This window comes from Archocentrus centrarchus, chromosome 15 (genome assembly GCF_007364275.1).
Source record: "Archocentrus centrarchus isolate MPI-CPG fArcCen1 chromosome 15, fArcCen1, whole genome shotgun sequence".
Classification (NCBI taxonomy): domain Eukaryota; kingdom Metazoa; phylum Chordata; class Actinopteri; order Cichliformes; family Cichlidae; genus Archocentrus; species Archocentrus centrarchus.
Window position 1 is genome coordinate 11806 of NC_044360.1, and position 144179 is coordinate 155984.

Here is a 144179-nt window from a genome sequence, read left to right on the forward strand (position 1 = left end):
GTTTCGGGTATGGGTCCAAGAGACTTTTTTGCACGTCTTAGGATGTTACACGAGTCTGCACAATTTCAGATATGTAGATAAAATGTAGCTCTGGGGCTATGCAAAAAACATGGTATTTTATGATATTTCCAGGTGCCACTAGGTGGCGCTCTAATGTTTATGGACTTTATGCATGTCAATGTGTTCAGGGCAGGAGGCTTATCAAACTGATGAGTATTTTGTAAGCAATGTTGAAAGATATTTTCATGCATTTCAGAGCAAAACTAATTCTGTGAACAGTCATACAAATTTTCATTTGCTTCTGTAAGGGGCGCTATTGCACCTACAGTCTTAAATCTGTAGTTATGGATTCAGCGTGGTTCTGTACATGAGTGATTAAAATTTCAGGCTGATTGGACAAAGCATGTGTGAACGAGTGCACAAATAATTTTGGTGGCAACGGAGAAAAACGAAGGCTAAATTCAATGGCCTGGTGTGACAAGGCCGTTGAATATTTTGTAAAACTTTCCACAATATTTGATGGGCTACTTGTGTAGATGATCTGGAACCATTTTGGTCTCACTGGGTGAAATGCCCTAGGAGGAGTTCATTCAAATAGCAGGTGTGGAAATCGCAAAAATTGACACCTTCAATTGAAGATGGCCGACTTCCTGTATGCTATTTTATGATATTTCAAGCTGCCACTAGGTGGCGCTCTAACGTTTATAGACTTTATGCATATTAATGTGTTCAGGGCAGGAGGCTTATCAAACCACTGAAGTTTGAGGCAGATTGGGCAATGTGGCTTTGACTTACTTCCATTTATGTCTTCACGGTGAAACACTGACCTTTGCCATCCCACCAGGGTCACGCCCTTTGGCAAAAGCTCACAGTTTTGAAAACAGTGTAAGCCCAACTCCTTAAGGCTTTCCAGGGGAAATTTGAGATGGTTCTGCTAAACCACCTTGGAGCTGAACCTCAAAGTGTAAAACATGACATTTCCTGCTCCCACTAGGTGGCACTACGATTGTCATAAAATATTGCCAAATGTATGTGTTCAGGGCCAGATGCTCATCCTACTGAGAAAGTTTGATCCAGATTGGATTATGTAGGTATGAATGAGAGCCAATCAAAATATCATGGCGAAAGGTCAAATTTCAGGGGGCATAAGGGCCATGCCCCCTTGGCAAAAACTCACCATTTTTTAAATGTAGATTGCCCTTGGTGTGTAGATTAAACACACCAAATATGAAGTTGATAACATCTAAAACCTTTGAGTTATTAGAGAAAGTCTGAAGGGTGCAAATCGCCAAATTTGCATGTTTGAGTACAGATGGCGGACTTCCTGTTGGGTTTAGAGCATGGCTCCAAGAGGATTTTTTTGTGTTTCTGGATATGATTCATATGTGTAGTAAGTTTCATAAATATATACGTGAAACACAGTGGGGGGGCTCGACTTTAGGGGGCGCTACTAAGGCAATTTGGCGGGCCCTTGCCCAATGCCATTAAAATACTTAAATTTTCACCAGGCGTGATGCATGTGCAAAATTTGATGAGTTTTTGAATATGATAAAGCCCCCAAAAAGGCGATTCATTTGCCTGAATAAAAATAAATAAATAATAAATAAATAAATAAACCAAGCAATTACAATAGGGCCTTCGCACATTTCGTGGTCAGGCCCTAATAAAGTCAACAGAAAACCTGGTTAAACAGAAAAGTTTTCAACTGTTTTTTAACAGATGCCACAGAGTTAGCTAAATGGAGATGGAATGGTAAACAGTTCCAGAGCTTTGGCACCACTGCCTGAAAAGCTCTGTCCCCACTGGTCCTTAGTCTTGTATATGGGACAACTAAAAGATTTTGATTTTGTTGTGTGAGAGACTATTGACTTATGTAAAATGTATCCAGGCATTTAAAAACAGTTTTTAAAAATAATAATACAAAAAAGATCGGCTTTGTGTCGGTATTGGCAGTTATCCAAATGTAAAATATCGGTATCAGTATTGGACATAAAAAAGTGGTATCGTGCCATCCCTAGTTTATATTCAACCAGAATGCATAGACCTGACAACCTGTCTTGGACACTGTACGGGTCAAAATTCAAGTTTGTCTGATTTGAACCAAAGGTGTGTCCTGGCCCCCAAGACAAGCCCCCCAAATTTTGTGAGCCTAGACCAGGGGTGGGAAACTCCAGGCCTCGAGGGCCGTGTCCTGCAGGTTTTAGATGTGTCCCTGATCCAACACACCTGAAACAAATGGCTGAATTACCTCTTCAGTATGCAGTCAAGTTCTCCAGAGTCCTGCTAATGATTTCTATATGTGATTCAGGTGTGTTGAAGCAGAGACATCTAAAACCTGCAAGACACCGGCCCTCGAGGCCTGGAGTTGCCCACCCCTGGCCTAGACCGTATGCTTCTCAAGTTATTCTGAGTGTCCTTTCGGGCATGTGGGTCAAAATCCCCTACCCCCAACCCTAAATGCAGCAAGAATTATGTGGGCAACACTAAGAACTTGACCAGGATTGTTCAACACTAATACAACATTTAAAACAAAAAAGTACAGATAGGTTTCTGGTGAAACACTTCAGGAGACTTAAAATACAGTCCTTACACATGATGAGACTAGAAACAAGCCCCTTTCAGACTAACTCAGACCACAAAAACAGGGGGAAAAAAATGGATCACGACACTTAGAACCAAAAATACATGGGGTTAAATGAACAGTGAGGATCATGTGATGCTCATCAGGGGATTGTTCATTTCTCCCTCCTAATACCCTATATCAGAATCACAAAATGGCTATTACTATAAAATACTGACCAAACAGCCATGTTCATTACTCCAAACATAAGGGTTATAGGTTACCATAGCTTCATTATCCCCACTTTAAGCGAAATCTATCCTCTCATGCTTTTTGACCAGTTTTTCAGTCACCCTAAAGTCTCATTTTCAAATCTTAATTTTGCAAAAAACAAAAACACACAATGTGGCCATTTCACGTTGTGTTGTTTGATGATTCAGCAGAAGCAACTTATTTGGTACTTGTTTTTTTTTTTTTTTTAGCTGTGTCATGATTCAGGAGCAGAACAAAGGTTAGACAAACACTAACATGAGTTCAGTACATTTTGTCTTCAGATCGGCTATCTGTCAGTTCTTTGTGTACATTTGTGTTTTTAGCAGAGGATAAAGGTCCACCTTGATTCGGCTTATCTCCATTTTTACTGTTAGGTTTAGTTGCATAGACATAAAACCAAACCATGAAGGCTTATCTGGTGGTGCTGTTGCTACTACTACCACTCTTCTCAGGTAAATGCGCTCAACACCAGAAGTAGGACATTATTCTCACTCTTAATCAGATAGAAACATAGAACTAGAACTAATGGAGTGAAATTCTGTATAGACACATTAACTCTTAAATTTTGTCTCTTGTTACTGAAAATGTGTTCTAATTTGGCATCTCTTGTACATTTTAACCTTTACATACTGTTTGGGTCAAATTTAACCTGTTTTCACATTGACTGCAGTAAAACAGCCTAAAGGTTATTCTTTTAGTCTAAAATTCTGTGACTTTTTTTTTTAAGTGACACAAAATTCACATTAAAAAAAAAAAATTTAAGTATTGTGCAGATACTAAACATTTTTAAACATTAAGGTTATTCTGGGTCACATTTGACCCAGATCTGTTCAGATGGATTTTTGTTATGCCAGTGTGGTTCAAATCAAGGAAAATGGTGCTTTCAGTGATTATTAGACTATAGAACTGTACCACCGAAAGAAATAAAGAATAACAGGGTGGGGTGCATACAGTACAAATAAAGGCCATAAACAGGTACAAAAAAGAGAGAGAGGGACATAATACAGATTGCTAGTCACACATTCTAAATAGAGATGCACTTTAAAATTGGTATAAAAACTTATCAAAGCATTCTTGGATCTGGGTCAAAACTGACCCGGACCACACTATAAAGGCATGAAATATGAACGTGATGTAAGGGTTAAGTCCCTTTCTTAAAGAGGTCTCGATGAGATGTGGACAGCTGTGTTTACACAAAAAAATGAATAAATTAATGTGCATGGATTAACACTCACTTTGTAGCTAAAGTAAATGTATTTATAGGCATGTTCAAACAACAGAGAATCAGATTCCAAAATGCTCTGTATAAATAAAAACAGAATTTGCCCTGATAGATAAAAACCTAAACATGCATATTTACTTCCTTTGCTTGTGTTCCCACACACACACACACACACACACACACAGGTAGGTTTGGGTTGTTTTTATTTTCAGAATGGGTTACAGTCAGCCTCTGAACGAGATAACCTATAAGCTTTTTTTTTTTTTTTTTTTTTGTTTTAAATTGCAATTGGTTTCACATTTCATACCACTACTTTGCTGATTTTATGTTTTATTTTTCAACTGGTTGATTTTGGCCTCTGTTTTATTGTGGAAGTCTGTAATTTTTTTAGGATTTATACTGAATGCATACACACATTTTTAAGTAGCTGTAGAAATAAGTGAACAGTCATTGCTAAATTGTTATTAAATAAATATTACTCATCCACACAGTGGAAACCTATATTACTTGCCTATACTTCTTTAGTCCTGATAAAACATGCCACTGGGTCTGGTGTGTCTGAGATTCTAATCAGGGCAATCTCTTTTTGTTGCAGCGGAGCAGTTTTCCATCAAGTGTTATGGTGAAGACTTCCTGATGGTCAGGCACATGGTGCTGCAGTGCAGCAGCAAAGTCAAACAAGCCTGCTACACCAGAAGTGAGTCCTCCAGGACAGGGGTGTAATCTTGTTTTTATTTTAGTCCAACAAGTCTGTTGGAATTAACTGAGTACAAAACAGAAATATTGATGACTAGAAAACCCCTAGTCATAAATCTGGATTATGTTCATGGAAGATAAAAACAAAACTTGGATCACATAGATCTTTTCGTCTTCAGTTATCTTGAGCATGATAAATTATTATGGACTGGCCTAACAGCAAGAATTTTGTAAATTGATTGGTACTTATATAACACATCTCTACTCAATTTGAACATTCAAAGTGCTTTATGCTACAAGTCTTCTGCAATCAATCACATGCATACAGTTTTATCTGTAGCTAAGCACATTTATCTAACATTCACACACTCACATGCTGATGGTATACTTTGACAGATGGACTGCAGGAGCCAGGGATAAATCCAATTCACCAACCTTCTGATTGGTAGACAACCCATTCTACCGCATGAACCCCAGCCATACCTTTTAATTCTAATGAGCCATGATGTCTGTAGTTATAATACTACTACTACATTTCTAAATACTACTGTTTCTTAGGAAATAAAAGAATTAATTCTATGTGATAATGTGTAAAGGCCTTTAGACTCTAAAGGTCTTTACACACCAGATGCACAAAATATCTGCGACTGTTTCGTGTGTTTCATTCACATCAACCGTGTCATTTCACAGGATGAATTTGTGGCATTTTTTTTCTGATCAAGTTAAATTATTCCCCAAGTGAATAAATAGATGTGACCAAGCAGGCCACTGCATTTGGCAATGTTAGGTCATCTCAAAATGGACACTGATATGCTGAATATACAGTGATGTGAGAATAGTAAAATTACGCTGCTCTGGGTCAATCAACCCACTGAAATTATTTCTCTACCTCCCCAGATGTGCCACTTCATTAGTGGCGCTGTCACTTGGTGTTGGCTCTGACTGTGGTATTGTAATCACTTCCTGTTCCTATTTTGAAGCACAGTGGTGTTTTTCTGTCTGTTTGCTGTATAATCAGTGTACCTCAATTAATCTGGATAATGACATATTTCAGTGTAATCTTCACCTGCTTTATATAAAGCACACTCTGCTGAATCACCTGTATGCACATTATTCACTTTGTTTTTAGGAATTCGCTAGCTTAGCACAGCTAGTAGCCTAGCTCTTAGCTGACTCACTGGCACCATGGCTTCTTCTCCTGTCCCTCCTGCACTTTCCTGCTCTGAGTGTCACATGTTTTGTTACTCCTCGGGCTCCTTTAGCAGTAACGGTACTTGTAATAAATGTAGTCTGTTTGTAGTTTTGAAGGCCAAGCTCAGTGAATTGGAGACTTGGCTCCACACCCTGGAAAATTCAGTAGCCAGGCCCTTGTAGTTGGTGCGGACCATGGTAGCTTAGCCGTCGTTACCCCCCCAGCAGATCCCAAGCAGCAGGGAAAGCAGGCTGGCTGGGTGACTGTGAGGAGGAAGCATAGTCCTAAACAGAAGCCTCCGGTACACCACCAACCCATTCGGCAACACACCCGCCGAGGAACAAACTCTGGTTATTGGCAACTCTGTTTTGAGAAACGTGAAGCTAGAGACACCGGCGACCATAGTCAAATGTCTTCCGGGGCCAGAGCAGGCGACATTCAAGGAAATTTGAAACTGCTGGCTAAGGCTAATCGTAGATTTGGTAAGATCTTTATTCACAGTAATGATACCCGATTATGCCAATCGGCGGTCACTAAAATTAATGTTGAATAGGTGTGTAACTTTGGGGAGGGGCCCAGAGAAAACTACAGATTATTTTTGCAATCAGACCAGGAGCGACATGTTTAGCTGCATGTTCTCCTTGAATCGCTGGCTGTCTGAGTGCTGTCCAAAAAATAATGTGGGCTTCATAGATAATTGGGAAAGTTTCTGGGGAAACCTGTTCTTGTTAGGAGAGACGGCATCCATCCCACTTTGGATGGAGCAGCTCTCATTTCTAGAAATCTGGCCAAATTTATTAACCCTGATTTAATAATAGATCAGCATATTGATTTATTCTGCTTTACAGAAACCTGGTTACAGCAGGATGAATATGTTAGTTTAAATGAATCAACACCCTCGAGTCACACTAACTGTCAGAATGCTCGAAGGAAAGGTCGAGGAGGAGTATTAGCCGCAATCTTCCATTCCAGCTTATTAACCTTATGTTGCCGAATGTGTCGAACGCGACACAGTAAACTTCAAAATTGCCACCATTTGTGGACTTCTGGCAACAAATACCATAATACCCTGTATGGCTGCGAAGTGCAATTTCTGAGCTTTCAGGAACCATTTGAATTTTTCTGATAGGACAAATGGTCGCAGAGTTACAGTAAAAAGCCAGCTGATCAAAGTTCCTTTGATCAGCCAACTCGGCGCTGATACGCTATGTCTTAACCAGCTGTTCGCGACTAGTATGGGCAGGGACTCGGCGCTTCAGGGGCAATTGCCTGGCATTAAAGGCTTAATTAATCAAAGACCCAGACAAAGTTTTAATTCTTTTGAAAGCCTGACTCTTAGTCTACACCCTAATTGGGAAATTCAAAAACCTGTTTTATTTGTTATTGTCTGTCCTTCACCTGGTCCTTACTCAGAGTTTCTGTCTGATTTCTCAGACTTTTTATCTGATTTAGTGCTCAGTTCAGATAAAATAATTATAGTGGGTGAGTTTAACATCCACATAGATGCTCAAAATGACAGCCTCAACATTGCATTTACACTATTATTAGATTTAATTTGTCATGATGCTGTGTGGCTGGAGCCGGTAGACCCCAAAAATGCAGGACTAACGAGCAAAACTGAACTGAAAGGGTCTTTATTGGATAATGACAAAAATAAGAGCGCTACACTGGGGTGGACAGGTGCCAAAACTAAATATGTGAAACCGAACACACACAGCAACAGGAGTCATAAACAACGACACAACAAAGAACAGAAGAAAACTGAGGGCTTAAATACACATTAGGTAATCAGGGCAAGAGGAATCAGCAGGGCACAGCAGGTGAAGCAAATGAAACTAACAGGGGAAGCAAAACTAAACACAAAGCACGGGGAACACAAGATTGTCAAAATAAAACAGGAAGTGACTAAACAAGGTACATGCAGACTTGACACGGGGAACTGGCACACAGACACTGGACAGAGACGCAGACCTGACACAGGGAAACACAAGGGACTAGAAATAAACAGGAATACAAAAGAAAATAAACATAATCAGAGAACTAACTGAAATAGAACCAAAAGAACACAAAACACTGGGCCACTGGCCCAGGACCATAACACAATTAGCGTCTCCCAAAATGTAAAGGAGCCCACTCAGTACTTTAATTATACACTGGATCTTGTCCTGACATATGGCATAGAAACTGAAGATTTAACAGTATTCCCTGAAAGCCCCCTCCTGCCTGATCACTTTTTAGTAACATTTACATTTACTTTAATGGATTAGACAGCTGTAGGGAATAAATTTTATTACAGCAGAAGTCTTTCTGAAAGTGCTGTAAACATGGTCTCGAATCAGATACTTACTCTGGATGGCATTACTTTGGCCTCCAGTAACACTGTTAGAAATCTTGGAGTCATTTTTGACCAGGATATGTCCTTTAATGCACATATTAGACAAATATGTAGGACCGCTTTTTTGCATTTGTGCAATATTTCTAAAATTAGAAACATTTTTTCTCAGATTGATGCTGAAAAGCTAATTCATGCATTTATTACGTCTAGACTGGAATATTGTAACTCATTATTGTCAGGCGGTCCTAAAAGCTCATAGGGGGTTGTTTTGACTGTTGGGTTTCTCTGTATTATTGTAGGGTTTTTACCTTACAATACAAAGCACCTTGAGAATTGAATTGAATCTCAACTCTGCCAACAAGAGCTCAAACTGCCCCACTGATGAACCCAGCTGGATGATCGCAAAATTTGTTTCTTCCTTCTTTTTGTTTAGAAACATCAGGTCCTTATCACATCATTGCTTGATGTGGACTGGATTTTTTTTTCACAGTGTGTTTTATGGGGACAAATTATTCACCAAAATGCAACACACTCGTGTGTATCCGGGTTATAATAGTTTTGGATTTTACATTATCATTTAGTTTTAGTTAGTTTTTACTTTTTTCCCCTTTAATTCAGTTAGTTTTAATTAGTTTTCAGAGTGGTTTTGCTCATTTTTATTAGTTTTTATTTTTTGGTTTATTGCTTAGTTTTAGTTTAGTTTCATTAGTTTCAGTATTAGTTTTAGTTTTTCATACTTTGTCAGGTGCAAGATTCAAGGTACAAGAGTAACGCTTATGTAATAAAAACTCAACAAAAGATCCCGTTTAAAGAAATATATTCAACAACCAACTGTTCACAAGACAGAAGCACTACGTGCTAAATGTGTGTAATATTAAGGACACACATGAACATCAACAGGGAGAAACAGAAAAACATGAACCCCCAAACTCAAATTCTACAATAAACTATCAGTAAAGTTCAATGTCAGTGCAGCAGATTAACAACAGCTTCTGCTTTGGAGCTAGCTTGGTTAGATGTGCGATATGTGGCCGACCTCCTGTCGCATTTATGCTTGTGTAGCTGGATTGTGTGTGTTCATTACCTTACGGTCATGTGCTGGTGTTGTATATGCGGTGCCGGCTGGGACTTCTTTTGGTCCTCGCTCTTTGTGCTCAGTTTTTTGGCTGCAAACATATTTGTCCCTGTTTTTTCACTTTCTTCATTCTCTGACGTCCATTCCGATAGTTTCAGCAGTCTCCCTCCAGGAATTTGCTGACATTTGTGAGTCCTTATATTGATGCTTTGATTATTATTCCTGATTGTTATTCTCTCACTGATAAAGTGACCGGAAATGCACAAGGATGGAGCAGGTTCATCACAACGTTGCGGCTGCCTGGCAGCAAGGAGTAGTCACATTTCTCCGGAGGTGAACACCAGATCACGTCAGTTCAGAGCGGTTTCTGTAGCTGCCTTGTGTCTCAGGTGGACTTTGATGTTGGTGTTTTTTCCTCACTGAGACGTGTTCCATACATTTTTCATCATTCACAACAAGACACGCTTCTATCTGTATTATCGGACTCAAAGAAACTCCATATGGGACTCTGCCGCTTTCTCGGCAGACCGCTGCCATGACTTTTCAGACCAGCGCGGTGAACACACACACAGCTGCCCGACGACGCTCCCAGCTTCAACTCGGAGAGCAGAAAAATGATCAATCCACAAGGCTTTTAAATAAAATGACAAACAAGAAAAGGAAGGTCATTTTATCTATGATTTTAGTTCGTTTTAGTTCGTTTTTTAAACTCACAATACAGTTTTAGTTAACTATTGTTTTTTCCTTTTAATTTTAGTTTTTATTTATTTCAGTTGACAATGTTTTTTTCAATTTCAGTTTTCGTTATTTCGTTCATTTTCGTTAACTATAATAACCCTGCTGCGTATATATATTACAGGACAAGCTCACATCCAAAAGATTCTGAGTTTTGTGTGTGTGTGTGTGTGTGTGGGGGGGGGGGGGGGGGGGTGTACAGCCAGTGTGTAAAGTCCCCAATCTAAAGACTTTTATTTTGAAGACTGATTTGTTTCCTGTCTGCAGCTGGTGGAGAAAAAGGATGTACAAGACTCGAGTTCTGCTCTCGACCTGGCTGGAGATGCTGTGGCACTGACCTCTGCAATGCCTAAGCCAACTGCAGATCAGGAAATTCTGACATCATCGGACCATACATTGTGAAATTAAGCTGTCAGAGAGATTTCGCATAATGCAGTATGGCATTTGTCTGAGATCAGTATGTAAACATGAGTATTTTTTGTTTTCTGACTTGTAATGTCCCAGAAATAAATACAGTGAAATCATGACTCAGTTAAATTATATTTAGGAGTAATTTTAAAGCTATTTTGGTATTATAACAACAACAAGCACTCTGAGAACGCAAACCCCCACAAATTGTAAATAACTGAACACATGAATAATAGCTTATTTCATTTCATTTCAAACCTTTATTTAACCAGGAAGAAAAAACACATTGAGATTAAAATCTCTCTTTCAAGTGTGTCTCCGTGATTATCCATTCGAAGATGATTGTCCATTAATTCTGCTGTTTGTCCATCAGGGTGGACAGGTTGGCTGAAGGTGGGGGATTGATGGCTTTCACAGCCTGAGGGAAGAAGCTGTGTTTCAGCCTGTTCATGTTTGCCTTTAATTGTCTGAATCTCTTTTTTGAGGGGAGGGGGGAAAACAGAGAGTGTCCAGGGTGAGTAGTGTCCATTGCAATGCAGATAGCCTTTTTCTGGAGTCGGCTGTTGTAAATATCACTGAGGGGGGGTAGTGAGGTACCTGTGATTTTTTTCTGCCTCTCTCACCACTCGCTGCAGGTCTCTCCTTATTATATAATATTATTCAACTGTATATTTCTAAGTAACCAGGCACCCCATTCTCTTTCTCCTGACACTTTCTTTAAAGATAAAACACATTATGGGTCAACTTGAAATAAAGGCAGATGTGAAATGTAAGGGAAGAGAGGTCAGAGGTCCAAAGTAAAGTGATAACATGAGAATCCCCATACATCATTCCCTATGTGCCTGTATGCTGTCAATACTAGGGATGCGCCGATCCAATATTCAGTATCGGTCCGATACTGGCCTAAATTACTGGATCGGATATCGGAAAGAAAAAAAAAATGCAATCCGATCCGATCTGACCTACATTAGTTGCATTACAGTTCTTCGTCATCATCTTCTTGTGGGTTTGCGGTTGACCAAACCAGCTTAGAGCTGCATTACCGCCACCTACCAGAATGAAGTGGGGATCAGGAAATAACCCCCTCAGTTCTCCATCGCTGGGATGGATTCCCTTTGACACTGAGCGATCATCGCTGACATGTTTTTCCGCCTCCACCGCTCTATGTCGTGTTTGTGTGTTGTGCTCGCTGTGCTGAGAATTTCAGCAGTTATTTTTTTTCTCTACTTCAGCTCCCGGACATACTGCTAGCAAGCGCCGCGTCCGGTACCGGAAGGACCCCTTCCCCGTCAAAATATTGTTGATACTTTAATCCCTGATAAGAGAATAAATATGGACCTGCAGTAGAAACGTATTTAGGAGAATGCTTGTGACTATAAAGCATTACAAGATTACGCTCACGCAGCCCCCAGTTTTTCAACATAAAAACTGATAACACAGCAGTCAGCTGATTTACCTGCAGTCTGTCTGCACAAGCGCAAAGAGGCGGAGCCGGTGAGTTCAGATGGAGCGGAAGAAAGCTTTTCTCCCTGTAAGCACCATTAACCCTTTACTGGGAAACAGCTGGAGGTCCTTCATCTTCATCCTTCATCTTTGTAGCTGCTCCATCCACCCTGTTTGTTTCACACAGGGAAAAACTGCAGTACGGAAGTTAAAATATGCAGATGAATTGTTAATGTGAAAAAAGTATTTCTTATCCAGTTAATCGAGTAATTGATGAAATAATTGATAGAATACTTGATTACTAAATTAAGCGATAGTTGCAGCCCTACTGAAATTTGCAACATACCATAAGACAGTGATTCTCAAATCCAGGCCTCGTGGCCCAGTGTCCTGCAGGTTTTAGATGTGTCCCTGATCCAACACACCTGAATCAAATGGCTGAATTACCTCCTCAGTATGCAGTCAAGTTCTCCAGAATTCTGCTACTGACTTCTATATTTGATTCAGGTGTGTTGGATCAGGGACACATCTAAAACCTGCAGGACACTGGGCCACGAGGCCTGGATTTGAGAATCACTGCCATAAGCCAATGCATCACCTTCTCACATAGGAGCAACAGGATTCAGGTTATAGGGCGATTGTTGCAAATAAGTAAAGTTTATTTATTTAGTGCTTTCCACAAACAGAAAGGTGCTTTACAATAATTAAAACACAGTATCAAAAACCCAGATAAAACACCATGTTAAAAACATATTAACATTACCATATTAAAAGGAAAAAGAATAAAAATAAAGTCAACAGAAAGTCTGGTTAAACAGAAAAGTTTTCAACTGTTTTTTTTAAAGACGCCACAGAGTCAGCTAAACGGAGCTGGAGTGGTAAACAGTTCCAGAGCTTTGGCACCACTGCCTGAAAAGCTCTGCCCCTCCCTGAGTCTTAGTCTTGTACGTGGGATAACTAAAAGATTTTGATTTTGTTGTGTAAGAGACTGTTTACTTATGTAAAATGTATCCAGGCATTTGAAATCAATTGTTTTGTTTTTTTAAAAAGATCGGCTTTGTATCGGTATCGGCAGATATCCAAATATAAAATATCGGAATCGGTATCGGACCTAAAAAAGTGTTATTGTGCCATCCCTAGTCAATACAAACAATGGCAGTAAGAAACATAGTTTAAAATCAGGGAACATCAACTGGCGGCCCACGGGCTTTCCATCCAGCTCAGTGGCTGGATGTGTACCCAATGTGTCCCCCGCGACCTAGTATCTACTATTCTCATCTTGTTAAATATGCTGCCATTTTTTCCATTGCAGTTGTACTGCATGAATTTATATGTAAATCTTTTTTTTTTGGTTAATCAGAATCTGATATTTGGGCCTGTTGCTGTCATTCACACTGTGCAGAGGATAGACTGAAGATTTTGCTGGCTTTGCCTTAAAATATATTAAAAAGTTAAGTTACGTAACATTTTGAAGAAAGGGACCTCAATATTGTCTGTGTAATAATATTACTAAAATTTACCATAATATCCAGATTAAAAAGCTCATTTAAAAGAAAAAATGTCCAGGCAGATGAATGAATGAATGAATGAATGAGTTTATTGCCATGTGGGTTAACAAGTTCACACATTGGAAATTGCAGTTACAGAACACCATCCAAGAATACACAAAACACAACACACATGGGGGGATATGTGTCCTCGGGTCATGCAGCCGACTTGCAGCGCTACCTTTGGCAGGAGGAGAAAACAACACATCATGGGGAAGTTAGGTTAAAAAAAAAGTCATCTGGTACAGTGCTCAAAAAGAGCACTATACCAGGGTCCAAAAAAACCACCTTAGCAAAGCATTTGCACATGTAAAGCTAGGACAGCGGCGGTAGGTGAGGTCAGGTCAGGAGGGAATACAGACGGAGACGAGAGGTGGGGGCATTGTGGAGCCAGATGCCAGGTTCCAGCCAAAACAGTTTGCTGATAGTGGTGGAATTTCATCAGCGGCCGTGGTACACCAGACCCAGCTTCACAAATCACAACGCGGAGTGGGGGGAAGAGCAGCCGCACACAGAGCCCTGGAGAGAGATATGGTTGCCAACCCAAGGCCGGCAGGGGAGCCGAATTCCTGATAACAAATGTTGTTTTGGAACAGGCTGCTTGTTTTTCCAACAGCCTTCAGTCTTACTGGGAAACCATTCAAAAATCCAATATTCCAAATTCGTTGATTGCCGTCCTCACTGTGCAGAACCGAACTATATCTCCTGATCTAACCCCTCTCGCCTGCGAGCCCGCTAATCTTGCGGCTCAGGTCCACCAGGCTTTGAGTCTGAGTTTGTACGGCTCTGCTCAGCCCTTCCACCTGGGTCGGCAGCCTCTGCAGATGTCGAACCGCCGTCCAGATTTTCTTAATTTGCCAGTAAAGCAGGTATCCACCGAGCCCAAACAGAGAAGATACCGCTACCAAAAAGCCGAATATGTAGGCGTCTTCCACGTCTTCCACTCCAAGGGCCGAGAAGCACACAGGTCTCCACGAGCTCCAAGAGTCGATGACGTATCCAACCGGGTCTGTTCCACTCGGACACGCAGGCTCCCCTGTCCCGGATCTCATAGTGGAAAAAAATTCGATCAATGATGGAGAATGCCCAGTTTGCCAGATCCATGTTTCAATCTTGTTCTTATTCGGACAGTGTGTAAAAGACGCTCTCACAGCAAGCAGCAAGCGGAGAGATGGGGAGGGCAGGGAGAGAAAGATAGTGCGACCGTCTCCGACAAGAGCAGGAAGAGAAGAGGGTTTAGATTTAGAGGGTTTTGCATTTGAACCCTTAAAAAAAATATATAAATAAATAAAATCTACCGATTTTAATAAAAATCCAGCCAGATTTTAATGGATTGTTAAAATGACCTCTGATTTCTACAACTCTAAACAGTTTTATTAGAATTCATTTGTAACTTTTTTAGCTATAGTGTTTACAGACAGAATGATACAGACACATGCTATCAAAAACATGACCTCATTTGTGTAAGTAATACGGCAAAATGATACAGGAGGACCGCAGATCATGACACCCCTCTACTCATCCTAATTAATCAACTTATTTTCCATGAATCGCCACCTTATCATGGTGGAAGGGTTTGTCTGTCCTAGTGATCCCAGGAGCTATGTTGCGTGGGGGCTTGTCCCCCTGGTAGAGTCTCCCATGGCAAATTGGTCCTGGGTGAGGGGCCAGACAAAGAGTGATTCCAAAGACCACCATGGAGCCAGACCTGGGAACAGAGCTCGAGGGAGAGTGTCTAGTGGCTATGGTGCCCAGCTGGGCACAGTCTGAGGAGGAGACATGGGCCCGCCCTCCTGTAGGCTCAGCACCCACAGGTGACGTCATAGGGGTTTGGTGCAATGTGTTGGGCGGTAGCAAAGGGTTGAGGCCCTGACGGACTGATCCCAGGATATCGAGACTGGCTAGTGGGAAATCAAATGTCACCTCTCTGGTGGGGAAGGATCCTGAGCTAGTGCATGAGGTTGGGAGATACTGCTAGATATATTCCAGCTCACCTCAACACATGGCCTGGCCTCTGAAACCAGTCTTCTGGAGAGGGGCTGGTCTCTGTTCCAGTCTGAGTTGCCCTTGGTGAGAGGCAATAAGCTGGGGTGTGTATTCTTGTAACCCCTCTGCTTGTGTAACCAATGAATAGAATTTACTCGGGTTCAGATGGTTTACTATCAACCAGTTCTGTTTATTAGAATTCACTGGACTGAAACACATCCAATCTCATCTCAACTTGGGCATAAAATTACCAACACAAAAGGAAAACTGAACAGTACAGTCAATACAGTTAACCAACTTATTTCACTTGAACACGCTTCAGAACTATCTGGGACAAATTATATTTGTCTCCTTGATGCATACCAAGTCCTTCTCTCTATATGAGAGAGAAATAAAAAAAAAAAAAAAAAAAAAAAAAAAAAACCACCAAATATTCCTTTTTGGGGTCCTTAGCAAAAAAAATAAAGTGCTGGCCAGCAAACGAGCAAATGTTTATATAGAGCTCTATATTTATGTGTGTGTGGTGCATACGGACGAATAAGTTGAGCGGGGTGTCCTGACTGGGAATGGCAACGCAGAAAGATGGTGGCTGTTGTCTGAAGATGCCGGAAGATCAGCAGACTCTGTCTTCCTCCAAAAGGGCACAGCTAAACTTCAGCGAGGTTGCTCTCGCCAATGTTGTCCACACTAATGCACTAGCAGGAAAACATCACATTATCAGGCATAAAGCAGTCAGCAGATATGCAGCAGGTAGACGGAGACTGGCAAGTCTTTGCTCTGGAGCCGCTCTAAAGCCTGGGAGCTCCCCTAGTAACTGCAGTGGTCTCAATTTTGAAACCGAGTATAATATTATATATCACAAAAATATAACTAAAGTAATCAGCACTGTTAAGTTGACATAAATTACATTTCCTCCAAAACAATACCTCTTGGACATTGATAAATGTTAACCATTTCACTTAACATGGCCAACACGACTAACAGGAGTAGCAAACAGTCATCTTAACTCACAATAGCCACGGTAAGACAGGCGTTGGGTCTCTTATGTTGAATTACCAACGACCTGGTTCAATCGTAAAACGTAAAATCATAACACAGACAACATAGCACGTTACCAATAATGCTCACCTAGCAGGAAAACATCACATTATCATCAGGCATAAAGCAGTCAGATATGCAGCAGGTAGACGGAGACTGGCATGTCTTTGCTCTGCAACCGCTCTAAAGCCCAGGAGTTCCCCTAGTAACTGCAGTCGTAATGCTGCCGTAAAGTGATGTCGTGCTTAGCTCTTAAAGTGACAGTACCCGTGAAACCAAAGCAATAAAGGAAAGCACAGAGAAAAGAGAAAGGAAACAGGGTCAGGCAGGAATTAATTAACTGAAAAGTGATGGTCAGAGTGGCAAGAAGGCTTACTCAGTGAAACTCAGATTTGGAAACTGGTTGGGATCGTGGCTGGTGAAGAGAGTCAGGGCTGAGGTGGTCTGTGGGGCAGGGAGGTGGAAGCAGGAGAGCTGGTGGCCGAGAAGACGGGATCCGAGGCATGGTGGCACTGGTTTCGCTGCTCCAAGAAAAGGTGATGCCGCATGAGTGGAGATGACTGAAGAAACAGGAGACGACAGAATGAGCAACTGGTAAGCGAGAGTATATTCCAAAAATGCTAGGCAGCTTGGTTTACCACAGGGAGGTTGAACAATCTGACAGCAAGTCAGTGTCTCAGCTCCTCCTAAATACTCCTGACTTTGATGAAAACCAGGAACAGGTGTGCGCCCAGGCACAGCCATGACAACAGGAACACAGCTGCCTGCCCAATGGATCATCTGGAACACAGACAGTCCTACAAACCACACAGCCCGTCCTGACCCATGACAATTTTCATGCGTGATATAAGATGAGACAATATCATTTATATCAATATAGTCTGTCACACTATAATCATACTTGTAGATCCACCAGTTCACCTTACTCTTTTCCCAATTTGTCTCTGCACAACTTCACACTGCCCCGCCTCTCTCCCTCACTGCTTCACCTGTAAATCATGCAGGAAGCGACAGCATGACATTGTTGCCAACTTAGCAACTTTGTCGCCAGATTTAGTTGTTTTTTTAGAGCCCCCAACAACTGTTTTTATTTCAAAAAAGTGATTTGCGACAAATTTAGCAACTTTTTCCAGTGACGTCGATGACTTTTGTGTACATACATCCATCGGACTGCGTCCGTTCGTATGTTCGAGTACCTGGCTGCAGGCAAGAGGGTGCCCCCATAGCGGAAGTTCTTTGTACTGTAAGTAACTAGACCTTAATAATGGAGGTCTTTTTTTGTGTGTTTGTGATGCAGCTGGCAGATACATAGATGCTGCATTGAGCGGGTGGGCCTGTTGCCGTGATACGTCAGGGCATATGTCTATGGATTTACTGAGCTAGAACACTGTTGACTGAAGAAGGATGGAAATTTGTTCATTCAGTCTGTTTTCATGTTTTATTTGCACAGAGTACTAGATGTACAGGAGTACACACAGGAGGAAGCACTTTGAAGTCTACTTCACTGGAGACTGGCTTTTTAAAGAATAAGTCAGCTTTTGCTATTTTTACTCTGTTTTACTCTTTGTTTCTGTTTACATTTTAATAGCACAGCTGTGAGTGTTTTGTTATTGAGGAAAAAAGCATTAATTTATTTGAGGAGCATTTTTATTGCCAATAGTTTATTTTTGAGCAATTTCTCATGTACATCTACAGCTAAATGTTAATAAAAGTGCCTGTGTGACATTTGGGACATGAAACTTTGACTCAGAAGTGCCTTTTGTTTATACCTTTTGGGAAGAAAAAATATCAAGCTATATATCGTATATCGCCATTCAGCAAAAAAATATTGAGATATTATTTTTGGTCCATATCACCCAGCCCTACTTCCAGGCCAGGGGGGTCCTGACTGTTGTTTATGCTTATGCACCAAATGACAGTTAAGAGAACCTACCCATCTTAGAATCACTGGGCAGGGTGATTGAAGGTGCTCCATCTGGTGACTCCATCTTCCTGCTGGGAGACTTCAACGCTCATGTTGGCAATTACAGTGAGACCTGGAGGGGCGTGGCTGGAAGGAACGGCCTGCCTCATCTAAACCCAAATGGTGTTTTGTTATTGGACTTCTGTGCAAACCAATTTGCCCTGGTGCCACATGCCCATAAGTACATGTGGCACCACCCTAGGGTGCAGGTCGATAGAATAGAATAGAATAGAATAGCGTTTTATTGTCACTGAAAAAGACAATGCTAAGAACAATATTGAAACAGTGAAATGCAGTTCAGCATCCTCTCTAAGGCAGTGGTTAAAAAAATAAAAATTGTACATATGCAAAACAACAATAAATAAACAAATATAGTAAATTGGGGGGGGGGGGTCTCTGTGATTGTCCATTCGAATAGATGATTGTCCATTAATTCTGCTAATTAATTGTCCATTAATTCATTCAGGCCTGCCACGGTGGAGCTCTTGGAGACCAGAATGATGGTGGTTGTCTTCACCCAGGTGGGGACAACTGCTTGTGTCCCCATACCTGTCAACTCTCCCGTTTTGGCTGGGAAACATCCGTATTTTACCCCTCTGTCCAGCTGTCCTCCCGTATTATCATTTTCCCATAAATTTCCCATATTTTAATATAATAATTTAAAAAACGCATTCCTGTGCCGCTCCAAATTGAATTTTGTCACTAACCTTGCGAGAACTGCCACCTGCAGTAGCCTGGGTGGCAGTTCTCTTGAGGTTAGCGCCGACAGCTGGAACAAACCCCGAAAAAACAACTGGACCTCGGTTGGGCTCAGTGTTGCCAACTTAGTGTCATTTCAGACCCCCATAGCTTTTTTCTTTTCTTTCCAAAAAATGACTAGCGACAGCAAAATCCTCCGCTGTTGCTGTGTTTTGTGTACATAAAGTCTTCCTACTGTGTCCCATCGTACACTTTGGCATCGCCCAGACCTCACTTCAACTTCACCCTCCAACCCCCGCCCCTCACTTAAACACCGAGCCTGCCTACCCGTTCCCTCCGCTCCCATCCCTGGACCTCACTTCAGCCTTTATCAACCTTTGAGACAGTCAACAGCGAGTTTTCTTATACAAGTTGGCAACGATAGCCCAGATAAAGGAGGAGGGTTAAACGTGGCTAACAGTCACATCCCACATAAATGTTTTCGTTAAATTCGATATTCTAATAATAAACAATATGGGACAAAATTGATCTATGTAATGTGGGTCTAGGCAAAGCATTAAAGTTATTAAATTATTTCATAAAGTTCATTTGTAGTTCTAAACATTTTTTTTCTTCACTTTTTGTCTCACCAAAGATGTTTTTCCTCTCTCCTACAGCCTCGATTGCAACTACATGCAAATGACCAATTATGCAAATTAGGTGATGACGTCGTATAGTGACTTCTATTTTCAGTGGTGGAAAATTTCCTCTATTTTTAAGTACAAAACTTGACAGGTATGCCATCAACACCCCCAAGAGTTGGTCTGCACAGTCCCTTAGCACCCGCCCAGGGATGTTGTCTGGGCAGTCAGCTTTGCAGGGATTAATCCTCTGTCAAATCCTCCTCACCTCTGCTGGGGTCACACTGAGGGACTCGTCTCCAGGTGGTGGGCTGAGTCTGATGGTGGAGGGTGTGGTGGGGTCCTCAAAGCAGGTGTAGAACCTATTTAGAATGTCAGGCAGAGAAGGGTTCCTAGGGCACTGTGCATCTCTGGAGTTATCGTATGTGATGCACTTGATGCCCTTCCACATACTCCATGGCTCCCGGGAAGAGAAGAGTCCCTGGATCTTCTGAGCATATGTGGCTTTGGCCCTCTTTATGCCAGCAGTCAGCTCTCTTCTGGCCCTCCTGAGTGTCAGTGAGTAACCAAACCTGAAGGCAGCATCCCTTGCTATCAGCAGAGAGTGAACGTCTACATAAAGCTGGGGTTTCTGGTTTGGGTAGCACGTCACAGTTGACTTTGTATGCATTTCAAATGTTGGTGTAAACACAGTCAAGTGTGTGGTATGGTGACATGTGGTGGTATGGTGACATGTGGTGGTATGGTGACATGTGGTGGTATGGTGACATGCTTGTAAAACTTTGGCAGAATGTCTGTTAGGTTTATGTGGTTAAAGTCCCCCGCTACCACATAAAATGCCTCTGGGTGCTTGTTCTGAAGCAAGCTAATGGTGATGTGTAGCTCCTTGAGTGCCTTGTTAGCCTTAGCACCCAGTGGTATGTAAGCAGCGATGACAAACACCGCCACAAACTCGTGAGGCAGATAATGTTCCCGACATTTAACAGTCAAATGTTCAATTGCCTCCTAGCAGTGGCTGTTCACCACACTACAGTTTTTACGCCAATCTTTGTTTATGTAGATCCATAAGCCACTCCCACGAGCTTTCCTTGATAGCTGGTTGTGGTCCACATGAAACAGCAGCCAGCTGTTGATCTGGAGGCTAAGTTGGGAAAGTTGTTGTTTAGCCACGTTTCCGTCAGGCAAAGTACCACACAGTTCCTCATCTCATGGGAAACACTCATCCTCAGCTGTAGAAGGTCCAGTTTGTTGTCCAGGGAACAGGGAAGGAATTGGTGATCTGTTAGTATTAGCTTTTAGCTCTGAGTTGGAGATTGTTGCTGTTGTGGCTGAACCTTCCCTTATTGTGATGAGATCGGTTTAGCTGTACGTTATCCGCACAAGGCAGGCAAGGTTGGTCTCAGGACCGGTTGGAAAAACATTTTTGTCGGGCTTAACACTAGGAGCTTGAGAAGCCGCTGCACAGCTGCATGCCAACATCTTGCATCCAAAGTACAAATATATTAAAACAAAGAAACAATACGTTAACTTTAAAAGGCTCATATCTGTAGGGCTGAAGCTGATTAGAAAATATGCAGCAGCTGATTGAATCTGCCCCACCTGCCCATGGGCAAAAACCCAACCCCCATCATAATTGATAACGGTTTACAGAGAGCACAAGATGTTAACTGTTTAAACTGTATTTTACCCTTATTTCACTTTTTAAAATCATTTTTAAATTCTTACTTTGTTGTAGTTTTTTCTTATTTTATTTATTGCAAACAGGTCAACATCAATGCAAACTCCCTGAATTCTCTATTAATCTTCTGATTAAAACATTAAAAATACCTACTGTTGTAATGTAAATGTGCTTAAAAACAGTAATTATTTTTAACTTCCTGTGATTCTGCCCATTAAACAAAGTACCACCTAAAGGCCAACAAAGAAAAGACAGATATTTCTGTTTCCAAAACATTTATTTTCATTTCTTGTTGAAATCTTCAGTACAGTCTGTCACCTGACAGGAATGCATGAGAGAAAACATGAATGGCTCAAAGCAGTCACATGAACAGCATCATGCGTATCAATGTCATTGAACTGCAAATAAACTCCCCACCCCTTCATGACCATCCAGGTGGGCTCCTGAACTGTGGACAAGCCCTTCAGGGTCATGTAAAAACATGAACATAGACAGCTAAGTATTAAAAAGGCAACAACATGAACAACCCAACACCATCCCCTCCCCCAACCCACCTGAAAGGCCACAGCCCTGGAGTGACATCATCATCATCCTGACATTCAGTTAAGATTTTGAACAGATGTGGTCCAGAAGCAACAAAAACATCACCAGCCAATCAGAGGAAGTTATCTAAGATTTCCTGTCACCTGATTGGATGAGAGATGTATTTTTACACTTTGCTGAGGAGCTGCTGCCCCCTAATGGTGAACAGAAATATACACAGGTATCTGTAGTATATACAAACAGCTGCTGCACAGACACGTCTGATCAAATCTCCATCACCGGCCATCAGACAATTAAAAACATTGTTTTACTCTGGAGATCGACTTCACATTCCACATTTCACATTCTCATGACTTCCTGTTTACAATCTGATTACTTTCTGTTTACATTATTGATGGGGTTCAAACTCTCAATTCTGGAAACAAGTTCACCTGTCTCTGAGGCTGAGACATATTTTATATTTGATTTAAATCTGAAACTGCCATGCTTTTGGATTTGTATTCTAACAGCCATACTTCCTGTATGTTTCACATTAAAAGCCTCATGTTGTTGCGTCGAGCTTTTACACTGGAAAAATATGCTTAACCATTTCTTAGAAGCACATCAATTATAATTTACATTGTTTAAAACACAAAAATAAAAACAGGATTAAATTTTTGGGTCCAAATATGTTTAAAAAACAAAATTAGAAATGTTTTAAGACTTTCAGATTGTCCATGCCCCCACAGACACACACAACTGTCAAGTTTATTAAAAAGAAAACAATAAGAAAGTTTAACCTTAAACAAAGGAGTGTGTGAGTGTGTGTGTGTAGAAAATACTCCTCCTCCCATCTCTTCTCACACAAATCCATCCTTCCAGATCTTCAAAAATCAGTCTTTGTATCCAAACAGCTGATTACTGAGATAAACCATGTGACCTGCAGGTTTCAGTCCTGATACAGACATTGGTACTTCTTGTGAGGACCCTTATTATACCTGTTACTGATTTGACCTTTGCTACCATTGGAATTCAAAGTTATTGATTATTCACATTTAGTCAGACTGTCCCTTTAAAGCAGCAGAACTCACTGCGAGCAGCTCCTGTCTGCAGTGAAACATGGATGTTGAGATTATTGATCATTGAGAGACTGAGGAAAACTAAAAGAAAACCGATTCTCAGGTAGCTTCTGAACTGTCTGTTTCTCTGCTTTCTGACTTGCCCTGTGGAGGTTTATTTGGAAGGAGATCAGAGATAATGAAATCATCATCTGGAAGTTTCTATCATAACAGTCATCCCTTTAACATGCTGAACTACAATCCTAAGCTGAACTGAAGTTCAATCATAAAAACCAACAGAATGTCCTCATTTGTAAAGCCGTCCTCACTCAAGAATATAACTGAGCCTGGTCCCCACAAAGACAGCTGGACAGCGCGCGCGTGCACACACACACACACACACACACACACACAGTCTATGAAGGAGGGGTCAGGGGGGGCAGCCCCTCATCACTGGGTGTAGCCGTGTCATCGCTGGGCTCCAGACTATCCTTCAGGCTCACTGTGCTGTCTGAAAGGGGTGGGGTCGACTCGGAATGGGGTGGGGTTAGCTCTGATGTGGGTGGGGCTAACTCTGTGGGGGGTGGAGTTTCAGGGAAGGGTTCCTGGGTCCCATTGGATGTCAGAGGGGGGTTGGGTTCCTGCAACGGTGTGGTTTCAGTGGGAGGGCATGTCACGAATACAGGCTCAACTCGACGAGGGGTGGAGTTAGAGATGAGGCTGTCATTGAGAGACAGCGAAGATTTCTCAACCAAACGCCACTGCATTATGCTGGTGTCCTTCCCCCCCGTCGAGATCAGGTGACTGTCATTATACAGGAAGGCAACGTTGGTCACATGACTGCTGTGGGCGCTGTACTTATGGCTGGGGGCCTGCAGACAAACACTTTATTAACAAAGCTGATGGTGTTTTCTTTAAATGGTCATTTAGAATAAAAAACACCAGAACTCTATTAAAAAAAAAATATATATCAACATGAAGCTTTTTATTAGGAACACCTGACTTATTCCTACAATGATCCAATCAACCAATCACAGGCCTTCATGCCAGTTTAGGTCAGGACCTTCATCTCAGAGCACTTAAACTTTATTTATAATCTCCTGATCTTATGTGGCAAATAACAGTTCAGAGTACCTAGCCTTCTTGGACTCCCTGGGTGAGGTGCCAGAAGCTGTCCTACCTGAGGAGTCCATTGTCCTACTGGGGGACTTGAATACTCAAAGATGGTCTGTCTGATCTGAACCCAGGTGGTTACTGGAAGTCTGTGCTAACCACAGTTCGCCCATAATGAACACCATGTTCAAGCATGAGGGGGTTCATATGTGCACCCTAGGCCTCAAGAACAGCTTGACTTTTTTCACTTCAAGATAAAATTTCCTTTTACAGAAAAATGAAGTCACAACAGTTTGCCAAAGCTAGTTGATTTAGAATGATCCTGACTGGCTAACATATGTGGGCCATGTTCCACAGCATCATTGTTGAGGTGGCTGTGTGGCACTGCAGCTTCAAGAATGCTGATTGGTCATTCGGGAGACAATCTGAGTAGAGTCAGCTAAGGTTGTTTGGCATCTCACCAGGATGCATCCTGGACACCTCCTAGCTGAGGTGTTTGTGTCTAACTGGGAAAAAAGATACCAGAGCAGACCCCCAAGAGATTACATGGCTTGGCTGGTTCGGGAATGCCTCTGTGTCCCATTAGAAGAGCTCGAGAAGATAGGTGGCTGAGGAAGGTCTGGGGTTCTTTGATTAGACTGCTGGTCCCAAGACCCAGATCAGAGGAGCTGAGTTTATGATTAAATCTGGGATAAACCATTGTTGTCAGGATATTTAAGATCATCCTTCAAGACTTTAAAGAGATTTTCAGGTGTAGGCTCGGTTGGACAATTAAGTTTTATTTAGGTGTGCGGTTAGAAATTCAGAGAAAGTCTTGAGGAAATTAAGTAAGTGTGTTTGTGTCACCTTGAAGGTGGAGCATGGGTAGGCGAACAGGTGAACTTTACAGAAGTCATCAGCCAGAGCGATCACCTTCCTGTTGTGAGATCTGATCAGAGCATTGATGTCAGTGCCATCTGAACCCTCTGGCCAAACACCTGAGAGAGAGAGAGAGAGAGAGAGAGAGAGAGAGAGAGAGAGAGAGAGAGAGAGAGAGAGAGAGAAAATGGGGAAAGAAATGTGTAAAGTGAGCTCAGAGAAGTTCAGAAGAGAAAGAAAACAAAGCAATTTGTTTACACTTCAACCGTTGAATCAGGAAACCTCAGGAAGAGCTTTTTCAGAACGTCTTCAGAATTAACACCCTAACACACACACACACACAGGTGTACTGACCAAAAACGTGGTATCCCAGGACGCAGGTGTAAGTCGCCCAGTCAATGTCTTTACACTCAGAACGATTTCTGATCAGTTTACAACCGTTTGGAATGTCCCCTGTGAACGCACACCTGTCACTATACAGTACAACAATAAATTATGGCAGTATTACAGTACACTATAATAACGGTACACAGTACTACAGTAGTACAGTGCCAGAGGCTGTAATAAAAAAGTACTCACAGTAGAGGATCTCGTAGTCTCCAGAGTTGGACATGATGAAGTTGTTGTCAGGTGACCAGTCCAGGTGGGTGATGTAGCTGGAATGTCCCTGCAGAAACATGCAGGTAACACATGAATACCACCACAGCTGGAATTCTGGGAGTTGTACCAGATTTGACCCACATACTATGTTTCCACCACCGAGGTGCCAGTGCTAGTGCTGGAGTCGGTTTCAATGAACCAGCGAAACACTTAAGAACAAGCCTTAAGTGGCCGTGCTTTGTGAACTGACCCTTTATGTATGAGTGTGGGCAGGTGTGTGTGTATATATATATATATATATATATATATATATATATATATATATATATATATATATATTAGGGGTGGGACTCGATTAAAAAAATTAATCGAATTAATTACAAGCTTTGTAATTAATTAATCTAAATTAATCGCATTTTAATCGCATTTCAATATTTGACATGAGAAATATTAATTTAAGTTTGGTTGATGAATAAATCAATATACATAAGCTTAAACTTCAAAATTGTGTTCATTTTCCCACCAGTCTACTACACAGACCAATGAAGGGTGGAAGTGCTCCTGTGATAAGCAAACACCTGAAATTAAAGTTAAGCATCATAACTGGATAGTTTTATTCAACATTAATGTCTCACTTGTTATAGTTGGAAATTAATCATTCGCTCAGCTGTATTCCTTGATGTTGAAATGTGTTGTGCTTGTTTTAACAGCTTATTTTAAATTAAAGACTTAAAATTAAACCACAAAAAGGAGAAAAAGTTCGTTCTCCGTTTAACAGCTGCTTTTACACAGCTGTGCTTCGCACTCAGGGTTGCTAGGCGACATGAGCTACGCAGAGGTGACGGCAGCTGATATGAAGGCTAGCCGCTCACTTCCGGCCTTTGTGGTGTTCGTGGGCTGCGAAAGACGTGGGCCGGGGCCTTCGCAGGATGCGGCCCCTAATTTGGACATTGTGCGTCGATATAATCTGTATGCCGGAAACTCGCGCACTGAGAAACGTTCCACGGTGCAAAGTGCGATTAAAATGCGTTAAAATTTTTTACGCGTTAATTTCCCCGTAATTAATTAATCGAAATTAACGCGTTAAAGTCCCACCCCTAATATATATATATATATATGAAATCATATCATTTGTGTGTGTGTGTATATATATATTAGGGGTGGGACTCGATTAAAAAAAATTAATCTAATTAATTAGGAGCTTTGTAATTAATCGAAATTAATCGCATTTTAATCACATTTAAATATTTACCATGATGAATATTAATTTAAGTTTGGTTGATGAATGAATCAATATACATAAGCTTAAACTTCAAAATTTTGTTTATTTTCCCACCAGTCTACTACACAGACCAACGAAGGGTGGAAGTGCTCCTGTGATAAGCAAACTCCTGAAATTAAAGTTAAGCATCATAACTGGATAGTTTTATTCAACATTAATGTCTCACTTAATATAGTTGGAAATTAATCATTCTCTCAGCTGTATTCCTTGATGTTGAAATGTGTTATTGTTTTAACAGCTTATTTTGAATAAAGAATCAAAATTAAACCACAAAAAGGAGCAAACGTTCGTTCTCCGTTTAACCAGCTGCTTTTACACAGCTGTGCTTCACACTCACGGTTGCTAGGCGACATGAGCTACGCAGAGATGAGGGCAGGCGACGCAGATATGAAGGCTAGCTGCTCACTTCCGGCCTTTGTGGTCTTCGTGGGCTGCGAGGTCTACGTGGGCCGGGTCCTTTGAACGATGCGGCCCCTGAATTTGGACATTGTGCGTCGATATAATCTGTATGCCTGGAACTCGTGCACTGAGAAACGTTCCACGGTGCAAAGTGTGATTAAAATGCGTTAAAATTTTTAATTCGTTATTTTCCCCGTAATTAATTAATCGAAATAAATGTGTTAAAGTCCCACCCCTAATATATATATATATATATATATATATATATATATATATATATATATATATATATAGTGTATTTACACATACACACACACCCAAACTGGTTTTGGAATGGACAACGTAGGCTTCCCAAAGCCCAGACTTCAACCCTGTTGAAAATTTGTGGACTAAGCTTAAAAGCCAGGTCTGTGCCAGGACACAAACCAGTTTAAATGAAATCTACCAATTCTGCCACGAAAAGCGATCAAATATACAGCCACTCATCCATAATTGTGACTGGTCAGATACCATCATGCCCACCCCTTTCATGTGAATGCACATGCAAAACCACAAGTTAACTTGGCAATTCATAAACAGCTTTGTGTGATTGCTGATATCAGCGGATCCAAACAACGGAGCAATACCTTAGGTATGCTGGAGTTGCTTTGTAGCAAAGGACCCTGATCACAGTCCATAAAGTCATCTTCAATTATTTAACCAATTAGAAACTGTCAACTACAGGTGAGAAGTACCCTAAGGGTCAGAGCTGGAACAGGTTTGTCTTTCCAACTTCAAAGACAAAATTAAAACAAAACTAAATGATTGAACATGTGCAGACGTGGTTATGGAGCCTTTAGATAAATGATTATTTCCTAAAACAGCTTAATTAATTTAATTCACTCACTGTGCACTTCCCGTATCGGCTGTACTTGCGTCCTCGCTCCGAGACGTTGTAGAGGTAAATAAAGTTATCATGAGATCCAACAGCCAGCATGCTTCCATCTGCAGAGAGACAGACAGGTGCATGCTGGGATCTGAAGCCTTCTCATAACAGTCATGGCCTTCAGCTTAATGAATGTGTACATTCAGGGGCTGTGGAGGACGCCACATACAAAGGTAGGTCTTTGTTGATTATGAATGTCACAAACATCTTTTGTCACCTACCAACCATGACATCATCAGCTGACATTCTGAGAACTATCATTAATTTTCTTTATTTTCTTATTGTTGGAAAATGTTACAAAGCAGCATGTGACATCACACCAACAGAGGGCTGTCCACTGTTAGCCAACAGTAATGTTAGCATTTCCCAGCAAACTGTTGGCATCCTTAAAGTGAATACTGGTAAAATTTAATTTACTAAACTAAACTCAGAGGCAGATTTCTTTTATAGGTTTCGTATTACTTATCTGACAGTTGCAGAGGTTTTTTTTTAGCTCATGACTGTTGAATGTTTCTGAAGGTAAACTGGGCATAAATGTGCCTTTGCATTTTCTGAAATCAGCTGGAAGCAGGTGAATTTCAGACATCTGTGAGGTACATGGCTCATTATCACCACATTCGGACACAGCCCCCAAACACGTAAGCTCCACCCACCAACAGAGAAGCGCATCACTGACAGCTGCTCGTTCCCATCAGTGTGGATCCCCACTAGGTCTGTGGTCTCAGCATCCAGAACGTACCACCTGACAGAGACCAGAGGTCAGAGGTCACACATACAGAGAAAACATCATTGAATTTGGGTTAAAAATCTGTACTGACTTTCCTGAGTGTGTTCCTATGGAGACCACAGTGCCACTTGGATGGAAGTCTGCACAGTGCCCATGTTCCTGAGAAGGAGACAGATTTGTCAATCACCCATCAATCGATAATCAATCATGTCCGCCCATTATCATGCCCCATTACCTCCAGTGTGCGACTCCACTGCAGGCTGTGATTGCTCGAGTTCCAGAGACAGACGAGCCGATCCTGAGCGCACGTCAGAAACAACTCTTTGGACGGGTGAGCCGCCAAACCCCAGAGCTCATCTGTGTGGCCCTGAATGCATTACAACACAGAAAAACAGAGACCCTGAACAAAAGGTGGATGACATAGCCTCAAAATTATATCACACTGGAACATTTTATTGATGCTTGTTGGCAGCAGTGTTCATCAGTGTTAAGTAAATGAAGAATATTTTGCATCCTTTTTCTTTTTTTCTTTCCAGTGATCTGCTGTCACTGATGACATGCTTAGTAATTCAAGCAACAAATATACAACATCCTTAGCTGCTTACATTTGACCAGTGGGGTGTCACTGGATATAATGCTGAGTCACTACTATTATAATACAATAGTAGTGACTCAGCATTATATCCAGTGACACCCCACTGGTCAAATGTAAGCAGCTAAGGATGTTGTATATTTGTTAACCAGCAGCTTAACCCCTTAACTGGCCGCTCCACAATCAACAAAAATGCCTGAAAAAAAGGATACCCAACGTAATCAGCTGCTGTTCCTGAACTCTTTGGAGTACATGCAAAAGCTTGGTCTTTTTGTAAAGTAGACAAGCTATATTTTTCATTTTCGCAGTCAAAAATGCTGTAACTGTAATGAGTATGTAGCTATTAAGTTCTGAACAAAAAAATTAGACAATTTTTGCCTCGCCTAGATTTTTCCTGTTTGTTTTTATGCAACTACACACAGTGTAGAAGGTATGGACTGGAAAATATAATGAAGCTATAGAATGAAGTCTTGTCTACTTGTATTTCAAATTTTATCAAGACAGCACAAAAACCTACTATTTTGTAAAGGTTTTTGTAAGTTGATCTCAGTGGCGTGGTCTCACATGTGCCATTTGGAGACTCAAAGTGCCACATGTGAGCCAGACTTTGATATACAAAATGCAAATACCATACCATACCACTTTATTTATAAAGCACTTATAAAAACAACAGGGCTGACCAAAGTGCTGTACAATAACATCACACATAAAAAACCAAAAACAGGTCTGAAGGCAATGAGATACAGATATAAAACAAATGTGAAAGAGATTAAATTAATTAATTAATTAAGAACTATAACAGTGTCTTAAGATTTAAGTCAGAGTCTCACACTGGGTCAAAGGCCAAGGAATAAAAATGTGCTTTTAAACAAGATTTAAAAACAGAAAGTGAAGGAGCTTGTCTGACATACAGCGGTAAACCATTCCATAATTTTGGAGCCGCAACTGCAAAAGCTCAATCACCTCTGAGTTTTCGTTGCGACTTTGGAACAAGTAAAAGCATCTGGTCTGCTGACCTAAGGGAACGAGATGTAACATATGGGTGCAGCAGTTCAGATAGATAAAATGGGGCACAACCATTAAGAGACTTAAAAAGAAATAAAAGAATTTTAAAATGGATTCGTAAATTAACCAGAAGCCAGTGAAGAGAAGCTAAAATTGGGGTGATGTGCTCTGCTTGCTTGTACCAGATAAAAATCGTGCCGCAGCATTTTGCACCAGCTGTAGACAAGCAATGGAGGCCTGGCTAATTCCAGTCACAAGTGCATTACAGTAATCAAGACGAGATGTTATAAAAGCATGTATTACTGTTTCGAGATTACGTTTTGAAAGAAGAGGCTTGATTTTTGACAGTCTTCTCACCTGAAAGAAGCAGGATTTCACCACTGCGTTCACTTGAGCATCAAGCCTTAAAATCGAGTCCATTTTTACACCTAAATTAGTGATAATGGATTTCTCATTTGGAGCCAGGGAGAAAAGGTCAACACAGGGGTACTGCTGGTGCCACTGGGTCTGAACAACATGATTTCGGTCTTTTTCTCATTCAAACTCAGAAAATTTAGTGACATCTATCCCCTGATGTCTCTAAGGCATTCAAGGAGAGGCTGGACAGAGCATGAACCAGTGTGTTTCGGTGGAAAATACACTTGACAGTCATCTGCGTAACAGTGAAAAGAAATATCATGCTTCCGAAAAATAGTTCCAAGTGGCAGCAGGTATAAAGAGAACAGGAGAGGTCCCAGAATGGAGCCTTGCGGAACCCCCCAAGGGAAGGCAGCAGAGGCAGATTCAAAATCACCAATGCACACACAGAAACTTCTGAGAGGTACGATTTAAACCACTGGAGCACTGCACCTGTGATGCCCACACACCGCTCCAGCCTGGAAATGAGGATCTCATGGTCCACAGTGTCAACCGCAGCTGTTAAGTCTAATAACACAAGTACCACACAGTCACCCAAGTCGGTTGCTAAAAGAATATCATTAAAAACCTTTAACAGAGCAGACTCAGTGCTGTGATGGGTTTTAAACCCAGACTGGAACACTTCCAGAATTGCATGTTCATCCAGGAAAGGATTTTTGACAAAAATGGTAGCTTGGAGACAGGCCTAAAGTTTGCTAAAATAGAAGAGTCTAGGCCATGTTTCTTCAGCAAGGGCTGCACAACAGCATGTTTTAAACTTTTTGGCACCACACTAGAGGTCAAACTGCTATTAATAATGCTGAGAATGAATGGACCAAGGGTAGGGAAAACTTCTTTAAGAAGCAGAGAGGAGACAACATCAAATGGGGAACCTGATGGCTTCAAACTGGAAACCAGCTGCTCTAAAAAGGAGAGCGAGACTGGCTCGAAGTGGTCAAACTGTAATGAACAGGGTATTGGGGTAGATCGATCATGAGAAGGTGGTGCAATGAGGGCCCTAGTGCTTATAACCTTCTCTAAAAAGAAGTGAAGGAATCTATCACAAATTTCACTGGAAGCCTCCAGATGGACATGTTCATGGATATTTAGGACAGAGTTCAGTGTGGTAAAAAGCACGGGGGTTGTGAGAGTTAGAGACAATGAATATCTGAAAAGAATTTCGACCTAGCAGCTTTCACAGTTTTCTGATAACACTGCAATCTTTCTCTCAGTATTTTAAAATGAACCTGCAACCTGTCCTTTTTCCACCTCCGTTCAGCTTTCCTGCACTCCCGTCTAATGGCACGGGTGTACTCATTTAACCATGGCTCTGGTCTGTGCTTTAATTGCCTAATTTTTAATGGAGCTACAGAGTCCATGACGGTTCGCCAAATAGAATTAAACTGAAGGGTCAGCTCCTCAGCACTGGAGGCCACAGAAAGGTTTGAGGTCACTTCGTGGTCAAAAACAGCAGAGAAATGAAAGGCGGTGGAAGGGTTAAGAGCACGGAAGTGCTTCCAAATTAAGAACAGATAAACCAGAGGATAAAACAAGATCCAATGTGTGCCCACGTTCCTGAGTGGGACCATTCACAGACTGAATTATATTAAAAGATTCCACTAAATCTAAAAAAATCCTTCACCAGAGGCTTCTCGGGGCAACAAATATGAATATTAAAATCCCCAACCATTAAAACTTGGTCATACCTTGGCATGATTTCAGCCAAGAGATCAGAAAAGTCACTTAAAAAGTCTTTATTATACTTTGGTGGACAGTAAACCACTGCGCAGAGCAGCACAGGAGAGTGGCCTAACTCAAAAAGACTCAGTTCAAGGAGACATCCAGGTTTCAGTCACGCAGAGGAAATCCAGCCCATGGAAAGTAAAGAAATCTTTTATAATAAAAGTTTTGTTTGTTACAGATCTGGCGTTCACCAGACCCATCCTGATGGGAGCAGGATCCAGAACAGCAGTAGTGGGGGGAGAGCGCGCCAGAGGCCGCAGGTTCTGGAGGTTCACTCCTCGCCGGTGCAGGCGCAGTGGGTAGGAGCGCGGGGGTGGGATAACCTGATCCGGGCCAACAACAGGTACCAGCCAGGAGTTGACATGATCCAAAGAACGCCACGAAGCACAAAAATTAGGATCAGGTTCATTTTGGGTTAGGAAAGCCCTGGAAGAGCAGGCCAGATATACCTTTAGCTTCACCAGCCACCCACCGCGCTTCCCCCGACGTCTGTGACGCTTCCTCCAGTGAGGTGGGCCTGGAGGTCGGTAGAGAAAAGCCGGTATTCCTGACAAGAACAGGGGCAAAGAATCTTGTCCTTCATGGTACTGACCGAGTTTTCCAGCAAACCGACGAAGCTCCAATAGTGTTTGACGATCATACACCAGTAGCGACTTGACATTTTGTATGACACAAAGGAACAACAAAAACACAAACAAAGTAAAGAGCAATAGACGGCGTGCCGTACACACTGGCGCCATCTTGAATTTCTTGGACAGATATTCCCATCATGGAGAGGCTGCCAGACTCTGGGAATCCTGTCAGTGAGTCAATGGCTGTAACTCCTCAATGCTTCAACATACAGTCATCAATGAGGCTCTAATCAAAGATACTACCCTGAGGAATCCTCTGCTATACACAAATTTACTGATTATACTTATAACTAATTTGTACTAACATATAAATCAGAGGTTGCCCTAATTTGTAAAAGAAGGAAAATGTTAGGCCTTCATTCACAAAAAACCCAGTCTATTTTCAGTGATTCCTCCACACACCCAAAATAAATAACCTGTATATTGATCAAAAGTTACAGTAAATGTGAACACTACATATTCACATAAAATAAAAAAACCCCCACAAACTGGTCGAATCAGTGACAAAATCCTCTAATTAATAATAATCCACTCTTGTGAGTAATTTAGTCACTTCGTTGAATAAATAGTCTGTTTTTGATGCATTCTGACAATCCGTTGGCGAGAAAAAGTATTGTAAACACTGTTTACACACGATTTACTTCCTGCTCAGTTTCACGCATGGAGGACGCACTGACTACACAGGAAGTTTATGGATTCATGTGAAAACACACCCCAAAGCACCATATACCCTCGTGTCAGGAATTTTATTGGCTATACATCTGTGGTTTTGGATTTTGGGTCAGAGTCGACCAATCATAATGATTGGAGAACATTTGGGGCATGTCCAGAGAAGTCACATGACGCTATCTGGTTATTATTGGCTCTGGAAAACCCATTTCATAACATGATTGGCCAAATGAGGTGTCAATCCAATTCTGAGGGTCTAGTCTGTCATATAAAAGCATCGTAAGAGCAGACTGCAGCGTTACTGTGACGCTATGAGGCTTCAAATTCGGAACCTGCCAGTTAACAGGTTAAAGTCCTGCTTTTCCACCATGCACCCGCATCCACTGTTGCCAACTTGGCGACTTTGTCGCTAGATTTAGCGGATTTTCAGACCCCCCCCCCCAGCGAGTTTTTTTCCAAAAAGCGACTAGCGACAAATTTAGCAAGTTTTCCCGGTGACGTTGGCGACTTTTGGAGAGTATTTTGTTAACCTGTCGCCGGGTTTTCTGTAATACAACCTTTGTACTGCGTTCGTTCAGATGCTTTGGCATCGCCCGGACCCCCAAGAGTACTCAAGCTTGTCTCATTGTTGGAACATAAATGTTTGGCATTACTACAGCAGCAACATTAGATATTTTTTTTAAATCATACAAAAATCGCTATACCCAATGAGAACGCCTGACTCTCAGCACATTGTTTTCAAACTTCCACTGATTTTTGTCACTGAGTGGAAGTTAAACACAGATGTAATTCACACAGATGATTTCTAATGGCTGCTGTTTGGTTTATTTCAGTATTTCATTTGTAATCAATAAATAAAAGGACAAATGTTTAAAAGTAAACTCCAGTAAGTTAATTAATAAACAGTGGATCAACCAAATAATAAACAATCAAATAATACATTAGACAGAGAGCAACAGACAGAAAGTGCCAGACTAACTTCTCTGTCCCATTGCATCTTATCTTGGAGGTTCAGCCACAGTACGTACAATTAAAACATCACCAACGTCACCATGTTCTATTATCAATCTGGACAAGATTGCTCTGTATGACAAATTAAAACATCAGTAAGATGTGCTTTATGGCTCTATCGCTGATGAGCCATAAAGCAAGACCGAATGACAAACGCCAACTCACAGCACCCAGAATCTGTTTATGTGTAGATAGTGGCAGTATAAAGATGTTATGGTTAGCTTAGAGCAGCGCTCTTCTGGGGAGGGAGCACAGGCAGCTGCTGAGAAGGCCCGTCTCTCCCACAACCATATTTGCGCCCACATTACATGTGATCATTTCTGATTCTTTAATATATTAAATGTCTTACTTTTTTAAATTAAAGTGTTTCAGGTGTCTTCCTTCACAAACAAATCATATGACCTGTCATTGGTTTCTCTATCCCATTTTTGTTTTACATAAGTGGCATTTATTGTTTTAATTTCCTGGAGACCTTTATAGAATCTAGAAATCACTTTACACCAAGAGTCTGTATTATAAGTGTTCTGCGAATATTGTCTTGTGTCTGTCTTTGCTGGATGAAACCTGTTTGATCGAGACTCATTATCTGAGGAAGAATATTTTTGAGTCTTTTTGCCAGAATTCAATTCAATTCAATTCAATTTTATTTATATAGCGCCAAATCACAACAAACTGTCGCCTCAAGGCGCTTTGTATTGTGGGTAAAGACCCTACAATAATACAGAGAAAACCCAACAGTCAAAACGACCCCCTATGAGCAGCACTTGGCGACAGTGGAAAGGAAAAACTCCCTTTTAACAGGAAGAAACCTCCAGCAGAACCAGGTTCAGGGAGGGGCAGTCATCTGCCGCGACCGGTTGGGCTGAGGGGAGAGAAAGACATGCTGTGGAAGAGAGCCAGAGATTAATATCAATTAATGATTAAATGCAGAGTGGAGTATAAACAAAGTAAATAAGGTGAATGAGAAGAAACAGTGCATTATGTGAACCCCCCAGCAGACTAGGCCTATAGCAGCATAACTAAGGGATGGTTCAGGGTCACCTGATCCAGCCCTAACTATAAGCTTTATCATAAAGGAAAGTTTTAAGCCTAATCTTAAAAATAGAGAGGGTGTCTGTCTCCCGAATCCAAGCTGGAAGCTGGTTCCACAGAAGAGGCGCCTGAAAGCTGAAGGCTCTGCCTCCCATTCTACTCTTAAGTATCCTAGGAACCACAAGTAAGCCAGCAGTCAGAGAGCGAAGTGCTCTGTTGGGGTGATATGGTACTATGAGGTCTTTGAGATAAGATGGTGCCTGATTATTCAAGACCTTGTATGTGAGGAGAAGAATTTTAAATTCTATTCTAGATTTAACAGGGAGCCAATGAAGAGAAGCCAATATGGGAGAAATCTGCTCTCTCTTTCTAGTCCCTGTCAGTACTCTAGCTGCAGCATTTTGGATCAGCTGAAGGCTTTTCAGGGAGCTTTTAGGACAGCCTGATAATAATGAATTACAATAATCCACCCTAGAAGTAATAAATGCATGAATTAGCTTTTCAGCATCACTCTGAGAAAGGATGTTTCTAATTTTAGAAATATTGCGCAAATGCAAAAAAGCGGTCCTACATATTTGTTTAATATGTGCATTGAAGGACATATCCTGGTCAAAAATGACTCCAAGATTTCTCACAGTGTTACTGGAGGCCAAAGTAATGCCATCCAGAGTAAGTATCTGGTTAGACACCATGTTTCTAAGATTTGTGGGGCCGAGAACAAGAACTTCAGTTTTATCTGAATTTAGAAGCAGGAAATTAGAAGTCATCCAGGCCTTAATATCTTTAAGACATTCCTGCAGTTTAACTAATTGATGTGTGTCATCTGGCTTCATTGATAGGTAAAGCTGAGTATCATCTGCATAACAATGAAAATTGATGCAGTGCTTTCTAATAATACTGCCTAAGGGAAGCATGTATAATGTAAATAAAATTGGTCCTAGCACAGAACCCTGTGGAACTCCATAATTAACCTTAGTGTGTGAAGAAGACTCCCCATTTACATGAACAAATTGGAGTCTATGAGATAAATATGATTCAAACCACTGCAGTGCAGTACCTTTAATACCTATAGCAAGCTCTAATCTCTGTAATAAAATGTTATGGTCAACAGTATCAAAAGCTGCACTGAGGTCCAACAGGACAAGAACAGAGATGAGTCCACTGTCAGAGGCTCTAAGAAGATCATTTGTAACCTTCACTAATGCTGTTTCTGTACTGTGATGAATTCTGAAACCTGACTGAAACTCTTCAAATAAACCGTTCCTCTGCAGATGATCAGTTAGCTGTTTTACAACTACTCTTTCAAGAATCTTTGAGAGAAAAGGAAGGTTGGAGATTGGCCTATAATTAGCTAAGACAGCTGGGTCAAGTGATGGCTTTTTAAGTAGAGGTTTAATTACAGCCACCTTGAAGGTCTGTGGTACATAGCCAACTAATAAAGACTGATTGATCATTTTTAAGATTGAAGCATCAATAATTGGAAAGACTTCTTTGAACAGTCTAGTAGGAATGGGATCTAACAAACATGTTGCTGGTTTGGAGGAAGTAACTATTGAAGTTAACTCTGAAAGATCAACTGGAGCAAAAGAGTCTAAACAAATACCAGCAGTGCTGAAAGCAGCCGAACATGAAGAATAATCTTTGAGATGGTTATGAATCATTTTTTCTCTAATGTCTAAAATGTTATTTGTAAAGAAATCCATGAAGTCACTACTAGTTAACGTGAAAGGAATACTCGGCTCTACAGAGCTCTGACTCTTTGTCAGCCTGGCTACAGTGCTGAAAAGAAACCTGGGGTTGTTCTTATTTTCTTCAATTAATGATGAATAGTAAGATGTCCTAGCTTTACGGAGGGCTTTTTTATAGAGCAACAAACTCTTTTTGCAGGCTAAATGAGCATCTTCTAATTTAGTGAGACGCCATTCCCTCTCCAGCTTTCGGGTTATCTGCTTTAAGCTGTGCGTTTGTGAATTATACCACGGAGTCAGGCACTTCTGATTTGAAGCTTTCCTTTTCAGAGGAGCCACAGTATCCAAAGTTATACGCAGTGAGGATGTAAAACTATTGACGAGATAATCGACCTCACTGGGAGCAGAGTTTAGGTAGCTGCTCTGCACTGTGTTGGCACATGGCACTGAAGAGCATAACAATGAAGGAATTAGATCCTTAAACTTAGTTACAGCACTTTCAGAAAGACTTCTACTGTAATAAAACTTATTCCCCACTGCTGTGTAATCCATTAAAGTAAATGTAAATGTTACTAAGAAATGATCAGACAGGAGGGGGCTTTCGGGGAATACTGTTAAGTCTTCAGTTTCTATGCCATATGTTAGGACAAGATCCAGAGTATGATTAAAGTGGTGGGTGGGCTCCTTTACATTTTGAGAGAAGCCAATTGAATCTAACAATAGATTAAATGCAGTGTTGAGGCTGTCATTCTCAGCATCTACATGGATGTTAAAATCACCCACTATAATTATTTTATCTGAACTGAGCACTAAATCAGATAAAAAGTCTGAGAAATCAGACAGAAACTCTGAGTAAGGACCAGGTGGACGATAGATAATAACAAATAAAACAGGTTTTTGATTTTCCCAATTAGGATGGACAAGACTAAGAGTCAGGCTTTCAAAAGAATGAAAACTTTGTCTGGGTCTTTGATTAATTAACAAGCTGGAATTGAAGATTGCAGCTAATCCTCCTCCTCGACCTGTGCTTCGAGCATTCTGACAGTTACTGTGACTCGGGGGTGTTGATTCATTTAAACTAACATATTCATCCTGCTGTAACCAGGTTTCTGTAAGGCAGAATAAATTAATACCTTGATCAATTATTAAATCATTTACTAATAGGGACTTGGAAGAGAGAGACCTAATGTTTAACAATCCACAGTTAATTGTTTTATTTTTTGGTGCAGTTGATGAAGCTGTATTATTTATTGTTTTTGAATTTTTATGCTTAAATAGCTTTTTGCTGATTTTAGCTTTGGTTTTTGGTGGTCTGGGAGCAGGCACCGACTCTATGGGGATGGGGTTTTGGGGGGATGGCAGGAGGAGAGAAGCTGCAGAGAGGCGTGTAAGACTGCAACTCTGCTTCCTGGTCTCAACCCTGGGTAGTCAGTTTTTAGGAGGGTTAATAAATTTGGCCAGATTTCTAGAAATGAGAGCTGCTCCATCCAAAGTGGGATGGATGCCATCTCTCCTAACAAGACCAGGTTTTCCCCAGAAACTTTGCCAATTATCTATGAAGCCCACGTCATTTTTTGGACACCACTCAAGACAGCCAGCGATTCAAGGAGAACATGCGGCTAAACATGTCGCTCCTGGTCTGATTGGGGAGGGGCCCAGAGAAAACTACAGAGTCCGACATCGTTTTTGCAAAGTTACACACCGAGTCAATATTAATTTTAGTGACCTCCGATTGGCGTAACCGGGTGTCATCACTGCCGACGTGAATAACGATCTTACCAAATCTACGATTAGAATGTGAGTAAAGATCTTGTAGTCTTGGTTCAGGACACATAGCTTGCACAATCTAGCTTATCTTTACCCTCCTTTAGTGGGGAGCAATGCCAGTTTTAAGCACCTGGTTGTACGTGGTTTTCATTCTAGGGATGAGAAGGTCTTTCATCTCCATGTACCACTCTGCTGGGAAGCCATCAGGTCCTGGTGCTTTATTGGCTTTTGAATGTGCTATTGCTTTTTTTTTAACTTCACCTTCTGCTATGCCCTTAATTAAGGACTTACATTGTTCCTTATCCACCTGGGAAGTTCTATGTGGTCCAAAAATTGTCTAGTCTTCTCCCCATCTGTTTGGGGTTGACTATGTAAAAAATTTCAAAGATTTTGTTGAATCTCTTTTACTTTGTAATGTGTTGAGTTTGTTATGGGATCCCTAATTCTATAAATTGCGTTCTCTGTCTGTTGCTTTTTTAATTTGTAGGCTAGTAATTTAGCAGATTTTCCCCCGTTTCATAGTACTTTTGTTTTAGGAAAGTCGATTTTTTTCTTTATGTCATTGGAGTAAATTTCATTCTTTATCCTATTAATTTTAATTTTTGTTCCCTGCTTCAGTGTCTTTGTGTTCACTCTCTAATTTTCCTAATTCTGACTGTAACTGTTCAACTTTTATTTTTCCCTAACCTAACCCAAATTTGAGCAGTAGTCCTCTTTGAACCACTTTGTAAGCATCCCAAAGTGTCTGCTAAAACACTTCGCCATTATCATTTTCTTCAAAATACTGCTTTATATCTATTCTGATTTGTTCTCTCATTTGACCTAGTACCCCTGTATTTAGCCTCCAATTAGTCCTCCTTTTGTCAAAATCCAATATTACACTCAACAGGAGCATGATCAGATAGATGCATTATGCCAGTGCTGCAATTTGTGACCCTGTGTAACATAGTTAAAATGGTTCGTGTTAAATCCTGCTAAAATGCACCATCTGCTGGTCAAAAGTTATACTGCATTCACCCTTAGGAGCAAGGCATTGTGGGTAATCCTCAGAGTCGCGAGGATCACTCATGAGGTAACATGTCTCTGCGATGTCTGACAAAGAAATATGATTATCGTACTTATGGAGTATGTTTATGGTTTTCACTTGTGTATATTATTGAACTATGTTTACTGTAGGCCACGATCGTTCTGTTGTTCTGTCGTTATGGTCGTGTCTTAGAAGAATCTAGTTGTGTGAAAACGTGGGAAATTCCCGCGCAGTAATGCTATCGCTCCTCCTTGCAGAAGGAGCACTTGTTTTGCTGACCAGAGACACCTTACCTCTGTGCTCATTTTGTGAAACTGCAGGTATGTTTTATCAAATAGCATTTTATCATTGTAGCAGATGGTTAATACTCAACTTTACTGAGTTTTATATATTCAGTTTTATATATATATATATAAAAAAAAAAAAAAAAGAGTTCATTTATTTTTGCATTGTTAAGTTATAAACTCTAAGAAAATGGCATCCAGTAAATAAAATGTCAGTTTATTTTATTTTCAGAACATTTACTTAATTGTTTATTTTTTTTTGAGAGGTTAGTTCCACTGAATTGATTGTAAGAGAAAAATATCCACTATACGGTCACTGTAATCTCCAATGTTTTTATTATTTTATGGTGGGTAATCCTCAGAGTCGCGAGGATCACTCATGAGAAGGAGCGCTTGTTTTGCTGACCAGAGACACCTTACCTCTGTGCTCATTTTGTGAAACTGCAGATGCAGATGGAGAATTAAAGACAACTGATGCCACAGCCTGAGCAGCTTCTCGTGATTTATTCCTACACTCAGAGAGGACACCAGATACACATAGGTCACATTGGTGCCGTGACTCGTCCTCGACAACATCGGACCGGGCTGGTGTCTTCTCATCGCAGCATCGTTTGGAGCATCTCTTGTGTTTTGACTGTTGGGTGTACTTCAATTTTACATTTGTCTGTTATCATATTGCGTTAAGCCCATTGTAGTTCTTCTGATGTACTGCTAAATATGGATCTCAGTAACTGTGGTGATAACTTAAATGTGACCCCCCTTGGTATTGGTAGGGGTAGAGGATTCACAGCTGTTCCTTTTTCATTGGGTGGCCATCGGGTGGGTAATAGGACAGCAGATAGTCCCTGTGGGCTTTTGTTTGACTCACAGCCATCAGAGGGCGCTACGGCGCCAGTTGGAAATCCTCCAATTACTGATGTAAGCCTAGTTGATCAAATGAGTTCTATTGTACAGCAGATTGGACAACAGCTGGCTGATAGCGTTATGTCACATCTTAATACACCTCACACCTCAAGTTCTGCAGCTGCTACGTATGCATGTCCTGGTGGGGCATATGAAACAAAAGACATCCCTTCCAGTCAAGCTTTAGATCTTTCCCAGGTGCAGCTAGTAGCTCAGAGACAGATCAAAGACCCACCTATATTTCGAGGTGAGGGTTCGAACTCACTGGCTGTTGATGAATGGGAGGAAGCCATGCAGAGTTACATAAGGAAGAGCGGCATTCTCCCAGAAAATCAAGCTGAGGAGATTATGATGCACCTGAGAGGCAGAGCGAAGGATGTTGTAAAATTTGGTGTAAGGAATGGTGGTCTTGATGTCCAGCATAACCCACAAGCCATCTATGGTCTCTTACGCAAACATTTTAGCTCCTCCCACTGCTCGTCGGTGCCCCTGGCTGATTTTTATTCCACCCTGCCAAGTGACGGAGAAGATCAATATGAGTATTGGCTAAGGCTAAACAGAGCCGCTGATGTTGTTGGTAACTGTCTTAAGGAGCAGGGGAAATCTTTTGACAATGCTGGTGTTGAAGTTGCACGCATGTTCATTAGACACTGCCCCTGCAGGGACCTGGATCTTGTCTTTAAAACTAAGACGTGTTAAATGGTCTGCTCGTGAAGTTCAAGAAGTGCTGGATGAGTATCACCTTGAAAAAGGGCTCAAGCGTTCTTCAGATAAGAGCAACAGTGTCCATGTACATAAGGCTGAGGTTAGCGCTAATGCTACTTTTTGTCCAGTCGGCCATGAGCAGAGACAGGTTGTGAATCAGGAGGGCTCTGCTATTGAGCGGTTGATCAGCATGCTTGAGAAAGTGTTGCTTCAGGGCCCTGGCTATGCTCATGCTACTGTAGGGCGACAGAGTGCCAAATTGCCAAAAATACCAGGCTTGAAGGACACACCATGCTCTGTATGCAGAGACAGCTCCCACTCTACACTGACTCACTGTCGAGAAAACAGATTGTGCTTCCTGTGTCACTTACCTGGCCATTCAAGGCGCAACTGCCCCAAAGGGAGTTGTTCTCCTTCCAACGGACAGCAGGGAAACTGAATGATCTGCGTGGAGGGGAGGACAGCGCAGATCAAGTGAGTAGACCTCCCACCTTTGACTCGACAGATATTGATGATTACGTGTCAGGGATCGGGTGGTTATGGTGTGGCTGTGGGGTGTTCCTTTTTTCCTTTGTAGGCTGGGCGGCTGAGTTCCTCCTCCTGCAGGGCGGAGCTGGAGGTGATTTCCGCAGCGACCTTCACACCTGGAGCTCATCAACAATCCCTCCGGTTTTTAAGGACCAGCTCGAGCCTCCTGTCTCCGCCAGAGTGTTAACGTTGCAGTCGGGGGTTTTGCTCGCGCCACGGACTCTCCAGCCGTCAGCCTGCCTGCCTCCCCTCGGATTCATTCTGGCACACCACTGTCTACACCACCATTTCCTCGAGGACTCTATTACAGTGAATCCCGAGTAAGCCATTTATCATCATCATCTCCTTCCTCAGCGTTAGTTCTGAACAGTCCCTTCTCTTTCCCATACATTAATCATCCTCTCCCTCTGTTTAGACATAACTTACCTGCCAGTCGCCGCCCTGGTATCCACCTGCGAGCAGCCCGTGAAATACCTGTGTCCACCTCGTTTCACTACCAGTGTTTAAGAAGAAGAAGAAGAAACAGCCTTTATTTTCAGCTCACCTCATTTTTGCTAAGAGGCCTTTTTCAGTTTAGAGTTTGTAAGATTAGTGATTAATAAAGTGATTTGTGTTTGTTAACGCTGTCTACCGAGTCTGCTTCTGGGTCCGCCCCCTTGTTTACCTTCTGGCGTGACATTACGAGGCTTTATTCTGCACTTACAGTGGCATGGTGCCACCACAGAAAACACTGATTGCACAGAGCCTGCATCGACTCTCAAAGACTGATAGCTTGTTCTACTCTGATGTGACTACTGATGGTGGACATGTTCTTAAGGCATTGGTGGACAGTGGATCTATGGCATGCACCGTAAGTGAGATGGCCGACAGAAAACTCTCACAGTCAATCCCTGATATTGAAAGGAAATCAGCTGAGGATTTTGTCATCATAGGGTGTGGGGGCCACTTTGTCACGCCTTCTGCTATGTATGACCTCACTGTATCAGTGTATGGCTTTAGGGTGATAATTCCTGTTCTGGTTGTCCCGGGCCAGACTGATGACATGATCCTGGGCAGCAATGCTATAAAGTGGCTTATTTCACAGTTAAAAGTGACTCTTGGTGCCCAGAATAGCCCGTCCACAGTGGGTGGTATTCAGAGTGACACTTTACCCCACTTGGCAACCTTGCTGTCTTATTCAGATAACTGTGATGTACATGCACTGCTTCCCAGCTTTGGCACTGCAAAACTCAAGAGACGCGTCACCCTGCAGCCCATGTCTGAACATTTGGTGTGGACTAAGCTGCCTGCACCTGACGCCTCAGTGGCAGGGAGTACTGTCATCATTGAGCCCACCCAGTCTCGGTCCAGACCTGTTCAGATTCTGGTGGGCAGAGTTGTAACCTCCTTGTGGGGGGATGGTTGGGTCCCTGTTAAAGTGGTGAATCCCTCTGAGAAGCCCCTCACTCTAAGAAGAAATACAAAGATTGCTGATGTGTCCCCCTGCCTTTCTGTACAGGACTTACCTGAACCAGTCCGTATTCAATCAAGTGCACAGTACACACAAGACTCACCGACCACCCTGAGATCAGAGGCAGAAATGTCACAGACCCTCTGTGATTTGGGCCTACAGGACCTGGACCTTTTGTCTTGTGAAGTTTCCCTGGAATGGAAGGGCAAACTGCTGCGGATCATTGAACAGTATGAATCCATCTTTTCCCGGCACAAAATGGATTGTGGTGAGGCAGTAGACTTTGTCCACAGAATCCGCCTTGTAGATGACAAACCCTTCAGACTGCCATACAGACGGGTACCGCCATGCTATTATGAGAAACTTCGCACTGCCCTGTACGAGATGGAGGAGTCGGGGATAATTCGTAAGTCACAGAGTGAATTCTCATCTCCCCTTGTCTTGGTTGCTAAGCCAAATGGTGACTTGCGCATATGTAACGACTTCAGATGGCTGAATGCAAGGACGGTTAAAGATGCACACCCTTTGCCTCATCAGTTAGATACACTTGCTGCACTTGGTGGAAATGTCTTCTTTTCCACAATGGACCTCACGTCGGGGTTCTACAATGTCAGACTCCATGAGGATGATAAAAAGTACACCGCGTTCTCTTCCCCATTTGGCCTTCATGAGTATAACAGGATGCCCCAAGGCCTGACAAATAGTCCTGCCACTTTTATGCGAATGATGATGTCCATTTTTGGTGATGAGAACTTCACAAGCCTGTTATGCTACCTGGATGACCTTATGGTCTATGCCCCATCTGAACAGGTGGCACTTGACTGTCTACAGATGGTCTTTTCACGCCTTGCTGCCAACAACCTGAAGCTCTCACCTAAGAAATGCCACTTCCTTCAGCGGTCTGTGAAGTTCCTGGGACACATCATATGTGGTGATGGTGTACAAATGGACCCAAGTAAAGTAGAGGCTATAGATAACGTGCAGGAAGCTGATCTGATGGAGTCTGACAGTGTGACACCTTGTGCTAGAAAAATCAGATCCTTCCTAGGAATGGTTCTCTATTACCATCACTTTATTGAACGGTGCTCTGCAAAAGCTAAACCACTGTTTGAACTTGTGGCTGAGCCAGCTGCATCACATAAGAGGGGAAGGGGCCATAAGCCCAAATTTAAAAGAGGCCAAGTGAAACTGTCTCCAGCTGACTGGACTGATGAGTGTAGAGAAGCATTCAGGACTTTGAAACATGAACTTGTGCATAGTGTCACATTAGCCCATCCAGATTTTAATGCACCATTCATCCTTGCAGTCGATGCCTCTTTTGATGGCCTTGGAGCTGTCCTTTCTCAGTTGCCTCCGGATGGAAAAATTGCCAGACCAGTGGCTTTTGCCAGCAAGACACTCTCACGCTCTCAGTTAAATTACCCAGCGCATCGGTTGGAGTTTCTTGCTCTTAAATGGGCAATCTGTGACAAGTTCAGCCATTGGTTGAAGGGCCACCATTTCACAGTTTGGACAGATAATAACCCATTAACATATATCTTGACTAAACCTAGGTTAGACGCATGTGAGCAACGATGGGTTTCAAAGCTTGCAGCATATAGTTTTGAGCTGAAGTATGTCCCTGGCATGAAAAATGTCGTTGCTGATGCGTTAGGAAAGGGAGCCATTTGTTCAGTCATGCATGGGCCACCGGCTGGTCACCGAGCCTTATGCTGCTTTGTTGAACCAGGTGGATGGTCTGGCGGACAGGAACGTGCAAGACGCATTTCGGTGCGCCGCCAACTGCCAGTTGGTTGTAGGTCAATCCGAGAGGGAGGCTACTGCCACCCTGCCTCTCCCTCAAGGTTCTCTCTCTTCCCAGGATGTCTCTGCTGTGTTGACTGCACATGACTCTGGCAGTATCAGCTGCATGGGAGGGGTTGGCCCTAATATGCCACAGCTAGCGAGTTCTGCTCAGCCTGCTTCCATGCCGAAGAGTGAACTTGTTGACCTGCAAGAACAAGATTAGGTTTTGAGCAGGGTTTTCTTTTATGTCCGGCGACACAGAAGGCCCACCAGACGTGAACGCACTGATGAATCTCACAGTGTAGTGAAATTGCTGAGACACTGGCCCAGACTTTTGATTAAGGATGGATTGTTGTAGAAGATGAAAAAGGACAGGCACCTGAACACACGGATTTATCAGTTTGTTGTCCCAGGCTCCCTGAAGGCTCAAGTTCTCCAGGGCCTTCATGATTCTGCAGGCCATCAGGGGCAAGCTCGCACTCTGTCCCTTGCCAGGCAAAGATTCTTTTGAATAGGAATGGAGCAGGATATCATCAATCATGTGAAGAACTGCTTTCGTTGTGTGGTTGGAAAGACCCCAGAGCCAAACGACCGTGCACCTCTGGAGAACATTTGTACCACTGAACCGATGGAGCTAGTCTGCATTGACTTTTGGACTGCTGAACAGACTGACAAGAAGTGTGTTGATGTTTTGGTTGTCACGGACCACTTCTCCAAATTAGCGCATGCATTACCCTGTAAGAATCAGTCTGCCAGGCAGGTTGCCCGTCGCCTGTGGAATGACTTTTTTTGTATCTATGGATTTCCCAGACGTATACATTCCGATCAGGGGACCAACTTTGAGAGCCAACTCATTAAGGAGCTCCTGGACATGGCAGGCATTCAGAAGTCACACACCACCCCATACCATCCGATGGGGAATGGTATCATGGAGCGATACAATAGGACGCTGGGGAACATGATAAGGACTTTACCACCACACTCCAAAGCCAGTTGGCCACAGATGCTTCAGATGCTGATATTTTGCTACAATTGTACTGAACATGAGACGACAGGTTTTGCTCCGTTTTTCCTCATGTTTGGGAGAATTCCTCGTCTACCTGTTGATGTTGTTTTCCAGCATGTTCTTCCTACTAGTACTGTTGTCGACCATTGTGAGTTTGTCTCACATCTGAAACGTGATCTGGCTGAAGCTGCCCGCATTGCCAGGCAGAACAGCCGGGTGGAACAAGCCCATCAAGCGAAGAACTACAACCGCAAAGCTAAAGGATCACCTCTCTCTGTTGGTGATAGTGTCTTGCTCGCTAATCGCGGTGAAAAAGGGAAGAAAAAGATTGCTGACAAATGGGAATCCACAGTTTTTGAAGTGGCAGCTGTAAAACCTGGCATAAACGTGTACTGCATCAGAGACCCTGTGACATTGAGGGAGAAAGTTGTCCATAGAAACCTCCTACTCCCAGTGAGTTTCCTCCCCTTGGGAGGTGAATACAAACTGGAGTCAAGCTGTTCTTTAGTAGCTGGTAGTGGACAATGTGAGCCAGACCCTCCAGCTGATGTACAGGACAGTGAGACAAAGACAATTCACTGGCTCATGCGACTAGACCAAACAAGTGAAGGGGACTCTGAAGCCAGTCTAACTGGGTGCTCTCTTGATGTAGCCATGAGTGTCTCAACCCCAGAGATTGAGGCGACTGTTGTTCCACAGGCTGTTTGTGAACCATTACTTGAACAGGTCCCCTCATCGGACCACACTGTTGAATGCGTTGAGCTCCAGAGTACCCCCTTGCAGCCCTCAGCAGGGGATGCTCATCAGGTCCTTTCACCTGAGCACAAGACTGACACACGACTAGATGTACAGACAGAGGACCACGTAGTTTGTACACAGCCACCAGCTCTTTGCACTAGATCAGGGAGACCTGTAAAACCCCCAGCACGTCTCATTTGTGAAATCAATGAGCAAAATGTTGATGACTCAGTTTCAACTGTTGATTCCTTGTTTTCTTTTGTAAGAACTATGTTTGTGGGATAACTTGATAATTGTTCTGAGAAATTGTGCAGTAATGTTATCCTTGAGCATTTTTTTTTGAGTATCTTCTGCCTTAGAGCAATGTTCACATACTGAGAGGTGTATATGGCATCTTTCATGTCTGAGTTGGCGAGAGAATTGGCCACTCTCTTGCTTAACTTGTTCCTCATGGAAAGTTTCTAACTGACTTGGACTTGTGCTCTTGCTGCTACACAGTTAACCTTGTGTGAGTTCAATTTTTTTGTGTTTTTCTTAACTGATAGTCCCCATTTTAGCAGAATTTAAGGGGGGTGTATGTAACATAGTTAAAATGGTTCGTGTTAAATCCTGCTAAAATGCACCATCTGCTGGTCAAAAGTTATACTGCATTCACCCTTAGGAGCAAGGCATTGTGGGTAATCCTCAGAGTTGCGAGGATCACTCATGAGGTAACATGTCTCTGCGATGTCTGACAAAGAAATATGATTATCGTACTTATGGAGTATGTTTATGGTTTTCCCTTGTGTATATTATTGAACTATATTTACTATAGGCCATGATCTTTCTGTTGTTCTGTCGTTATGGTCGTGTCTTAGAAGAATCTAGTTGTGTGAAAACGTGGGAAATTCCCGCGCAGTAACGCTATCGCTCCTCCTTGCAGAAGGAGCGCTTGTTTTGCTGACCAGAGACACCTTACCTCTGTGCTCATTTTGTGAAACTGCAGGTATGTTTTATCAAATAGCATTTTATCATTGTAGCAGATGGTTAATACTCAACTTTACTGAGTTTTATATATTCAGTTTTATATTAAAAAAAAAAAAAAAAAAAAAAAGAGTTCATTTATTTTTGCATTGTTAAGTTATAAACTCTAAGAAAATGGCATCCAGTAAATAAAATGTCAGTTTATTTTATTTTCAAAACATTTACTTAATTGCTTTATTTTTTTGAGAGGTTAGTTCCACTGAATTGATTGTAAGAGAAAAATATCCACTATACGGTCACTGTAATCTCCAATGTTTTTATTATTTTATTATGGGTAATCCTCAGAGTCGCGTTCTCGTGATTTATTCCTACACTCAGAGAGGACACCAGATACACATAGGTCACACCTGCACATGTCTCTTTGAAACATTAAGTAGTAATCTAGCCAAGAATAAACCGAGTGTAAATGGGAAAAGTCTCTGGGTTCAGATCTCTCCATATGTCTGAGAGACCGAGCTCCCTCATTAGTTGGATATTTTTGGTAACTTTCTTTTTCTCCTGTGTGGCATGTTTTTGATGTTCCAGAGTTGCATGTAGTCTGACATTAACCTGTTAATTGGCAGTGTCCAGCATGCGGGACGTTTAAAGTGCTTCCAAATTTGAAGCCTCACAGTGTCACAGTAACGCTGCAGTCTGCTTTCATATGACAGACTAGACCCTCAGAATTGGATTGACACCTCATTTGGCCAATCATGTCATGAAATGGGTTTTCCAGAGCCAATAATAACCAGAAAGCGATATGTGACTTCTCTGGACATGCCCCAAATGTTCTGCAACCGTTCTATGTCTGTGCTCAGATTTGCTCGGAGGGTATTGTCCGACCCCGCTCACATCCTCAACCCGCAATATGAACTGTTACCATCTGGCCAACGGTTTAGAACCCCGGCTTGTAGACTTAATAGATTTAAAAACTCATTTGTTCCTACATCAATTAGATTATTAAATAAAGTAGGCATATAGTTTTTGTCATGCTCTGATGCTCTAACTAACTGATTTGTTGGCTTGCTCACTGTAGGAATGTATGTGGGAATGCAACATGTGCAATATGTGTTCTATTGTTTTAGTGTTTGTTTTTATTTAAATTTTTTTTAATGCACTTTTAAAATGACTTTTATTGTTATACTGTATTATTGTGGTAGCAGCTTGTTTTTGTACGATGTCCAACACAAATTTCCCTGTGGGGACAAAGTATATTTGACTGATAATTGGTCAACTCTGACCCAAAATCTAAAACTACAGATGTATAGCCAATAAAATTCCTGACACGTGGGTATATGGCATCTTGGGGTGTGTTTTTACAGGAATCCACAAAGTTGATGCACAATGGGTGCGTATTACGTGCCTAACCCTAACCCGGAAGTCAGAGTCTGTGCGCTGTTGTTCCCCCGACAGTGTTTACAGTACTTTTTCTCACTAACGGATTGCATAAATATCTCAAAACAAGCTATATTTCTTCAACAAAGTGACAAAGTGACTTACGAGAGTGGATTATTATTTATTAGAGGTCTTCGTTGCTGATTCGACTGGTTTCATCGCTGCAGAATCCCATGAATGAACAGCTGTTAGTCGAAAGGCAATTCAGAGTAAGTCTAAGTTTTTATTCCCAGCTCGTCCTTGTATTATATGCTGTTTAGATGTAAATATGTATGTAATGGTGAGTTAGACATGCACCATTACTGTATTTTTCGGACTATAAGTTGCTCTGGAGTATAAGTCGCACTAGCCAAAAAATGCATAATGAAGAAGAAAAAACATAAGTCGCACTGGACTATAGGTCGCATTTTTTTTTGGGGGGGGGGGGGGGGGGGGGGGGGGTATTTTATAGAACGTGAGACCAAGAGCAGGTCAAATAGGGTTACGCCTACGGTATGCTAACGTAACACATTCAGCTACATGACGCACAACAAACTGAGTGCATGTCTGGTATGTTAACGTAACATTAACAGTATTTCAGATAACCATAGCATAAAGAATAGGAGTGGGAATCTCCAAGCACTCTACAATTCGATTACGATTCAGAGGACTGCGATTCGATTATAAAACGATTATCGATGCATCTTGATAGTAGCAATCCATGATGAATTAACTTCAATTTTATTTCCATTTTAAAACTCTCATTTTATTTTATATTTATATTAAATCAAATGAAAGCAATATGGCAAGTACAAGGCCACACATTCCAGAGACTGAACAAAGAAATACAAACTGAAAAAGTGCATCTGTAGCAGCATGTTTGTAGTAAATTAACAGATTTCAGCAAATGCCAACTCTTAACCAACATTATGTGCAAACAACAAACAAATATGTGGTACCAAATCCACAACTTCCACACAAGAGTAGAATTATGTGCTAGCAGCTCTCATACAAAAATAATGCTTGTTGACTTCAGCTTATTTTGAATAACATGGTTCCTCATGTTTGTCGTGTTTCCAAAATATTTGAGCTTTGTTTGACACAACTTGCATATGGTGTAGCTCTTGTCAATGGATGTTTTCCCTTCGACTTCGTAGAAGCCGAAGTGCTTCCACACACTAGCTTTTAGTGCAGAAGGTGCCGGCTGGATTTGCCGCTCTTCCATCTTGCGTCTTTGTTATGTGCTCAGCACAGACTGTCCGGGTGCAACACCTCCGCTCTTCTGAGTTCCGCTCTTTATGTTCTGCTCATTACGTTCTCAGTTAGAGCTAACATCTAGACAATCGATTGTTGTCATTTGTGAATCTATTCTGAATCGTCCACGTTGCGCATCGAGATGCATCTAAGAATCGAAAATTTCCCACACCCCTAATAAAGAACATGCTAACAAGTTTACCAAACCATCAATCCATTGAGTTCTTCATCCTCTGTGTTACTTCTAAACAACTCCGCACACTCTGTAGGTAGACGGAGCGCCGCTTCCTCTTCTGTGTCGCTTTCGTCAGACTCGTCGTCAGCTGCAGTTCCAATTATTCTGGCCTTTCTGAATCCCGACAGGATGGTTTCAGTTGTCACTGAAGCCCATGTTTTCTTGATCCATCCAATGACTTCCAGGAAAGTTGGGTGGCGCATTCTTCCGGTTGCCGTGAAGCTGTGCTCTCCATCCATCATCCACTGCTCCCACAGGTTACGCAAGACTGCCTTAACGCTCCAGTTCACGGAGATGTCAAGTGTCTGAGTATTTTGATTAATGTGTTAATAATTTCACATATAAGTCGCTCCGGAGTATAAGTCCCACCCCCGGCCAAACTATGAAAAAAAGTGCGACTTATAGTCCAGAAAATACGGTACACAGAAAATATCACTGTATGCTGGTGTTATGCCACTTATATTGTGTGTGTGTGTGTGTGTGTGTGTGTGTGTGTGTGTGTGTGTGTGTGTGTGTGTGTGTGAGAGAGATTGTGTGTGCTGACGTGGAAACACAAGAGTGTTTGGGTGTTTGGGGGGCAGGGAAGGTGTTTTATAAATCTTGATGGAGTTTCACCGCAATTGCACAATGGCTCAGAGGATTGTTTATTAATATTCGGTGATATTCGCTTTGAGGTGGGCTTTGTCTAAGTTGCTTTGTGTTTGTGGGGGTGGAGGTAATTGTTTGTGAGGAGGTTGTACGTTGTGTATCAGAAACACTAGTGGGAGGATTGTGGTTTTTTTATCTTATGTGTATATGTAGTGTTTACATTTACTGTAACTTCTGATCAATATACAATTCATTTATTTTGGGTGTGTGAAGGAATCACTGAAAATAGACTGGGGAAACACTGACCAACGCCACCTGTAGGTGACTGGAGATCAGAACATATCTCCCATGTGGATCTTTCTTAACATACGTACATACAAAATTCAATTTCCTCAAGATGAATATTACCACCCCTCTCTTTGAGCCATGCCTGTATGGAGAGGAATACTGATTAAATCCCCATCTTTTAAGTTTTTCATGTTCTGGATCTGGTAGGTGGAGGACAGCCACATCTATTTCTTTTCGTTTTAATTTTGCCATAATTTTGCTTCATTTAATTGGATTTCCTAGGCCGTTTACATTGCATGTAATTATTTTAATTGACTTGGTATATTGCATTGTATGTCACCTGAGTACATGTTGACCCCTGTATACCGAAATATAAAAAACATCCTTCAACCCTGGTGCTATCAATAACCATAGCACCAACTTGAATAACCACACCAAAATAGAGAACATTAAAAAAAACAAATTGCCTTCCGGTAGTAAGGCCTCATTTCCTGGCCTTATACCTCAGTTGGAATATGAGAATAGAGGGAAAGTCTCTTCCTCCTGATGGAGAAAGAGGGCCCTTTGCAGCCTTTGCGCTGTAGGCCATATGTCCAAAATGTCCCGACTTTAGAGATTCATTCCTTATACCCTTAATATCTTCTTCTTACTATAAATAATATGACCCACATAGCCTAGCAGAGAATACCTGTATAACCATCTAAATGTCTTAGTGTGCAGTCATGCGAGATTGGTAATATGTCAGCCCATTTCTTCCTTATGTAAACAGTACTTATTTTGTGACCTGGCACCTGAATCTTTGCAGTTGCTCTTTGAAGCCTTGCTTCACATTTGCGTTCTGATTTCTTCGATTTCCACTGGAACTCCAGGACAGCTGGTTGATTTGATCCAGAAGGGAGGGTGGGCTTTCCAGGACCTCTACCGTTATGCCCCTCTCTGCCATGCCCGCCGTTGCTGCTTCCGCCGAGTTGTAAATCACTGTGCCTTAATTGTAAAACACCCGCAGTCTGGGGGGGAACGGGGTTTGAAATCTTATGTTTTTCTCCTTTAGTGCTGCCTTTGCTTCTGCGTTATCTCTCCGCTTCTTCAGCAGTTCCAGAGCATAGTCGTGGTCTTTTTTTATCCTCTTCCCCTGGAAATCGAACCGTCTTCTCTGCCAGGTTTTCCTGAGTATGTATTCTTTCGTTTTAAAACTCGAGAATTTAACCACAATGGACCTTGGTGAGGCATTGGGCAGGGGTTTTGCAGTCAGCGCCCGGTGCACTCCCTCAATATTTATATCCGTGGAGGCAGGGAGCTCCAGTCCTTTCATTAACATTTCCTCCCCAAACGCTGTCATTGTTGCCATGTCTTCTTTAGCTCCCTCCTTTACTCCGTGTATTCTAATATTGTCCCGATGCGATCTCCCCTCCAGATCTATCAATTTGGTTTCTGTTTCCTTCTGGAGCTTCACCAACTCAGCCAGGACCTCCTCTGAAGACTGGATTTGAGACTCTACAGTGTCTATGCGCGCCTCCACCTCTTTCACTCTGTCAGTAATCTTATTCATGTCTTCTTGTATATCATTCAGTTTCTGGTTGGAATCTTTTCTGAACGACTCCCAAGCTAGCATCTTGGCCCTGCTCTGGTTGTGTCTCCGCTAGTGTGTCGGCTAGCATGTCATTGCTAACTTTGCAATGCTAGGTCTTCTTCCATGATGTCGTGTTCCTTCCTTGGTGTGGCTTCTTTCTTACTTTTCTTGGGCATAATCCTTGACCCGCTGCCTTTGAATTTATATCTGTGCATCTCTGAGTGGATTCGAGTCCTAACGTGCTGTTTTTAATGTTTACGGTTGGGAGCCTTTTGCTCTATGCTGCCATTTCTTTGCCAGCTAGACCAGAAGTCCCGACATGAAGTTTTTAAAGCCGAGCATTTTGCCAAATCGCTTTAAACAAAAAAAAAAAAAAAATTTTTTTTGATTTTTTTAAAGAACTCATAGTTTTTATGCATATCGTGGGCAGTTTCCACTATAAGTATTAATCAGTAAATTTAAGCTGGAAGATGGTAAAAAACACTGGAGTTACGCTGTGATCTCATCAAGAATGCTGGTGCTGGGCGCCTGGGTGGCTTAGTGGTGAAGCCGGCGACTGTCACTCTCCACTGTAGACAAAAGCCGCTATGGCCAAAAATGCAAAAAAAAAAAAAAGAATGCTGGTGCTCCCACTGAAAAATGATCGAGCTGCGTCCTCCCATACTTGCAAAGTACGTACTTGTCAAGTATGCAAATACAAACTTGTGTACTTGAGTATTGAGAAAGGCCAAAGTATTCTGCAGAATTCTCGTCAGTGAGTTCAGTGTGAAATCATGCATATGTGACTTCCTGTCCCTGGCCTGTGTTACTTTCTGGAGGTCTTTCACTCACCTGGACCTCCACCAGGAAGCCATCGTTGAAGGTTCCTCTCAGGATGAAGTTACGAGACGTTCCGACCAGAAACTCGTCCCCCTTCCCCTCAGACACCGCTCTGATGGTTCCATACTGATCTGGGACCTGTGGGGACACAAAAATGTGACCTTGATCATGTGGCGTTCTTTGACAGTTAATGTTTGTGGTGATGGATACCACAGATGATGTCATCACAATGAACATGAGTTTCATGAAGATGTGACTGTGTGTGTGCGTGATGGAGACCTCAATTTCTCGGTCAGCTCGCAGTTCATGGTCCCACAGGATGATTTTTCGGTCTTTGCTTCCTCCGGTCAGCAGTGTGCCGCTCCTCATCTCACACATAGAGAAAACGCTTCCCTCGTGACCTTTGACCTGCCGAATTATCTGAAAAGCTGCATGCACAGAGACACAAACAGGTGAATTACTGAATGAGAGAAAAGAAAAGGAGATGACACAAAGAAAAACTGAGCTTTCCTCCTGTTCTCTGACGAGGACGGTAGCATTCTATCCCCCTCCTGCCTCCCTATCTTTCCTGCTTGCTGTAAGAGCGTCTCTTACACACTGTCCGAATAAGATTAAGAAGCATCATGGATCTGGCAAATTGGGCCCTAAACACCATTGATCGAATTTTCTCCACTATGAGATCGGGGAAAGGTGAGCCTGCGTGTCAGAGTGGAACAGACCCCGTTGGCTACGTCATCGATTCTTGGAGCTCGTGGAGACCTGTGTGCCTCTCAGCTCTGTTGGTTGAGGACGTGGAAGATGTTTACATATTTGGCTATTTGGTAGCAGGATTGCTTCTGTTTGGGCTCGGAGGATACCTGATCTACCGGGAAATTAAGAAAATCTGGGCAGCAGTTCGACATCTGCCGAGGCTGCAGACCCAGGTGGATGGGCTGTGCAGAGCCGTACAAACTCAGACTCAAAGCCTGTTGGACCTGAGCCATAAAGTGGACGGGTAGTCCATCTGAAAACGCGCTCAGATTATTGGATTTACTGAATGGGTTCCCCAGTGAAACTGAAGGCTGCTGGAAAAAAACAAGCAGCCTGTCCTAAATCATCATCTGTATTATCAGGAATTTGGCTCCCTAGCCGGCCTTGGGCTGGTAATCATATCTCTCCAGGACAATGTGTGATGGACGCTCTTCCCCTCAGCCCTCTCTGTGATTTGTGTGAGCTGGATCTGGTGTACCACGGCCGTTGATGAACTTCCATCACTATCAGCGAACTGTTTTTGCTAGGAGCTGGCATCTGGCTCCACAATGCCCCCACCCTCTCATCTCCATCCCCTCCTGCCCCCCCTACCCCACCATATTGCTATCCTGGCTTTAAATGTGCAAATATGCTTTGCTAAGGTGTTTTTTTTGGACCCTGGTACGGTGCTCATTTTGAGCACCTGGTACGGTGCTCATCATAAGCACCGTACCAGATGACTTTTTTTTTTTTTTTTTTAACCTAACTACCCCATGATGTGTGTTTGTGAAACAGGAAGTTCCTGCTGAATTGTTCCTCCACTTCAAAAATCAGAGCAACAGATATGATCATCACACCATTTACAACCCTTCATCTGTGACCCCTCCTCCTCCGGGTGTCACAACTTCAAGCTTCAACTGTTAAAAACATAAAACTACAATGTTACAGACACACACACTACAGTTTCACCTGTAAACATATTACACACACCTCAAACACAAAGGACTTACAATCAGGTCACAGGAAATGTTAGATGTGCCTCTGATTCACACTGAACTGGAAATAAATAAATAAATGGAATGAGTTAAAGCTACAGTCCCTGATTTCACTGGAACATTTTCTAGGTTTTATTTATCTGCAACTACTCACATGTTTTCTCAATTTCTGATCATGTATGATGTGATGTTTTATTATGTAGATGTTTAGTTTTTTTAATGTTTTTTGTACACAGGTCTCTTGAACAACTACCTGTTTTAATAAAAAGCTTAATAACAACAACAACAGTCTCTCTTCTTCTGGGCATCCACATCCCAGTATCCCATCACTGCTCACTGTGAGACTTTTCCCAGGATCAACTTACTGAAGCAGAAAATCTCCACAGAGCATCAACAAGAAAAAAAATAAAAATATGTTGATGGAGTCAAACTGAAAAGAACTGAATCAGAGACAATTTACATGAAGAAATCGATTCCTCCAAAGCACTAATTCTTCATGTTTATACAGGAAGTTATGCCAATTGGTATGCATTGGTGACTCTAAAGTTCCTACAGGAAGTACAAATGTTTCACTTTCATGTAGCTGAAGACAAACTGCTTTAAAGGTTAGTTCCTTAATGTGTACAGTGCAGTTCACAAAACAACCAGCAGAAGGGAGCAGATCATAACAAAAACACTTCCTGTTTCTGCAGATTTTTTCTAAAAACACTTTTGCTGTGACTTTTCTGCAATATTGTGCTGCTAGAGTTTCATCAGGGTGAAAAATCGTTTTCACAATCACCGCCTTTCCGGGAAAAAGAGTTCCAAGTAGAATTTCAGCAGAAAATCATTTAATCCCTGGCATCATGTCTCTGAAAACCAGTTTAACAACATGACAAAAACCATTATTGAAACTGGGCCAACACACACATGCACACACGCAGACAAACACCTTCTTCACTGTGGTTTTTCTTCAGTGTTACACTGAGGGATTAGCAGGACTCTGAAGCTGTTGGCTCTGGTTATGTCTTAGTTTAAATCAAACTGTTTACTCTGTCACTTTCTGTGGTTGGAATTTTTCTGAAACTGACACTGATGTTTGTTTCGCCTTCATGCTCTGAAGGGTTAAAACCTGTCAGGATCTGTCTTACTGCAGAGAAGCTTCAGGGCAGATATGACCGCAGACTCATTAAACACACTGATCTTATTTCATTAACAAGATGAATGGTGTTTTACTCAGAATGAAAATATGCACAGAATTTTCTTCCCAGCGTCTCGGCTTGTTTTTCACTGAAGAAAATCTGCTCTGAACCCTCCAAACAACATGTATTAAATCTGTTTACCTTCACTGTGACATACAGCTGCATGATGTCTTCACTCAGAAAACAGCCCCTGCCCCGTCTTACCTCTGGGTCCCTTCCCTGTCGGGGTCTCGGCGGAGCTCCGGGTCCAGACCAGCAGGATTCCTCCAGAATCTCCAGTGACAATGTCTCCAGTGCTCAGAAAGGCCAGACACTGGACGAACTTTGGCTTCTCATATTTCTGTAAAAACACACACACAAATGCAAAATAGACTCTGCAGCAAAATAAACTCTGCAGCGCTCAGGTGTCTCATTTCACCCAGATTATCAGCATTAAAGTTCTCTATCATCTTCTTCTTGTGGGTTTAATGGCGGTGGGCAAACCGGCTTAGAGCTGCATTGCCGCCACCTACTGAACTGGAGTGTGGACCAGGAGTTGGGGGGAAAAAAAAACTCAGATTCTAAAAAGTTCTCCTTTAACACTGAGTGGATCATTATGGGGTGGCTGTAGCTGTAGCTCAGTAGGTAGAGCAGGTCACCTACTGATCGGAAGGTCAGCGGTTCGAATCCTGGCTACTCCAGGCTACATGCCAATGTATCCCTGGGCAAGATACTTAACCCTAAGTTGCTCTCCGACCGTTCTGTCGGAGTATGAATGTGTGTGAATGCTAGTTAATCAAAAAAGCACTTAGCTTAATTAATGATGGAAGTGCTTGTATGAATGGGAGTGCATGGGTGAATGCAAACAGGTTGTATAAGCGCTTTGAGTGCTCTGATTGAGTAGAAAAGCGCTATATAAGAACTAGAACTAGTCCATCATCGTTGACATGTTTTTCCGCCTCCACCACTCTCTGCCGCGTTTGTGTGTTGTGCTCGCTGTGCTGAGAATTTCAGCGGTTATTTTTTTTCTCTACTTCAGCTCCCAGAGCAGATCGCTATAACCAGACATATTGCTAATGAGCGCCGCTATTAGCACTAGCAATGGTTCAGTACTGGAAGGACCCCTTCCCAGTCAAAATATTTTTTATTCTTTAATCCGTAGTTAGTGACTATATACAGACCTGCAGTAGAAACGTATTTAGGAGAATGCTTGTGAATACAAACATTACATTACGCTTATGCAGTCCCCAGTTTTTCAACAAAAACACTGATAACACAACAGCAGCTGTTTTACGTGTAGTCTGTCTGCACAAGCGCAGAGAGGCAGAGCCGTTATAGAGACGGAGAGCTCAGGTGGAGTGAAAGTAAATGTTTTTCTAGTGTCCAAAAGAAGATCTTATTTCCTGTAACCACTATTAAACCTTTACTGGGAAAGAGCTGGAGGTCCTTCATCAACCACCTGATCAGCAAGTGAAGAAAAGAGAACTTTGTAGCTGCTCCATCCACCTGGTTTCACACAGCAAAAAACTGTAGTACGGAAGTTAAAATGTGCAGATGAACTGTTCATACAAAAAGTATTTCTTATCCAATTACTCAAGTAATCGATGGAATAATCGATAAAATACTCAATTACTAAAATAATCGACAGTTGCAGCCTTAATACAAAATAATAAAAAATAAACCAAAAACAGTCAACCAGGACTACAGTGTGAGACTAGCTTTAAAGAGGTGGACCTGGACTAATGAGTTTGGACTAGGACTGATGGATCTACAATGAACTTGAGGCTCAGACGGACAGTTGAAAGAGTTGGAAATTAAGATTAAACTTTAAGGTCAATCAGGACAGTATTTCTCATCATTAAACAAAATCAAACTGATTTATTCTCAGTTTAAAAAAACTTTTAAGTGTTTTCACTGCTGGATGTTTTTTGTTTTTAAATTAATGTGAAAGTTTCTGCTGAATCTGAAATGGCCTGGTTGAAGAAATATTTGGCTTTATATAGTCAGTATAATTCTGTGATAAACTTGTAATCTTTAGGGTTGTTCTTTTGTCTTCAGCCGGATGGAGCTTCCTGTTCACACTCAAAGTCTCCGCTCCACTAAACTTCAGTTAAAAAGTTACAAAATTTCATTTTTGAGGTCAAATTGAATCTGTTCATCCTAGAGCTCAGAGGTCACCCTTACAAAGTCTAGAATAGCATTTCTGCAGTGATACAGCAGCAAAGCATGCTTAATAAGCAGCTACTATAACCAGAAGTCCTTTAAGGATCATTTTTAACTACAGGTGTTGCACATGGATCTTTAAGCTCAGCAGATAAAACACATGCTATTCTGGTCAGTGGTGAGCACATTTAGAGTTAAACTGCATAAAAACTTACCCCAAAGATTCCCTGTTTACGAGCAAGTGAGTTCCCATTCCAGGTCCAGAAGAAGATGTGGGACTTCCCACAGGTGACGATGGTGTTCGGGTCTGTTGGGTGGAACTCCACGACCAGGACCACCTCATTAGTGGTCTGCAAGGACACCGCAGAGCATTTCAGACCCATTAACATGAGTTTGAGCCAGTAAGAATCAGTGCTGTTTATTTACTCTAAGTTTACAGGACAAGAACAGCAGACAAAAAAATAATGTCAGCTGCCAGTGCCCCCCCTCAGCTTCCTGACAGCAGAAGCTTTAGGTGGCAGGAATCCCCTAGAAGTACAAGTTCTAATTATCAGGTCTCAGTGGATCATAATGAGGTGCATATGAACCTCAATTTGAAAATCATACGTGACTCCAATTATTGTGTTCAGAAGATTCACAAGAAAACGTGACCTCTGACCTTTACATTTAGGTGAAGGTCGCTGAGATTCGAACTAATCTGAGATTTTTGGTAGAAGCATCTATGGTATGAATTTCAACATTATAGGTCAAATCTTTTTTGAGTTATTGTGTTCACAAAGTTGAAAGTCATTCAGCCGGCTGCCCATCCACACGGCCTAGTGACAACAGGCTAAAGGGTAAAAACTACACTGAAGAAAACCAAAAGCTCTACAGTAACAGAAACACTGGTTCACCTTGATCTCAGCAATCTTTGACTTCTTCTGCCAATCCCAAACTGTCAACATGTGGTCGTTACAGTCATCAATCACACTCAGGTGCTGACCAGAGTCCTGACAAAGAGACAAGAAGGACAGTGGTGCATACAGCTACAGTCATCTGAGAACTACAGTTCCCATGGTGCACCTGGTTGATACTCACAGCTTTGGAGAAAGCTAGAGAGCCAACACCTCGTTCAAATGTTCCCAAACCGATAACCTGCAGCGTGGACAGACTGACGCTGTCCCAGACACGAACGTGAGGCTGCAGCGCCTGAGGAGGAGAGCACCCTTGTTGTTACTTTTTGGAAGTGTACTTGATTTTCATTTACTCAATAAAAAATGTCAAAGTCATCTGCAGTCTCTTTTCAGTCTTTTTTTTTTTTTTTTTTTGGGTTCTGTTAGTTTGAAGTTGTTCATACCCGTCCATCTTTGTCCACTCCTGCGAGCTGTCCCGTGGCGATCCGAATCTTATCAGGATGGATGGCCAGACTGACAGACACACAGAGAGCAGCTCATTCATCTGTCACCACAAACAGCCAATAGGAGAGCAGCATGTAATAAAGAGCTCTTTCTCACCATTTGACACAGTCGGTGTGTCCGAGGTAATGTCTCTGAGTCCGCTCCTCATAGTTAAACAGAACTACAACTGACGCAATGAAGTAAACAATTTCTCCGGTTGGAAGGAGGTAGATGTTTGCTCTGCAGTCTCTTCCCCGGTAACCATACCTGCACGAGGTCAAGGAAACACCTGGATAACAGCTGGAGAAGGACTAAAGGCTTACTAAAGAGCAGCTGAAGAACTCATGAGGATCTGTAAAGACTGCATTCTGCTGGGGTTTAGACTTTATGTCTCAGTAGTTTTAGTCTTACATGCAGATAACACTGATCTGTTTGTGTCATCTCAGCTTCCTTTACTGAACCCACGTCTGTATCAAATGAAAATTTGAAACATTTACACACAGTCTGTCCTGAGCTATAAATACTCCATCTGTTTGCCTGGAATTTAAATTCTACATTTAAACACTTTTTGGAGCTTTTACACATTCTTCATACAACAGCACTACACTCTTTGCGAGGAATCGCTCATCCATAAAGCACTTTACTTCTTTAATACATGCGTTATAAAAGCTGTTAATTATCTCCGCTAAGCAAAAGAGCACCCACGTCATGCCAAGTGAAGGATACACCCATGCCAGCTTGAGTCTTTCTGGAGGAAGATCAGTCCGAACGTCATCGTAATTCTCCACGTCTGAAGGGATGAACATGGTGATCGGTCGACCACGCATGAACATCTTAATAGCATTCCCCTCTGAAACAACAGACACTCGTAAGAGTAGCACAGCAGTCCAACCCCAACCTGTAAGGCCTAATGCCAAACTCCAGCTCTAACCCTGTCAGAGCTCTGAGTCTCACTGGTCAAGTTTTTGCTCATAAATAAATAAATATAAATAATGGATTTGGTTACAGATATTAATGGTTCAGATGGCACCATCTGAGTGGCTGATCTGTCAGCTTCTGTCTTACAGAGGCAGTTCCCTCCAATCAGCTTAGAGACAGTTGTTAGAAGAGGTGACAAAATCTGTTGGAAACAGTCTGAAACAGACTGAGACCTGAAAGGTCCAGCAAATTAAAAAAAGAGACAAGTCAGGTGAGACACAGGTGAGAGATCAAATTAAAAAAAGGGACAGATGACAGAAAGGTGAAGGAATTGAAGCCTTGAAGTTGTGCAGGTGAAGCAGCTCAGGCAGAAACACCTGTTGCCGTTTACCTCCATAAAGCTGCTGCTGTTAAAAAAAAAAAAAAAAAAAAATTCATGTATCTGACGAAATATGTCTGACATCACCGTCCAATCATGTTTTTACACCAAAGTGGAGAGTGTGTGTGTGGTGGTGTTGGTGGTGGGGGGCTCACTGTGCAAGTGAATAATTTCCTTATATTACTTTTTGACCTTATATGGAGGTAAATGTCAGGGAGCCAAAGACAGGTATGATATCACCTGAACAGTCTGAAGGAGAAAGCAGGTGGGCGAGCGAGGCAGGCGATGTATAGCAGAGAGAGAGAAAAAAAGGGGAGATAGAGAGAGAGAGAGAGAGAGAGAGCACGCACATTCAGTGATTGTGCAGAAACAGGAAGCAGCTCTTAGCTGTTAACTTGCTCTGACAGATCGTTTCGACTTACCAGCTTGGCTGTTTTTCTCTCGGGTCGACATTTTGGCTGGTTTAAGACAAAGACAACATCACTCAACACAAACACAACGAAAACAACAGCAGCAGCACAACCTCTGACACAAACATGCTTTAAATGTCTGAGGTTTTCTGCTGGTTTCTACACACGATGACGATGACAGTGATGATATGTTCATGGTGAAGATGTGGTGTTTACCTTGGCTCACGACAGGGTCTCTGTGCCTGAAAGAGGAAAATGTGTCACGGTGAGTTTGTGTGTCTGTACAACACCAGAGTGTTTGTAACATTTTTTTTTTTAATTTTCAATTTTCAATACGCGGCATATGCACATGGATGCTGGCTTCACCACTAAGACACCCGGGCACCATATCACAACATATTTTAGGAAACATTTAAGTTTCTGTGCTCCGTCCATACCTCTCAGTGTTCTTTACCACCTTGGCCAGCAGTTTGGAGGTCGATGCTGCTTTTACCAGTTTGTTCCTGTTTTCCTCTGAAGTGTCCCAGGTGCTACTCTGAGAGCGCTCAATACCTGAGGACCGCTTCATGCTGGGTCCCCTGAACACACACACACACACACAATATGATTATCAATGCAGTACTGATTGAGGAGCTGGGGGGGTGGGTGTCCCTGAACTGGTGGCATCATCTCAGCCTCTTTTACTGAACCCACATCAGCCTGATAACAAAGCCTGAAAGATCTAAAATCTATCCTGATATATAAATAGTTTTATTTTCCTGGACTTTAGATTCTACATTTAAACTTATGTTTTGAGGGTTTTCACATACATATTTCTGGTCTGGCCTGGACTTGGTGTTTTAGTTGTTTTGAAATAATTTGTATGAAATAGAGATCTAATCGACCAGTCGTCACAGATCAAAGATCTCCTCCTCCAAAGAGTCAGAGGGACAAAGGCAAACATACGACCCACAGAAAGGTTAGTTGGCTAGGACACATTGAAAACTCAAGGCCCAGGCTCCACAAGGCCTGCTGAAGGAGGAGGAGGAGGAGGAGGAGGAGCAGGCAGAGGAGTTAGAGAGAGGATACCTGCTGGAGGAGGAGGAAGAGGAGTTAGACAAAGGTCCTCAGGTGAAGCTGGGAGGAGATCATTTTAATAGTCGTCATAAAACACAAGCAGCTCCAACTTTAAGCAGCAGAGACTAAAGAGGAGTCAGGAAGAGTCAGAAGGTCACTGCCCTAAAGAGACAGTCCTGCTTTCTGTTCTTCCCACATCAGAGGTCAAAGATCAAAGGTCAGTACCAAGAAGCAGGATTTGTGGATGTCAATATAGCTTCTGCTTGACTTCGTATGTTCAAGAATAGAAATCAAGAGATACAAAATTAACACCTACATAACAATCAGAGCTTTGGAAAATAGCATCGCCATTCCTGGAAGATCCCTCAGTACTCAGAGTGCAGATAGTCAGAGGGTCTGAAGGTTTTTAAAGTTCTTAATCTGCAGTCAGACACAAATCTAAAAATATGTACACAAACCATAAACCCAACATAAACTTATCCTGAGTTTGTTGAACCTGCTTCTTCATACAAACGTCAGATCAGCTAATCAGGAACACCTGTCCCTACTGGTCAGGTGACTCAAGTGTGGGTGGAGCAGAGCAGGACTGTGGGTCCTGGGAGGCAGGATTAATAGCTACTGATAGAGTAACATCAGAGCAGCGATATCACAAGCAGGCAGTGAGGTCAAACCGACAAATCACAAAATGGAACCTTTTAGGAGGGGCGTGGCCTTTACTGCTGTCAGAGGAAACGGGCGGTCTCTGTGATGTCTGTGGGGTAGGAGGAGTTGGGGGAGGGTTGGGGGAGGTGGGGATGGAGGATGGGTTTGTTTGGTGAGTGGGTTCCTCATGTTCCTGGATCTCTGCCATCTGAGAACGCTGACCGTCCTTCTTCTTGTCTGCACCGCTGTAGAAAAACCAGGAGCGTGAGACACAGCCTAATGAGGTTCTGCTAGTTCTGCTGCGGTTCTTCTGTAGGTTCCACTGAAAATATACTTATGAGAGATCAAACAGGTTGTTCTATTGAGGTTCTAATGTGTTTCTACTGTTTTTTTAACTGCAGTGACTCAAACTCGTGTCTTAAGGTCGTTTCACACTGGATGCGTTGGGTAACGACGACACGAAATTCCGAATTTTTCCGGTGCGAACTTGTTGTGTAACCTACATACTCACCGGACGCACTGCATTTTTGCAAATAAATCGTCCTCATAAAACGCACTGTGAAAGAAATGAAGTAGACATCAAACGATGATGTAATGAGGTTGTGATGTTTCTAAACAAGAGAAGGAAGAAACAGAGATTCTCATAGGAATGTGGCAGCTGCGAGAGTTTTATGGTTTGATCTCGGAGTTGGAGCTGCATCACGGCTGCTTTCGCGCATATTTCAGGATATCAGTGGGCAGTTTGAGTTTTTATTGGCAGAGTTGGGATCACATGTGAGGAGGCAGAGAATAATTTCAGAAATCCGATTGACCCAGAGCAGCGTGTAGCTGTGTCTGAGGTAAAACAGTTTGATTTTATTGTTCCAACATCACTGTGTATTCAGTACATTGGTGCTCGTTTTGAGCTATGACCTCACATGTTGCTAAATGCAGCTCTTTGATTGGTCAGACCTGTTTGTTTGCTTGCGAAAGTCAGAAAAATCTAACTTGATCCGAAAAAATAAATGCCACAAATTCGTCCTGGGAAATGATGCAGTTGGTTGAATGGCTGCATTAAGAATAGGCGAGTCCGAAAAATATTTTTAACACACGAAACATTCGCACAGAATTTACGCGTCTGTTGTGTAAAGGCCTTTAGGCTGTGCACTGACTCGATATACGAACAAGTCTTAAGGTAACAGCCATGTCAATAACCACTTTGATCAGACTGATCACTTCCATCAAGTGTGCACACACTCTGGACTGGAGATACAGGTTAAGACTTCAGGTGTGACCTGACATGAATCTGTGTTCCTGACATTTGATGAGATGTGCTGTAGCATTTTTACCTCTTGGCAGCCGATGACACGGTTTCCTTCCTGGTGACGGAGGTGGAGTCCCTCTTGCGTCCAGATGTGCCTCCATTGGCGATGCAGGACATGGAGTAGGCTTCACGTAATGCAGCTCCACCTTCAGAGTGCGGCACACGACATGAGGCCATAATGGCAAATTTGTAATGCCTCACCATTGTCCGATGTACAAATAAAGCAGGGGTCTTCAACTCCAGGCCTCAAGAGCCGGTGTCCTGCAGGTTTTAGATGTGTCCCTGATCCAACACACCTAAATCAAATGGCTGAATTACCTCCTCAGCATGCAGTCAAGTTCTCCAGAGTCCTGCTAATGACTTCTATATTTGACTCAGGTGTGTTGAAGAAGAGACATCTAAAACCTGTATGACACCGGCTTTCGAGGCCCAGAGTTGAAGACCCCTGAAATAAAGTTTTATCAAACACACTCACCTTTCCCTCCATGCTGCTTCTTGGTCGCAGAGGCAGCAGAGTCTTCAGAGGCAGCGAGGCGACGAAGGACGTCGGCAAGAGCCGCTTTCATCACCGTCAGCTCATCCTCCTGCTGCTGGACACGAAGCTCCAGAGCTGACAAACGGTCATTGACGTCCGAGACACTTGCGCCGGACATGCTGTCATCTATAGAGACGCCAAAACAGAAAGTCACCGCACAGCAAACAGGAAGTCAAGTTGGACACTCTCATGCAAACTGTAAACACAGACACACACACAGTAACTCAGGTTAGCTGACTCCAATGGGGTCATATCTCCCTCTGTGGTTTCATCGCTCTCAGATGTCCTCAGAGAGACAGAAATTAGCCTCCACACCCACACCCCAAACTGGTTTCAAGCAACTTTATTTGTACACAAAAGTTAAAATTGTTGTGCAGTGTAGTGAGTCAGCTCATAGCTCATGCATTCAGCTCATATACTGATCCAATTTAAACTGTGACATTTCCTGTCAGACTGAAGACGGCCAACATGAAAACAGAACCAGGACCATCTCGGCTCACACGACCATCGAACTGGGAAAAACACTCACTGGCAGCTGCCGTGAAAATATGCGAGCAAAGACATGGTGAGACAAAAGTCTAATTCATGAAGCCATGATAACCATCTCACCATATGACTGCTGCTACAGCCTCATCTATGTCTCAGTCAATCATAATGCAGCACACCGAATGACACACTGATCAACAAGACACTGACTCATTGTGAAAAAGTCAAACATGCAAAACAAAATGTTCGGGATTCCAGAAGGAGGAAATCTACTTCTGTGAGGACCACTTCAGCCAAATTAAGGTTGTTATTCCATCTTCAGCTATTCATAACTTATGGCTCTAGGTTCTAGGACCTCCCAACCTCTATGACCACATGTCAGCAGCAGGACCTGCAAACAACCCTAAAACCACCACATGGAAACCAGTCACACGAGCACTGAAGAGCCCAGTTTAACCCAGAACAACTGTGAGCTGTGAGGGTGACATTCCTTAAAGTTAGGAGCCACCGTGGCAAACTCGGGTCAGTGAATGGGACCTCAGCTGTGCTGTTGGTAACTCCTCAAACTGACCCTCTTTAGATGAGAAGTTCACCTTGAGTGGAGACAGGACAGGAAGTCAGGTGAGGAACAAGAAATGCTATTCTTCTTAAAGATTCAACAAGTTGCTGATGTACCAAAGTTAAATGACCTTGTGAAATAACTTATTTCTTTTTTTCTCCATGTTGATGTGCCCGTCAGGCTCATCTGTGATGATTAAAGTCAGATTAAAAGTTATCTGGTCTCGTGTGAAGAAGATTAACAGAAATAAATTTGCTAAATTCTTCTGATGTCCTGAAAGCTCATTTGTAAAAACAAATAAATAAATAATTTTTTTTTTGTTTGTTTCAATGAGATTAAATCTGTCATAATATAAAAATCACACTACTCCTGGCCTTGTAGAACCTTTTTAAATCATTTCGTCCTGTTTACATTTTGTGTTTTAGGTAATCTAAGCCCATACTCACTTTCCTGGAAATACCTGAGAACAAACACTTGCACACCTGTGTGCTTCAGGTTACAACTGCCAGCAGCCTGATTTCAGCCTCTTCCTTCTTTGGATGAATGGATCAACTGAGTTCTATTTCACGCATTACTTTTTTAAAATTTGTTTTTGATTATGCACATTGTTTTATTCTTCTTCCACCTTTTTCATTTTTCCCTGCATCTGTACAAAGTCCAGATTCAAGCCCTGGTTCAGGCTCTGACTCGCGCCCTGGTTTGGGCCAGACTTGTTAAAAATTATCCAAAAATGTTTAATCAGAAAAACCCATTCAATTTTAAATGATTTGAATATCTGTTTATTTACATCCATGACTGCCAGCTAATAAAGTGACTGATCTACCTGTAGAGGTACATTTATTTCAGCATAACACACTGTAATACATCACAGCTACCACTGAATTATTCTTTCCTTTCATCTTTCAGTGAGGCTCCTCCATCATGGTTTCAAATAGACCCTCAGCAGGGTCTAAACATGAAAACGTTACTGGATTCAAACTCCAGGAACATCTCTGAGATGTTTCTAAACTTCTGCTGGAAGTTCCTGGGAGGTGCAGCCTGATGGTCAGAAACCAGCTCAGATCCTACATGGACCAAAGCTGCTGGATCATCAAAGTTGTACATCTCCATGAATTGAGAGCTGAGATGGTGCATTCAGTTATCATCATATATCTGACCAAAAAAAAAAAAGCTTCTAAATCCACATTTTAATGTCAGAGGTGACAAAGATGGGGCAATTTGGAGGAGTGAAGGTCAGCTGCTAATGGAGGATCATGCTGTGTGCTGATCAGCTGTCAGTGGAGCTGAAACATTAAACATAGAGTATGTGATAATAAACTTCATTAGACCTCTGTATCAAACCAGCAGTTAAAAACGGTTTAATTTTTCATTACAAAGCGACAACACAAACACGACACAGACTGACCTGAGATCAGACCTACAGAAAACATCAAGGCTATGATTCAAAGTCAAGAAACATTTGAACTTGCGGAGAACAGACCTCAACCTTCCAACCAGGACCACAGCAGAAGCTCTTCATGCTACAAAATGAAATATAACCAAACGTCGGGGTTTAATTTCAATCAAGTTTATTTCAGAAGATTCTAAACTTGAGTTTTTTTTACTCTTAAAGATGCTTCTTATTGAAGGACTCAAACAGTCACAGAGGTTTCTGGAAGTGTGTCCATTAGTGTAAGGCTCAGCAGTCTGCAGCTCTGCTGTGGTTTGGAGCTCCTTTAGCCCCCAGCAGAGGTGCGTCTCTCTGTAGAAATCAGGTTTGAGCTCTGTGCCAATTTCTCTGTTATTCTTTCACAATCACATTTCATAATCACACTTAGGATTTTTACAGCCACATTCAGGCCAGAAACAACAAAACGCAGACGTCTGTTTGTCCTGAACCCGACATCCTCCCGACCTTCAGCTTCCTGAGGCGGGAAGCAGCCATGGCGGGAAGCTGACTCACTACTGGACTGAACCAGAAACGCAGACCACAGGATGGCCCTTCAAACCACAGCAAGACCTGATCCCAGACCTAGCAGGATCTGCTCCTCCTCAGCACTGAAACCTGGAGGCACTTCATGAGTTTAAATGACAAACAGTGAACAACAATAATAATGGGAATAATTATATTAATGTCTAAATCTGAAGTTAAACTGCTCACTTTATGGACAGGAAAACATCTCACAAATGTTAACAAAGGCTCATCATAAAAATCTTAAAAATGTTTCTCAGAAAAATCTGTGAAAATGCACCAGAACTTTTTTTTTCTTTTTACCCTAAAAATTAATTCCAGAGTAAATCTGAACATCCAAGCTCAAAGTTTTGTTTTTGTTTGTTTTTAATTCCAAAAGGAAACCACACACACACACACACACTGAGGTGTGAGGAATGAATCAATAAGTCATTTCCTGAGTCTTTGTTCTGCAGATCAGAGTCCGCGCGCGCGCGCACACACACACACACACACACACACAGTGTGGGGTCTAAGCTGTGGCTTGCGGTCCTGCAGAGTTTCTCTTTGGTTTAAGTAATGAAAACTGTAATTTCGGAGCTTGACTTGGCTCTAACCCCCACCCCCACCACGCAGGTCTCCAGCAGGTCCAGGTCTCTGCAAAGTCTCCTTCAGAAGGGGCCGTTGGTTTTGTGGCCCTGCAGACGCCGGAGGGGCGGCGCATACGCTTTGATAAATACACCAGTGACACGTGTAAAGCCGCCAGAGGCGCGTGCGGCTCTCGCCATCCCGCCGCAACGCGGACAGGTGATGGAGTGATGGTCGGGACCCGAGCAGCGGCCGGACTCACCTAAACTGCCGGCGAAGCCGTCCATTTTCCGGGAGAAAAGCGGGAGTCGGGCAGGAGGCCTGCGGGAGGCTGAGTGCACAGTGCGGGCCTCCGTCGGAGATTTTCAAAGCCGTGCCGAGCCGAGCCGAGCCGGGTCTGTCCCCGTCGTGCCGCCCGCCGGATCCGCCGGTCCACGGGCCGAAGATCTGCCGCTTCGCTGCGAGTTGAAGAACAAGACGGAGCCGAGAGAGGAGCGAGAGGAGCCGCGGAGCTGCAGACGGACGGACCGACGAGGGTGCGCGTTTCCGACTCCGCCTGCTCTGGCAGCGCGCGCTTCCCCCCGTGGGGTGGGGGTTGGTCTGAGGGGAGGAGGAGGAGCAGGAGCAGGGAGTCTGAGGCGGGTCAGGTTTCAGAGCGGCTGCAAAGTTCCTATTCAGTTGCTGCAGCGCCGCCCAGCGGGCTCCCAGCGCCATCTCTTTCTCTCTCTCACACACACATCGATCAGAGGGAATGATCGGTGGCGCCTGACGCCACAGACAATCAGTAAAATGTTCTCTCTGATTCAGGCTGTAGATAAAAGCTCAGTCTCGTCCAATCATAGAGCTCCACAGGTGTGTGTGTGTGTGTGGGGCACTCCAGCATATAATGACAGCATTTTTTTCAGAACAAACTTTATTAATAATTGACAGGTGTGTGTGTATATAGAACATATTAATGTCAGAGTTACATAAAAGGAAAAAAAGAAAAATAACCCTTCTACTACCACAGGGGTCACTGGTGGCCTTGACCCCTGTGGTAATAAAAGGGTTAAAGGAACATAAAAACCATAACAAAATCACTATATACAAAGTAAATATATTGAGTTACTAATTAACATGATCTTTGTCCAGAATACGATTAGTTTAATTGCCTTTTTATTCTACAGTTACTTAATTGTGGTGCTGTATTGCAGAAGTTCCTGACAGAAGTGGTTAATATTTGGTTTGGTGTCCATCTGGTTTTATGAATATGACATTTTCCCAGGAGCAACAGAAGATGAATGAAGTAGATGAAGTCTTTGTCCATGTTGTTGTCCTCAAAACATACTATAATGTCCTTCTTTTTAAGTTGAATTATTTGTCCAATTGTCTGCCTAATGTAATGTAAACCAGTCCAAAACATTCTGACACATATATGCTGATAAAATAGAGGAGAAATTGTTTTGCCATATAACTCACAGAAAGAACATGAATAATTAATATCAAGCTTAAACCTCTCCAGTGTTTTTTTTTTTTTTTACTGGGTATATGTTGTGTAGTATTTTAAATGAAACTTCCTCAACTTTAAGCAAAGTTTAAGTAAAATTTCACTCCAAATGTGGCTATATGTGGTTACAGTTCATTTCTCCATATAAAGAAGACCAGTAGGATCTTCCAGTGGGCAAAGCTACCTTTTGTAAATTTGTCCTTATTACTTTTTTGCAACATCTATTGCTTGGATCAATAACTGGAATGTTTGTACAATATGTTGCAGTGCACCTCTTAGTAAAGCATCGAACACCACTGCACGTTCTTGGGGTGTAACATACAAACATCAGCAGTGAGGAAGACTTTGAGCCTTCATCATGTCATGAACACATGAATGACTCAATTCCTGTTTATATGAAGAAATCAGCTCTGAGCAGGTGACTGCAGATATGTCACTGGTAAAGTTTCATAAACTTCCTTGATCAGGTTTACCTGACAGATTTTACTGTCAATCAATCCACATTTTCAACAAACCAATCATAATCAGTCATACTTGTGACATCACTTTCTGACTGACCAATCGATCTCATTGGTGATTCTTAATAAGTGGTCTCCTGTTCCTTTGACTCCAGATTTAAGAGAAATCAATCAGATCAATCAATCACCCTCCTGTGATCAACAACTAATCAATAAAAATAAACACAAAACAAACTTTAATTTTGGTGAATACAAAAAGGTAGAAATTCACTTTATTAAGTGTCCCTTAAAAATAAAAGCCTTTAAAACAGGAACCAAAAGCAGAAAGTTTCAAAAATAGAAGTACTGAAATATTTATTCAAACAAAACTTTCAAAACTAATTAACCACAATCCAGTGTCAATAAAAGTTGAATTAAGCACATGATCACCTGACAAATTTTACAGGAACAGTCCATTATGTCTGTCCAGGTTCAAACTCATCTTCAGCCTTCTGTCACCCTGTGATGACATCACAGATGACATCACAGACAATCAGCTGACTGATGGAGGTGAGGTACTAATGATCCTCAGACTGCAGCAGAAGAAGACCTGAGCTCTGATGAGGATGATGAAGGAGGCACTGAGTAGTAAGGTCAGCAGGTCAAAGGTCACACTGGTTCATAAAGATTCACTGAGGCAGCCCGGGGTGGGGCTCCGTCACATGACTCCAAACAAACAAACAAACATACAAACAGGAAGTGGCTTCACCTTTCAGTACCGCTGCATGTTCTCAGTCTACAAACAGAATGTCATGTTTCAGGTACTATGGCAATGACATCAGAGGAGGAAGAGAAGGCACAGCTGAAGAAACTTGGTCCTGTAACACCTGTGTAAGCTCCACCCCTTTCAGGCTTCAGTAGCTAAATTTGACCTTTTCGATGTCTGCAATCAGAGTCCTGGCCAGGTAGATCCCCACCATCTGCTCAGAGAGACACATTAACAGGTAAGTACAAAAGTGGACAGATAAAATAAAGACTGAAAGGACTACTTCAAAGCACCAAAGAATAAGACACTGAGGTCCAGATGATGAGCTGATGGAGGTGAAAATTCTGCAGGTGAGTTAATAATAAATTCTGAACACAGCAGGTTAGTGTCAGTAAAGAGCACTTGTGCTAAACAAACACACCTGATGAGCAAGTAAGTCAAAGAACAGAGTGTGCAGGTAAAAGCATGACCATTCAGAGCAATCAGAGGCAGCTGATGGAGAATCGAGACCAATGGGACTCTGTGGGATCTTCTAGGTGTGACAGCACAGGTGGAGCTCATGTAAATAAACAGCGTCATTGCAAACACCTGGCACACAAACCTGACATCTGTAACAGCTGCTGTGTAGCACATGAAGAAGAACATCATTTATCATCAGATCCCAACTGATCTGCATCTGAAGCTATCGTTTCATGCGTTCTTTTTCTAAATATCTGCTACATGTAGAATCTGACACCTGGACAAACATCACTTTTGCTACTTTTCCACCGCTGAGGTGCCAGTGCTCATGCCAGTGCTGGTGCTGGTTTCAGTGAACCGGCGAAACACTTAAGATCGGGCCTGTGTTTCTACCGCGCTTTGTGAACTGATCCTTTACGTATGAGTGTGGGCGGGTCCTCGTCTGGACACGGAAGCCAAAGAGCGCAAACGTGGGAGAACATGCTCCCCTTGTGCTGCAAACACGTTTTACGGTCCAAACCAAACTACTGAAGCACCTGTGTGTAGCACAGAGGTAAACACAGACCGCAATTACGAGCAAGACGACAAGTATGCACTTTGCACCCTTTTATCTGTGATATGAACTAGGGCTGCAACGATTCATCGAGTAACTCGAATAATTCGATTATAAAAAATTCTCGACACAAATTTGCTGCTTCGATGCTTCGTTTAAACTCTGCAGCGCTCAGATATCTCCGTGTAAATGGAACGTTTCACCCTCAACAACACCATTACAGTTCTCCGTGGTTGTCGTCTTTTTCGTCTTGTGGGTTTAATGGACAAACCAGCTTAGAGCTGCATTACTGCCACCTACTGATCTGGAGTGTGTATCAGGCGTTTTTTTAAAAAAAACCCTTAGATTCTAAAAAAGACTCTCCGTCGCTGCGACGGATTCCCTTTGACACTGAAAGTAGATCATCTCTGACATGTTTTTCTGCTTCTCCACCGCTCTCTACAGTGTGTGTGTTGTGCTCGCTGTGCTGAAAATTTCAGCCTAACCCTAACCCTTATTTTTGTTAACCGCAGTTTACTAGCGAGTGCCGCCATTAGCACTAGCGATCGTCCAGTACCGGAAGGACCCCTTCCCCGTCAAAATATTTTTTATACTTTAATCCTTGATTTGTGACTAAATATAGACCTGCAGTAGAAACATGTTTAAGATAATGCTTGTGAATACAAAGCATTACAACACTGCGCACTTGTAGCCCCCAGTTTTTCAACATAAACAGTGATGATACCACAACAGCAGTCAGCTTTTCTACGTGCAGTCTGTCTGCACAAGTGCAAAGAGGTGGAGCCGGTGCTGGAGACGGCGAGCTCAGATGGAAAGAAGCTTCCAAAAGAAGCTTTTTCCCCTGTAACCACCATTAAACCTTTACTGGGAAACAGCTGGAGGGCCTTCATCAACCACCTGATCAGTAAGTGAAGAAAAGAGAACTTTGTAGCTGCTCCATCCACCCTGATTGTTTCACACAGGGAAAAAAACTGCAGTACGGAAGTTAATATATGCAGATGAACTGTTAATACGAAAAAAGTATTTTTTATGCGATTACTCGAGTAATCAATGGAATAATCAATAGAATACTCAATTACTAAAATAATCGATAGCTGCAGCCCTAATATGAACTGATACAAAACAGCAAGTTCACCCTTAGAGCCCAACCTAATTCACAGCCGTGAAAATCGAAAATCCATCTCCAACATCTTGCAGAATTTTGCCAATGAATACTCGTGGCAAGTTTCAGAAAAGTCGGCTTATAAATGAGAGTAGCCATTGATGTTCTGCCATTCAATCTACAGTAAATTTTGAAAATTCGTAAAAAATAAAAGATACTGTCTTCTGCCTCTATAACACATTTACAGGTCTCAGCAGATCTTAATGGAGTGCATCTGAGTCTCACTGACTTTATTCACCATATTAATTTAAAAGCAAATGGCTGAGTAAGAAGCAGGAATAAGAAATGCTAACATCATCATAAATATAAACCGCCGAAGACAGTGTCACTGTCTGTGATTGGTTCATTATGGGAAGAACTCAGTTGTCTGAGATTTTTAGTAGATGCATCTATGACATAATTTTGAAAATTCTAGGGACATCCTTCTCCAATTAGTGCATTCACAAGATTTTCAGGAAACTTGACCTCTAACCTTTACTTTGAGGTCAAGGTTGCCGAGATTCCTGACCTCACACTGCATTAAAAACAGGCCTGATTACGTCAGGGAAATCAGTGCATGGGCTCAGGAACATTTCCAGAAATCACTGTACCGAACTTGGTACAGAACGTACGGCTGGAGTGGGGTGGAGGTGGGGGAGGTCTCCTCTCTGCACCAACCAAATGTACCAAACAACCGCTTGCTAATTCCAATGGCCACAGCGCTAGCTAACTGTTATGACAGCTATCTGTTCTGGTAGCTAACTGCTGAAATTCTCAGCCCGGTTTGACTGCACCTCAACAAGGCGCAGTGTTAGGTGATCAACTGCTGGCTAGAACATTGAGAAGATGCGGGTGCTGAACTGGCCTGCCTGCAGTCCTGACCTTTCACCAGCTGAGAACATTTGGAGCCTCAGGAACCCAAAAACAGGACAAAGCAGATCCAGGACTGCTGAGCAGTTAGAATCCTCTATCAGACAGAATGGGAGAACATTCCTCTCCCAAAGTCCAGCAGCTGGTCTCCTCAGTTCCCAAAAGTTTATGGACTGTTGTTAAAGCAGAGGGAGATGCTGCACAGTGGAAAACACGGACCTGTAACAACTTTTAGGGATGTGATGCTGTCATCAAATTCAAGATGAACTCAGATTTTTCATAATGGTACATTATTTCAGGTGGACGGCTCACCCATCACTGGGGGTGAGGTCAGTGAGGTGGTTAAACAACTCCTTGATTGCAGGGCCCCTGGGGTGGATGCACTTCGCCCCGAGTTTACTGAAGGCTCTGGATGTTGTAGGGCTGTCTTGTTTGACACACCTCTGCAATGTCATGTGGAGATCTGGGGCGGTGCCACTGGATTGGCAGACTGGGGTGGTGGTCCCCTTCTTTAAAATGGGGGACCCAAGGGTGTGCTCCAACTATCAGGGGGTCACACTCCTCAGCCTCCCCAGAAAGGTCTATGCCAGGGTGCTAGAAAGGAGGGTCTGTCTGTTAGCCGAACCTCAGATGAACAGTGCGGTTGTTGCCCTGGTCACGGAATGCTGGACCAGCTCTTCATCCTCTTGAGGATATTCGACTGTGCGTGGGAGTTTTCCCATCCAGTTTACATGTGTTTTGTGGACTCGGGGTGTCCTATGGGCGAGTGCCACAGGAGTATGGGGTATCTGGCCTGTGGTTAGCAGGACATTCAGTCCCTGTACAACCGCAGAGAGAGCTTGGTCTGTATTGCCAGCAATAAGTCAGACTCGGTTCCTGTGGGTGCTGGACTTCGCCAGGGCTGTCCTTTCTCACAGATTCTGTTCATAATTTTTATGGACAGAATTTTTAGGTGTAGCCAAGTGAAGGAAGGCTTCCACCTTGGTGGCCTCAAAATCTCATCTCTGCTTTTTGTGGATGATGTGGTCCTGTTGGCTTCATCAGGTGGTGGCCTCCAGCTCACAATGGAAAGGTTTGGAGCCGAGTGTGAAGCAGCTGACATGTGAAATAGCACCTCTAAGTCTGAGACTACGGCGTTCAGCCGGAAAAGGGTGGAGTGTCCACTCAACCGCTCAGAGATACAGGGGTTGGACAATGAAACTGAAACACCTGTCATTTTAGTGTGGGAGGTTTCATGGCTAAACTGGACCAGCCTGGTGGCCAATCTTCATTAATTGCACATTGCACCAGTAAGAGCAGAGTGTGAAGGAGTGGGAGATCGACAAAGAGATCAGGGCTGTGTCTGCAGTGAGGTGGATGCTGCACCGGTCTGTTGTGGTAAAAAGTAGGGATGGCACGATACCACTTTTTTATGTCTGATACGATACCAATATTTTACATTTGGATATCTACCGATACTGATATAAATCTGATTATTTATTTATTTATATATATATATATATATATATATATATATATATATATATATATATATATATATATATATATATATATATATATATATATATATATGAGAAACGTTCCACGGTGCAATATATATATATTGCACCGTGGAACGTTTCTCAGTGCACGAGTTCCAGGCATACAGATTATATCGACGCACAATGTCCAAATTAGGGGCCGCATCCTGCGAAGGACCACGTCTTTCGCAGCCCACGAAGACCACAAAGGCCGGAAGTGAGCGGCTAGCCTTCATATCAGCTGCCGTCACCTCTGCGTAGCTCATGTCGCCTAGCAACCGTGAGTGCGAAGCACAGCTGTGTAAAAGCAGCTGGTTAAACGGAGAACGAACTTTTTCTCCTTTTTGTGGTTTAATTTTAAGTCTTTAATTCAAAATAAGCTGTTAAAACAAGCATAACACATTTCAACATCAAGGAATACAGCTGAGAGAATGATTAATTTCCATTATAACAAGTGAGACATTAATGTTGAATAAAACTATCCAGTTATGATGCTTAACTTTAATTTCAGGTGTTTGCTTATCACAGGAGCACTTCCACCCTTCGTTGGTCTGTGTAGTAGACTGGTGGGAAAATAAACAAAATTTTGAAGTTTAAGCTTATGTATATTGATTTATTCATCAACTAAACTTAAATTAATATTTCTCATGTCAAATATTGAAATGCGATTAAAATACGATTAATTTCGATTAATTAATTACAAAGCTTGTAATTAATTCGATTAATTTTTTTAATCGAGTCCCACCCCTAATATATATATATATATATATATATATATATATATATATATATATATATATATATATATATTTTTTTTTTTTTTTTTTTTATGTTTTTAAATGCTTGGATCAATTTTAAATAAGTCAACAGTCTCTCACACAACAAAATCAAAGTCTTTTAGTCATCTCACATACAAGACCAGGGGGGTTGATATTGTGTTTTAATTATTGTACAGTGCCTTTCTGTCTGTGAAAAATGCTATATAAATAAACTTTACTTACTTACAACAATAACTATCACCTGAATCCTGTTGCTCCTATGTGAGAAGGTGATGCATTGGCTTATGGTATGTTGTAAATTTCATTAGGGCTGCAACTGTCGATTATTTTAGCAATTGAGTATTCTATTTATATTGATTACCCAAGTAATTGGATAAGAAATACTTTTTTGTATTAACAGTTCATCTGCATATTTTAACTTCCGTACTGCAGTTTTTCCCTGTGTGAAACAAACAGGGTGGATGGTGTAGCTACAAATTTCTCTTTTTTCACTTACTGATCAGGTGGTTGATGAAGGCCCTCCAGCTGTTTCCCAGTAAAGATTTAATGGCGGTTACAGGGACGAAAAAGCTTCTTTTGGACACTAGAAAAACATTTCCTTCTGCTCCATCTGAGCTCGCAGACTCCGACTCTTTGCACTTGTGCAGACAGACTGCACGTAAAACAGCTGACTGCTGCTGTTGTGTTATCAGAGTTTATGTTGAAAAACTGGGGGCTGTGTGAGGGTAATCTTGTAATGCTTTATATTCACAAGCATTCTTCTAAATACGTTTCTACTGCAGGTCTATATTTAGTCACAAATCAAGGATTAAAGTATAAAAAATATTTTGACGGGGAAGGGGTCCTTCCGGTACTAGACGGTCACCAGTGCTAATATCTGCGCTCGCGTTAGAATAGTGTTAGTGTTAGAATAGATAAACGTTTAACTGTTTTTCTATTTTCTATTTTTCTATTTTGTATGTGGACACAAAGCATATGTCTCCTTACCACCTGACTGGAATGGACTGTGCACCATAGCATCGTTATCAGACCACGTGTTCTTTATGCAAAGAACAAGCACAACCAGCAGGCACCGCTGTGAAGTGACTGAACGGGTCGAAGATGTTCCCAAGGAATGGAGAATATGGGGAACCGGGGAAAAGATAGGACAGAGCCTGTTTCCATGGGTCGGAGTCGGACTGGTTCGGGATCATGTCAAGATAAACAGGTACGCCCTACTCCGTCTGATAAACGCCACAAGAACTTTAGGCAAAGGAACTTCACAGGAGTTGAGCGCCTTGCGTGCAATGGTGATGCAGAATAGAGTTTTGGACTTGCTGGCTGCCCCGCAAGGAGGAGTATGCAAGATAATCGGACAGACTTGTTGCACCTTCATCCCTGATGAAAACGGTGATGGGGGGAGTATTCACACTGCTTTGTCTGACTTAGACACCCTGCAGCAGTATGTAGAACGGCAGACACCTGGAGGGAATCTGGATTGGCTCTCTTGGCTGACTAATGGAGCCTGGTGGCAAGTTCTGCTGAAAGTCTTAGTGCCACCAGGGGTCATTCTGCTACTATTTTGTTTATTTTTCAGTTGTATTGTTCCATGTTTAAGGAAAATGATGACTAATGTTTTCATTTCGGCTTTCTATCAGTATACCCTTGTGCAGGGTGGGCAGGAGGGTGAAACAAAAGACCAAATATGAAACCCCCATTGAAAATGGGAGACCAAGTGGTGGGGTGGATGTAAACTGGTTTTCAAACTAATGTTTAATTTTTGCAAATGTATGTAGGTGCTTCCCCTAGTGAGACTGACTAGCAGTGGCTGCTGTGAGCGGCGGGGCCATTGAGGAATTTTTCTGTCTTGAAAGAATAGAGAGTGACTTTGGGTCAAAAGAAGGATAGACAGCCGCACGACAGGTTTTTCGCCTCAACCTCATTCAGGATTGTATGTGCTATGTTCATGATAAACAGGGAGGAAATGTTAGAATAGATAAACGTTTGACTGTTTTTCTATGTATCACAATGTGTTCATCATAAACATGCACATGACCATCAGATTGTAAGCACAAAACATACTCACACACACCCGGACCCTCCAGGTGAGGAAAGCAGGTAACGCCTGTTTCCTGACGACACACACACATACACACACCCCCACACACTCACGTGACGCTAAAATAAAAAAGCCGGCAGGAAGAAGGAAGTCAGACTCTCTTTCAGACACGCAAACGGTTGTGAGCTGACTGAGACTCTCCCTGCAGGTAAAAAGATCAACTACGGGTTTCTGTGTCTTTCTTTATTCAACGGTGGTCCGAACCTAACAGCTAGCAGTATGTCCGGGAGCTGAAGTAGAGAAAAAAATTACAGCTGAAATTCTCAGCACAGTGAGCACAACACACAAACAAGGCAGAAAGCGGTGGAGGCATAGAAAAACATGTCAGTGATCATCCACTCAGGGAATCTGTCCCAGCGATGGAGAACTTTATAGAATTTGAGGGGTTGTTTTCTAAATCCTGAGCCACTCCATTCCAGTAGGTGATGGTAATGCAGCTCTAAGCTGGTTTGGTCAACCACAAACCCACAAGAAGAAGAAGACGACGGAGAACTGTAATGCAGCTAATGTGAGCAAAACGTTATTTAATGTATTGGATTGCATTTTTTTTTTTTTTTTATTTATTTCCGATATCCGATCCAGTAATTTAGGCCAGTATCGGACCGATACCGACACTGAATATCAGCTCGGCGCATCCCTAGTAAAAAGGGAGCTAAGCATGAAAGCAAAGCTGACAAGTTACTGGTCAATCTAGGACACTCTCGGCTGGCCTAGAAACACCTCGGGGCCCCCCCGGCTGGGCTGCAGGAGGTGGCTAGAGAGAGGGAGGTCTGGGCTTCTCTGCTTAGGCTGCTGCCCCTGAGACTTGGCCCCGGATAAGTGGAAGAAAATGGATGGATGGATATTTTCTGTTTAAACATTTGATGTGTTTTCTATGTTCTCCTGTGAATAAAATCTGGGTTTATGAGATTCTGTTTATATTTATAGTTTACACAGCATTAGTGGAACTGGGGTTATACTGTTAGACACTTGAACCACACATATGTAAAGACTCACACATTACTCTAACACATGTCAGAGTCACATTAACAGCGTTTTGTGTTTGGATTCTGTGAAACTACATAAAAGCCATCTGTGATGCTGCAGAGGATCAAGAACATCCCGCTGCAACAAAACAGGTGAATGAATGACCTGCTGCAATCCATGCTTGTCTGATTTCTTCCTTTCCTGCTGAAAATGAAAATCCTACAAACAAGTGACACTAACATCTGCAGTATAGCCAGCTATTCAAATAACATCCAACCTAACTGATCCTAAATTGGCTAAAAACTAATTTTAACTGAAAAACAAACTGGTTTGAAAGCTGACCAGGAAGTTCGAACCTTCCAGCTGTGAGGCCACAGTGGGAACCCATCAGGATTTCACAGACAAAGTTCTAATGCAGAGAGAACCCTGCACCTTCCCACAGATGTTATGTTTGTGTACCTGTAGCAGCGAGATAACCACAAAGACGATGGCCACTGTGTAGAGGTTTCTGGGTAACCAGTCCTCCAATGCCGCGATGCAGCCTTTGGTATAGATATGGTTACTCCATTGCCCCTGCACAGGAAAATCAGAGAAAATGAAGCTATAACTTACTTTAATTTCCTTTGTTAGCTGCTGTCACTGTGATGTCACCTCAGCTTGTGACTGAAGATAAGCATGCTAACCTGTCCAGCAGGTGTTTAATGACAGAACAGGAAGTGACCTCACCTTTTGTTTGCTCCTCACATCATAGCCACACTGCGTATTCACCACAGAGTCCTGAAACAGACGGTGGGTGTAGCAGACAGGTTAACGGTTTTATCACCTGTTTTGATCAATACTGATCAATATTGATTCAACATCAACTCACTGCAGGATCTTGGACGCAACAAGAGAACGGAACGCCGCACCTCTCTCTGCTGCGGTTACTGTCATTACAGCTGAAATACACATTCTCATCCCAGTCCCCTGGGCTCTGTGCACCACAGCAGGAGTTCTGTGTGAGAACATTCTAAAAGTTAGAGCTTGAAGAACTAAAGATTACCATTTAAAGAACAGGTTTCAAATGTTATGGGTTACTCCTTAATGAATGACTTCTCAAGTTTAGAGGTTCTTCTCTAATGTACAGGTTCCAGAGATCAGAGGTTTCTGATTAAAGAACAGGTTCTAAAGACCTGTTTCAATAACTGTCTGGTCATGAAAGGTTACAGATGTTTTACCATCCTCTGCAGAGAGTCGATAAGGTTCTGCAGGTCGATGTCGTCTCTGTACGCCTTGATGTTTGCCACAAAGAACTCGTTAATCCATGCTCTGACCTGACTCTGGAAAACCACCACCAGCACTGCCGCTGTCAGCTCCAGGAAGAAGATCAAGCCAATCACACCTGAAAACTGACCAAAACAAACACAGAACTTTTTAACTCAGGAAAATATGACATACAGCAAGACGTCTCCAGCTCAGAACTTTTTAACATACAAACTTCAGCAGACAGATGTTTTCTCTCAGTGCTCCCACACAGCCGGCGAAGCCCAGGATGAAGGTGATTCCACCAACTGCCAGAACCAACCAAACTGGGTCAAACCCGTGCAGCTGAGTCACCTGGGTCAGGTCCATCAGTACTCCCTGTGAACCAGCAGAGAACTTGTGTAGTCTGCACTGAATGCCATAGTAGAGGTGTTTTTTTTAGCTGACAGCAGTAAAATAATTTTTCTTTCCAAACTACAAGTTGAATTTAGAACTCTGGCTGAGCTGTGACCTTTAATGAAAGCAGGAGAACGTATATGAAGATAGCTGATTATGTAGACATTTTTATTGAATCCTTAGGAATTATAGCTCAGAGTCTGTACTTCAACATCTGGATGGATTCACCCGCTTTCACGGGATTGGCTGGTGTGTAAAACAGCAATACCGACCAGCTGACAGTCAGCTGTTCATCGTATCCATCATGCCTGAAAGCTTGCGGTTTGTGAAGTTGATGTAAGAGGTACTTGTTGTCTCAGTCGTTTCCAGAGAAACAACCTAGATTTTAACTTTTCATGTGCTCCTGACTCACCATGAGACTAATGCTCACTCTTGGCAAGACTAAGATTCATTCTGCACACTCTAACAAGCGTTAACTTTGAGGTCAGAGCTTTATAAATGACAAAGATTGGGACAACCCTGTAGTTTCACTCACCTTCTCACTCCATGCCCAAAAACCCGCTGCAATGAATGCAACGCCAGCAAGCTGGAACACAGACACACCAGCAATTACACAAAGAAGATTTTAGTCATGTCTACTGACTTAATTCTAGATGTTTTACATATGACCATACAGACAATGTATGATTGGTCTGCTGCAGTCACCCAATCAAACATCACTTATATGCTTGGGGTGGTGGGTGCCGGCCCTCGGTCGGTTGGCTGGTCTTCCCTGTGTGGCTGGGTGCCGGCTCCCGGTGGGTCCCCCCGGGCGCTGGGGGGGGTCTCTGCTGTCCCAGGCGCGCCACCAGGTGGGGTGGGTTGACCTGACCTGCATCGGGATGTCTGGTCTATGCTTTTGGGGCCCTGGGGTGCCTGCACTGCGGGGGGGGGGGGGGGGGGGGGCACTGTATTTCCAACTCAGGCCAGCATGTCCTGTCGCTTGTTTGTGTCTATTTTTGAGTGAATGGGCGTCTAATGTGAGTGGGCTACCCTCTGCGATGGGGGCGGTGGCGCCAGTCTCATGTGCTGCAGTGCTCTGGGATGCTGTCACCACGGCCCCGGGCTCACCCCTCACTGCCCTGTGCTGGGGTGTGGGACGTCGGGGTGCCTATTGAGCCAGTGGACAGCTGGCTCTCTTCTTGCAGGTTGGGTGTTTTTTTTTTTCCCCCCTTCCTGGTCATACCCCCCCCCCCTCCTCCACACACACACACACACACACACACACACACACATGTAGGGTGTAGGGTGGAGAGGCTACATGCAGAGCCACGCAGCCACTTGCCTCTCCTTTTTAATTGCATTATAGTCATTATAATTCACAACACATACACACATACTACACGATACACATAGGACCTTTGGGGCAGGCATGTTACACAGAGGTTGATGAGATGGGGCCGCTGGCCCCACTCAGATCCTCATTACTGTCTGTCCCCAAATTTTATTTGCACTTTAGACATGGAGGGTTTTTGGGGGGGCAGTGTGGGCGAGCACTGACATCCAGCAGTTGGTGCTTGTGGCACAACTGCCCCCTCAATTTTAACTGCACCCTATACACCTCATTCATTCACAACATGAACACATACACTTACAAGTTGGGCAGGGGGAGGGGGGGTGGGTCATCTCACACCCCGATTTCTTACACCTCGCCCGGGGTGGGGGTCGGGTGGTTCCTTGGGGACCGGGCTGGCGGCGTCTTGGGGTCACTGTTGGCCCTGGGGTGGTTTCCACTCGCCCCATCTTCAGAGGGTGGGTAGCTATGGATGAATGTGTGTCTTTGTATTTGTCACAGTTTCGTGAGTATGGGTGGGCGAGTGGATGTGTACATATGGTGTATCTATGTTTATATGTGTGTGGGTGAGTGTGTTTGTGCATAATTGTGTGCACGGGTGTGCTTGCGGGTGTGCGTGTGGTTGTATGTTTAGCTGGACCTGGGTCTGAGCCTGTGCCTTGCCTCCTGGCCGCTCCTTGCTGGTTGCCTCACCCCCCCTGCCCCCCTGGGGTGTGGGTACCTCCGGGTTCCTGGGTGGGGCTGGATGTTCTGATGTGGGTGGTGACCTGCTCCCCTGGGGGCTGCGGCGCAGGGCTGCATTGGCTTCTTCGGCGGGGGAGGGGGGGGGGCTCTGTGGGGGCTCGGGCGGCCCTCGGGTGCCAGGGGCCCAGAGGCCCTGCTGCTGGCCGTACAGGGGGCTGGCCGCTTGCGGGGGGGGTCTGAGACCTCCCTCCCCCGTCTGCTGGGAGGGGTGTACGGTTGTCTTTGGAATGAGTGGCCGCGGGTCTTTGTAGGTCTTGATGGGCTGCTGGTGGCCTGGGGTTCTCTTTGCCTGCCTCTAGCTTCTGATGGGCGGGGCTGCGGCTTTCTGCCTTCATTGGTAAGCACATTTCATGACACAAACACATACACCCACATAATAACACAAAATGGTTGGTTTGTGTAACTATGCTTCTTTTATTTTGTTTTCCCCACACAATCTTTAATTTTGCAACTATTGTCAATATCTTATGTTTAACAAGTGACGAACTATTTGGTTTACTTACTTGCACTCTTTCCTGTTTCTTTTTTCTATTTTTCTCTCCTTTTTTTTCCCCCTTTCTTCTTTTTTAAGATAAGATAAGATAGTGTTTATTTGTCACATGCACAGTTATACACAGTACAATGCACAGTGAAATGTATTTTGTACCTGCAACCATATATACACACACATATAAATAAGAAGAATAAAAATAAAAAAAGTAATTCACACTATACACTATACTCTATATACTATACACTATACACACTTTTTAAATTATAATATTTACATTGTGCAATAATGGTCCAGTTAGGGCTCAGAGTTGAGCAGACGGATGGCTTGTGGGTAAAAACTCTTCTTCAACCTTTCAGTCTTAGTCCTCAGGCAGCGGTAACGCCGGCCTGATGGGAGCAGGGAGAAGAGAGAGTGTCCGGGGTGGCTGGGCTGTTTTAGGATCTTCATGGCCCTCAGCCTGCACTGCTTGGTGTAAATGTCCTGCAGGTTGGGGAGGGTGGTTCTGATGGTCCGTTCAGCTGAACGAACCACCCTTTTTAGGGCCATGAAGTCCTGCTTGGTGCAGTTTCCCATCCAGGTGGTGATGCTCCCACGCATGATGCTCTCGATGGTGCAGGTGTAAAAGTTCCTGAGCACCTGGAGTGGGAGCTTGAAGTCTCTCAGCCGCCTGAGGAGGTAGAGACGCTGTCTGGCCTTCTTCACAGTGATGTTTATGTGATGAGTCCAGGACAGGTCCTGTGAGATGGTCACTCCCAGGTATTTGAAAGTGTCCACTCTTTCCACCTCAGCACCACTGATGACAAGTGGATGGTAGTCCCTCTGCTGCTTCCTGCTGAAGTCCACGATCAGTTCCTTTGTTTTGCTGACGTTGAGCAGGAGGTGGTTCTCCTGGCACCAGTTCTCCAGGCGGGAGACCTCTCTCCTGTAGGCTGTCTCCTCATTGTGAGAGATTAGTCCCACAACAGCAGTGTCGTCGGCAAACTTGATGATGACGTTGGACTCTGACGTGGCCTCGCAGTCATGGGTGTACAGTGAGTACAGCAGAGGGCTGAGCACACAGCCTTGGGGGGATCCAGTGTTGAGGGTGAGGGAGGATGAGGTGAGGTGACCCACTCGTACCACCTGTGGTCTGCTGGTCAGGAAGCTGTGAACCCACCTGCACAGGGATGGGCCCAGGTCCAGGTCCAGCAGCTTAGAGACCAGCCTGGAGGGAACTATGGTGTTGAATGCTGAGCTGTAATCTACAAACAGCACTCTCACATAGTTCCCCTTACCAGTGTCTATGTGTGAAAGGGTCTTGTGGAGGAGGAAGGATATGGCGTCATCTGTGGATCTGTCTGGCCGGTATGCAAACTGTAGTGGGTCGAGGGTGGTGGGCAGTGAGGAGGTGATGAATGTCTTGATGAGTCTCTCAAAACACTTCATCACCACAGAGGTGAGTGCTATGGGCCTGAAGTCATTGGGGCTGCTGGGGTGTGGTTTCTTTGGGACAGGGACTATGATGGACTTTTTAAAGCAGGTGGGAATCACACACAGTTTCAGTGAGAGGTTGAATATCAGTGTAAACACAGGTGCCAGCTGGTCAGCGCACGTCTTAAGGACACGTCCGCTAATACCGTCTGGTCCAGCCGCTTTCCTGGTGTTTACACGTCTAAACGCCCTCCTCACGTCGCGCTCCATCACAGTGAGTGTCTCCGCCCCTCCGGCCGGGAGCGCAGCGGGCTGTCGGCTTCCTGACTCAAAGCGCGCAAAGAAGATGTTGAGTTCATCAGCAAGAGAAGCGTCGGCACTCACCGGGTGTGTGTGTGGTGCTTTGTAGTCCGTGATGGTGCGTAGTCCCTGCCACAGTCCCCTGGAGTCAGACTGTTGTAGTTGCTGTTCCAGTCTGCGGCCGTAGCGATGTTTAGCCTCTTTCACCGCTCTGCGGACGTTGTATGATGCAACCTTGTAGTCCTCCATGTTCCCAGAGGCGAGGCCGGAGTTGTAGGCAACGGTGCGGGACCTCAGGGCGTCGCGGACAGATTTATCCACCCACGGCTTCTGGTTGGGAAAAGTCCTGATGGTCCTCCTAAGTGAAGTGTCTTCAACAACTTTCCCAATAAATCCCACAACAGTTTCCGTAAACTCCTCGATGTCTCCGCCCGCGCTGCTGCGAAACATGTCCCAGTCGGTTGAATCCAACGCACCCTGCAGAGCGGCCTCTGTTTGATCAGACCACCGTGTCACTTCTCTCACAGCAGGGGGTTCCTGCCTGAGCCGTTGTTTGTATTTCGGCATGAGAAAGACAGAGGTGTGGTCAGACTTCCCAAAGGGCGGAAGAGGCTTTGCTTTCTTCTTCCTCTTTCCTTTTCTCTTATCTTTCTTTTCTATTTCTTAAGCCTGTCATTTCTGGCACAATTTGTTAAATAGCATGTTAAAAATAACTCAAATAAAATAAAGGGTCACGCAGTAACAAGAGGAGCCTATAGAGAACCTATAGAGCTCATCTTGAAATAGCAAATATGTTTGGCACAACAATGCATTCAGATCACAATTCTGTTTGCAAGATCTGCCAGACATGACAGGCTAAAAAAAAAAAAAAAAAAAATCACTTAATATAAATGTGTCAGCGACAGGTGAGCTGAAACAGACAGGAAGTGTTGGACATACTGAACATAGACATATACAGGTTAGACGCCGCATTGAGCGCTGACTCATACGTCAACGCTGCTGCCATATTGGATGTGGCAAAACCGGCCAACATGAACATGGCAGAGATAGTTCACTCTTGTGGTGCGTGGAGTTGTTCGAACCATTTTACAGTCGAAACCGGATCACATGGGATTATCTTTCACAGGTAAGACTGAAGAACTGTTTTTTTTTTCTTTTTTAGACTTCATTTTTAAAGGTTTTTGCAAGTTTTAAAAGTACAAAAAGAGAACACTTAGACCCCTACTAACAAAACATCTAGAGCATCCTGTAAAAACAGAGGCAAATGAAATAAACATTCAAATGAAAGAAAGGTAATTACGTGGTCATACAGTTGGTGACAAGTTCAAGTATGTATTCCATTTCCTCCAGTATTTTTTATATTTATCGGCAGCAAGCCTCAACGAAAAAGTCAGTCTCTCCAATGCATGGATTTCCTTGATTATTTCCTTCCAGTCCAAAAGTAATGGTGGTTCCGCGTCTAGCCACTTACGGCTTATGGCTTTCTTTGTCCCTGCTAGTATTAATAGAAGATATCTATCTGATTTCCTCGGTCCTTGGGGTAGGTTACATAGGTAGATCATGGTGAAATCTCTGGTTAGGTTTAAGTCCATCATAGATTGATTTCCTTTATCACCTCTGACCAATAGGGTGTGATCTTAGTACAGTCTCAAAAGATATGGAAATATCCTGCTGACACGTTTCCACAATTCCTCCAACACATAGCCTTTTCAGGGTCCTTGCATTGTTTACTCTTAATGTTTGGGGTAACAAAAAAACGCACCAAGTTCTTCCAGGAAAATTCCCTCACTGACCTGAACTTGATGTGTGAGTCACAGCGTTACATATATTAAGCCAGTCTTCATCGGTTATTGTTATTTGGGCTTCTTTTTTCCATTTAACTTTAATATATGTTGCATTAGTTTTCCTTCCTGATTGGAGACATGAATATAATCTGGATATCAGTTTCTTAGGTGGTCTTCCATTACACGAATCTAGAAGGATCTTAACTAAACCTGTCTCCTCCTCTTCTGAAAACATTATATTTTTATTGTAATGATGCCTTAACTGGAGGTATCTGAAAAAGTCCCATTTTTCCAAATCATAATTTTCTTGCAGTTGTTGAAAATTTTTTAACTAATTTTTAGTTATAATCTTCCAATATCCTGTTATACCTCTCTGTGACCACTGTATAAATCTCTTATCCATTTTTGTCGGGGGGAAATCTTTATCGTAAGCTGGCCAACGCAGAATCTGAGCGCTTCTTTCAATTTTCCTTTGTCTTAATATTTTGTGCCAGATGTTAATTGGTACTTTTATCCACTCAGGGATAAGATCTGCATCTATATATCTCTTAATAAGATACTGATCTCCAAGACAGGATTGAAGGGGTATCTTACTGTAGAACAGATCCATCTCTTTCCATTTAGCTTCACATGCTGGGTCGCACCAGCCAATTAGTGCTCGCATCTGTGCTGCCATGTAATAGTCCTCTAAGTGTGGTAAGGCCCATCCACCTTTGTCTTTTGTAATGTATGGTATTTTACTCTTGGCTTTTGTTTAACCCAAATAAAGTTTGAGATCATTCTATCCCAGTCATTGAATTGTTTGGGGGGGGTACCTGTATGGGCAAAGCCTGAAATAGATAAAGAATTTTTAGTAAAATGTTCATCTTTATTATTTCTATTCTATTGTATAGGTTCATGGATAATAATGACCAACGCTGCAGATCTGCCCTAATCTCCTCTGTCAGGGGGGTGTAATTGCATTCAAAAAGTTTGGATAACTGTAGGAATTTTTACTCCTAGGTATTTTATAGACTTATTATTCCAATTAAACCTGGTCATTTTCTGAGTCCTTTGTGATGGTTGATAATTATACGAAAGGGCCTGGGTTTTCTGTAGGTTTAATTCATACCCAGAGTAGGTGCCAAATGTTGAGTAAGGAAATGAGATTCGGTAGGCTGAGTTTAGGGTTAGATAGTGTAACAAGGACACCATCGGCATATAGGCATACTTTATGCATTGTATCTTTAATAGTTACACCTATGATGTTCTTGTGTTCTCTAATGGCCTGTGCTAGAGGTTCAATGAAAAGCGCAAAGAGAGTAGGGCTAAGAGGGCACCCTTGACGGCAGCCCCTTTCCATTTGTATTGTATCTGATAGATCCCCATTAATCTTGATCCTTGCAGAGGTAGATTTGTATAGAGATCGAAAGCAACCTATAATTTGATTATTAAAGCCAAATCGTTTCAATGTTAAATAAAGATAATTCCAACATATTGAATCAAACGCTTTTTCTGCGTCTAAACTGATAACTGTTGATTCTGTGTTTTTCATCTTATCTATGAGGTGAAGGGCCCATCTCACATTATTGCCTATTTCGAACAAAGCCAGTTTGGTCCATGTCTATTATTTCTGGGATTATAAATTCGAGCCTTTTGGCTAATATTGTTGCAAATATCTTATAGTCAGTATTTAACATCGATATTGTCTGTAAGAGCCACATTCTGTTTTATCCTTATCCAATTTAGGGATCACTGCTCTTTTCCAAGAAGGTGGTGTTTCCCCACCTGCAAGTACATGGTTAAAGCTATCCTTAAGCAGTGGGGTAAATAAGTGTCGAAAGTGTTTGTACCACTCGGCGGGGTAGCCGTCCTCTCCTGCCATTTTATTCCCTTTCAGTTTTGAAATTGATTTGTTGATCTCCTCCTCGGTTATTTTTTGTGTTAGCCTTTTATTTTGATCTGTTCCTATCGAGGGTAAATCCAAAGAGGCAAAAATGCCTTTACTGAAGGTGAGTCTGTTGCAAGGGGCTCAGAGTATAGTTAAGTATAATATAATTCAAATAATTTTTTTAATGTCTTTTAGATAATAATATGTCTTTTTATCTGTGGGGTTTTTAATTTTTTGTATAAATCTATCAGCATGCTGTTTATGAATTCTCCAAGCGAGAAGTTTCTTTGCTTTGGGGCCATTTTCATAATAATTCTGCTTAATGAATTTGATCTTCTTCTCTAACTGGTCTTCATATAAGCAGTTAAGAGCTTGTTTTATTTCTCCGATTTGGGATAGGGTATCATTATTATTGCTTTCCATATGTTGCGTTTCCAGAGATTTTAGTTGTGTAGTAAAGGTCTTTTAAATGTCTCTCTTTTTCTTTTTTCTTTTGGGAGGACCACATAATTAGCCTCCCTCTCAGAACAGTCTTTGCTGCATCCCATAAAATGCAAGGGGTGATATCCTCTTTGTTGTTGTGGTCCATATAGTCTTTAAATTCTTTTTCTACAAAATTATCAAATTTGCCATCATTTAATAAGCTATTGTTGAGCCTCCACAGGGTTTCTTTACAGTCATTACCCAGATGGAGTGTCATATACACCCCTGCATGGTCGGATATGTCTCTTACCCCTATGTCACACTGTATTATTCTATGTTTGTCAACATTTGACATAAAAAAATAATCTAATCTTGAGTGCATGTGGTGTGAGTATGAGAAATAAGTGTATTTTTTGTCCTGGGGGTGCAGGTCCCTCCATACATCTCTCAGCCCTGCTTCTTTAAGCATTTTTTTTAGTGTATATTGCTTCTGTCTGAGACTTTTTTATTTTGCCGGAGTCCAAGAAAGGATTTAGGTGAATGTTCCAGTCTCCTCCACATATCAATATCCCGGATACGTCTGTTACAATTATATCAAAAATTTTCCTAATAAGCTGTTTGTTATTCCCAGGTGGTCTATACACGTTCAATAAGGTGATTTCTCTGTGATCTAAATATCCTTTGATCAGTATGTATCATCCTTCTTTGTCTTTAATTTGTGAGGAGAGCTGGAAGTTCACTTTGTTAGACAGTAAAATGGCAACTCCTCTGGATTTACCTTGTGAGTGTGAAGAGAAGTACACATTTTTAAACCCCATTTTACACAGTTTTTCATGCTCAGTAATAGAAAGATGTGTTTCTTGCCAAAAAATTATATAGTTTTTCTCGTTTCATTTTAGCAAGAGCTTTACTTCTTTTTATGGGGTTGTGCAAACCATTAACATTAAGGGTAATTACCTTATATCTTTGTTTCGCTTCTGCCATTGATATAAGAACAAAAGATATCTGATGATTTCAGGATGCTCTAGGAAACAAAGAGGGGGTCTACAAAACAAACGAAAGAAAACACGTCTGAACAAGTAACCTACGTGACTTCCATGGACAAGGTGCAAGTCCACCTTCAAAGTAGTGAGGAGAGTCCCTAGGGTCCCAGGCAGCTCCTCACAGTGCTGCCCATCTTCTCCCATCCGTCGTAGCAGCGCCCATAGAGAAAGCATGCCTATTCCCAGTGTGACGGTCGTCCATAATACTCACATTTTACAAAGGAATACATCAGAAAGTTACTGGGCGCTGTTACTGTTGCGCTTGAACCCCTTAAGCTTTTCCTGGATGCGTTTCACTCGTGTTTTCCGCATCCATCCTGAAGTTCCGCTTGTTCCTCCCCGCGGGGTAGCACTCGGTTTGGGTTTGGAGGTGTGTTCCATTGGTTTATCCACTGCTTCCGATATGTTCCTCTGCCTCACATCATCGATCGCATCCTGTACATTGTTGTAGATCACGGGACCGTTCTCATAAAACACACGGAGTTTAGATGGATACATCGTAGGAAAGCGAAGCCCCTTCTCTTTTAAGATCTTCCTGATGGGGTTGTATGCTTTACATTTGGCGAGGATTTCCCTGGGGTAATCTTGGTCGAAATACACCCATCATCCTTTCAGCGGTATCACTTTTTTACCCTATGCAGAATGGAGTACGATATCCTTCATGATGTACTCCAAAAAGTAAATCACGATGGATCTGGGGTTGGAGCTTTGTGGTGGTTTAGGGCCGAGTGAACGGTGGCAGCGCTGTATGCCCAGAGTGATGTCTGTGAGGGACAATTCCGTTTTTATGAAATTCTTTATAAATTTCTGCAAGTTGTCACCTTCCTCTCCCTCTGTAATCCCATGGATGCGGATGTTGTTCCTGCGTGAGCGGGCTTCCAGGTCAGTTAAGCGTGTTTGAAGGTCTTCTTGCAACTGGAGAGTGTGATTCAATACATCTTTAACGTCCATGTTAAATTCCTCTACCTCGGTTATTCGCTGCTCTGCCTCCTCGACTCTATTCATTACGTCTCTCAGGTCCGCAACAATGTCATCGAGCCGTTTCCCCATTTCTCTCCTAAACTCAGACATTTCCTTTTTTATAAGTCCGGTCTGGTCTGTAATCTCTTTTTTGAGAGTCGCCTGAATCTCTTTCAACTCTGTGAGGATGTTAGCACCCATAGCTTCCATAGCTTTGTCTGCTGTTAGCTTCCTATCCTCTGGGACCTCTTTCGATGAAACAGCAATTTCTTTCGCATTTTCTTGTTGAATTCCTCTTGTATTTCTCTTGCTACCCCCTAACATACTATTATGAATATTAAGAACAAAGTTTTAATAAGTTAATAGTCAGGGGTTGACTAGACTGTCTGGGAGCTTGGAACTTATGCTGGCACTCGCTTCTCCACCATCCGGAAGTCCAGCCTGTTTTTTTTTTTTTTTTTTAATCGTATTTGGCCATTCTAACATTTTGAAAACAGAATTTGCAGATGTTGCAGTGATACTATGTAGTCCTGTGGTGCACCTCCAAACAATGAAGTCAATCTAATTTAACTACACTGGCCCGAACTAACTACTCTGATACAAATAAAGACTGATTTAGGTCAAATCCAGACCTTCTGTTTGCTGCTGCCTGCACATGAGTCTATTTTTGCATTTTGTGCTTCTTGGCCCCTTGTTTTTTTTGTAATAATAAGAATAATACATTTAATTTATGAAGCACTTCACAAAAGTTGGATATAGCACTTTTTTGTTGTTTTAATTTTTTATCCGTAAAATTTTAATGTATGCAATAAAACACGGATCTATAATTTTAGCAAGAAAATGAAGTAGATCAGTGTCTATTGCAGTTTCTTATTTTAATTTGTAAACTTTGTTAATTTTTTGCCTTAAAGATTGTCATAAAAATTAAATTGAAACATTGTTACAAACATCGGTAGCTGTAAACAGTCATAAATACATTAGAAATACATGCGCTGGTTTGATGCTGCACCCTAACATACATGGATTATTTAACATTTTTTAATTAGCAGAGAAAGTTACGTTATTTTTGGTGCCTATCAGTTTCCCAGTGTATATTAGTGCATATTTGAATGTGTGATTGAAATGCATTAACTTGAAGAACTTCGTAGAAAGGTGCTTTATGAAGTTCAGTCCATGCACTTGTATTAGTTTACAGTGCAGATCTGCCACATCCAATATAGCGGACTGATATGTCACAGCAACAGGCCCACCCGCTCAATGCAGCGTCTAGGTATATATGTTTATGATACTGAACCTCACAGAAATGCTTAATCTGACACCTCCTCCACACAGGAAGTCTGTGAAATCACTTCCTGTCAGCCACTGGCAGACAGGAAACAGACAGCTTCCGGTTCAGCTGGGTGAAAGTGTAAACAGAAAAAAGCACAGACAGCAAGGGTTTTTCATCAGCTCTGGTTTGGTTCTGTTTTGGTTTTGTTCTGGTTCTGGTCCATGCAGAGCCCCATGCGGTGTGCTACCAACAGGGGGTTCTGGTTCTATTTCAGTTCTGGTGCTGTTCTGATTTGGTTTCAGATCTGGTTCTGTTGCAATTCTAGTTTTGTTCTGGTTCTGTTCAGGTCTACCCAGACTCCATGCTGTGTGTGTGCTTCCAGCAGGGGGTGGTGGTCCACCCTGCTGACATTCTTTCTGCATCTTTGATTACTTTTGATCTTTGAGTTTTTTTTCATCTTCCTTTTTGCGGTGAACTTGCTGACGTCCTGGTTCCTGTTTTTAACCAATCAGCATGTGTCACAGTCTGTTAGGCTTCACATAAATGAATGCTATCGTGTTCATTGAGGTTAGAGTCAGAACAATAGGTACAAAGGTGTGTGTGAGACTCACCCAGAAGATGATGTTGTAGCTGAACATCAGGTATTTGTAGCAGCAGTTGATCTCAGCGTTTTCATAGCGATAGTAATACATCTGAGACAGAACACACACACACATACACACACATGAGCAATCAGGAAGTGATGTGCTAAAGTTCTGAGGAAACAGAATTTACAATGTTTTAATTTACTCAGAAACAGAAACCAGAAAACCAGTGAAATTCTCAGCCTGGCACAGCACCGAGTGATCAACTAGAACCCTGAGCTCACCCGGTCCAAGCTTTTTCCCCCCTTTCCTTTTTTTCTTATTAATATTCAAATATGGCAATTAGTGTGGTACAAATTCAAGAAGATTTAATGAGTCGAAGTGAACCGTAACAACATTAACAATTAATATATACAGAATAGAATAGAATGCCTTAATTGTCATTATACAGAATGTACAATGAGATTGGAGGGCCACTCATGCTCAGTGCCATGCTGTAGAAAGTCACACATTTTAAAATATAAAATATAACTTCTAAAAATATACAGAAAATAAAACAGAATGTATAAAAATTATATATAAATTGGAAAAAATAAAATAAGCATGTACATATAATAATGAAGATGGTGAGTATTGCACTTGGGGAATGAATATTGCACTAGTGGACGAACATTGGATATTACACAATATAGGGGTGACAGATATTGCTCAGGATGAATAATATAATATTGCACAGAGATGTGGGTATTGCACAGTTACAATGGGTGAGTGTGAGTTCAGGGTGGTGATTGCTCTGGTGAAGAAACTTGTTCTTGAGTCTGTTTGTTCTGGCTTTGATGCACCTGTAGCTCCTGCCAGCGGGCAGCAGGTCAAAAAGTTCAAAGCCAGGGTGGGAGTTGTCCTTGATGATGTTTTTGGCTCTGCTGAGGCAGTGGGATGTGTAGATGTCTGTCAGGGAGGGGAGAGGGCAGCCCCAATACATAGTATTCTAGGCACAGGGGTAAGTCTATTACCAAAATTGCATGAATTTCTTTCTTGATATCCATCCAAAATTTCTGAAAAGACTGACAGTCCCAAAAGATGTATGATCCCCAGTCTTCCCGCAGCCTCTCCAACACAGTGGTGACCATGATGGGAAGAAGCCAGCCAGTTCCATCAGAATCCTGAAGAATCTAACCTTCACCTTCCAGTCAAATTCCTTATATGTAAGGCTATTAATCATTTTATGGCTAGATATGAAAATATCCTCCCATTTCATTTCCCCAATAATGATGTTGGCCGCCAACTGCCATTTTTTTTAATAAACCAAGTGTCATCAGTTGTGCTTATTTGTAAAATTTTATACATTTTAGATATCCAATGTTTCGGGGTAATGTTATTTTTCATTAGGTCAATAAAGTATTGTTCCACCTCTGTAGGAGGTCTCCTAACCTTTTCCCACTCTTTATTGGTAGTTATGTAATGTCTTATTTGAAAGGAGCGGAAAAGGTCGTGGGAGGACAAGCCATTGTACAAAAGATTTTAAATTCTATGAATAACTGATTAACAGTTAATAAGCCAAGCTCAGCCCAGCATTTAAAGCCCCTGTCCATCAGAGAGGGTCTGAAATCTGGGTTATCTGCAATTGGCATGGCTCTTGATAGTGAAATTGGGAATCCATAACTTTTCCTAACTTTATCCCATATATTCAGTGTATTTAATATCAATTTATATTTAATTTTTCACTTTTTCCAAGATGGTTTACTTACGAATGCTATTGCACGTAAGGGGCAATCAGGAACTGAGTTTTGTTCAATTTGTACCCATCCTGTCTCTATATCATTTTTGGTCCAATGCACTAAAATGTGTAACTGAACAGCCCAATAGTATTTCTTAAAATCTGGTAATGCTAGTCCCCCTTTTTGTTTGGATAATAGGATTGTTTTGAGCCTAATTCTCAGTCTTTTATTCTACCATATATGCTGTCTAATCAATTTATCTATATTTTTAAATAACTTTTTTGGCAGCTGTATGGGTAAGGACTGAAAGAGAAAAAAAAATCTGGGAAGAACATTCGTTTGGATTGATTCTATCCAACCTAGTAAACTCAATGGTAATATCTAGGGATGCGCCGATCCGATATTCAGTATCAGTATCGGTCCAATACTGGCCTAAATTACTGGATCGGATATTAGAAAGAAATAAAAAATGCAACCCAATCCGATCCGACCTACATTAGTTGCATTACAGTTCTTCGTCATCGTCTTGTGTGTTTCCGGTTGACCAAACCAGCTTAGAGCTGCATTACCGCCACCTACCAGAATGAAGTGGGGATCAGGAAATAACCCCCTCAGTTCTACATCGCTGCGATGGATTCCCTTTAACATTGAGTGAATCATCGCTGACATGTTTTTCCACGCCTCCACCGCTCTCTGCGTGTTTGTGTGTTGTTCTCGCTGTGCTGAGAATTTCAGCAATTTTTTTCTCTACTTCAGCTCCCGGACATTCTGATAGCGAGCTAGAAATTGTCCAGTACTGGCAGGACCCCTTCCCCGTCAAAATATTTTTGATACTTTAATCCCTGATTAGTGACTAAATATAGACCTGCAGTGGAAATGTATTTAGGAGAATGCTTGTGAATATAAAGCATTACAAGATTATGCTCACGCAGCCCCCAGTTTTTCAACATAAACACTGATGATGCAACAGCAGCAGTCAGCTGTTTTACATGCAGTCAGTCTGCACAAGCGCAAAGAGGCGGAGCCGGTGAGCTCAGATGGAGCGGAAGGAAGTTTTCTCCCTGTAAGTCGCTCAGCAGCGACTTCACTTCCTGAGGGTCCTCAGGAAGAACAACTTGGACTCAAACCTGCTGCTGACCTTCTACTGCTCATCCATTGAGAGCCTGTTGACGTACTGTATCACAGTATGGTACGGCAGCTGCACTGAGGCAGACAGGGTCAGGCTTCAGAGGGTAGTCAAGACAGCACAAAGAATCGTTGGCTGCCCTCTCCCCTCCCTGATGGACATCTACACCTCCCGCTGCATCAGCAGAGCCAGGAACATCATCAAGGACAGCTCACACCCTGGCTTTGACCTGTTTGACCTGCTGCCCTCTGGCAGGCACTACAGGTGCATCAAAGCCAGAAAAAACAGACTCAAGAACAGTTTCTTCGCCAGAGCAATCACCACCCTGAACTCACACACTCACCCACTGTAACTGTGCAACACCCACATCTCTGTGCAATATTATATTATTCATACTGAACAATATCTATCACTCCTATATTGTGTAATATCCAGTATTCATTCACTAGTGCAATATTCATTCACCAAGTGCAATATTCATCATCTTCATTATTATATGTATACACGCATTTACTTTCCTACAATGTACAGATGCACCAATGTAGGTATGTATGTATATATTTTATACATTCTATTTTTTGTATATTTTACACATTGTTTATTTTCTGTATATCTCTTGATCACATTGATTATACTAGATTATAATATTTTTATAATATTTCTATTTTCATTTTAGAGAGTTTGATTTTCTGTTACATGGCACTGAACAGGAGTGGCCCTCCAATCTCATTGTACATCCTGTATAATGACAATAAAGGCATTCTATTCTATTCTATTAAACCTTTACTGGGAAACAGCTGGAGGTCCTTCATCAACCACCTGATCAGTAAGTGCAGAAAAGAGAACTTTGTAGCTGCTCCATCCACCCTGTTTGTTCACACAGGGAAAAACTGCAGTACAGAAGTTAAAATATGCAGATGAACTGTTAATGTGAAAAAATTATTTCTTATCCAGTTACTCAGGTAATTGATGGTATAATTGATTGAATACTCGATTACTATTAAGCGATAGTTGCAGCCCTACTGAAATTTGCAACATACTATAAGCCAATGCATCACCTTCTCACATAGGAGCAACAGGATTCAGGTGATAGAGTGATTGATGTAAGCAAGTAAAGTTTATTTATTTAGTGCTTTTCACAGACAAAAAGTCACAAAGTGCTGTACAATAATTAAAACACAATATCAAAAAAACCCAGATAAAACACCATGTTAAAAACATATTAACATTACCATATTAAAAGAAAAAGAACAAAAATAAAGTCAACAGAGAAAGGCCTGGTTAAACAGAAAAGTTTTCAACTGTTTTTTTAAGACTCAGAGTCAACTAAATGGAGCTGGAGTGGTAAACAGTTCCAGAGCTTTGGTGCCACCGCCTGAAAAGCTCTGCCCCTCCCTGGTTCTTAGTCTTGTATGTGGGACAACTAAAAGACTTTGATTTTGTTGTGTGTGAGACTGTTAACGTATGTAAAATGTATCCAGGCATTTGAAATCAATTGTTTTTTTTGTTTTGTTTTTTTAAAAAGATTGGATTTGTATCGGTATCGGCATATACAATATCGGTATCAGACCTAAAAAAGTGGTATCGTGCCATCCCTAGTTTCCACTGAAAACATTGCCGTGTAAATGGGACCTTTGAAACATTACCTTGCCTCTAGTAACACTGTGAGGAATCTTGGAGTTGTTTTTGACCAGGATATGTCCTTCAGTGCACATATTAAACAAATATGTAGGACCGCTTTATTGCATTTGTGCAATACTTCTAAAATTAGAAACATTCTTTCTCAGAGTGATGCTGAAAAGCTAATTCATGCATTTATTACTTCTAGGCTGGACTATTGCAATTTATTATTAACAGGCTGTCCTAAAAGCTCCCTGAAAAGCCTTCAGCTGATCCAAAATGCTGCAGCTAGAGTACTGACAGGGACTAGAAAGAGAGAGCAGATTTCTCCCATATTGGCTTCTCTTCATTGGCTAGAATAGAATTTAAAATCCTTCTCACATACTTTTAAGATTAGGCTTAAACCTTTCCTTTTTGATCAAGCTTATAGTTAGGGCTGGATCAGGTCCCTAAACCCTCCCTTAGTTATGCTGCTATAGGCCTAGGCTGCTGGGGGGTTCCCATGATGCACTGAGTGTTTCTTTTCATTCACCTCTTTTCACTCTGCATTTAATCATTAGTTATTATTAATCTCTGTCTCTCTCCCCTCAGCCCCAACTGGTCACAGCAGATGACTGCCCCTCCCTGCGGCTGGTTCTGCTGGAGGTTTCTTCCTGTTAAAAGGGAGTTTTTCCTTCCCTCTGTTGTCAAGTGCTGCTCATATGGGTCGTTTTGACTGTTGGGTTTTCTCTGTATTATTGTAGGGTCTTTAACTTACAATATAATGTTGTGATTTGGCGCTATATGGATAAAGTTGAATAGAAAGATCAGCTGTTATCTTCCAATCAGTCTGATCAGAAGTTCTAATAACAGTTTATCAAGTTGTTTAACCCTGCGTGTCTGTAATTTAAAGTGATCAGGGTTTATTTATCACAGTCTGATTAATCAATAACAGTGAATTCAAGGCGTTCAGACATAGGTTAATAAACGATCGATACCCTATCTGGTCTTACTGATCAGCAAAACGGAACTCAGTGATGGATTGCGCTGGTTAGTTACCAATCGGTTACTGAGATCAGCTCAATAACTGACCAGCTCGATCATCGACCCACGTCAGTCCGCACAGTATCGCTCAGTGCCTACAGGATGCCAGTTTGCGGTCAATTTATTGATCATCGATGAACAGGAAGTTTCTGATGCTAACGTTAGCACGGAGAAGCTAACAGTTAGAAAACAAGATAAAAGCGACTACCACCCGCTCCCGAGACTCACCTCCGATCACTGATCTATAGATCCGTGCTCCCACTCTGATCTCTGATCGATAACTTTTAACTTTTAGCTGAGAGCCGAACTTCCCTTCTTCTCTGCTTACGTACTTCCTCTTCTTCTATGGCTTCACAGCCGGCAGCAGATCAACCAACAGATTACTTAGTGACCCCTGCCGGAGATGAAAAGAACTGCAGCAGCAAAACGCTTTCATCCGCTTCATACCAGCTATTAAATTTTTGTTTTTTAAATGTCATTTATTTTTAGTTTTACTGAGCACACTACAGTAAAACCAGAGGTTCCTTCAGAAACCGCACAGTAAAATCACTCTGTGATGAACTAAAATTAAATATTTAAAAATAAAAATTAAACTCAATCTGGAAATGAACTGAAGCCCAACTCTGACCCTGACCCCAATCCCTGACTCTTTCCCAGATTTATTTTCAGCTCATGTTGAACCTGATTTTTCACAGTTTACATGTTCTCACAGAAAAATATCAGAACAGGTAAATCTAGGAAAGAACCCAGGCTATGTTTTGACTCCCCTTAAGGTCACTCATCCGTGATTAACTTCCTTTCAGCCTGTCATGGTAACGCGTCACCTTATCACGAATTTGAGTTCTTCACTGTGTTGTTGCCATGGAGACAGTGACCCAATGCCTTCTGTTGCCATGGTTACTGAGGGTCAGCTGTGAGGATCAGCTGCAGTTTTTGAAAACAATATAAACAAATAACAACAAACACAAATCTTACAGCTCTGTGTGTGTGTGTGTGTGTGTGTGTGTGTGTGTGTGTGTGTGTGTGTGTGTGTGTGTGTGTGTGTGTGTGAGATCTGTTACCCTGACATCTCGCCTCAAACATCCTGTCATCATATCCATGGCAACAGAGGGAGAAATGTGGCATACTGCTTGGTGTTGAGATCAAAGTGTGTGCGTGCGTGCGTGCGTGTGTGTGTGCGTGCGTGAGAGTGTGTGTGTGATGCGTGCACATGCCTGTGTGCACGTGTGTGTGTGTATGGAAAATTTCTTCTTCTTGTCCTTAATCTTTACTTCTGATAAACTGCATTTAGTTTATCTCGAATTTAAGAACCGAAGAATCTGAGCGAAACAAAGATGAGTAGAGACAGAAAACGTGTGTTTTGAAAGCAGTGTGTGGGTCTGAGCAGGAGTGAAGGTCATCAGAATAAAAGCATCTGAATGAATCAGACGTGTGTGACATCATCCAGACTCAGATGAAACCTGAAAGTTTTTCTTTTTCAGGGAAAATGCTCCCTGAGCTCTCAGCCCCCACCAGCTACACCTGGGCTCTGTCCAGGAGTTTCATTTAACCTTCAGCTTGTTGGTGAGAGGTTACCTGTGAGGTGAATACCTGAGCTCAGATTTTATTTAACCCTGTGCTGTACTGATGGTGAAGATGATTTTTCTTTCTGAAAAAGAGTGTGTATGTTCATTAATCTGGAATCCCCATGTGAGCCGAATCCCTTGGAGGAGATGTGAAGCGAGTGACACCTGAGTCTCTTCAGCCTCTTCGGTCCTTTTTGGACCTTTTCTCGGTCCTGTGGGAATCTTCGTGATTCTGGGCTGCAGAGAGTCGAGGCTGCAGTTCTCTGGATGAAACGAATGAATGACTGAAAATAGAAGCTGCTGTTCCGCAGAGAGTAGCTGAACACACTGAGCGTGCTCGCTGAGTCGTGTTCACAAACCTTCAAGCGCATTAGACTCACTGCAGCTGCTTCACTAAAACTCACTCTGTACACTCAGGAAGCCTTTAACACACACAAGTGTTATAATTCAAAAATAATTTCAGGTTTAATTTATAAACTGATTTTGATTCAATCAGCTGACTGAGGTAAAAGTTCAGTAGACAAATGGGTCATGGGCTCTTTCTTTTAATCGAATTTTAATTTTGTTTAAGATTTTATTTTTATGCAGAACTGTTCAAAGTAGCCTCACCATGAATGACTGCTTTGATTTAAATAGGAGTATCTTTATTAAAAAGATTTTAAGGTGGCTATAATGAAGCCATTACCTAAAAAGCTTTTTATTGATTCAGGTGTTTCAGTTAGTTATTGACCAGTTTTGTTTTGCTCTGATTGTTGTTGCAGGCTGTCCGGTCTTGGTACTGTCACCGTGTGAGCCTGGTTCACATGTCAGACTTAACTTGGACTTGTTCTTGGTGGATATTGGGGCTGACTTTTGTCACAGATTCTGTTCATAATGTTCATGACTTCTAAGTGCATCCAAGTGGTGGGGGGTTGAGGATTTTGATGTGGTTCTGTTGGCTTCATCTGATGGTGACCTCCAATTCACAGTGGGGCAGTTCACAGGGATGGCAATTAACACCTCCAGGTCTGAAGCTATGATTCTCAACCAGGAAAGGGTAGAGTGCCCACTCCAGGCCAGGGAGGAGTTCCAGTATCAGGATTATTCCTGAGTGAAGGATGGAGGGAGATTAACAGATGGACTGAAATGGAAGCTGTTGATCTACTTATTGCCCTCGGCTCTGGCCATGAGCTGTGGGTAGTGATGAAATGAGATGCAGATACAAGCAGCAGAATAAGACAAATTATGTTGTTTAGGCCCAGTGGCACCAGCTGTACCCCCTGCAGCAACCTTTCCTCTCTGGCTTCATATGAGAAATCCATTGTCACAAATTCAGGTGTGAAAATGGATCCGACAAAAAAGGATGAATACTCATGTAAACACAGTGGGAAAATTTTGCTTTTTCCAGTTGAGGCGGCTGTCAAAAATCAAGCCTCTTCTGTCCAAATGCAATCTTGAAACATCAATACATGCTTTTATAACGTCACGTCTTGATTACTGCAATGCACTTTTAATTAGAATTAAACAGGCCTCCATTGCTCGCCTACAGGTGATTCAAAAGCACATCATTCCAATTTTAGCTTCCCTTCACTGCCTTGCAATTAATTTATGAATCCAGTTTAAAATATTTTTACTTGTTTTTAAGTCTCTTAATGGTCATTCCCAATTTTATCTGTCTGAACTGCTGCACCTTCTTGTTCTCTCAGGTCAGCAGACCAGATGCTTTAACTCACTCCAAAGATGTAACACAAACTCAGAGGTGATTGAGCTTTCACAGTCGTGGCTCCAAAACTGTGGAATGATTTGCTGTAGGCCGTCAGACAGGCTCCTTCACTTGCTGTGTTAAAAATCTCATTTGAAAATACACTTTTACTCCCTGGCCTTCTAACCCAGAGTGAGATTTTCACTGTGATTTAATTTTTTAATTTTTTTTTTATTTTATTTCTTTTTAAACTTCTGCAGCTATTTTGATGTTTGGTGTTATTGTGCAGCACTTTGGTTGGCTCTGTGGTTCTTTTTAAAAGTGCTTCATAAATAAAATGGTATGGTATGGTATGGTATGGTAGCAGAAATGAGCATCCTCTGTAGGGTGTCTGCACTCAGCCTTAAAAACAGGGTGAGGAGCTCAGAGTACACCCACTCCTCCTCCACATCAGTAGGAGCCAGTTAAGGTCATTCAGCATCTGCTAGGAGGGGTGTCTCATGTCCAGATGGAGAGATTGAGGCTTGACATGGAGGTCTGGGAATGTACTAGAGTCTCCAAAAAGAGCTGGAGGAGGTGGCTAGGAGAAGGAAGTCTGGGAATGTCTGCTTAGACTGCTGCCCCCAAGATAAGATAGAGAACATGAATAGAGTAGCTGTCAAACAGCTGAGTGATCTACAGAAGAATGGTTTATTTGAAGAGTTTCGGTCAGGTTTTAGAGTGCATCATAGCGCAGGAACAGCACTAAGGAACAGACTCATTTCTTTGGTTGTCCTGTTAGACCTCAGCAGCATTTGATACTACTGATCACAGCATTTTACTATATACATCATTGGAGGTTTAGCCAAATTATAGACCAGATTTAATGAGAAGATTTAAAACAGGCTGAACACATTAGAAACTCTTCAAGAATTAGAAACTGAAGGGATTCACCACAGACCGGATTAAAAAACTCCAAGAACTTATTTCTGATAAATGGACAGCATTACCTGCCCACACTGGAGATGGGTTTACCTTTCTCATAGAATAATTTTGCATCTCTTTATATTTTGGCTGACTACATGATTGAAAACGTTCATGTGTACCACCTCTATCTACATACACCAATTAGATCCATGTATTCAGACTAATCACTAAGCTTGTCTGAGCTCTGCTCCTCTCTGATCATGGATTTTTTTGGGGGGAGATATTCAACACGCGGTATTTCTGTGAGAACACACAGACTCCATGAATGTTGTCCCTGATTTCTGAGGTTTGGTTTGGAGTCACACAGCAGGAAGTGATGAACTGTTTGTGATTCATCACAAACATGCTTAATTGTGATGACCTTCATGCCTCCTTGCTCACCTCCTCCCCTCTTGTATCCTTTGAGCTTGCTCGGTTTGTTCATAGATTCCTGTTTGATTCACTGGAGCGTGAGTTTATTCAAACTGAATCTAACTAAAGACTCAGGAGCGGAGAGGAGCTGATCTGAGGTCAACTACAGGCAGTGAGGTGAGGAGACCAGCCTTAGTCTGTGCAGAGTAAAGTTCAGAGACACCAGCCAGTACTGTTTTTCCCACTGAGGCATGTCAGCCAATCAGAATCAACTGTTTGCCATCAGCAAGCAGCCCCTATTTCTGTGTTTTGATATCATGGAGGAAGCAGTAAACTCATTTTTTTTCTCCGGGAGTGATGATGGTTAAAAATCAGTAAAAGAGTCTGTGAATGTTGAGGGTGAGGTGAAAACAGTACAGAAAAACAGAGCAGAAGAAAGAAGCAGGTGGAGAACCTGATCTGTCAAATCACCATCGTTATGAAAGTGAAAGCTCAGGTTGAAAGTGCTGAACATTTAGTCAAAAGTCTGATCCTTACCCTTTGTCTTCTGGGTCAGTTTGTAGCATATGTTCACCTGCAGAGAAACCTTTGCTGATGAAAGTGAGGCTGTTTAGACCACTTCCTGTTGTGTGATCAGAGAAGGCCACGGAGGCTGTCAATGACCTGACAGAAAGTCAGACTCTCCGTTCATTAAAATCAGATGAATGCAGGTGAGGAAGATGTTAGAATTATAAGAAGGAAGGACAACAATGTAAACTTAGTACAAAAGTAAGGAACTTTGTGTTTGGTCAATTATTTCTTTGTTGTAACAATGTTTCCTGGCAATAACTTATCCTGTTGGAAAGCATGTTTATTTCCTGTTAAATGGAGGCACATCTAAAAGGAAAATGCACTTGTGGGTTGAGCAACAGAGTCGAGTTTGTGGGCTGTGGTGATGAAAAACTTGCCAAATCTTTTCTGCCAAACAGCTTATTCTGTTACTGACTCTTGTTTGGAACTTATGTGGTTGCAGTACGAACAGCACGCCCAAGCTGAGCCCACAAGTGTTCAGTGGGGTTTAGGTCAGGACTGCAGGCAGGCCATTCCATCCTCTCCACTTCCAAATTCTGTAGGTAGCCTCTGATAACCAGAAGCTCCAAACAAAAATTAATAACAAAATAAGCTGTTTGACAGAGAAGATTTGGCAACTTTTTCATGGGTACAACCTACATACTCAACTTTGCTGCTCAACCCACAAACGCATTTTTCTTACAAACGTGGCGTCATTTAACGGGAAATAAATGGGCTTTTCAATGGGATAAGATTTTCCAAGAAGCATTGTTACAACAAAGAAATAATCCACCATACACACATCTCCTTACTTTTGTGCTAAGTTTAGACAATTTGAAACCTTCAGGAACACACAGTCCTTGTACTCTCATTTTTAACTGCTGAACATTGTCCTCCTTTCAGATTGTCCGCATGTTTGGATATAGTGTTTGATGTCATAAAAAAAGAACATGCAAATAAAAATGAATGATGGTGAGAAAAGTTCCCACACTGAGTTATTTAACATAAGATGGTCTCACATTTTCAGCTGCTGTGACATGTTATGAAATCTCTTGATTTAGCAGTAATTTTGATAACACAACAGGTGAATTTATATTTATTCATATATAACTCAAACCTCTGTCACTGACCTTTGCAGCATTCATGTTGATTCCACATTCAGGCTGAAAATCACAGAATTGGCTCACATCCGAGGAGTTTCCCTAGAGGGCAGTTGAGGTAAAACATTTGGTACAAGTATAAAAAGAACAACCAACCACGTGGTTGGTGAGATGCCTGAGATCAGATAACAGTTACAGTTTCTCAGAGCAAAACTCCAGATGTTTCCCAGTTTGTGGGTATTTTCACTTTACTCAAGTTTTTTCAGGTTACTTTGTATTTCTTCCTTATTTTCACTGCATTTACTCAACAGCTTCAGTGGCTTCTCAAACTTAGCCTCACCTGTAAATTGTCTGAAGTGCTTTTGAGACATTCCAGTATTTTTTGTCCCTCCTGACATGGACTGTGATGTGTCAGGAACACTGTGTTTTAGATGGTAGGAGCGTTAATGTCAGTTGCTTTGTGTGAATTGCTTACACTCACAGAAATGATTCATGGCAGAGTTAAGTTTTATGCATTTACATCTATTTGACTTTATTTAAAAACTCATATTTTTTAAATGTATGCCTTAAAATTAATTAATATCTACATAATCTAATCAATTCTTAAATGTATTGAATGTAATTAGTTAATATGTACCTAAACAGTTTAAATAATTACAGTTGTAAAACAAACAAGATTCTGTTATGTAAAATTTATGTGATTGGTTTTCATTGAAGTTATGAGATGTGAAATGGGGAAACCGGTAATGATGTCTTGCACCAGTAGGTAGCAGTAATGTCCCTATAAGTTGGTTGCAAACCATCTCAAAATGATAAAAGAAGAAGAGGATGCACTGCACATTCCCGGGTCTCCAGCACTGTGGTTCATGTGGGTAGCAGTCGTCCATGTGACGGTAAGCGATCCTAGACATCCTGTGTTCTATTACTTTTAAATGTGTCCTAATCGTGCAGTTTATATCACATCACATAAATATCAATTCATTTATATAGTTTGTAATCATTTTAAGCAGTTTTATCTTATGCTGGTGGACCAGACAATACCAGCGCATGTTAGCATCACAACTAGCAAGCTAGCTATTTCACGACATCTTAGCTAGTTTGGTAATACAGCTTGATACTGGATTAAATTAACCCCTTTCGGTTTTCATGACTAGTAACATAAGTTGCAAAGCAAGCTGGATAGCGTTCTCTTTGGCCACAACATTTAGCATAATTATTTTGTAATAAGTTAGGCTCTGTCCGCTAGCTTAAAGGTGAACTTGAGAACTCCATGCCATGGGGTTGTTTTGGTAGGTGCAAACTCATTACTTTTCGAGGAAATTCTGCGGTGTGAATGCAAAATATGGCATTTTTGTGATTCATGCAAATCTGCAATTAAAATATTTCTTTTTTTGAGGGGGTCAGTGTGCTTTGCGAGCTCAGTCATGAGTACAAATCACATTGTTGGGAGTGCCTACCAGCCCCGCCTGGGAGTTGAGGATGCCATTATCTACCTGCTAAACCGAGTCTACGCTCACCTGGATAAGCCGGCCAGCACTGTGAGGGTCATGTTCTTTGACTTCTCAAGTGCATTCAACACCATTCAGCCTGCTCTTCTGGGTGATAAGTTGACAGCGATGCAGGTAGATGTCCCCCTTGTGTCCTGGATTGTTGACTACCTGACTGGCAGACCACAGTATGTACGGCTGCAGCACTGTGTGTCTGACAGAGTAGTTAGCAAGACTGGAGCCCCACAAGGGACTGTCCTCTCTCCCTTCCTCTTCACCCTCTACACCACAGACTTCAGCTACTGCTCAGAGACCTGCCATCTTCAAAAGTTTTCTGATGACTCTGCAATAGTTGGATGTATCAGCAGGGGTGATGAGAATGAGTACAGGAAGACAGTGAAGGACTTTGTCACATGGTGCAAGCGGAACCACCTAGAGCTCAACGTGACAAAGACAAAGGAACTGGTGGTGGACTTGAGGAAAAACAAGGCACCGGTGGCCCCTATGTCCATCGGAGGGGTCAGTGTGGACACCGTTGAGGACTACAAATATCTGTGAGTACACATTGACAACAAACTGGACTGGGCTAAGAACACTGATGCCCTATACAGGAAGGGCCAAAGTCGCCTCTATTTTCTGAGACGCCTGAGGTCCTTCAACATCTGCCGGACTATGCTCAGGATCTTCTATGAGTCTGTGGTGGCGAGTGCCATCCTCTATGCTGTTGCATGCTGGGGCAGCAGACTGAGGGCGGCAGACGCCAACAGACTCAATAAACTGATCCACAAAGCCAGTGATGTGGTGGGAGTGGAGCTGGATTCGCTTATGGCAGTGTCGGAGAGGAGGATGCTGTCTAAGCTGCAGGCCATTATGAACAATGGCTCCCACCCACTCTACAACACAGTGATGGGACACAGGAGCACATTCAGTGCAAGACTCATCCCACCAAAATGCACCACAGAGCGCCACAGGAGGTCATTTCTACCTGTGGCCATCAGACTCTATAACTCCTCCCTTAATAGGTGGCATTGTGGTTCATCAGTGTCATTCACTTATCAGTATTCAATTGTACATAAAATTGTTTAAATTTCCATATACATTGTACATACACTTATACATTGTACAAAAAAGGACTGTGCATATATATATAATGACACCTATTTAAAAATTTTTGCACTCACAATTTTCATATGTGTATAGATTTAGATGTGTATATAGTCAAAATATCTCTTTAGTCTTTATACTTTTATGCCTTTAGTGTATGTTATTGTGTTTTAGGTTTACTCGTTTAAATGAAACGGTTGCAGCTGTAACAGTAGTAATTTCCCTTTGGGATCAATAAAGTATTCTGACTGACTGACTGACTGACTTTTCCGGACTCCGCGGCACTCGTAAGCCTCTTTCCCGCTTTTTTAAATGATGCTGCTTTCCTGCTTGTTAAACCTAGTCATGTTGCGTTTTACAGTGCGCATAATTTATCCGTTTTTTGTGGTGGCTGTGACATAATTCTTCTGGCTTGCTGTCCCTGATACAGAGTGTGCTGCTGGTCTGTTTGTGTGTGGAAGCATGAATTCATTACAGTCTATATATATATATATATATATATATATATATATATATATATGCTTTTATTTTTAATTATGTCAGTTTTGGTCCTCGATACTTACCCTCCTCCCAGCTGTCTTTGTCTCCTCTCTACTGACTACCTATTTTGCCATTCTCCTCACTCTTCTAGCCTTTTTTCTTTCCAAACCATTCTATTACTCACCTCGCTCTAGTATTCTTCTCCTTGCAAGCCACCTCTCATAACCTCTTCTGTTAACCTTCTCTCCTTTCTCCTACTCCATCCTCTCTCAACCAGCTGTCCTCCCTTTGATAATATTCTGTTTAATAAAAACTCATCAGTTAATACTAATACTGTCTCCTGTCTGTGCATTCTGCTTGGGTGGTTAAGTATTTAAATAAACAAAACTAACTTTGGGTCTCCACCTTAGATTAGCAAAGGATGGCAGGACGAGTAACTTTCAGAGTCCTCTTTGGAGGTGAAGACGATGCAAGAAAACTCACCATTGAATCTGGAATACCAAACACTGTGGAGGAATTCGCTCTTCAAATAAAGACTTTCTTCCAAGTGAATGAGCCATTCAGACTTCAGTACAGAGACAGAGAAATGGACGATCAGTTCATGAACCTCTCATCAACTTCAGAACTTGAAGATAAAGCTACTGTGAAAGTTGTGTTCATGCCTTCTGAGACAACCAGCTCTAATCCACTCTCAAGAGATACCAGCCCCACAATCCCTGGTACTCCTTCCAGTGTCTGCTCCTCATCTCATGGAGCAAATGATTCAGACTCCTACAGCAGCAATGATACCATCATCTTGTCCTCGCCCAAGACCGCTCCTGTTCTTGGCCCAAAGTCTTTGTTGTTCCTCGTTTCTCATACTGTGCTGAGATGATACTTCACTCTGGAAATAATGAGTTCAATGCACATGGAACTTTGCTGTCTCCTACCCCAAAAACACGTTCTGATATTCTTGAGGGCCTAGCTGAAGAAATCATGAAGTATACAGCATATCCAAAAGATGAGCAGCTAGAAGAAGTGGCCAAGGCCCTGATACAGTCCCACCCATATCTACTGGAGAAAGGCACTCGCAGTGGCTACTGTGGTTGGAAGCACTACTTGAAAATAAAGATGATGAACTTCAGATCAAAGCTCAGGTATGTGTTTTATTTAATGGGCTCTATTTTGTCTCCATCTTTTGCTATACAACATTTGTGCCGGTGCAAGATATTACATGTTAGTCCAACACATTCTTAGATTAATTTAATATAACGATAAAATTTATTTTTCTTCTCAGCCGAGCTGGACATCCTGAGGTTGCAGTCAACTCTCTGAAGAATAAACAGAAAGGCCAAGAGAAGCCAGCAGCCAACATCAAGAAGCCCAGGAAGGCAGAAGTTAATTTCTGTCCAAACATACCCAGAGGTGAAACAAGAGAGAGTATGGAGGCAGAAAGGGTGGCTCTACTGACAGAGGTAAAAAAGAAGAAAAAGGATGAGGCTGAGATCAAGAGGATGATGCAGCATACCTTCTCGATCAGGAGGCAGGAGGTTCTCCAGGAGCCAGCAATTCCAGAGTTCCAAAACAGATGGCCAGCACTCTTTGATGTCAGTGAGGTAAGTGTTAATCTGAAGTGTAGTGACTTGATCTATGAATGATCTTCTTTAGGAACTGTTAAAGTTTGTATCCTGTCTGTGTTGTCTTTTACAGATCAACTTAGAGTTTATACGACTGACAACCAGTGGCGGTTTCTGATATGGGCGACATGGGCAGCCGCCCAGGGCGGCATTTCATCTAGGGCGGCATGACCGCCCCCCTCCCCCCAACGCATTGCGATCCCCGCAGCAGCGCCTACCTCACTGCTCCACTTGTGGGGTAATGGGCGCCCTCTGCCTGCTGTGTGTTGCATGTAGCTTTCTGCAATGGTCTGACAGGTTGTAACAGAAGGAAAGGGGCAGGCGGGGGATTCTCTCTCTGTCTCACTGTCACTGCTTCACTCGATCGTCACACACACAGCGCTGCCCCGCCCCCTTCTCCTCTCAGCCTGGGCTGCGAGTCGAGTGAAGCAGTGATGGCGTGAGAGTGAGACAGTCAGCCGGGTTCATTCATTCATGCCTGTACAGTTTTGGTCTGGTTACAGCCAACAGTAACCGCTGAATTATAAATAAAGGCGACTTTTGCTGGCAGTCTCTCGCCAAACCTTTCATCCTCACTGACACTGCCATATCAAGATTAACGCGAAGTGTATGTACTAATATTGAAAAGTTTTGCGAGATCTCGCAAAAGTAACTTGGGATCTCGCAAAACTTTTGCGAGATATGCAAAACTGACTTTTTTTTTTTTTTTTTTTTTGTCCTCCCATGTTTTTTTCCCCCCATGTTCCACAGAATGAATCTGTGCATCTATTGTGTGTGTGTGTGTGTGTGTGGGGGGGGGGGGGGGGGGGGGGGGGGGCTCGCCCAGGGCGCCAAACAGGCTAGGACCGCCACTGCTGACAACTGTACCTCTGACCTCCAAATTCTTTGGAGAACTGCACCGTCTGACAGACAACCTTATCAAGGTTTTCAATACCAAAGGTGGAGCTGCAGGAAAAAAGATCACCGCCATAATGGCCCAAATGGATAATGTATGTATTTTGGGTTTCTTTTGTTTTGTTTTGTTTTTTTTTGGCTAATCTGATAAGCATATGATTTGAGCAATTCAGCTGTATGTGAAATGTGCTCATATGTTAAATTTTTCAATGGTTTTTGTAGCCCTTTCAAAATTATTGTTTACTAAATGAGCTTAGACATTTGTTAGCTTTACATGAGTGGGGTAAACCAAGGTGATGGGGTGGTCAAGTAGGGAAATGTCACTGACTTTGTTAGCCTCAGCACCTGTGTTTTAGTGAGTCTCTGACACTGACAAGCATGAATCATATGTTTGTTTTGTTTTTTTTCAGAATGAAGACATCAATGTGAGGCGTGATTGTGTGCTGAGTTGTCTGAGCATCTACCTCAATGAAGACCTGAACACACTAGTTAAAGAATACGTGGTAGGTCAGCTGTCCTTTGTGCCAGATGTAATTTCCATCCAGATGTGCCTGACAACATGTGCTGTTCATGAGAATGGGATAGACATGAGGACACATTGACCTTAACCACCAATAGTTCATCATTGAGTCCAGTGGGTTGTTTGTTTAGAATGAGAAATTCCCATAAAGCAAATGGTGGTAGTGCTGTCGCTTTGTAGGAAGTAAATCCACTTGGTCCAGAGGAACCCGAGGATAAAGTGGGCCAAGTTGGGACACCTAAACGCCTTCACTATACCAGGGACGACAATTCTCGCCAAAAGAACAAGGTGAGGACACAGGTCCTTCATAGTTCTCATGACCCAGCAGCATGTTTGGAAGTGTTAAGTAAGAAATGCCTTTCAAATAATGTCAGATCATTTTGATTCTTGGTTCTGATCAGCTGGATTCTAATGTTTGTTTGGGGGGGGATCACTAGGATGCATGTTGTGGACCGTCTGCATATGAACTCCAGCGCCTTGAGAACATCATACAGAAGGAAGCCGCCTTGTCGTCTTTGAAGATATGGCAAGTACGTGGACTTTATCTGAACCTATAACCAATACAAGCCTGATTAGCTGTTCTCCATTTCACAGTCTCTCCCTCTCATACTTTGTTTCTTCACGTAATCTCAGTCTCTCTTTTTCTCTCCATCCTGCTCTTTTTACTGTTGTCCCCTACTGTCCTCTCTGTATCTTTCTTTCTCTCATACTCACTTCTCTCCCACCAGTGTAACTTCACACACATTGAGCATGGGATTTTAAAAAAGTGTCAAATTTGGTCTTAATGGGTTCTCAATTTTTTTTCCTTCTGCAATGTAATTTACATAGATGTCATTCCTGTCTTCCTCCATCAGCATATCTTGTAGTATGTATAGTGTTGCTGTCCATGGATAGAAACAATGGGATAATTACTGTTTTTCTCTGTGAAAAGGCAGCTGAGAATCTGAGGCAGTCAGTAAAGCCAAGAGGTAAGTCATAAAGCAGTGTAGTTGGAAGCATGAATTGTTTTTGCTGATGGTGCTGAATATTGACTAGAAGGGGGGTGTTTCCAAAAGCCAAGGGGTGAAGGGAGAGACAGGGTTAGGTTAGGAAAAGGTTGGCTTTCTCTTCCCAATCATCCTCCCTCCAACCTTCCTCTTACTCATACTGTCCTCTCTTAGGCCAATGCAAGACAGCTCACTTCTTTACAGGTGCTGAAAAGTTGAATCATTTCAGCTTTTCAACGCTGCCCAGCACCTCCCCTGTTGATTACATAAGGTCAAGTTTTGTCACCAATTTGCAAATAACTGGGCAAAACACAGAGTGAGTCAGCTTTAGACTTAACGGGCTTGATGCACACACTCCACCACTTCCTGACTGGAAGACTGCATCTCTGTTTCTTGTACCATACTATTGTTTTAAGTGACTTATCAGGTGCCCAGGCTCAGCTCAAACATGTGAGAGCAAAACTACTCCTTCAAAGGATAATTGTCAGATTTTAATTGTCACCGTGGCAGAAAAGTGCACAATATTCAAGAGTAGTACTGCACACCTGATTAATCACTTAAACTTATAGTATATACAGGAAATAAAGGAAGTAGTGGAGCTTGTGCATCAAGTCTATTATTCCAGTGAGGAGTGTAAGAAGGAGAATAAACCTTGCCTCCTTTTCTTCAATTCGTTTTTCCTGCACCAATGAACAGTTTCTTATTTGGCTCTTACAGCTACTGGCTACGTATTTACATCACTGATCTCTGAATCAAATCAGTGGGGGCTTCCTGGTTCTGTATTGCTAGATGTCTGTGTATTTTTAGTTGGTGTTTTGTTAACTGCATTTTTTTCTGGCAGGTCAAAGGCTTCATTGGGAAAAGTGCCGGCTCTGCAGTGTCCCCGGAAATTCCTTCGTCTTAAAGAAGCACAAACCCTTACCCTCAGTGGTGGATCAACCCATCAACAAGTGAGAACAAGACGACTGCTGTAAAGGATAATTGTCAGTTTTTAATTGTTGTTGTCATCTTGATTGAAAAGTCCACGATTTGAGAGTAGACTGTGTATAATCTCATGTTAACAAGAACACAAAATGCATCCTTGAAACTTTCTTTATTTTCCAGGCTTTTAGGAGGTGATCAAAGGTCTTAAGGTCATTGTTACCTTGAACATGCATCCATCTCATTCTCATGAACGCATATATGCAGCACTTTAAAGAAATACCTTCAAATTAACATTCAGTTGGCCTAAGGATGAGCTGCTTAGATTTTGGTGGTCAAGGTTAGGTTCACACAGCTCATCATTCTGTTCTCTTTCTGTTCCAGGACACTGAATCCAGAGAGGCTGAGGCAGATGTTGCAGAAAAGACCATGGGCATCTACACTGTCCGAGCAGAGGGTCGTGGTCCTGATGGTCCAGGTAATGGACGCTTTGCTGATGTTGGTGTTGTGCTGGAAGGCGTGAAAGTTCTCCATAACCTGCAGAGTGTCAGCCATGCATGTGTGATGCTTTATGGGCTGATCTACGCACTCAACTTGAGCTATCCAAAATGCCTGAAGCGTACATTTGAGGTGTACCAGAAAATCCTGATGGACCTGGACTCAACCAAGCTTTCACCAAAAGTACAGGCACTGAAAATCAAATTGCTCCAGTGATTTGGCTGTCAATAATGCACTTAAACAGCCCCTACCTGATTTTTCTTTTTTCTCAGACAGGATCTTGTGTTCAAATGACCCCTTAGTTCTTGAAGGGTGTGTCAGGGAAATATCTGTTTTTGTTTTGTTTTCTTATGATGCTGAAGCATTTAATGGGAGTGTTGTGAGTGTGGCTGTGTAAGTGGGTTCATAGATGGAGTTTCTAAAGTGTGTTAGCTGGCAGTTTTGCAGTGGCTCAGCTCAAACTACATTTGTCTTTCTTCCCAGATTTAATAGGACCTAGTTATGTGTTTAAAAGATATTTAATCTACAAAAAAGTGCTTTAAATTGTGTAATTTCATGTTTTTAATGTTTAATGTCAAGTTTTAATGTTAATAAAACTGTTGAATGAACAAGGTGGTCTGATTGTCATTAAGATTGTACTGAATGGAAAGGAATTGCATAAATGTGATGCATTTTGATTAATTTGGTTTATTAAAAGAAATATGTGCTATTTATTTTGTTTAGGTAACCTGATTATTATGCAATTCAGCTAATATACTTTATGTATTTGAAATAAATACACTTGTTATTATTAATTTAATTATACTTTAATAATAGTAAATACATAAACTTGACGATTATGCATTTAAAATAAATAGGCTTTATTACACTAATGAATATGCATCATGTTTATTTGATAGGTTTGTGTTAAAATTATCTAAAAAAAGTAAATGGGAATTTGTCATGTAATAAAATTACATAAATTTTAAAAGTTAGGGTTAAATATTTCTGTGAGTGTAGTAACTCTAATTTAAAAACGTTTTTTTTTTTTTACTTTTGTGTCCAACGCTGCAAAGATCTTAAGAATTTTTATTTAAATGGTAACTGGACTAGTTCTTATGTAGCACTTTTCCACTCTGTTTGAGCACTCAAAGAAACACGTTTACATTTACCCCATTCACACCCATTCATACAAGCACTTCCATGATTAAGTAAGCTAAGTGCTTTTATTAGCTAACATTCACACACATTCACACTCCAACGCTTGCATCAGAGAGCAACTTGGGGTTAAGTATCTTGCCCAAGGATACATTGGCATGCAGCCTGGAGTAGCCAGGATTCAAACCGCCAACCTTTCGATCAGTAGATGACCTGCTCTACCTCCTGAGGTAGAGCCACCCCCAAATGATACACAAGTTCACTCACTGGGATTTACATTTTAAATCTTTATTGAGCTGATGTGGGTTTTTCTTCTTTAAGCTCCTCACAGGTTAAACATCAGCAAAGACATTTGACATCAAAACAGCTGGAAACCTGATTTCAAGCAGGTAACAGGGGTGAGCATTCATAAACACGAGTTGATCCTTAAATGAAGACTTTGAATGAAGTGTTTCAGGCTATAGCAACATGTCAGTATGAGAAAAAGAGGGGAACCTCAGTTAAAAAGTTAAAGGTTAAAGGGGTAGTCTGTGTAATTGTGCTTTGGTTCAAACCCTACAATACTTCACACAGAAGAAGTAGCGAGATACTTCACACTCCAGCTGCTCCTCCATCCTCACATTCAATCAAAATGCTTCCAACACTTCAGCTTACTGTCTCTACTATCACCATGGAAACAAAGGATGGGTCCAATTGCACCACAGATTGCTGGGTTAACCCCAGATGGCCTGAGGTCTGACCTGAGGGGGTCACTGTAGGACATGCCTGACCTGAGGGAGCAGCACAGGGTTTGAGTTAATCTCGCCACCATTTAAAAGTCAAGCCAAGCCAACTTTATTTACAGTATATAGCACTTTAGAAACAGTGGGTACTGACCAAAGTGCTTAACATTAAAAACACAATAAAATACAAAGCATTAAAAAATTTAAACATAATTAAAATTGATAAGCTAAAAACAAATGAGTAAAAGCCAATAAAAGTCAACTCTCAGACTGTTACCCATGAAAAAGGTGGGTTTTAAGAAGTGACTTAAAAATGGACGAACCCTGTCTAAGATGCAGTGGGAGTGAATTCCACAGCCTAGGTGCTGCCACAGCAAAAGCTCTGTCCCCTCTGAGCTTTTGTTGTGTCCTCGGCACATCCAGGAGCAGCTGATCAGCTGACCTGAGCGACTGGGAGGGTGAGTGCACATGTAGGAGCTCAGAGAGGTAAGGGGGGCAAGACCATTTAATGACTTTAAAGCAAATAAAAGAATTTTAAAATGCACTCTAAAATGAATAGGGAGCCAGTGCAGTGAGGCCAAAACAGGAGAAATATGATCTCTCTTCCATGTACCAGTCAAAATCTGAGCAGCTGCATTTTGCACCAGCTGAAGAGGGGACGGGGATGACTGGGAAACCCAATAATAAAGAGAGTCACAGTAATCCAGTTGTGAGTGCATGGATTATAGTTTCAAAGTCCTGTTTTGAAAGGATCTGTTTGACCTTAGCCAGTTGTCTAAGTTTTAAAAAGTTGGATTTCACCACTGCACTGATCTGCTTATCTAGTTTAAAGACACTGCCCATTCTGACACCCAGGTTAGAAAGAATAGGTTTTATATATTGTGTTAGAGGCCCCAGATCTACAGGAAAGGACCCACCAGTAGTACCAGGACCAGCATTCAAAACCTCTGTCTTCTTGTTATTAAAATGAAGAAAGTTTAGTGCCATCCAGGTTTCAACTTCATCTAGGCACTTAATCAAAGATTTTGTAGAACACGAGTTTTCTTGTTTTAAGGGGACATACACCAGACTGTCATCAGCATAAAAATTTAAAGCACATTTGTGCTTTCTAAAAATGGAAACCAAGGAAAGAAGATACAATGAAAATAGCAGTGGTCCAAGGACGGAACCCTGGGGTATCCCACATAACAGAGGAGAACATGAAGACTTAAAACTATCAAGACTAACATAGAATATTCTCTCAGTCAGGTAGGACCCCAGCCAATTCTCTACAAGAAATTAAAATACTGTGATCCACTGTATCAAAGGCCGCTGTTAAATCTAGTAAAACTAGGATAAAATAATCCCCAGAGTCTGTAGCTAAAAGAATATCATTAAAAACCTTCATCATCATGGCCTTGCACGTTCATTAATCGCTGATTTTACTGGAAAACTCAAGGGTCAAAAGTCAAATACTGACCCTGACTGCCTCAGGACATTGTCTGTATGACAAAGTTCAGTCCAGAGAGGCAAGAAGAGAATTAATACAAAACTATCAAACTAACGTTACATGAAGCTTAATTAAATATCTTATTTTAAATGTCTTCTAAACTGGCAGCAGTTCTGTTTGGACTTTGACAATGGTACACAGAGGGTTAGGGTACTTAGTGTTTTTCTTTCTGAGTACTCAAATGGTTAGGGTACTTTTTACTACATGCCTCATTCACCCAATCACAGACATTCAGTGCACACACTCACTCTGATGGATGCACTGGGGAAAACTTGGGGTTCAGTTTCTTGTCCAAGGATATTTTGAGATGTAGGTTGGAGAAGCCCACCACTAGTAGTTGACCAGCTCTTCCTCCTGAGGCACAGCTACTTTGTGAACAGGATCTTCTAATGTGCAAGTCTGGGCAGTGTTTCCTCCTGGTTGGTGTGACCAATTGTATCCCTCCTATTATCAGATAAACTCCACAAGACATCACCTCCATAGTTGCTGTGGTTGATGAAGCTGGCTGCGGCACCCCTTCTCAGCAGCAGCTCAGTGGTCAGTTGACAAATTCCCCCGAAAGGCTGCGGCCGCAGCGAGCTGAGCGCATCTTCAGCTCATGGTAGCACTGTACGAAGCTGTGATAGATGAAGGTGATGGGCAGTGCCAGCAGGACAATGCCACTCACCACGCAGAGGCCTCCGAGTACACGGCCTGCCACTGTCATCGGGTACATGTCTCCATATCCCACTGTGGTCATGGAGATAATGACCCACCAGCAGGCGGCGGGGATGCTGGCATAGTCATGGTTTCCAGCCTCCAGGTCAAGGCCATGCTCCAGCAACTGGGCCAGTGCACTGAAGATTGCCATAGCAACACAAATGAAGACCAGGAGCATCACCATCTCACGGTAGCAGCGCCGCAGTGTCAGGCCAAGAGTCTGCAGGCCCAGGAAGTGACGTGCCAGCTTGATAACCCAGAAGATCCGCATCATGCGCAGGACCCGCAGTGTCACACCAGCTCTCTGCAGTTGCGAGTTCTCACCTGTCAGACTTGTCATGGCAACAGAGATGTAGTATGGCAGAATGGCCAAAAGGTCGATTATGTTCAGAGGTCGCTGGATGAAATCCCACTTATCACGTGACACGAGGAAACGGATGATACATTCAGCTGTGAACCAACCGATACACACCGCCTCGATGATCCTACAGGGGAAGGGCCAGGGGGACCAATGAAAGACCAGAGAGAGATGAGTCCAGTGAGATGTTGCTGAGAATGAACAATCACAGCTAGAGAGATATCAGACAACTGTCCACAGTGACACATTTGAAGCAGAGGGAACACATGTGACTACAGGGTTTCACACAGAGGGAGGTCATAAACACACAAGCACAAGTGTGGGTGTGTGTGTATGTTAAATTAATAATATTATATACACAGGGTTATATGTGCCTCCATTTGTGGAGTGGTTTATGTTTTGGTTTAGCAAGAGAAACATCACTGGTTTGATTTCAGCACAAGTCTGTTTTGGGGTTGTGTCAGGGTGAACATCCAGTGTAAAACTCTGCCAAATCAAACATGTGGAGCTACCCACTGTGGCGACCCCTTGTGACAACAAAGCAGCTGAAAGAAGCTTTATATACACAGGGGCATATACACGTTATAACAAATAAATTACTGATCAATAATCAGCCTCTCCTCTGAGTCTCTCCTCCATGTTCTGCAGCTGGTAGTCCTGGTTCTGTTCTTTGTGGTGGCTCATGAACCAGTTCTCCACCTGCTTCAGGTTCTGGTTATACTGACCTTCCAGAACTGGAGCAGTTTCCAGCTGTCTGCATGAGGCGACTCTGAATGATACTGAGGACAACTCAACGTATGCGGGTCTGAATGAGTCCTACCTTTGCTGTTCCAGGGCAGTCCAATCAGGTAAGGTGCTGGCACACAGCATCACCATGGAGATGACGACAAACAGCATGGACACCGAGGCGAGGAGCTGTGCAGCCAGCGAGGATGTGGGCTCCTCAAATGTCCTCCTCATCCTCTCCAGCCAAGGACTCTCCAGAATGTCAGCACCCCGTGGTAGCTCCTCCTCTGGGAAGAAGTGTACGAGGGCGTCAGACATGCGGTCGTCAAGGCGGCGTTGACAGCACAGTTGCAGGTCAGAGCTCTCCAGGCCCCAGTACAGCATCTCATTGTAGAAGGAAAGCTCACACATGTGCGGCACAAAGCGCAGTTTCCCATGCTGCACGTACAGCATAATGAAGCTGAAGGCCTCTGAGTGGCGGTCAAAGAAGAACTCATTGCTGTCACTGTCATAGTCATCGCAGAGCTCGAGAAGCTCGCTCTCTGACACACAGCGAAGCAGGCGACTGAGTCTGCTAAGGGGGAGGCGCCTCATCAACTCCGCAGTGTAGGAGAACCTGCGGCCACCGACATTCAGCGTGCAGAGGCTGCTTCCACATTTCATATTTGTTTTCAGTGAGGAGGTAATGCCACAGGCTGCTTCCTGCAGTTTTTGCTGGAAACCTTCAGACTCCTGGAGACACAACCTTCATCGTCTGAAGCTGCTCCAAAGTTTCACATCCAGAGTGCAAGAAAACTGTTTCCATCTTACATTCCACACTCAGAGAAAAATGTCTTCAGAGGTTCAGTGAAACAGAAAGCATGTCAGAGACATGAAGCAGATCAAATGAAGAGTGACCCACAGTTGCTTCAAATCTTCTTTGATTAATTTTAGTCAAACTCTGAGAAACTGAATCAGTTTTAAAGCCACAGCTGGATTTCATGCTCATCAGAAATCGGCAAGCCTTTTAAAAAAATCAGTCCAGCAAGAATCCTCTTTGACTTCTGCTGCATCTCTGAGAGTGAAGAGCAGAAGCTCGTCCTCCTCTTCCTCCTCCTCCTCCTGTCAGAGAGGGGGAGGATCACTCGATGATCCAAACAGTCTGAGCTGGAAACACTTTGAATCCCCAAAATCCTCCTCACTGTTCAATCTGCTCATCTTCTTCTGATCCTCTTCAGGTGTCCTCATCTTATCACAAATTAAATATTTAACCCACTTCATTATAATTTAATGTGTCAGTGAGCATCAAAGGCATGTGTGAATAATGATTTTATAAACTCACTAATAACCTGCAGTTAGAGCTGTAGAAAGGGCTCCCCCTGCTGCCCCATCATTTGATTTAAAGTTAAATATTTAAACTGAAGTCTGCAGTTTTCTTTAATAAAAAAAATGGGCTACTGATGCCTCAAAAGAAAAGTGGGTGACAGGTATATCAACCTGCAGCTGAATGCACATATGGTGTTTCAGCTTCATACCTGTTCCATCTACAGGATCAGGGCACCTCAATATTTTTCTGAGGCCCTTAAAAAAAAGATGCTTTGCTCTTGGAACATGACTGATGGTAGAACTCACCTTTTCTTCTCTTCTTTTCTTCATCAGAGAAAATTATTTTGCCCCAGTTCCCAGCAGTCCAATTTCTGTACTGTTTGCATAGTTCTGCACTGGTGATGCCCTAATCCCACATTCAGCTTTAGGAGATAGTCCTGGTGCTTGCTGAACTTTCTTGGGCACCCTGAAGCCTTGTTCACAACAACTGAACCTCTCCTTGAAGCTCTTGATGATCTAATAAATGGTTGATTTAGGTAAAATCTTACTAGCAGCAATACTCTCCCATTTGAAGCCCTTTTTAAGCAAAGCTTTTTACAGCCTTATTTGATAGTGTATAGAGGCAAGAGACAGTAACTGTAATTTCCCCATTGTGGGACTAATAAAGGTATTCGTATACAGCAAGGTGGGAGGCGAGAGATGGGAAAGACACGCAGTAAATGACAACAGGTTGGGACGTGAACCTGTGCCGCCTACGCCATCATGCAGCATACATGGTTGCCTGCTCATCCACTGAGCCACCCCAGCTGAGGTTTAAACCAGGAATCTAACTGTGACCACTGCACCACTATCTTTGATCAATGAAATGCTTCTAAAGAACCATAAACATTTACTGACAATCAGCACAACTTATAAACTGACATATTTCAATAGGAAGAAAGTTTCATGTCTGCATTTATACATTTTCAAGAGAGAACACATCAACCACAAAACAGAGCTTTGTATTTATATCCCAACCATCTTTGTATGAATCCACCTGAGTCAGTGCAGTGAATAACTCACCAAACATCCAAAATGCAATTTGTGTAGAAAGAGTAAAAATGATCGGTTCAGTGCAGAACCAATTGTTCATCCGCTCCCTGCTAACTTCCTCTCAGCTCAGGATTATTATTCTGAAAGAATCTAAGCTGTTGATTTGCTTTCTGTTTTAGTTCAGTGATCACTTCATCGAACAGTTACTTCATTGATTTCCTGAATGAAAATCCAGTTATCATATTTCTATTTGTTATATTAACTTTCTGACCCCTCTTATATTTATTTATCTTTTCATCCTCTGAATTTGATGATAACCCTCTTTTCAGTCTTCCTTTTTTGTACTCAAGCCTCTGTCTTCATAACTTTACATCCACCACATGAAACTCTTCTACAAATCTGGGACATATTTTCTTTTAAAGCATTTCAAACCTCTGACAGCTGCAGCATGTTGTAGTTTGGGAAGAAACTTCATAAATCCAACACATGTAAAATTGAAAGTTCTGTTTTTAGAAGAGAAGAAGAAACAGCCTGCTGAAACTGGCTGCCTGCTCGCGCGGCGCCGGAAGTACAGAAAAAAAAAAAAAAAAAACCTAAGCTTAATGTCTGTGTAGATTCTCAGTCATCCAGGTCATAGTAGTCTCTGGAGCTTGAAAAAGGCGACTGGACTTCTTTTTGTTTCTTGAAGACGTTTCACCTCTCATCCGAAAGGCTTCTTCAGTTCTCAACCAAATGGTGAAGAGACCCAGGTATTTAAACCCCTGTGGGCGTAGTCCCCTGGAGGTGGTTATGACCCTCTATTGTTCATGTGCTTGAACACATGTGCCCAGGTGTGAAGGGGGCGTGGGTCATATTTAATCAGTGGTTTCAGTTGAAACCAATTTAGGACTCCGCTCCATTGTTTCCTGTGGCCTATTGAGGTCACTGGAACAAAGGTGTGAATGGGGGTTGAGACGTCTGGGAAGGGAGCTCAGGACAGCACTGTAAGCGGGGGAAAGTTGGTGACGTAATCCACCTCCTCTGTTCAATGATGGTTGTCCACAGTGGACATAGATGGCTTCTTTCACTCCTCTTTCAAACCATCTGTTTTCCCTGTCCAAAATGTGAACATTGGCATCCTCAAAAGAGTGCCCTTTTTCCTTCAGATGCAGATGTACTGCTGAATCTTGTCCTGTCGAGGTGGCTCTTCTATGTTGTGCAATTCGTTTGTGAAGAGGCTGAAGAGGCTGTTTGGCCTTTTTCAAGCTCCAGAGACCTAAGCTTAATGTAAAGTCTTCACATCAGACCTGTTTCTGGACCCGCTTTTACCCCTTTACTGTCTTTCATTACTGCTTTACCTTTTTAATGCATTTCATTAATGTATTAATTAGGGGTGGGACACGATTAAAAAAATTAATCGAATTAATTAGAAGCTTTGTAATTAATTAATCGAAATAATCGCATTTTAATCACATTTAAATATTTAACATGAGAAATATTAATTTAAGTTTGGTTGATGAATGAATCAATATACATGAGCTTAAACTTCAAAATTTTGTTTATTTTCCCACCAGTCTACTACACAGACCAACGAAGGGTGGAAGTGCTCCTGTGATAAGCAAACACCTGAAATTAAAGTTAAGCATCATAACTGGATAGTTTTATTCAACATTAATGTCTCACTTAATATAGTTGGAAATTAATCATTCTCTCAGCTGTATTCCTTGATGTTGAAATGTGTCATGCTTGTTTTAACAGCTTACTTTGAATAAAAGAATTAAAATTAAACCACAAAAAGGAGCAAAAGTTCATTCTCCGTTTAACCAGCTGCTTTTACACAGCTGTGCTTCGCACTCTCGGCTGCGAGGCGACATGAGCTACGCAGAGGTGAGGGCAGGCGACGCTGATATGAAGGCTAGCCACTCACTTCCGGCCTTTGCGGTCTTTGTGGGCCGGGTCCATCGAAGGATGCGGCCCCTGAATTTGGACATTGTGCGTCGATATAATCTGTATGCCTGGAACTTGTGCACTGAGAAACGTTCCATGGTGCAAAGTGCGATTAAAATGCATTAAAAATTTTAATTCGTTATTTTCCCCGTAATTAATTAATCGAAATTAATGCATTAAAGTCCCACCCCTAGTATTAATGTCTGTCTGGATTTCACGGATCACTTAACATCCATAAAGTCTTCATCTGTCTCCTGTTTCTGCATTTAGTGTTTCTCTTTGTACTGTGTGTACTACATACTCCGTGTGTCATTGGTTAAATGCAGAGACTGAATCTCACTGCATGTACAGTTGTGTTCAAAATAATAGCAGTCCAACATGACTAACCAGATCAATCAATATTTTTGTTAGAAATCATATTACTACATGGCAAATAATTTACCAGCAGGTGTAGTAGAGTCATAGAAAACCAACAGACCCAACATTCATGAGATGCATGCTGCTGAGTCTGTGTAATTGAATAATTAATTGAAAGGGACTTGTTAAAAAAAAATAGCAGTATAGAGTCCAATCAGTGAGGTCATTCATTCTGTGAAAAAACAGGTGTCAATAAGGTGGCCCTTATTTAAGGATGAAGCCAACACATGTACATACATTTCTCACTGAAAACCTGAGAAAAATGGGCCGTTCCAGACATTGTTCAAAAGAACAGCGTTCTTTGATTAGAACGTTGATTGGAGAGGGTAAAACATATAAAGAAGTGCAGAAAACAATAGGCTGCTCAGCTAAAATGATCTCCAATGCTCTAAAATGGAAAGCAAAGTCAGAGAGACGTGGACGAAAATGGAAGACTACCATTCAAATGGATTGAAAAATAGTCAGGATGGGAAATACTTGGCCAATGATCAGCTCCAGGGTGATCAGAGACAGTCTGATGTTACCTGTGAGTACTGTGACAATTAGAAGATGCCTGTGTGAGGCTAATCTGCCGGCAAGAAGCCCCCATAAAGTCCCACTGTTAAAAAAAGGCATGTGCTAAGAGGTTACAGTTTGCCAAAGAACACATCGACTGGGCTGTAGAGAAATCTAGAAACATTTCATGGACTGATGAAAGTAAGATTGTTCTTTTTGGGTCAAAGGCCCCAGACAGTTTGTCAGACGACCCCTAAACACTGAATTCAAGCCACAGTACACAGTGAACCATGGTGGTGCAAGCATCATGATATGAGGATGTTTCTTTTACTGTGGTGTCAGGCCTATTTATCGCATACCAGGGATCATGGATCAGTTTGCATATATCAAAATACTTAAAGAGGTCATGTTGCCTTATGCTGAAGAGGAAATGTCCTTGAAATGGTTGTTTCAACAAGACAACGACCCCAAACACATCAGTAAGTGAGCAGCATCTTGGTTCCAGAGCAAAAAAATTAAAGTTATGGAGTGCTCAGTCCAATCCCTGGACCTTAATAGAAAACTTGTGGGGTGACATCAAAAATGCTGTTTCTGACGCAAAATCAAGAAATGCAGAGGAATTGTGGAAAGTTGTCAAATCATCCTGGGCTGAAATACCTGTTCACAGGTGCCAGAAGTTGGTTGACTCCATGTAACACAGATGTGAAGGAATTCTCAGAAACAGTGGTTATGGTGCTAAATATTAGTTTAGTGATTCACAGGAATGCTAATTCCTAAAGATTTTTCAGTTCATAAAGTGAATATTTGAGTTTATAAAGACATTGCTTTTTTTGAACAGCCCAACATTAACTTTTCTTAATTTCCTGTAAAGTAATTGGAAAATCTATACATTTTTCTACATGTTTTGATTTAGAATATAATGTGCAGTGTCCCCAGTGCCTGTAAATAAAAACGATTATAAGGATTCTGAGGATTCTTTGTTCATGTTTTTGAATGCACTGCTATTATTTTGAACACAACTGTATATGTATGTGACAAATAAAGCTTTTTCTTTCTTCTCTGGGCAGGGTCAGTCTAAGGCACCGTGTTGTGGAACAATTTTAAAATTACCTGAACTCTCAGTTTCCACCCTCTCTTGTTACCCTACCACTGGGTAAAAGTGTTGCGTGCTGCATTAAAAGGATCAGAGTTTAAATCGCTTCCTCAGCTTCGCTTTAATCTCTGACCTCCAAGTAGTTCCTCATCTTCCCCAGTTCTCGGCCGTCAGCTGACCCTCCTCTTCATTGGTCTCTGCTAATACTGTTCAAGCACAAAAAAAACTTTATTTATAATCTGTTTGAAAAGCCTGTAGTGAAAGTACTAGTTCACAGCTTTCAAGCTTTTGGTTACACTCTTCACCATTCACCTGTTCAAACTGATGCATTCAATGACCAACTTAAATTTAAAAGGTGAAATGTTCGAGACAGCAGCTCCAGATCTTTGAATTTTAGTTATTGCAGTTCAAAGATCTGGAGCTGCTCTCTCGAGCTGCTGTCTTGAACTAAAACAGAGTTGGCCAGTTTCCCGTTTATGGATTAAGCATGGTCCTAGACTAAAAGGAAAAAGTCAATGAAGACCACAATAGGAAAAAATATTTAGTCCAGGATTAGACTTAATCCCTGTACGGGAAACTGGGCCAGTGAGTCCAGAATTATGATCTCTGCAGTCAGTTAGTACAGAGTGTGTTTGTATCACTTCATAACATCTGCAATGAACGTGTCCTTTAAAGGACTTGGGCTTGACTCCACCCCTGGACCCCCCGGGTTCCTCTCTGCGTCATGGCCACGTCTTTGACCTTCAGCTGACATAAACAGAGTTAATCTTCCTGTGAGCTGATTAACCATTTATCTGCTCAGTGGAGGTAACGAGCCACACGCGTCAAACAACAGAGTAAAACTGCAATAGTATAAACACCAAAAAATAAATAAATGAAAAAAATACTGCAAGCAAAACACCAACAAAGTAAAAATACTCCAATGAAAACATCAAAAAACTGCAAAAAGGCTGCAACAAAAACACCAAACAATAGTACAAATATTGCAATACATACATCCAAAAAAAGTCAAAAATTGGGAAAAAGTAAAAAGATTGCAATAAAAACACCAAAAGATATTAAATATTGCTAGAAAAAAATACTGCAAGACAAAATCCAAAAAAGTATTAAAAAAATAGAAAAAAAACCCACCTGTAAAAACATTGCATTAAAAACACCTAAACACTGTTAAAAACTGTAAAAAAAAAATACTACAATAAAAATACCAATAACCTGTGAAAATACTGCAATAAAAACTGTATGACAACAGTAAAAACAGTAAAACAAAATAACTTAAAAAAAACATTCAAAACTGATCACTAAACACTATACATAGACTAAAATATTGACAACTTTTGTAAAGAGATTCAAAAAAGTATCAAAAACAATGAAAAAGGATTTAACAGTTAATGTTAGTTATGGATATTTAACAATTATTTATATTTTTTTATTTTATATTAACTGTGTTCTGTAACATCCATGAGATTTTAAAACATCTAATAAAATCACATTTCCAATCTTGTGAAGTGTGTACTAATGTGTGTTTGATAAAAGACAAGTCAGACGGACTGGTTTTGGTCACAATCTCTTTATAGGCTTTATCGTATATAGTGGAGCAACTACAAGCTTCAACCGACTGACAACTGACTGAAGACATCACAATTCTCCAAAGAAACAAAAATATGATTCTCTATGCAGCTCATGTGACCTTAACTACAGATCTGAAAGCAGATTTCTCTCTGATGCCATTTCCTGTCCCAGTACTTTAATTATCATCAGAGTATTCAGACCTTACAGGAAAAACAAACAAACAAAAAAAACCCCTCCATAACCAGACAATAACCACAGGACATTTTTCACCCTGAACTCAGTTAGTCAGGCTTTCTCTCTGCAGATTTCAGCATCACCTGTACTCCAGGAATGCCCCATCGGTGTCATGTATCGATGCAGATGCTTAGCCTTGCTTAATCAGCAAGGGGTATTTTATTTAGAAGATTGTCCAGATTCTCAGTGCTGTTCCTGTGTTTAACTTCCTGCTATCCACACCTGCTCTGTGCAGCTTCAGACAGTTTCCAGAACAGACAGACCCAGTGTTTTTTTTTTTTAAATGAGTAGAGACATGCTTCATAATGCAATGCATCACGGCTCACAAAATCACAGCGTTTGCGTTAAATTGAAGCAAATGCCGCCGGTGTCTAATGTATTCCCATGGTTAGCTATGTTAGCTAGCTGTTTACCAACAAAGACATGGACACAAAGAAGCTGTGCACTTGTGAAAATATGTTTTAAAAAATCATGACCAAATAAAACTCAAAATTCACCATTTTCATGTATGCTGTTTATGTGTTTACCTCTGTATACACCTGTACACAACTGTCTTTATACTGTAAGATATGTTGTCTCTGTTATGAATTAGTGCTACATCAATAATATTTTATTAAATTTATATCTGTATATACACCTGCATATACCTATATTTATCTTTGTATTTAAAGAGGAACAGGTAGGAAATACAGCTGCGTGAACATCGGCACCTCTGTAGTTACCTCCTGCCGTTACAAGCTGCAGATCTGATACCTTGTTTTCATGTTTGGTTGTCCATTTCCATGCAATCTAACCATGTCCGAGGTCAGAGAACAGCAGTAAAAAGTATGCATTACATGTGAAATTCGCGTACAAATATCTCGATGTAATAAACAATGAGACTGATCTTTAATATATTTTTTACACTATTGATAATTTTAATGAATCTCTCACTGTGTTTGCACTGCGTGCCCTGCTGGACAATTGTTGAATTGCAACACTCAGACGCAACGTATCGGTGAGCATCAACTCTCTGAGGCCTGGTGATATCTGATGGTCTTACCACCATCTGACAGGAAGTTTTACTCTGGGAGGGGGGTGTTGATGTTTTATTTACAGGAGCACGTTCCTCATGTTTAAAAAGAAACTGTTTAAAATATTTACAGAAAATATTGACATTCACAGGAACTTTAAATGTTCACTTTAGTGTGTGTGTGTGTGTGTGTGTATTATATTAGCTTATATACAAAACTTGGAGGAAACCTCTCCTTTTTTTTCTCCCTCCTATTGGGGGGAGAGATGGCGGTCGAGGAGGGTGAGGAGAGGGGGGACACCTTAGTGCTCTGTGGTGGACGGGCCTATCAGGTGTTGGCCTCCGGAGCATCTCCGCCTTCCACCTGGTTGGTCCTCCCGAGTGTCTTCAGTTTGGTGAGCAGATCACTGAATGTCTCCTTCACGCCCTTCTCAAGCAGCCAGCCCTCACTCTCACACTCTGGGTTGTCTGGCTCTGACATTGTCTCCAGCGCCGTGCTCAGGTACTTTAGACCTGCCATGTCCACAGACTGACACACAAGCACACAGAAGTTACAATTAAGGTGAATCAAGGAAAACCCTACCAAGACCATGACCTTTATCAAGCAGCTTAACATCATTTTAAGGTGGATCTTTGGTACTGGTGGAATTCTAAATCTCTAAATACAGTCTCTCCAAAGGTTCCTCATTCCCAGGGAATGTTGCTGTGATGAAATGTGGCTTTTGGTGGTTGCTTTTTGTTTTGTGGTCATTCAACTAACTGTCAAAATAAAGATTATATTTTCAATTTGAATTTTTCAGTAACTGTTTGGACTCTTTTACTTTTCTTTAGCACCACCATCAGGTCAATTACACATTTCTGATTGTTTGGTTTGCACTAACAAAAGCAGAGCAGGCGCTGACTTGTGACCATGAGACTGCAGGATGTCAGAGTGCTAAACAACACTATAATCAGCATACAATCACACCTTGCTTTAATAAGATTATTCACCTGCATGGAAAACTGCTGAGGACCCAGTATTGAACCCTGATGCACACCATTTAAACTGAGGAGTGAGGAATACTGAGTTTTTAAGCCTTTCAGGTCAAACATGTTTTTTTGACCCAGATACTGAGTCACTTCTCCCTCTCAGGAAGTGTCCTTCATCCTGATTTTCCCAGAATGCAACCTGCTGCTGCTGTGGACAGATTAACCTGTCAGAAATAGCTACTGATCCTCAGTGAGCCTGACCACTGCTTGGCCGCTTAATGTGACATTTCACCAGATGATCCACGCCGAGTCCTGAGTCACAGCAGCGAGAGTCATATATCATCACAACAGTCACAAGAACCAAAATCATGCCAACAAAAATTAAACAAATCCAAAGCATAATAAACATAATCATATGGAGTATGTTTGCATTTCTGTGATGCAGTAAGTTAGTAAATTAGTTTCTGATTTACACAAAGTGACTGAGCAGCATTTTTAATGATGGAGGCTGTTGTGTGCTGTTGGACCTTTCGTGATGCAGTGGCCATTCACTTCAACAACATTAACATTAATGCTTATCACTCACTAATCAATTATTCTGTTCACCTGCTCACTTCAGTGAATTTACTGCGGGCATGCTGCTGCGATTATCTCATTCTAAATCAGAAGATTAAGAACAGAACTTATCCTGGATTCACCTCAAGGAGAAAGTCAAAGACTTAAACTCGTTCACTTTGAACAAATGAGCTAAAAACAGCAGCAGACATACATTCACTTTGTAGATAAATTTGGCAATATATATGTATATTTTTTAAACAAAGTACCTAACTTTAGAACAGCCTCACCCCTGGCCTCTCCTGTCCAATCAGGAAGTGAATAAAACAAAGCTGTGCTGTTTCTAAAGGAAAACAGTGGTTTACTGGATTCAACCTGTGTGTTAGATGACCAGAAAAGAAGGCAGGAAGCTTTTTATATCTACTTTCCAGTTTACCTTAGGTTACCTTAGTTAACCAAAGGATGTTTGACATGCCATCAGAGAGCTTCAGTGTTATTTGCAGGTGGAGTTTGTCACAGAGTCAGGCTAGCTGTTTCCATCCAATTGTAGTTTTGACAATAAGCTAAGCTAACCAGCTGCTGCTGCTGCAGCTTCAGATTTTCTGATTTGAACATTTAAAATAAACATCTGAATCACAGAGCTATCTGTGTCTCTTAGTGACTGTGTCCCATTCTGCATGCCTATGGGCTGCAGTGGAATGCGGGCAGGGTCTTACCTCCAGGACAATTGTAAAGAGGACTAACACGCCAATACTGCTCATCAGGCTGCTGTAATAGGAGAAGAGGGCCTCACGGCAGCCCCGGGTCCAGATGTTGAGCTCCTCAGTGCGGTGGTCATAGTCATAATGGGCAGAGTTATTGGTCAGGTGGTGCTGGATGCAAGGCCGAGGGGACCCAGGATTACAGCAGCTGAATGGGACGCTGTCCATCAGGTACTTCCCCTCCACATTGCTGAGGACCCGACTGCAGGACAAACAGAGGTCAGAGGTCAAACACAGCCAGGCTGAAGACTAAGGAGGAATTAGTGACAGCCCTCTCAGGCCCCACAATTGCAGCCTGAAGCCAACATCTCCTGTTGGTCAATCAAATGACTAAATGATACAAAAATTGGCTTCTACAAAAGGAGGAGAGCAGTGTATGTAAAGACAAAAGAGGTTTGCACAGTTTCTTGAAGTTTTTTCACCCAGATTACCAGGAAGCTTTTCAAAGGTTCTTTCAGACCATCTGTAATCAGCTGTTTTTATGCTACTTCCTCTCATACTGATATACATATAAAGTGAGGGATCACTGACATAGCAGAACTGCAGGATGCGTTTGATTCAATGCTCTCCAAACAGGGTCACTGAATCCACACTGGAAAAGATGAATGGTCTCAGAAAAGTCAGTTCAAAACAGCCAAAATGCTTGAGAAAAAATTAAGTGAATAGAAACTGCAAGCTACTACAGAGACTGAACTGGAGAATACTAAAATGCTGTGAGTACTCAACCAATTGTACATTTTCAACACTGCAAGCCCCAAGCTCAGAGTTCCTGAACTTTCAGAAAGTACTACCATGTGAGCAGGAACAGTCTGGAGGTTAAACACTTTCACTGGTCACTGTGGTGGAACGTTTCTATAAAGGTTAAGACGGTTAACCTGTTAACTGGCAAGGGCCCACCCCCGGGCCCTCTGTAGCGATTTCCGACTTTGAAGCCTCATAGCGTCACAGTTACGCTGCCGTTTGCCCTTACGATGCTTTTATATGACAGACTAGACCCTCAGAATTGGATTGACACCTCATTTGTCCAATCATGTTATGAAATGGGTTTTCCAGAGCCAATAATAACCAGACAGTGTCATGTGACTTTTCTGGACCTGCCCCCAAATCTTGTCCAATCGTTCTGATTGGTCGACTCTGACCCAAAATCCGAAACCACAGATGTATAGCCAATAAAATTCCTGACACGTGGGTATATGGCGCTATGGGGTGGGTTTTCATATGAAACCATAAACTCCCTGCGTAACCAGTGCGTCTTCCATGCGTGAAACTGAGCAGGAAGTGAGAGTGTGTGTGCAGTCGTGCGTAAACAGTGTTTACAAAGCTTTTTCTCGCCAACGGATTGTCGGAATGCATCAAAAACAGACTATATTTATTCAACGAAGTGACGAAATGACTCACGAGAGTGGATTATTGTTTATTAGAGGATTTAATCGCTGATTCGACCGGTTTTACGGAATCTCCCGAACGAACAGCTGTACTCCAACGGTGAACCACGGTACGTGTTACGTTTTATTCTCAGCTCGTTGTCGTATTATATGCCGTTTAGATGTAATGAGGATGAGGAGGACAAAGGCTCAGAGCTTCTTTTTGACCAGTTAAGTGTCTAAAGTTTTACAGAAAGCTTTATGCTTTGTGTACGTTTTGTTTGTGGGGGTGGGGGGGGGGCTGTAAGTTGTGTATCAGAGGACTATTGGGAGGATTGTGGTTTTTTATTTTATGTGTATATGTAGTGCTTACATTTACTGTAACTTTTGATCAATATATAATTTATTTATTTTGTGTGTGTGAAGGAATCACTGAAAATAGACTGGGGGGGGGGGGGGGGGGGGGGGTTGTGAATGAAGGCCTAACATTTTCCTTCTTTTACAAATTAGGGCAACCTCTGATTTATATGTCTATAATTGTAATTAATTTGTACTATCAGTAACTTTGTGTATATCAGAGGATTCCTCAGGGTAGTATCTTTGATTAGAGCCCTCATTGATGACTGTATGTTGAAGCATTGATGAGTTACAGCCATTTGAAGTTTGGATAACAAAGGCTGCTCACATGTGGCACTTGGCCATCTCCAAATGGCACAAGCAAGACCACACCTGAGATCAACACACAAAAACCTTTACAAAACAGTAGGTTTTTGTGCTATCTTGATAAAATTTGAAATACATGGTAAAAAGATTTGATTCTACAGCTTCATTATATTTTCCAATCCATACCTTCTACACTCAGTGTTTATCCATCCATCCATCCATCCATTTTCTTCCGCTTATCCGGGGCCGGGTTGCGGGGGCAGAAGCCTAAGCAGAGAAGCCCAGGCTTCCCTCTCCCCAGCCACCTCCTCCAGCTCATCCGGAGGGACCCCAAGGCGTTCCCAGGCCAGCCGAGATACATAATCTCTCCAGCGTGTCCTGGGTCTACCACGGGGCCTCTTCCCGGTGGGACATGCCCGGAACACCTCACCCAGGAGGCGGCCAGGAGGCATCCTAATCAGATGCCCGAGCCACCTCAACTGGCTCCTTTCGATGTGGAGGAGCAGCGGCTCTACTCTGAGCCCCTCCCGGATGGCCGCACTCCTCACCTTATCTCTAAGGGAGAGGCCAGCCACCCTTCGAAGGAAACTCATTTCTGCCGCTTGTATTCGCGATCTTATTCTTTCGGTCACTACCCAAAGCTCGTGACCATAGGTGAGGGTAGGAACGTAGATCGACCGGTAAATCGAGAGCTTCGCTTTTACGCTAAGCTCCCTCTTCACCACGACGGACCGGTGCAGCGTCCGCATCACTGCAGAAGCAGCCCCGATCCGCCTGTCGATCTCCCGTTCCCTTCTCCCATCACTCGTGAACAAGACCCCGAGATACTTAAACTCCTCCACTTGAGGCAAGAATTCGTTCCTGAGCCGGAGATGGCACTCCACCCTTTTCCGGCTGAGGACCATGGCCTCAGACTTAGAGGTGCTGATTCTCATGCCAGCCGCTTCACACTCGGCTGCGAACCGTTCCACTGCGAGCTGGAGGCCCTCCCCTGATGAAGCCAACAGAACCGCATCATCTGCAAAAAGCAGAGATGAGACTCTGAGGCCACCAAGGAAGAAGCCTTCCGCCACCTGGCAACGCCTAGAAATTCTGTCCATAAAAATTATGAACAGAATCGGTGACAAAGGGCAGCCCTGACGGAGTCCAACACCCACAGGAAACAAATCCGACTTATTACCGGCTATACGGACCAAGCTCTCACTGTGGTTGTACAAGGACTGAATGGCCCGCAACAATGGGCCAGACACCCCATACTCCCACAGAACCTCCCAAAGGACACCCCGAGGAACACGGGTGTTTAATTAGATAAAAACTAACAGGAAAAATCCAGGCGAGGTAAAAATTGTCTAATTTTTCTGTGTTCCAAACTTAATAGCTACATACTCATTACAGTTACAGCATTTTTGACTGCAGAAATGAAAAATATAGCTTGTCTTCTTTACAAAGAGATCAAGCTTTTGCATGTACTCCAAAGAGTTCAGGAACAGCAGCTAATTTAATTTGGGTATGCTTTTTCAGGCGTTTTTGGTGATCTTGGCGCCGCCAGTTAAGGGGTTAAACATTATGCTATCCTGGTTTATCTAGACTAAACCAAATGAGGCAACCAAAGCAGAAAGTTTTCAGGTGAACATCAGACTGCAGGACATTAGTGCGATAAATGAGAGTATCATCAGCATACAGTCACACGCTGCTTTAATAAGGTTATTCACCTCTATGGAAAACTGTCGAGGATGCAGTATTGAACCCTGAGGCACGCCATTTAAACTGAGGAGTGAGGATGAGGAACCTGATTCTTCATTAGATTTCTCTCATGGCAGCCTTTAACTTAGTATTAGTGAAATCTCTCCATCAGAGAGGAAGTATATATACACAAATGTGTTCAGAGAAAAGTCTTCTTTAATTCCTCCTACAGGCTGAAGAGTTTATTACAATCCTAACATCTTGATAATTTATTTGTTATTCAAATCTGAAATGGGTTGGAGTTAATCTGGCTTGTCCTGTTGGTGGTGTCAGGAGGAAGGTTGTTAAGAAAAAAAAAATCCTGCCTTTGCTGTAATGGTTAAAACTGTTAGATCATGTTGGAGAGGTATGTCAAATTTGGGGCAAAATGTTGAAAATGTTAGTAAATCTGACCTAAGACTGTCCTATGGGTGGCGCTAGAGAAAAGTAGATGAGAACTGATGTGATCAAATTATCTGATAAGTATCATCATTAAACTTTAGTTTTTTACTTGGAGTCTAAAATTCCTGAGTAACATACTGTACATATTAGATCTTTTAGTACATCAAAAACCTTCATATGTACCCAACAGTGTACAGAAGACCCTACGCCAGTATTAATATCCCACAATGCAGTTCAGCAGAGACATTGATGGAGAATGAGGCAGCTGAGATATATTTATTTCTTTGTTAAGCAGTTACAGCTAGTGGGTGGGGCTTGGAGCTGAGGAGGTTTAAATTGGACCAATTAGAGAGAATGTAATGTCTCTAAAACACAATAAGACAGAAAAACAAAATGGAAAAACAGTTGAAGGTTTGCAATCTGCTTCAGAGCTGCAGCCAATCTGACATGATTATTTCTAATCAAATCTGATGTCTCTGTCCCCTCATCTCAAGCATCTCAAGCCTCTGCAGAAATGTATGTATCCATTTTTTACGTCCTGCTGAGAAAATTGAACATCCCCTGCTTTGCTTTAAGGCTTTAGCAAGATGGAAACCTGGCAGAATAATCCCAGAGAGAAGACACTGGTGCAAGGAGATCCTAAATGGTAACGTTTACCTCTTTAAGGCCTCTCTGATCCTCTGCTGAGCCTTAAAATGAACTTATTCTGGGATCTGGATATCTAATGTGAACTGGTGATTAAATTATATTTTTCTGTTTAAAAACTGATCAGTTTGAATGTGTCACTGTGATTATATTAATGAATATATAATTAATATACTGATTAATATTTTGACGTTAAATTTCTATGACATAACTCTATAAATCAGTTTAGATTTAATAGAATCAGGTGACAGTTTAGTTTGGCAATAAATCCTGAAACACCAGATCAATAAGTGGTATTGTGTACAAATACTCACTCTTTGACCACATCATTGCTCATATCCAGGTAGCGGTTGCTGATCCACTGAACCTCGAACCAATCCCTGAAGTTGTTGTTCCCACAGCAGCGGAACTCGATCTGTGTCATGTCCAGCGTCCTCTTCATGAAACAGCGTCCAGGTGTATCTGTGTCCTTGTAGAACCGGATGGCATAACTCAGACCCTCAGCCAGCGTTAAATACACGGAGAACTGCATGAGGAAGCATAGCAGTGACACAAGTACCAGCAGTATGTTGAAGCCACAGCACAGCTGCAGGTATGTCTTCAGCATTGGCTTCCACTTGGAGAACTTCATGGGGTCCAGTGAGTCATGGCACACCTTCCCTCCGAAGGCATTGAAGCCACAGGCCAGCATCCCCGCCAAGATCAGCAGGTTGGGTACCAGGTGGCTCTCATTGTCATCCATCATCTCGCTCCTCTTGCGCAGCTCAATCTTGAAGAAGATGCCAAGGCTGAAGATGAGGATCCCTGCAATGACTGAAAACCAGTACAGCATCCACAGACCCTGAGCCAGCTTCACCCGCTTTTGCAGGTTAAACTTCACTGGCATGAATGGCATTTTAGTGCCTCTGAGAATTCAAACAGTCACTGAATTTCAGGAATTGATAAGAAACAGCTTCAGTTCAGAGTCAGACCCAGTTTCAGAGCTTTTCTCTGGTCCAGAAAGAAGCAACAACTCTTGGTTTCAGACCCATAATGCCGAGCTGCAGGGGAGGACAGTCCATGTTGTTGGGGGGTAGAGGGGTCCACCATCAAACACTGCAAATATTCACATGAACCAGGTGACTGTTTCTTGCAAGATGTGTGGAGGTGTGAATGTGAAAGAACAGCAGCTCATCATCCTAAAGTCTCCTGAGCTCATTAGCAGCAGATCAGCTGCTGCCTCTAATCCCTTCTCTAACTCATAATTGGTTTGATCTTAAGCAGCTGCTTCCTCCTCACTGTCACACGGAGCAGAGTTCACCTGCCTCACCTCAGCACAGGTGAGACTCAGGAAACAGACCAACAAATTTCCTGTGAGCAGAGGCTTTCACTATGTTTAGTGAATAAACTTGAGACTCAAGCTTGGGCTTACATCTCCATGGTAGCAGATGCAGTGGACATGGTCTGAGTAAATTGTTTTTGGGACCACAGATCATGAAAGCCCCACCTATTCCCCAATCAGTTTGTGGTCCTGAGAGATCCATAGGAGCTTGTTGTGCAGGTAGAAAGAGAGTTGTCTCAGAGGTTATCTAATGTTCCTGATCTTTTGTACAGAAATATGATCCTGAAAGAGAGACTGGTTAAAGCAGCACACTTGCTGTCCTGATGTAAAAGTCATTGTTACTAATTTTTAACTTCTCTAAAAAAATTTTGTGTGTGTGTGTTAGAGAAAGAGAGTGATAACACCTGCACCTGGATCTGCAGACGTGAAATATGCTGAGGAGGGAATTGTAAATATCATCAAAATCACCACCATCCATCTGCTGAGGATTGTTTTGTGGAAAGATCGCGACGAGTTGTGTTTGGTTGTGAAATAAACCATCCCAGTCAAATACAGCACAGCTGTCTGAGTTTTTTCTATGGGGACCACTTTGATAAGCTGATGAAGACTGTAGGACAGCCATCTGACTTTTCTGGGATGCTGATGTCAAACTCAGCAGTGTTACAGAGACTATGCTTTCTGAACTGAAACTATTAATAAACACTGCATATGCCACCTTTGAGGTGCAAGATTCCCTGTTGATGATGATGTTGTTAAACTAGCACTGCTTTGTAGGATCGGAGAATATAGGAGGGGAAGGCGTGAGCTTTAATGAGTGGGGCTGTGTTATAACATACTGTATATTGCTCTGTATTTTTGTGATGAGTACACTGTGTAGAAATTTACTACATTAGATTAATAGTCTTTTGCAGTGATAAATTAAAAAAAAAAAGATGTGGTAACAGTTACAGTCTGGTCATTTGTGTTTCATTTCCATCACACTGGGTTAAATATATCATAACCTTAGAGGTGTCATCCTACTCATTAATAAACATCTGAACTTTAAATTCAATTCAATTGAAAAGGAAAAAAATGGTAGATTTTTGTTAGTGGACTGTGTAATAAACAGGGAAAAGATATCTTTGGTAAATATACATGGCCTTAATTATGATGACCCAGTGTTCTTTAACAACTTGATTATGAAACTGGCTACAATCGGAGGTCAATGTGTTGTAGGCAGAGACTTTAATTTGGTCTTAAACCCCTTTTTGGATTGATTATCTCCCAAAACAGTTTCACTGTCTAAGGCAGCGCCAGTATTAAAGCAAGGTATAGGCATAATTGTTGTGTGGCAAAATCATCATTAAAACCAGAGATATCTCTCTTTTGTTTCAGCAAAACACAATACCCACTCTAGAACTGACATGTTCTTAATATCACAAGATATGATATCTACAGTGACAGCATGCTCCTACTGAATAAACAGTTCACAAGATGGCGCCTGTGTTTGGCCTCGCCGTCGGTCGATCAGCTGTTGCTTTTGTTTTTATTTTGATGTTGATATGCTTTCCGGTCTACGATGGTCTTGCAGCCCGTTGGGTGTATGATCGACAGGCTTTGTTGAACATCCGCACTTATATGGGGAACCATGATGCTCCTTTTTTGTGTCTTGGTGGTGCAGCCTCTTATTCGCCTCCATTTACCCCGCTAACCAAAGCGGCTGGTGCCGGTCAGCACTGCCGGTGCCTCGGTGGACGTAGGCGGAGGAAGAGGGGATGTAGAGCCGGAGTCCAGGTGAGACTGCGGTTGTTCTGGAAGCGGGGAATTGCTGGAAAATATCGACCCTCCTTTATGTTTAGCCTGACGTCTCCTGGTGCCTGGAGTTATGATTCTTTTCCACTTCTGAACGTACGCGGGAGGACATGTTGTCTTCGCCAAGTTTTTCCGGACTCTCCTGCGGCTGTGGTAGCCTCTCCGGTGGTGAGTGAACTTTATAGGCACAGTGGATCAACTTCACGAGTCCTGCGCTCCTTACCCCGGCTGTCTTCAGTAGGGTCTCCAGCTTCAACTCCTCTCAGGATGGCGCTCATGAATGTGCGCTCCGTTTCAAATAAGTCTTTTATTTTGAATGACTATATTCTGTCCAAGGATTTGGATTTCCTGTTTCTGACTGAAACCTGGCAGAGGGAGATGGATCACACTCCGCTTATAGAACTGTGTCCTACTAAATACAGATTCTTCAGCTCCCCTCCCTCGTCAGGACGCGGTGGAGGACTGGCTGCAATTTTTAAGAGCAGCTTTATGTGCCGTGGGGTGAGCTCGGAAACTTTTTCATCTTTTGAGTCGCAGATCTTAAAGGTTGGAAGAGATAATTCATTTTATTGTGTTTTAATCTACCGTCCACCTGGCCCAGGGACATCCTTCTTGAAGGAATTTAGTGACTTTTTGTCCTCCACATTGAAACTAGCAAGACTCCTTATTATTGGAGATTTTAACTTTCACGTTGATGATACTTCAGATAAACATGCTGAAAAATTTATCAATCTGATGGAATCTTTTAATCTGACCCAACATGTGTCTTGCCCTACACATAACAAAGGACATGTTTTAGATCTTGTTTTTACTCTTGGTTTAAATATTGATTCTCTTTATTCTGAGGATATTTTTATTTCTGATCATGTTTGTGTTCTTTTTAATTTGTCTCTTAATTTTGATTATCTATCTGTGCCTCATGTGTTTTGTTCATGCATTTTCAATCACCTTTCTGCAGATAAATTTACTGCTGCTTTTAATCATGAGGAGGTTTCTACTTCAAATGATGTAAATCTTTTAGTAGACTCTTTTAACCATCAGTGTCTCTCTATTTTAGATAGAATAGCTCCTTTTAAAATGAGGAAGGCCACTTTTAGCAAATCCTCCCCTTGGATGAACGACAGTATTCGCTTTTTGAAACGTAGCTGTCGGAAAGTGGAGCGTCTATGGAAATCAACAAAGCTCCAAGTCCACCTAATTCACTTAAAGGAACTTATATTTTCTTTTAATAACATGGTGAAGGATGCAAGAGCTGCTTATTTCTCTCGGCTGATTTCTAACAGTAGACGAAATCCAAAAATGCTATTTGACACAATCAAACAGATTGTTACACCTGCTTCTCCTACTTCACCCATTCAGTCTAATGAAGACTGTGAAAACTTTTTATCCTTTTTTATTGGTAAAGTTAACAATATTAGAGCAAACATAAATCCCTCTGTATCTTCTTCTGCCTTACTTCCCACTCGGCCTTCAATCCTGGAGAACTTTTCACCAATATCATTAAAAGATCTCCTAAGTGTGGTTGATAGCATGAAACCCTCCTCTAGCTCCATTGATGTTTTACCGACATTTTTATTTAAGAAAATTTTTTGCACCATTGGGCCATGTGTGTTAACAATAATTAACAGGTCACTGGTTACTGGCTCTGTCCCCCGATATTTTAAACAAGCTGTTATTCATCCCCTATTGAAAAAACCTGATGCTGATCCTTCACTTCCTCAAAGTTTTAGACCAATTTCAAAGCTTTGTTTTGTATCAAAAGTCTTAGAAAAAGTTGTGGTCAAACAGCTAAATGTTATGTTAGCTAAATATAACATACTCGATAAGTTTCAGTCTGGATTTCGTAACCTGCACTCCACTGAAACTGCTCTCCTAAGAGTCTCTAACGATATTCTAATGAAAAGGGATGCAGGTGAATACTCTGTTCTTGTACTCCTGGACTTATCGGCAGCATTTGACACAGTAGATCACAACATTTTAATTGACAGGTTAAGGACATGGGTGGGCATCTCTGGATCAGCCTTAGATTGGTTCCGCTCTTACCTCTCAGACAGAAGCTTCTCAGTGGCTGCTGATAGTTTTACATCCTCATCTGCTGCTCTGTCCTGTGGTGTGCCCCAAGGCTCTGTGTTGGGTCCTATCTTGTTCACTTTGTATTTACTACCTCTCAGAGACATTTTGGGCGCATTTAAAGAGGTCTCATATCATTGTTACGCTGATGATATTCAGCTGTATATCTCCTTTTCTCCACAGAATGTTAAAAAACTATCTATTCTTCAGAACTGTGTTGAGGCTGTAAAGAACTGGATGGCTGCTAACTACCTTTCACTTAATGCTGGGAAAACTGAAGTTCTTGTCTGTGCACCCGATAGCTTTGTTCCCACTGTGATAAACAATCTTGGTTTTTTATCATCAATGGTTCAGTCAAATGTTCGAAACCTAGGAGTTACATTTGACCAAGCTCTTAGCTTTGAGAAACATGTTAATAGCCTTGTGCGATCCTGCTTTTTTCATTTGCGAAATATTGCCCGCCTCAGTCAAATGGTGTCCAAGCCGGAATTGGAAATTATTGTTCATGCTTTTGTCTCCTCTCGGTTGGACTACTGTAATTCTTTATACATTGGTCTCAGCAAATCGTCTTTGAATCGCCTCCAGTTGGTCCAAAATGCTGCTGCCAGGCTACTTAAAGGATCCTCTAAGTGGTCTCATGTGACACCTATCTTGTCATCTCTGCACTGGCTTCCCATAAAGTTCAGATCCCAGTTTAAGATCTTGGTGATGACTTTCAGAGCTCTGCATGGTCAAATGCCTGAATACATTAGTGAGCTCTTACACCCATACATAACGCACAGACTGCTGAGGTCTTCTGACCAAAATCTGTTGGTGGTTCCTCGCTCTAGGCTAAAAACTAAGGGAGACTGTGCTTTCGAGGTTGCAGCTCCTAAATTGTGGAATGCACTACCATCACACCTGAGATCTGTGGACTCTATTGAATCATTTAAAGAACAGCTCAAGACTCATTTGTACAGGCTTGCTTTTAACTAGTGGTTTGTGTGTGTTTTATTGTGTATTATTGTTTTCTTTTAAATGCTGTAAAGCACTTTGTGATTTTATCTAGAAAAGTGCTATATAAATAAAATTTTACTTACTTACTTACTTACTATTTAGCAGCTACCTTTTCGGATCATAATCCTTTCAAACTCACCTGGATGACTGACAGTCCACAACCAACAACCCATAGATAAAAGATTTAAAAATTACATGCTAAAAGACCCTGAATTTATTTCATACATGACCACTAATACTGAAATATTTCTCGATGCCAATTCTAACTCATCATCACATGCCAATATCTGGGAAGTGTCCATAAGGTAAAAAAAACTAGAGAGACACTAACTAAACTGGAAAATAACATGAAACAGCTGGATCAAAAGTACATTGGCACTAAAAAGGAGGGACATCTTAACACATTAATAAAAACAAGGATGCAGTATAATAATCTATGTACTAACAAAGAGGAAGCAGATATGACCAGGACTAGGTATCACTATTATGAATTTGGGAATAAAACAAGTAAATTCTTGGCTTGGCAAATTAGAAAGGAAATTTCTGAAAAAATGTATACACTCAGTAACAGAGGACGGTAGATTTCTTGACAATTCAACTTTAATAAATGCAGTTTTATGAAGAATTGTACAAATCTGGGCAGGATGCTGAAAATACCGAAGCAGAAACGTTCATTAAAGGAATAACTCTACCCAAATTACAAGACAAAGACAGAAAACTCCTTGATGCAGATATATCAGAAATGGAGGTATCTCAAGCGCTTAACTCTCTACAAAACAATAAGACTCCTGGACCAGATGGATTTCCTGTTTAGTACTGTAAAGCCTTTACAAAACAATTACTGACCCCACTCACAAACATGATCGAAGAAGCCCTTGAAAATAAAAAAATCACCAGACTTGCAACAATCATTTTACTTCCAAAACCAGATAAGGATAAAAAGAAATGTAATTCATACAGACCCCTCAGTCTCTTAAATACTGATTATAAGATACTATCCAAACTAATTGCTCTTAGACTCAAAGATGTAATACCAAAGCTGATGCATGCAGATCAAACAGGCTTTGTTAAAGATAGGCATGGAGCAGGTAATGTCCAGCAACTGCTCCATATATTGAACACTGCTCAAAAAAAACAAAATCCTATGTTACCAATTTCCATGGACACAAACAAAGCATTTGACAGGATTGAACCAAGCGTTTTCTTTCAAACACTAGAAGCCATGGGCTTTGGAGAGAAATTTACGATAAAACATTATTTAGTGCCCCCAAGGCCAATACATTAACAATCTTGTCTGACA

At 42.1% G+C, this 144179-nt stretch overlaps 4 protein-coding genes across 4 annotated transcripts; all 4 read right to left on the reverse strand.

Moving 5' to 3' along the window:
- Positions 1 to 21728: 21728 nt before the first annotated feature.
- eml4 (EMAP like 4) lies at positions 21729 to 70792 on the reverse strand. Its single transcript, XM_030748212.1, has 24 exons — positions 70537 to 70792; positions 66652 to 66837; positions 66202 to 66322; positions 64924 to 65118; positions 63613 to 63753; positions 63392 to 63417; positions 63188 to 63223; positions 62195 to 62318; positions 61586 to 61735; positions 61429 to 61498; positions 61170 to 61280; positions 60986 to 61081; positions 60308 to 60442; positions 58155 to 58290; positions 55325 to 55473; positions 55058 to 55183; positions 29190 to 29321; positions 29046 to 29113; positions 28881 to 28969; positions 28189 to 28286; positions 25601 to 25688; positions 25376 to 25474; positions 25010 to 25140; positions 21729 to 23922 (listed from the first exon to the last, which is right to left on the reverse strand). Exons 1-24 carry the CDS (start codon positions 70559 to 70561, stop codon positions 23467 to 23469), a joined length of 2988 nt encoding a protein of 995 aa, XP_030604072.1. The 5' UTR covers positions 70562 to 70792; the 3' UTR covers positions 21729 to 23466.
- Positions 70793 to 72458: 1666 nt separating this feature from the next.
- Positions 72459 to 101048, reverse strand: tspan14 (tetraspanin 14). The gene is made up of 9 exons (XM_030748213.1): positions 100917 to 101048; positions 95229 to 95309; positions 83523 to 83573; positions 82823 to 82969; positions 82567 to 82737; positions 82218 to 82343; positions 82076 to 82126; positions 81809 to 81922; positions 72459 to 73177 (listed from the first exon to the last, which is right to left on the reverse strand). The coding sequence occupies exons 2-9, from the start codon at positions 95307 to 95309 to the stop codon at positions 73112 to 73114; spliced, it is 807 nt and encodes a 268-aa protein (XP_030604073.1). The 5' UTR covers positions 100917 to 101048; the 3' UTR covers positions 72459 to 73111.
- Positions 101049 to 116850: 15802 nt separating this feature from the next.
- On the reverse strand, positions 116851 to 121227 carry LOC115792854 (potassium voltage-gated channel subfamily G member 3-like). The gene is made up of 2 exons (XM_030747431.1): positions 120632 to 121227; positions 116851 to 119938 (listed from the first exon to the last, which is right to left on the reverse strand). The coding sequence occupies exons 1-2, from the start codon at positions 121198 to 121200 to the stop codon at positions 119293 to 119295; spliced, it is 1215 nt and encodes a 404-aa protein (XP_030603291.1). The 5' UTR covers positions 121201 to 121227; the 3' UTR covers positions 116851 to 119292.
- An 8568-nt stretch (positions 121228 to 129795) lies between these two features.
- On the reverse strand, positions 129796 to 137870 carry prph2b (peripherin 2b (retinal degeneration, slow)). Its single transcript, XM_030747432.1, has 3 exons — positions 137016 to 137870; positions 131861 to 132107; positions 129796 to 130149 (listed from the first exon to the last, which is right to left on the reverse strand). Exons 1-3 carry the CDS (start codon positions 137594 to 137596, stop codon positions 129949 to 129951), a joined length of 1029 nt encoding a protein of 342 aa, XP_030603292.1. The 5' UTR covers positions 137597 to 137870; the 3' UTR covers positions 129796 to 129948.
- Between the last annotated feature and the right edge of the window lie 6309 nt (positions 137871 to 144179).

Bases quoted from the DNA above. Each gene is read 5' to 3' on its own strand.
- LOC115792854 (XM_030747431.1), bottom strand. From the start codon at position 121,200: ATGAAATGTGGAAGCAGCCTCTGCACGCTGAATGTCGGTGGCCGCAGG. The intron at 119,939-120,631 runs GTAGGACTCATT...CTTCCCCTGTAG, and splicing joins ACTGCCCTGGAACAGCAAAG to GATCATCGAGGCGGTGTGTA.
- eml4 (XM_030748212.1), bottom strand. From the start codon at position 70,561: ATGGACGGCTTCGCCGGCAGTTTAG. The intron at 63,418-63,612 runs GTATGGACGGAG...TTCCTCTTTCAG, and splicing joins GTGGTAAAGAACACTGAGAG to GCACAGAGACCCTGTCGTGA. The intron at 55,184-55,324 runs GTCTCCATCACG...GTGTCCCCACAG, and splicing joins GAGCTGACCGAGAAATTGAG to GTCCCAGATCAGTATGGAAC.
- tspan14 (XM_030748213.1), bottom strand. From the start codon at position 95,309: ATGTATTACTATCGCTATGAAAACGCTGAGATCAACTGCTGCTACAAA. The intron at 82,738-82,822 runs GTATGTTAAAAA...TGTTTTGGTCAG, and splicing joins ACATCTGTCTGCTGAAGTTT to TTTTCAGGTGTGATTGGCTT. The intron at 82,127-82,217 runs GTGAGTTGATGT...CGTCTGTTTCAG, and splicing joins GTTGCGTCCAAGATCCTGCA to GACTCTGTGGTGAATACGCA.
- prph2b (XM_030747432.1), bottom strand. From the start codon at position 137,596: ATGCCATTCATGCCAGTGAAGTTTAACCTGCAAAAGCGGGTGAAGCTG. The intron at 132,108-137,015 runs GTGAGTATTTGT...TTTGTCCTGCAG, and splicing joins AGCAATGATGTGGTCAAAGA to TCGGGTCCTCAGCAATGTGG. The intron at 130,150-131,860 runs GTAAGACCCTGC...CTTGTGTGTCAG, and splicing joins TCTTTACAATTGTCCTGGAG to TCTGTGGACATGGCAGGTCT.